The 117,474-nt window shown below is 45.6% G+C and overlaps 1 protein-coding gene across 1 annotated transcript; it reads right to left on the bottom strand.

Moving 5' to 3' along the window:
• Window positions 1–17,006: 17,006 nt before the first annotated feature.
• On the bottom strand, window positions 17,007–114,252 carry FOXJ3 (forkhead box J3). The gene is made up of 13 exons (XM_044278391.1): window positions 114,173–114,252; window positions 85,895–85,961; window positions 70,148–70,617; window positions 47,179–47,253; window positions 45,934–46,017; window positions 44,153–44,254; window positions 39,595–39,723; window positions 37,553–37,712; window positions 34,754–35,233; window positions 32,175–32,264; window positions 29,216–29,407; window positions 20,800–20,904; window positions 17,007–18,384 (listed from the first exon to the last, which is right to left on the bottom strand). Exons 3-13 carry the CDS (start codon window positions 70,469–70,471, stop codon window positions 18,269–18,271), a joined length of 1,857 nt encoding a protein of 618 aa, XP_044134326.1. The 5' UTR covers window positions 70,472–70,617; window positions 85,895–85,961; window positions 114,173–114,252; the 3' UTR covers window positions 17,007–18,268.
• Window positions 114,253–117,474: the final 3,222 nt, after the last annotated feature.

Here is a 117,474-nt window from a genome sequence, read left to right as displayed (position 1 = left end):
ACAGTCATGTGAATGTATCCTTATGCTGTGAATTTTACCCTTTGCAATGCAGAGGGTGAACTCAGTGGAATTTACTCTGTGGACAATTCACCTCATGTGGCCAAGCTGCAGGTTGTGCACCCCTGGTATATATAGATACTCAAAAAATTCAGACAGTGTGACTATTTGTTGCAATAATCAATCCTGAGAATGAAGAGGCAACAACTATAAAGCGGACTGCAGTCGGACACGTTCTCGTGGACAGAGCAGTGCTGCAGTTCCCTGCACAGTGGGTGCCCAGGGTAAGGCTACTTTCACACTAGCGGCAGAATGGATCCGACAGGCTGTTCACCCTGTCAGATCCGTCCTGCCGCTATTTTGCGTGCCGCCGGACTGCCACTCCGTCCCCATTGACTATAATGGGGATGGGGGGCGGAGCTCTAGCGCAGCACGGCGAGAGGCCGCTGGACTAAAAGTACTGCATGTCCGACTTTTTAGTCCGGCGGCCTCTCGCCGCGCACTGCCGTGCTGCGCCGGAGCTCCGCCCCCGACCCCATGGCGAAAAAGCGGCAGGACGGATCCGACAGGGTGAACAGCCTGTCGGATCCGTCCTGCCACTAGTGTGAAAATACCCTAAAACACTTAAGGGGAGACAGCACTAAACCTGTACTGCACTCCATTCTCTAAAATGGATGGGAGTCCCAGAGGTCAACCCCCAAAAAGTAATGGCAAATCTGTGAAGGTGGGAATACCCATTTAAAAGGGTATTCCCATCTGGACACTTGTGGCATAGCAATAGGAAGTGCGGTATATTTCCGATAGGTGCAGACCTGCCGTGAATGGAGAGCATGCCACACATAAGCCCCATCCTCTCCTTTCAGTGCAATAGCAATTCTAAAAATGAAATGAGCAAGTGCGCTCAGCTGTTTTTGGAAGTCCCATAGCATTGAATAGAGAAGACGCCTCCATTCTTAGCCGCCTCGCTATTCATTGATTTAGGACTTTTAAAATTATCCAAGTGAGAACACTTGGATATTTTTGGAAGTCCCATAGCAGTGAACAGAGAGCGCCATGCATGTGCAGTGTGCTCTCCATTCATGGCTGGTCCCAGAATTGAGATCTCCATCTACTGAATATTTATGGAACATCCCATTAATAGGCCTATAACTGTTCAAATGGGACAACCCCTTTAAGGAGACATCCATTATCATGACTGTTACAAACAGTTTTTTGCAGTTTTTTTTAGGCTACCAACATTTTCACAAACCCCTGACATTTTATGCAAATTAATCCTCTATCTGTAGTGTTAAGAAGAGGCACAAGGGGGTTGTCTTGCTTCAGCAAATAGCATTTATCATGTAGAGAAAATGATTATTACTTACCGGTAATTTGATTTTCCAGAGCCCATGACAGCACCACGAGAGAGAGGATCCGCCCCCCCAGACAGGAAACCTACAGAATAAAAGGGCGGACACTCTCCTCCCAATTCAGTGTGATATCCAAGCACCGGAGGAAGGCCACCAACATATTGTTAGATAAACATTTAAATATATATTTTATTTTATATATTTTTTTATTATTATGCTACACCGTGTGAATACAGAACGAACACACAGAAAAAGAAAACCCCAACAGGGAGGGAATATAAGGGTGCTGTCATGGGCTCTGGAAAATCAAATTACCGGTAAGTAATCATAATTTTTTCCTTCACCCATGACAGCACCATGAGAGCATTCCCAAAGGAAAAAATCAGGATGGGAGAGTAGAAAGGAGAACCTTTTCACCAAAGGAGGAACCAGAAGGAGAAGAATTCAGATCCAGACAGTAGTGTTAAAAAAAAAAAAAAGGTAGAGGGAGACGACCAGGTGGTGGCTCTGCAAATATCCTCTATAGGGACAGAGGATCTTTCGGCCGAGGAGGTGGCCACCGCCCTGGTAGAGAGTGTGCCTTCAGCCCCACAGCAGGGGAAACACCAGAGGAAAGATAAGACAAAGGCCTCTCACACGGGCATCATGTTTTTTGCCCGGATAAGATGCGGGTGCGTTGTGGGAAAATGCACGATTTTTCCACGCGAGTGCAAAACATTGTAATGCGTTTTGCACGCGTGTGAGAAAAATCGGCATGTTTGGTACCCAAACCCAAATTTCTTCACAGAAGTTCGGGTTGGGTGTTCTGTAGATTGTATTATTTTCCCTTATAACATGGTTATAAGGGAAAATAATAGCATTCTGAATACAGAATGCTTAGTAAAATAGCGCTGGAGGGGTTAAAAATAAATAAATAATTTAACTCCCCTTAATCCACTTGTTCGCGCAGCCGGCATCTCTTCTGTCGTCTTCCTTCAGGACCTGGGTAAAGGACCTGTGGTGACGTCACTGCGCTCATCACATGGCCCGTCACATGATATTTTACCATAGTGATGGATTATGTGACGGGCCATGTGATGAGCGCAGTGACGTCACCACAGGTCCTTTACCCTGGTCCTGAAGAAAGAAGAGAAGCCAGGCTGCGTGAACAAGTGGATTAAGGAGAGTTAAATTTTTTTTTTTTTTTTTTAACCCCTCCAACCCTATAGTACTATGCATTCTGTATTCAGAATGCTATTATTGTCCCTTATAACCATGTTATAAGGAAAAATAATAAAGATCGGGTCTCCATCCCGATAGTCTCCTAGCAACCGTGCGTGAAAATCGTGCACTTGCTTGCGGATGCTTGTGATTTTCACGCAGCCCCATTCACTTCTATGGGGCCTGCGTTGCGTGAAAAACGCACAAAATAGAGCATGCTGCGATTTTCACGCAATGCACAAGTGATGCGTGAAAATCACCGCTCATGTGAACAGCCCCATAGAAATGAATGGGTCCGGATTCAGTGCGGGTGCAATGCGTTCAACTCAGGCACTGCACCCGCGTGGAAAACTCACCCGTGTGAAAGGGGCCAAAGAGATAGAGACAATCCATCTAGCAATGGAGCTTTTAGAGGCCACGCCACCCTTATTCACACTGAAAGAGAACAAAGAGCGAAGAAGTTCTGCGCCAATCTTTTGTGCAAGATAGTTAATGTCCTCCTGACATCCAGGCAATGAAGGGATTTCTCTTCTTCTGACCTGGGATTCTTAAAAAGAGTCGGAATAATAATCTCCTGGGATCTATAAAATTTGGTAACTACTTTTGGTAGGAAAGCCGGATCAGGAGATTGATAGAGATGGCCTGGATCTCATTCACTCTGCGGGCAGAAGTTAAAGCTATTAGCAAACATAACTTCAAGGTGAGGTTTTTGACAGAATTGGATTCAATTGGTTCAAATGGGAGGCGAGTTAGGGCTTTTAAGACTAGGTCCAAATCCCAAGGGGGAGGTCTAGCTGGTGCTATTGGGGTAGAACGCTCTACTGCCCTAAAGAATCTTGAAACCTACGGGCATCCCGCAATGTTATGATTAAACAGAGCTGAAAGGGCTGAGACATGAACTTTTAAAAGGTATTACTTGCAAGCCCCAGGTTCAGACCCTTTTGAAGAAATTCCAATATTAAATGGGCACTGAAGATGGAATTTAATTTATCTGGATAAGCCCAAAACCTAAAAATTTCTGCCACACCCTAGCATATATGGCAACAGTTACTTACTTTCTACATTTAAGAAGGGTAGAGATCAAAGCATTGGAGAATCCCTTCCTTTTTAACAGGAACCTCTCAAGTTCCAGGCAGTTAGGTGGAGATTTCTTAGGTCTGGATGAACTACTGAACCCTGGCTCAGCAGGCCCCGGATCTCTGGAAGAACCCATGGCTCCAATATTGACATGATCCGCAGCCACGTGACCCAAGATCTCCTTGGCCAAAAGAGAGCAATGAGAATGACCCTTGCTCTGTCTTCCCTGATTTTTCGTAACACGCGAGGAATCAAGGGAAGGAGGAGGAAATGCATAGGCCAGGGGAAAGTTCCATTTCTGTACCAGAGCATCTATTCCCACAGGGGAATCCCGCTGGATCTAGGGAAAAAAACATTAGAACTCTCTTGTTCTGGTGAGTAGCAAATAAATCTCTCTCTGGCTGTCCCCAGAGGGCTGTTATCTCTGAAGATGGAAGGATCTAAAGCCCACTCCCCCCGAGAGACGGTGACGACTGAGAAAGTCTGCTTGTTTGTTGTCCACACCTCTTATATGTACCGCCGATATTGATGCACCTTCTCTTTCTGCCAGGAAGAGCATCTTCCTGGCTTCCTGCATTAGAGTCCTGCACCTCGTACCGTACCTCCCTGCTTGTTCAGGTATGATACAACTGTTCTGTTGTCTGTCATAACCCTTAAATTTTTGTCTCTTATCTTTGGGAGAGTAGAATCCATTGCCAGGCGAACAGCTGTTAATTCTTTCAGGTTGGAAGACCCACTGCTCCACTGACCCTGAAGTGAAATTTCCTGAATGTGCGCACCCCACCCCCAGGGACTCGCATCTGTAGTTAGGCATACTAAGTCTTCTAGCTTCCATGGTACTCCTTGAACTAGATTCTCCCTCTGCAGCCACCAAGCCAAGTTCTGGAGAGTACCATCTGAGATTTTCTTTTTTTTCTCTAGAGAATTGTTCTTCTCCCAGCGAGACAAAATCTCCCACTGCAGGGCCCTTGAGTAAAGCTGCGCCCAGCCGGAATACACGATTTGAGTGATCCCAGGATCGTAACATAGTACATAAGGCCGAAAAAAGACATTTGTCCATCCAGTTCGGCCTGTTATCCTGCAAGTTGATCCAGGAGGAAGGCAAAAAAAAAAAACTGAGGTAGAAGCCAATTTTCCTCACTTTAGAGGAATAAAAAATTCCTTCCCGACTCCAATCAGGCAATCAGAATAACTCCCTGGATCAACGACCCCTCTCTAGTAGCTATATCCTGTAATATTATTACACTCCAGAAATACACCCAGGCCCCTCTTGAATTCCTTTATTGTACTCACCATCACCACCTCCTAAGGCAGAGAGTTCCATAGTCTCACGGCTCTTACCGTAAAGAATCCTCTTCTATGTTTGTGTACAAACCTTCTTTCCTCCAGACGCAAAAGATGTCCCCTCGTCACAGTCACAGTCCTGTGGATAAATAGATGATGGGAGAGATCTCTGTACTGACCCGATATATTTATACATAGTAATTAGATCTCCCCTCAGTCTTTTTTCTAAAGTGAATAACCCTAATTTTGATAATCTTTCAGGGTACTGTAGTCCCCCATTCCAGTTATTACTTTAGTTGCCCTTCTCTGGACCCTCTCCAGCTCTGCTATGTCTGCCTTGTTCACTGGAGCCCAGAACTGTACACAGTACTCCATGTGTGGTCTGACTAGCGATTTGTAAAGTGGTAGGACTATGTTCTCATCACGGGCATCTAAGCCCCTTTTGATGCAACCCATTATCTTATTGGCCTTGGCAGCAGCTGCCTGATACTGTTATTTGCAGCTTAGTTTGCTGTTTATTAAAATTGCTAGATCCTTTTCCATGTCAGTGTTACCGAGTGTTTTACCATTTAGTATGTACGGGTGACTTGCATTATTCCTTCCCATGTGCATAACTTTACATTTGTCAGTGTTAAACCTCATCTGCCACTTATCTGCCCAAGCCTCCAATCTATCCAGACATTCCTTTCCTTAATGTGACCACTGGATTCCTGATCAGATGCCTGATCTTTTTCTGGATGAGAGTTACCTTCTCTTCCAGTAGAAAACATTTCTGGCATGAAGAGTCTAAAATCAACCCCAGAATTGACTGTTTCCTGGTGGGACATGGCCTTGACTTTTCTTGGCTTACAATCCAACCTAGCTTGTCTAGGATCTCTAACACAATCTGTACTGCCATCTTGCAAGCATATTCTGTTTCTCCTACAATTAAGAAATCGTCCAGGTACGGTATGAAAAGGACATCTTTCTCCCTTATATGAGCTGACATTTCTGCGATGATTTTTGTAAAAATCCTTGGGGCCATAGAAAGGCCAAACGGTAGAACTTGGAACGGAAAATGCCTCAACCGACCTCCTACTTTGACAGCAACTCTTAGGAACCTGATGTTCTGAATAAAATCGGGATGCATCTTTGAGATCTAGCACTGCCATGAAGCAGCGAGGGAAGAGTAGGTTTATGACAGATTTTATAGTCTCCATCTTGAATTTCTTTATCTGAAGAAAAAGGTAATTTTTTTTTTAAAGTTTATTATTGTCCTGAATGAGCCATCTTGTTTCTTTACCAGGAACAGGGGGAGTAATATCCTTCGCCTATCTTTTTCTGGGATTAAAACAGATTTTTCTATAAATTTTTGAACTTCGCTTTCCATAGCAGAAACACCTAATGTTGAGGGCTGATCTTTTGTAGGTAAGAATCTTACTAGAGGGGTATGACTGAATTCTAACTCTAATCCATTGAGAATGGTGTCCAGAATCCACAGACTTGAGGAAATTTGGGACCAGGCATGAAATAAATTTCTTAATCTGCCCCCCACCTGTCCTCTGGCGTCATTGTTGATCTTGTTTCTTTTTGTCCCCAAAAGGACTGATTGAAGAAAAAACTTCTACCCTTCCTTTGGTTACGAAATCTATCTTCTCTGGACTTCTTATCTGACCCCTGACCACCTCTGAAGGGACGAAAGGAACTATTGAACTTATTCCTAGAAGGGAAGAAACTCTGAAATCCTGGAAATCTGCTCTTTTTATCGGCCGCTTTGTCTAATAAATCATCCAGTGCAGGCCCAAAAATGTATTCCCCTTCACAAGGGACACCGCATAGCTTGTCCTTTGATGGAAGGTCGCCAACCCAATTCTTCAGCCAAAGAGCCCTGCGTGCTGAATTAGACAAAGCGGCAGACTTTGCTGCCAGTCTGACAGAATCGGCAGAGGCGTCTGCCAGGAAGTCGGCTGCCGCCTTTATTGTTGGCAGGGATGCTAGAATCTCCTCTCTAGGGAATCTATTCTTTAGTTGGTCCTCTAACTCTGACAACCATACTATAAGAGAACGGGCTATACAAGTATAAGCTATGCTCGGTCTAAAGGAGGAAGTTGAGGCCTCCCAAGCTCCTTTAAGAAAAGTGTCTGCTTTCTTATCTAATGGATCCTTTAACATTCCCATATCAAAGGGCAATGCTGTTTTCCTGGAGACTTTGGAGATTGCCATGTCTATCTTAGGAGCTTTATCCCAGACCGCACAGTCCTCCTCCTTAAATGGATATTTTAGTTTGAGATTCTTTGAGATAAAAACCCCTTTATTAGGCTTTCTCCACTCTGCCTTAATTAAGGCGGTAACATTTTTATGAACTGGGAAAGTACTGTGGTGTCGAGATTCCAGTCCCCCAAACATAATGTCCTGTATAGACCTGGGCTCTTATCTCCTCCATGCCCATAGTAGAACGCACAGCTTTCAGGAGTTTCTCTGTATCTTCCATGGAAAGCACAGCCTGCCGCTAATTTCCCCTTCTTCAGCGGATGACAGGGAAGAGTTGCTAGAATGCCCAAATAAGGAAGAATTAATCTCTTCATCTGAATCAGATGATAATTGCTCTTGTGTCGACTATCTGCATTTCATTCTAGGGTCTTTCTCCCCCACCTTCTTGGACGATAGGGTAGAATTGACCTCCAATCTAACCCAATTGCTGAAGACATTTATAAAAAGATGGTGACTCTTCTGCCACTGTTTTATCAATGCACGGCTGACACATTTTCTTCTCCCAGTCAGAAGACAGACCGCTTTACATAGAGCACACTCTTTATGCCTCTTTTTAGACACCACCTTCCTAGGTTTATTCTGCAAAACATCAGTACAAGTGTATCAGCACACAAAATCTAAGCTAAAAGCCCAGAACACTCACCCCTTTAGAGGTACCAATGGAGGAGGGACCACAGACTCCTCGGTGAGTTTGACCTCCTCCATGGTGTAGCAGCTGGCAGCCCCTGAACACTCTCCTGCAATAGCCTGTGCCGGACGCCAGTTAAAAAAAAACAAAAAACAGCGCACCTTTTAATACGCGCATCCTGATGACGTCACGGCTGACGCAGCACGCCGATCACGTTACCGGAAAGGACTTCCTCGGCACTCTGCCGGAAGCTCCTCCTCCTCCCCCTGGTATCGGCGTTTGTGCCTCAACAATCCTCAGGCACCGCAAGACCCAGCACACATCAGCCCCTCCGGGGATTCGCTGTGCCTCTGCCCGTCCCCGAAGCATCCTGCAGATGCCTCTCCTAGCTTCAGGACCGCAGGTATTAAGGGGATAGCAGCCATGGGAGCACCGCCAGAGGGAAGGCCTGTAAGGAAAGAAAACGGCAGGCTTCCCCGGAGACAGGAAACCACACTTAATTGGGAGGAGAGTGTCCGCCCTTTTATTCTGTAGGTTTCCTGTCTGTGGGGGGCGGATCCTCTCTCTCGTGGTGCCGTCATGGGTAAAGAGAAAAAAAGGAATACAAGGCACTTACTAATGTATTGTTATTGCCATTTTGCTGGCCCTGAATCATTTTTTTTTTTATCTTCTTATACACTTCTAGTTTCCATGGTTACGACCACCCTGCGATCCTGCAGTAGCGGCCATGCTTTCACACCATAGGACAAACTCCAGCCTATGCGCGCTCCCAGCCACCAGAGAGGCCAGAGCTTTTTCCTATAGTGTGCAAACACGGCCACCACTATTGGATTGCAGGGTGGACATAACCATGGAAACGAGCAGTATAAAATGTGATGGAAAAATGAATGCAACCAGCAAAGGAGGCAATATGGACAATCACTAAACATTAGTAAGTGCCTTGTATTAAAGGGGTTATCCCATGACTAATGTAACAAATGAACGTTAGACATCATATAGGACATGACAGTCTCTTTCTAACAAACCTAGAACCAGCCTTGTACCTCACATGGATCTAGAGATCTCCCCATTTATTGCTCTGCTGGATTTATATCAAGAGCTGAAGGAGAGTGTCCTTTCTGCTGCAGCTTTCTCATCCTTAACAACTCAGGAGGCAGTTGAAGGATGAAAGTGAGCAGGACAAAGAAATGAGAAAAAAAAAAACAGCAGGAGGTGATATGAGTGGGAGGAGTGACTGGAGTTACTCAAACATCTGGCTGCGCTCCGCTGTTTCTTTAAGGGCTCATGCACACAAACGTGTGCAAATTGCGGTCCCCAATGCATGAGCACCATCTCTGTGGCTGCCACAGATGGATACAGACACATTCAACTTAAATGAGTCCGTGATCTGTCCGCACCGCAAAAAAGTAGAACATGTTCTTTTTTTTTTGGGGGTGCGGAGACACTGATATAAAACCACCAAAGCACTCCATACAGCTTCCGTGCCTTTGTTCCACACCGTATCATCCGGACTGCAGACCCATTCAAGTGAATGGGTCCGCATCCCAGATGCAATGCACAAATGGCCGTGCCTGTATATTGCGTACCTGCTATTTGCGGGCCGCAATACGGGCCTGGCCGGCACACATTCGTGTACATGAGCCCTAACTCTCATAGCCAATTTTCCGGTGACTCGGGGGCGACACTGCTTGCATACTTCCAATTCACTGCCATGGGAGTTACGGAAACAGGGGAGCGCAGCGCGTTCAGCAGTATCCATAACATGGCCAACACTGGCTGGCGCTTAAAAATGGATATTAAAAATAGACGGCAGGAAAACGGATGCACAGTGTTTGTTTTATAGTGGCCATTTGTGTGAATGTAACCGAATACGACTAGCTAAAAGGTTTAGGACGACCAGACTCTGAAACAATCCACCCAGCCAATCAATACTTTTACCGTGCAGCAAAACCACTTACCTAATGTTTTTTTTTTCTCCTCCTAACGTCCTCTACTCGTACAATCCTCTTCTGTTCTCTGTTTGTGATCTTAATGCATTCAAGCCAATGGAAAGTTCTTGTAGAGGAAACCCGACACACAGGAGTAGTAGGGCGTCAGAGATTTAGAGTAATCAAACGAGGTTTGGAAAAAGATCTCCCCGTAGACACAAACCTGATGGACACAAACGGCTTGTAGAGACACATCTGACAACTACAGTATACTGTGAGCCATGCATCTATCCGTCACATTACCTGGATAGAAAGTAAACCATGACTATGCCGGTTGATGAACTGCAATCAGTGATCTTGAAAATGCATGATGCAGAAAGTATCCGGACCAAATTTTGTAGGACACATTTTCCATCCCATATCATGCCTATTGGCCTTAGTCTCTAACTAGACTTTTTTTTTATTTATGCAAAGAATATATTTGCTGGAACTGGAATAGCCCTTTAAGAGCACTGTCGAGCAAGATCTAACTTTATATAAATATAGAACAAAGAACTGACAGTGCTCAAGTCTTATGAGATGAAAGGGGTTATCCAGGAATTTGATATTGACGGCCTAGCCTCAATATCATTTGTACTGCAGCTCAGTGCCACTCACTTGAATCGGACTGAGCTGAACAAAGGCCCCGTGACTGATGAACGTGACCTCACTGGCCGAGGAAGAGGCTGCGGTGCTTACCTGAGCACAGCAGGCCACTTCCAGTAGCCAACCTTTTAGTGATCTAAGTTCGGTTCTCAGGAATCACAGAGAATTAGGGTATGGGGCCAATAATATTGCTGTGGTTAATTGGTCTTATTTTTGTGTTCTCGATACCTTTTGGCCATAGTCGGGTGTGGTGTTGCAACTAGAGATGAGCGTCATACAAAGTCGATTCGCGTAAAACTTTGTTGTATTACTGTATGGAGCGGGAGCTCTGTAAAGTATTAGAATGTATTTGCTCTGATGAGCCGAAGTTATTACTTCGGGAGACTTTGTGTAATAACTTTGTGAATTCATTATTACTGTAAAAAACCCTTGATACCGAACTCCGGTTCAGTTCCAAGGTACCACTTGGAACTGAAATCAAGGTTTTTTTACAGTAATAATGAATTCACAAAGTTATTACACAAAGTCTCCCGAAGTAATAACTTCGGCTCATCAGAGCAAATACATTCTAATACCTGTACGGAGCTCCCGCTCCGTACAGTATTACAACGAAGTTTTATGCGAATCAACTTCGGATGAAGCATCCACAGTCAATTCGCTCATCTTTAATTGCAACTCATCCCATTCACTTCAATAGAGCTGATCTTTAACATCAAACATGGCCAGGTGTGAAGCAGTTTTACAGAAAGGTCCTATGTTTTACTGAACCTGTACAGCCACCTTGTAGATACTGATGATCTATCCTCACCAGCGCCCCCCCCAGCGAACAGCTGTTTGCCGCAAATCTCCGAACATGTAACAGTGGATGGAGCAGGAAGCAGAAGACGTCATCTACTGTGTAATAGCCAAGTCGGAGTACTGCAGCTCATCTCCCATACAAGCGAATGGGAGGATAGGTCATCAAGAATCAATATCTAAAATGTGGATAGGTCATCAGTATCTGATCGGTGGGGGTCTGACAATGGGGACCCCCGCCGAACAGCTGTTTGAGAAGGCACGGGAGCTTGCAGTAGCACCGCAGTCTTCTGTCAGCTCACCAAGCACAGCGCCGTGCATTGTATAGTGGTTGTGCTTGGTATTGCAGCTCACTTCTATGGGGTTCTGAGCTGCGCCTACGCCATGTGACCGGTGTACATGAAATCACATGGCCTAGGCTAAGCTGTGGGAAAGCCGCAACGCTACTGCAAGCCCCGCTGCCTTCTCAAACAGCAGATCGGCGGGTGTCCTGGATGTCTGACCCCCACCGATCAGATACTGATGACCTATCCTGAGGATAGGTCATCAGTAGAAATGTCTCAGAAAACCCCTTTAAGAATTAGAATGTTTTCCATACAGCGTGCAGAACATACTGGTGCCATGTAGTACATGGAATAAATTCATACAATATAATACAACCACCATATCACAGGATATAAAAGAAATTTGTTAGCATGTTTTTTTTTTTTTTATTATTTTTTTTTTTAAGTGCCTTCCATGCATATCACATCCGTCAGCAACAATCCCATGACACTTTTCATAATGATACAGCACCGCAGTTTTACAAGAGTTTGCGCTGCATCTTTTTCAGCAAATGTATTAAACCGTGCAATAACAAAAAAAAAGTATAAACATTAAAACACTGACTGTAGAACAGCAGTACGGGGGGGAAGGTAGTGTTGCACAAAAACAAAAAAAAAAAAAAAAAAAGCCAAATCCATTGTCATTACATATATACAATATAGATATGTACACATAGATCATCCTCTTAAATGAACAATATCAAAATAGTCTATTCCTATTGAATCCCCTTCCTAGAACATGAGTTGCGCTCCTTGGACAGGACAATCAGAAGAGAATTATTTACATGAACAGAACGTACAATGACACAGACTCACTAGGGCCACAAATGCTGGGATCGTACGGTTTGGCTGGAACAGCTCTCGCTTCTTATACAATGATAGAGGAAGGGGGTGACAGGTGTAGCAGAGACAGAGATGGCACCTTAGAACGTGGAAAAACTAAAAGGCCTCATTTGCTGTTGGAGCATAACAGGGACTTAAAGGGGTGGTCCAGGTTTATAAAATGGCAGCAGTCTTTCAAAAACAGCACCATACCTGTCCGTGGGTATTACCGCTCTGCAATATCACACACAACCTGTGGACAGGTGTGGTGCTGTTTTTGGAAGAAAATAAAAGCAGCCATATTTCTCTGATCCTGGACAACACCTTTAATGGGGTACATACTGTCTACAGGGGTATATATAGTGTGAGGGGGTGGGGGATAAACCTTACTTTCCTACACTGCAGTAAAGCAGCTAGAGATGAGTGTAGCCCTGGTAGTAGTGACGTGCTGTTCATATGACAAAAAGCAACCACAGTGGAAGCTCAGCTGTAAGAGATGTAGCATTAGTCCCATCATTTTCATTTCTAGGTTAGAGCACTCAAACATTTTTCAATGGGAATCATTTTTATTAAATGCTCCCGTGTATAGATATTGCCATTGCATATTTATTATGGTGCCCCCTTGTGCTACTTTGATTCCCTTTCAAAACCTGTGCCTAATGCATCCTGTGCTGGTGAGATGAAGGCACTTCTACACAAAAGAAAGGATCACTCCTCTGTTTGGGTACAGGAGGATCTGAGCATGTGTGACCACTGACACTGGACACATTAGGTGAATGTTGGGCAAGAGAATCAGATGAACACCAGGAAGCGCCATGACTACTATCTAACAGCAATGTCTAGACATAGGAGACTTAATAATAAAAAATAAAAAAATCCAATTGAGAAATAATGTCTTATGTGATATAACCGGCTATTTAGCCTAACTTGTCACTATGACATCAGTGTGATGTCTTTCTAGAGTTACACTAGTGTAATCACATACACTAAACAGGGGCTGAAATATCAGTATTGGTTCCGAGGAGTCACATGGTGTATCACTTGATGTCACTCAGCAGCTACAAAAAATTAGCATGTGACACGCTCCATTCCTCCTAGGTCTGCAGGCTGTCACATGATTGTTTTTAGAGTGGATGAGGAGGGGTCACGTGATACACCACCCGCACAGCACACTCTCACGAATATGTATTTTGTATTTAACATTTGCGCTCCTGTAAAATAAAATGTATTAATCGAAATCAAGAAACTGAAAGGGCCTGTCCAGGATTAGAAAAAATAAAGTGTCACTTTTTATTTGCAGAACAGACGCCACACCAGTCCACAGGTTCTCTTTGGTATTGCAGGTCAGCCCTATTCAAGCGAGGGAGGTGCAGTACCAGACACAGCCTAAGGACTAGAGTAGAACTGTTACTAGATGTAACCATTTTGATATTATACATACCTGGAAAACTAAATACTATGGTGGAGTACTAGTCTTGCCTCTCTAGGCCTGTTCTGTTGGGGGATGTCTCGAGGCTTATCCAAAATGCATAAAACCACACAAATGCATGAACCTCTCGGTGTGGTATGGGGGAGGTGGGAATCACAACACTGATTTATCAATGGCCACAAATCACAAAGCCCACTCACTGACGGAAGAACCCCCCGGACTAATCCAGGATTATATAGTGCCTCCCCCTACAGTAGATGTACTGTATACTGTACCCAATCTTACCCTACAAGAGTATATGGCGTGGGTATCTAGTTTACATTTCTTGTTTGGCTAACCCTGTAAAGCCTTTTAAAGGGAGCCAGTGTTTAAGCAATGCCACCTTCCCTTTAAGGCATCCCTAATCTGATGCCTGCAGTAGACAGTAGTGCCCATCAGACGGCCCTGCTAAGGTGGAAAATCACCTTCTAGGAGTCCTCTCATCTGGCGAACAGAGCAGAGAGGTATAAGGACATTTACAACCATGAATCCTAAAAAACAAATTCAAAAATATTCCTTGAAAGAGAGTGGTGCTAGCCCATTAAGGAGGCGTACCCATCTTTTGGGTATGTGATATTACTAGATTGGTGGGGGTCTGAGCATGGTCCCCTTGGGTGGCATTACAGGTAATGGATGGAGATCATGGCAGTCAAACCTCCACCGATCAGGCAGTGTTGGCGCTAGGCCATCCCCTTTAATAGAGGGGAAAACCTATTTAATTGACACTTTAGGGTCATTTAGTGATTACCCTGGCACCGACTACCTCAGCTATGGTTGTTTATTGTGCAGATGCCCTAGTCCAGGCATGCTCAACCTATGGCCCTCCAGCTGTTGCAAAACTACAACTCCCAGCATGCCCGAACAGCCTACAGCAGGGCATTGTGGGAGTTGTCGTTTTACAACAGCTGGAGAGCCGCAGGTTGAGCATGCCAGCCCTAGTCTAATGGGGGTAACGAGCTCCCTTTAAAATAAAATGATTGACATAAAGCAATAAATCACACTAATCTAGAAAAACATGACTGCTTTCTTCCGGAAACAGCGCCACACCTGTCCATGGGTTGTGGCTGGTAGTGCAGTTCCACTTTAAGTGATTGGGGCCGATATGCAATACCATGCAAAACCAGTTGACAGGTGTGGTGCTGTTTCTGGAAGAAAGCAGCCATGCTTTTCTAATTCTGGAGAACCCCTTTAAGGCTCTGGCAAACTACAAGTTTTCAGTCCATGGTCTGGGGCTGCATACCTTGTACAGTTTTTATTTTTTAATCCTGCTGTGCAAACTGCATGATATCATCATTATTTCCTACTGTTACATAAAATTATGTATTTACACATATATCTCTGTCCTAAAATAACATGGGCAGGTGATGGCACCTATTGCACGATAGGCACGCATCTGCTGATCCAGACTGCCTGGCATTGGTGCCCTTTGCAACCAATCAGGAGCTCGGCTTTCATTTCGTACACTGCTCTGTGATTGGTTGCTGGGGGTTTACAAGGCCAGCATATGGATAAATTGTCCCGTGCCCCGGCTGTCCTTCTATATTTATAAGAGAATAATTTATACGATGGTCTAAAAGTCTTGATTCGACGACTAGGGAATATGCTCTAAAAATGTAAACATAATGATATTGCAATGGCGATATTGCACAGGTATGAACAAAGTAACGACAACACAGAAGCACTGAGTGATTGGAGACGGCGGAGCATATAGTACAGGCAGTATGGAGCCGTGACTACGCGTCACTCATCCAGCATACCCTACAAGCAATGGTAGCAGCTTTCTTTACTAAAAGTGGATGCTGGGATTTGTAGTACTACTGCATCTTGTCCCAGAGCAGCGTCACCCCTGTACATGGGTAGTGCCTGGTATTGCAGTTCAGCGTCATTGATGTAAATGAACACGGATAGGCATGGCGCTATATTTGGAATCCTGGATCGTGCCTTTAATAAAGAGTATTTTCCCCATAGCAATCAATCAGATCGCCACATTTTTATCGGACAGCTGGAATCTCATTGGTTGCTACAGTCTCTGCCACGACTTTGAACCGCTTTTTATGAATACGTCCCAGCGTACTTACATTTTATACACGTTAATTTCTCGGTGACAGCTACCCATCAAGGTAAAGGTGGCCACAGATGTCGAATTTCACTCCAACCCACTAATAAATGTACTGAATGGCAGATAATAAGAAGTGGTTGCCAGCTGCTGAAGTACTACAACTTCCAGCAGGTCCTGACAGCCACAGTTTGGAACCACTAGTAGGCCCTAAAATCCAAGGTTCCTTTGCAGAAAATCCCATTTACCATGAAGACAGGAGAGAAGATCGTGTTCTTAGAAGAAGACGGCACACAAGCTGGGACATGTAGTTCCACAGCAACTACCCCTGACCATAAGCAGTAAAAGGTGAGAACACTTCAGTAAGTGACACACAGTGCAGCGATTTTCACACAACGTGGACATACAAATGTGAAAACAAGTCCCCCAATCCACTCCAAGTCATTGATTCGGTAATCTAATTTAGGCCTCCTTCACACAAGCGATAAGGATTGTGTCAGGATCTATTCAGGAAAAAATGGATTGTTTTGCAAACAAGTTTACTTTTTGTCTGCAATTGCATTCAGTTCAGATTTTCATGTGTTTTTTTTTGCACGAGTGAAAAACCAAACAAAAAAAATGAATAATTACAAACTGCATCTTCTAGCAAACATCAGTGAAAACACATTGGGCCAGATTTATCATGACTCTGACAGCTCACTCCACTTTCACATATGGCTAAAGTCAGTTTTAGCCAAGTCAGATTCATGATCGGCCCTTTAAGACTGTAATAAATGTGGTTTGACGGTAGCAGTTTATCGGTCAGTAAGCAGCTTTACAAAAGTCGCACATCTTTATGAAAAAGTCGCACGTTTTATGAAAAAGTCGCATGTTCTATTAAAAAGTCTCATAAGATAAGCATGGTCCTCACTGGAGTGAAATTGCGACTTTTTTGCAACTTTTTTGCGGCTTTTTAAAAAAGTCCCAATAGTAAATCTGTCTAGAGATTCATTTACATAAGAAAACACGCCCACTTTCAGAAAACTGGCGAGCATAGTGCAGAGCAGAAAAAAGTCGCAAATTTGTGCGCAGTTTTAGCCTTTGGGACTTTTTTGAGACTTTTTCACTCCATTATTCTGACCTGAGCTAATGATAAATCTGGCCCATTGCATCCGGATGCCTATAGTTTTTCACTGAAGTCCCATTCACTTCTATGGAGCCAGGGCTGCATAAAAAACGCAGAATATAGAACATGCTGCAATTTTTACTGAACGTGTAAAAACTGATCATGTGCACAGACCCATTGAAATGAATGGGTCAGGATTCGGTCCGGATGCTATGCGTTTACTTCACGGATCGCCCCCGGATGGAAACTCGTTTGTGTGAAAGAGGACTAAAAGTGGATGGTAACGGTCCAGTCTGGGGTTAAGAGGAGAAGGAGAAACCAAACCGATGATAAAGGACAGAACGCAACAGAAATCTATGAAGCTTTGAATGGAACCACAAAAGAACAGTCTAGCAGGGGTTCATCCCACTGCAAGGAGATATTCTGTCAGCTGCTCCTTAAAGGGGTTCTCTGGGATTTGGATATTGATGGCCTGTCCTCAGGATAGGTCATCAATATCTGATCAGTGGCGGTGCGACTCCTGGCACCCTCACCGATTAGCTGTACGAAGAGGACACAGCGCTTGGCGAGTGAGGGGCAATCTTCTTTGACAACTTGTATTGTAACAAAAGGAATGGAGAAGCCCCTATGCAGTGTGTGTCACATACAGATGTATTTAACATCCCCTCACATATAAGACATCTCAATAATGACATTCTGCCAATCACTGTCACAGTGTCATCGGATGGTGGTTGCTTTGTTATATGGCAGTGTAACAATAAAAATTCCTTCGTGAATCACATAAAAAAAACTAAACAGAAGAGCAACACAATGGCGCTACACCTAGCTCATATAAATATAGACACAAAACGGACTGAGAGCGTCCCAAATAAAATGCCACCTGTCCGGGTAGGGATAATGAAATGCACGTAGATAAGTGACAGTGCTCAGAGAGATTCTGCAAGATTTCAGAAAGCAGAATACGCTGTCAAGAATCACGGGACAATCGGAGCGGCTCCAGCTTGTCAGGGAGACCAACATGATCCACAGGGGTGCTCTGCGTCCTGCCGGAAAACTACAACTGCAAGCATGCCCCAGCAGGAGATACTGGAGGCTGTATTCTGAGAACAGCCCGTGAGCGGCAGGCTGCAGAGCACTGAATTACAGGTCAACTCATAAGCATCAATATCATTTCTCCTGCTACGCAGAGGGTTGATTGTCATCAGTGGCAGACGTTCTTTGTGCTTTGCTCCGCACTTGGATATCTTTACCTTCCTCTTTTCTTTCACATCACATTCATGGTCACTTATACCAACAACACGTGGGGTAACAAGACAGTAGAGCTATGTGTCTGTAATGGCGCTATACAATAGAGTCCCAGTCAAAATCATCTTGGATGTCATCTGCAGGAAGGGGGCGACGTATGTGGAAATTTGAGGACGGCATCATGTGAGGCTGGTTCATTACTCCGTGGTGCCCTGTTAATAAAAAAAAATATACATAGATATAAATATTCTTTTATAGTCCATGGCATTACTGCTTCAAAATGATTGTGTATGCGTATAGCCAATACAGAGGATCCCCTACATTTACAAAAATCTAAAGGCACCGTTAGAAATTTGGTTGGTGGATATTCCTTGTGGTATCAGAACCCTTACCCAACCCATACCACTATGGATGTTGGTACTAACCTCTGCACCACTGCAGACCACTGTCTAAACTGCACCTTAATGTATCTGGACACTGTATAAGGGCTCATTCACACAAGTGTGTGCAGTCTGGAAATCATGCTCCGTGTGTGAGCGAGATCCTCCGTTCTGGACACTGCTCGTCTTGCAGGAGTGCACTGCATTATACAGATTTAGGCTACATGCACACGACCGTTGTGTTTTGCGGTCCGCAAACCGCGGATCTTCAAGACACGGATGGCATCCGCGTGCATTCCGCAATTTGCGGATCGGCACGGACAGCCTTTAATATAACTGCCTATTCTTGTCCGCAAAGTGTGGACAAGAATAGGACAGGTTATGTTTTTTTTGCGGGGCCACGGAACTGAGCAACGGATGCGGACAGCACACTGAGTGCTGTCCGCATCTTTTGCGGCACCATTGAAGTGAATGGGTCCGCATCAAAGCCGCAAAAACTGCGGCTCGGGTGCTGACCAAAACAACGGCCATGTGCATGAGGCCTTAATGCTGTGTGCCCCTGCTGGACCTTAAAGATACAGAAGCATAATGACAGTTTTATGTCCTAAACTAGTTTTTTATCCTGAATAACGGTATACAGTTGTAGCAAACACCAGACAAACATTCATAATTCTGTATCTCTTCAAGGTGAATTTGCATAGTCACTGCTTTTTAATGACTGGCTACCTAAGCGGGATGGGATCTGATCTATTCTAATCTTATCCAATCCCTCTATCCAGAGGCAGCCCGCTGCTACATCCATCTATCCGCATGCTGCATCCATCAATTCAGTAAGACGCTGAATACATCTACTAATCTGGATGCTGTATACATCTATCTGGACACTGTAACATCCTATTTATACGCACACTGTATACATCTACCTAACTATCTGGACGCTGCCTGCATCTATTTATACACACACTGCAAACATCCATTAAGTAAGACACTGAATACATCTACTTATCCAGACGCTGCAAACATCTATCTGGGCACTAAGTAACTTTTTTGGGCACTTAATGGCAAAATGTATCTGCATAGCCATCTTGCAATTTTTGTTGTTGGATCTGTGCCAAATTCAGTTAACAAAATACTTTGCATGGGTGGGCCCCTAGAGCGACTAGTGCTCAGATCTCTAACTGCATTCCCAGCACTACAAGGGTCTTAAGGCATTTGCTGCATTTGCTGCAAAGGCAGAAAATACAAAATTAGTGTAATTTATTATCACATCTTACCTGATAGTACAAGTGAAATAGAAGAATGAGTAAATTCTATTAAAAGAGCATTAAAACTATAAAGCTCAGATATTTCAGCAGCTCCACTGAGCTAAATGGAGCAGCAGGCACATACATGACAGCTGCTCCGTTCAAATTGGGGAGCACAGACCCCCGTTCTTCTGAACAGAGAGGAGGGGGGGGGGGGCATAGGTTGGATCAGACACTTATCACCTTATCCTTCGGACAAAGGATCAGTTGTCTTAATGGGACAACCCCTCAAAAGTCAGACTAAAATTGGAAAAACCCTCTGGAAACGTCTCCTCACATTTTTAATTGTAGATTTTGAATTTATATCTGACGCAAATATAGCTGGAGTACAACTGGGGACACATGTGTGATCTCGGCCTTAAGAGGTTAAAGGGATTTTCAGGCTTTAAGATATCTTGTCAGCATAAGATTGGTGCGTGAGCAGGCAGTAGTAGAACTTGAGAGGTCCCCTTTAAAAGGGTTGTTCCAGATAGTTAAAAACCTTGGAAATGCGTGTAAATAATTATTTATTATTTACCCATTTCTCCAAGGCATTCTCTGCACTGCCGGCCGGTCATACTGCAGCTGAAAGTTTGCAAACTGCATCAGTGACACGCACGATGATGTACAGGTCACAGCTACAGTTTTAAACAGAATAAATGGACGGCAGTGCACAGGCGCTGGAGAAAAAAGTAAATATTCAATTTTTTTATACTATTTGGACAACCCCTTTAATACCACTGTGCACTGCCAGATGCCCATTCACAATAATGTGATCCAGCCACTTCCTGGCATATATGCCGGCTTTAGGCCAGATAGAAAATAATGTGGCCGACCAACAGATTTTTGTGCGGGCCAAAAGCCAGAACATATGCCTGATAGAGTGAGTGCATCAGAGTGCTGGAGTTCACCTGGCCTACCTACCTTATAAAAAAGGTAAACTTTCAGTAGCTCCATAACATACCTGACAAGCCGGATGCTGTAGTGCTCATAGGGGGCAAATGAGTATAACCTGGGGGTCCCATCATTGAAGTAGGGATATTTTGCCTGGAGTCTAGATAAATATTTCCTGAGAAACAGAGAAAAAATAAAATAAAAAAATAATGTATTGAGCGGCTAATTCAGTATGATGTCTTGTGCTGTGGAGAATACAAAATGAACATCGGCATATACAAGAAACAGTGCTGGAGTCCAAATAACCTCAAAAAGACAATCGATGAGCTCCTTCCAAAAACCCTGTATTCCCAGACTGTGTACTATCACAGCTCAGTAGAATAGGGAGGATTCTAAAACTCTGTTGAATGTTCATTTGTTAAACTTGGGATGAGAGTTTTCCCTCTATACAAAATTGGAGTATGGGAATGTGTAAGCTTTCCCAAAATGCAATGGGAATATAGGGCTGATATTCATCCACGGGGCCTGGGATTTAAGAATGTGACACAAAACACAATATGACCTTTTCAAACCAGCACCTGGTTCTGAATACTTTTGTAATTGAATATAATTAAAAAAAATGTAGTGTGAGCTATTCAATAAAACATTATTTTCTATATTTCTTGTCCACTACACTAAGGTGGTCGCACGAGCTTGGTTTAAATCTTTAACTGTCAAAAGCCATATGTTCTGTTCTGTGACAGTTACAGGGAAAAAGCTACAGCAGAAAATACACCCCCTGAGAAAGGAGTCCCCCTCCCCCCTCTGCCCGCCTGGAAGAAATCTAGCAGAATAATTGGAGCGATGAATGGGGGAAATCTCTGGTTTCATGTGAGGTACAGGGCTGGGTTTAGTTTTGTTATAAAGACACTGCCATATACTATATGATGTCCGATCTTCATTTTTTAAATAAGTCACGGCATAACCCCTTTAAAGGGTACTGAGATGCACAAGTCTGTAAAGCATGATGTATTTGAAGGTACTAAAAAATTGTGATTTAGATATACACTGCCTGTCCCAAAAAATAAAAAAGTCACCACCTGGACTTAACTAAGCGAATAGTTATGAGCCTCCTATTGGATAATTACTGCATCGGTGATTATCTTTCAGCTGGCAACAAGTTATTTAACCCCAACTGGTGCAATGAGTTGCTTCTCATTTGTTAACAACCATGTCGTAAGACACATCTCGTGGTCGTGGAAAAGAGGTTAGTCTGTTTGAGAAGGGTCAAATCATTGGCATGCATCAAGCAGAGAAAACATCTAAGGAGATTGCAGAAACTACTAAAATTGGGTTAAGAACTGTCCAACGCATTATTAAAAACTGGAAGGATAGTGGGGACCCATCGTATTCGAAATGTGGCGGGGAAAAAATCCTGAATGATCGTGATCGGCTATCACTTAAACGTTTGATTAAATCAAATCGAAGAAAAACAACAGTAGGACTCAGGGCTATGTTAAATAGTGAAAGTAAGAGCATTTCCACACGCACAATGCGAAGGGAACTCAAGGGATTGGGACTGAACAGCTGTGTAGTCGTAAGAAAACCACTAATCAGTGAGGCAAACCAGAAAAAAAGGATTAAATTTGCTAGGGAGCATAAAGATTGGACTCTGGAGCAATGGAAGGAGGTCATGTGGTCTGATGAGTCCAGATTTACCCTGTTCCAGAGTGATGGGTGTATCGGGGTAAGAAGAGAGGCAGATGAAGTGATCCACCCATCATGCCCAGTGCCTACTGTACAGGCCTGTGGGGGCAGTGCTATGATCTGGGGTTGCTGCATTTGGTCAGGTCTAGGTTCAGCAACAGTATGTGCTCCAAGAATGAGGTCAGCTGACTACCTGAACATACTCAATGACCAGGTTATTCCATCAATGGATTTTTTCTTCCCTGATGGCACGGGCATATTCCAAGATGACAATGCCAGTATTCATCGGGCTCAAATTGTGAAAGAGTGGTTCAGGGAGCATAAGACATCATTTTCACACATTGATTGGCCACCAGAGTCCAGACCTTAACCCCATTAAGAATCTTTTTTTTTTTTTTTTTTTTTTTGTGGAGACTTTTTTTTGGGACAGGAGCATGACCGAGTGAGTGACGTTACGCTGCCGGCCTGACCACTGCTTTGAGTAAGCTAGTGAGTACTACTACAGACGATTACGGTAGTTTAACAAAGAGGGAGCCACTGCTTGAGCATTAAATAAACTTTACACATAAAGACTGCTGGGCTGGTGTAATGGGGTCACTATACACAGGGACATGAGGGGACACATTGATAATTACTGTGACACATAGGGCCATGAGGGGGACCGGCAATAGATGCCATGTGTGTGTCATCCACAGATCCCCCATAACCGTGCCATGCACAGATTCCCCCCCATAACCGTGCCATCCACAGATTCCCCCCCATAACAGTGTTATCCACAGATTCCCCCCCATAACAGTGTCATCCACAGATTCCCCCCCCATAACAGTGTCATCCACAGATTCCCCCCCATAACAGTGTCATCCACAGATTCCCCCCCATAACAGTGTCATCCACAGATTCCCCCCCATAACAGTGACATCCACAGATTCCCCCCCCCATAACAGTATCATCCACAGATTCCCCCCATAACAGTGCCATCCACAGATCCCCCTCCATAACAGTGCCATCCACAGATCCCCCTCCATAACAGTGCCATCCACAGATCCCCCCCATAACAGTGCCATCCACAGATCCCCACCATAACAGCGCCATCCACAGATCCCCACCATAACAGCGCGTCATCCACAGATCATCCCCCATAACAGCGCGTCATCCACAGATCATCCCCCATAACAGCGCGTCATCCACAGATCATTCCCCATAACAGCGCGTCATCCACAGATCATCCCCCATAACAGCGCGTCATCCACAGACCACCATTAGTTCAAAAGCCACCAAAAGCAAGCCTTTTGGTTCAAAATAAATATTTTTCTTATTTTCCTCCTCAAAAACCTAGGTGCATCTTATCATCAGGTGCGTGTTACAAAGCAAAAAATACAGTAGATGGATTTGTGTAGACTGACACTGTAGCGACCTTTATGTCCTCTTTGGGAATATCGACTGCTGCTATATTTAGGTCTATATATTTGTTTGTATTCAATAATGGTGAGCTTTGATTAATTTATGTGGAGGTATTTTTGTTTTGGAGGTTATTCACTGAGTGAGATAGGCCAACCCCTTTAAGCAGTTCTGGTGGTCAATATTATATATATATATATATATATATATATATATATATATATATATATATATATATACCCAAGGTATTCAAACATATTAACTATCTGCCGTTCACAGAACTTGGGTCTTGGGTCAAATGCAGCAAGGGCAAGATAACAGTTAGTGGGGATTTGGACCATCCATTGAATAGGGAGCCCTGAAAACTTCCTGAATGTATTAATTAGATGCAGAGCATGTGGAAGAGAATCAGGCTACATGCATACGACATTTTTAGCACCAATGAAAGTCTATCGGTCTATTTACATGGCTGTTTTTTTTTTAATGGCCAGTGAACAGTGGTCATCAAAAAATAGGACATGGGAGCGTGCAGTGATGTCATCACACTGAGCACAAGTTCTTTTCAATCCGGAGCGTGGCCTGATCGTTATGGCGTGAGGAAGCTCGGCGCTTCAGCTCCTCCGAAATCCTCCTGTTATCCTGGCCATCCGGCGTTTATAGTCTGTTAGCGGTGCTGAGCCTGATACCAAGTTGTGGCAGCCCCCCAACAGACCTGTCTAGGCTTCGCTCTCCCGCAGTCTTGGTCCCGCTGGGTCAGTGCGGCCTCCTGCCTACATCCTGCACTGTGAGTGCATGGCACTCTGCCTGTGACCTGCCGCTTAACCCCCGAGCTGCAGCGATACAGAGGAGAGTTGTGAGGAGGCTCCCCAGTGTTTGCTGCCTCTCAGACTTTCAGTATTTGGAGCTGCACTGGGCACACGGCCCCGCCATCTTGAACCCCCTATTGGAGGAGAAGGGTGATGCTGCCTTGCTGAGCCCTGTGGATGCCTGGAGCTTTCATTGGAAGGGAGGTGAAAGATATCCCTGGGGAACCCCGGCAAATTAGTATGAAGTAACCTGGGGTGCGACCCCCTATTAATCACTATCCAAGACCTGATATTCATGGGCCACAAAACCGGCACTTCCACTATTTCCCCTACCCCTAAGGCACTTGTGGATGTCATGAGCCAAACGGAGGAGATGGGAAAGGTAGTTCTCCTGACCACGTGGAGGTGGACCTGAGTAAAAGAATGTCTGCTATGCCGAGCTGCCAGTCGGCACTTACAGCTAAAATAGATCACTTCAAACAGATCTAACCTTCCTCCACCACGATATTGATAAGATACGAGACAGAACTGCAGAGGTGGAGAGGCGTTTGGGAGAGGTGGAAGATGTGGTTAGTGCATCACAGCAGTGTGTGACCAACTATTGGGTTTGTAACGAGGGATCTTCAGACCCTGTTGTAGAGTGGGAGGCATTTAAGGCAGTACTGCGGGGCATGCTTATACACGCTATAGCGACACATAGGAAAGGACTTGGGACTACCCGCGCTAGACTGGAGGCAGAACTAGCTGCTATGGAAAAGGTATACATTCAAGACCCGAGTGATGATACATGCGACGCCTAAACCTCCATTTAGTGGAATATACTCAGAAGAAGCTCCTATTTCAAAAGCAGGTGTTTTTTTTCCGGAGGGTGACAAGGAGGGGAGGGCACTAGCCCATTTAGCAAAAACCGAATAGCCGCAAACAGTGGTTCTGTATATTACTAGTGCAGAGGGAACTCAGATAAGTGAGCCTGGGGAAATATGTGACCAGTTTGCCCGTTACTACTCTGATCTATATGAATCCACGACATCCTATACGAACAGTGACTTGCAGATTTCGTGAGGGCCATTCCACTTACACGGTTATCCCAGTCAGACAGGAGTTACTTGGCCTCCCCAATTACCGCAGGGGAGATCAAGATGGCAAATTTGAGCATGGCAGTCGGGAAGTCTCCTGGTCTGGACAGCTTCCCCCTGGAGTAGTACAAGTTAGATGTGGATACGCAAAATGCACAACTCCTTAAACTGTTTGAATATGCTTTTGAGCACAATAGGCTGCCCCATCCTTCATGGAGGCCACTATTGTGGTAATCAATAAGCCTGGAAGCCCCCAGACCAGTGCAGTTTATATAGACAGATTTCCCTTCTGAACATCGATGCTAAAATTTTAGCAAAGGTTTTGGCTAAAGGGTAAGAGTACAGATATAAATCTCAGGTTATTCACAAATCTGCAGGTTAGACATGAGAACGCAGGATCCCGGGCGATCTCCTCTCTTGATAACGAGAAAGCCTTTGACTCTGTTGAGTGGCAGTTCATGTGGGAGACACTGAGTTGCTTAAAGTTCCCCTTGTCTTTCATACGGTGGGTGCAGTTGCTGTATAAGGCCCCAAAGGCAAGAGTGAGAGTAAATGGCTATCTATCACGCCCCTTTAGGTTGCATAGGGGTACCAGGCAGGGATGCCCGTTGTCACCTATGCTGTTTGCATGGAACCTCATACCCAGTTGATTAATACCAGTATGCTGATAGAGGGGTGGACAATAGCAGGGATACAGGAGAAGCCATCGTTAGTGAGTATATTTCGCAGATCCTGGTCCCTCCCTAGAGGCGCTGCTGGCCACGGTAGACAGTTTCGGAACCTACTCTGGGCTTTGAGTTAATTGGGCGAAGTCTAGCCTGTGCCTTGTTGATGAGGTGGACAGGGCGGAGGCATCTCTACTTTCACGATTGGAGGTGGTCGATTGCTTTGTCTACTTGGGGATTCGGGGTAAACAGAGACCCCAGTCAGTTTTATCAACTAAATGCGGTACCTACGATGGAATATATTACATGTAAAATTGTGGCCTGGGAAAACCTGCCTCTATCACTGGTGGGCTGCATAAATAATGTTAAGATGGTATTATTACCTAAACTGCTATATGTCTACAGAGCGACTTCAGCGGAAATTCACAAAACTCACTTCAAGTCCTGCGACTGTTGTGGCTGGCATAGACGACATTTGTAGAGGTGCTTTTAGTGGGTGCGGGTGGCGAGACCTGGTCCCCATATACAGAACAAGCAGCTTAAGAACTCCTCCATTTGCACGACTATGAGTTCTGGCCCCAGAAAGGGGCGAGATACCTTACCCAACTTTATCAAGATGGATTTTTTTGTACTTTTGGAAGTCTCCAACGTCTCCAATGAGACTACAACCTACTTCGTACGAGCTTCTATCGATACCCCCAGTTGAGACACGCCTGTGAGACACGGTTTAACACTCTACCCCTACAGTTGAAATGTGACCCCCTCGAGTCTATCGCTAGGTGGGCACAGCCATGTAAGCCAGTTTCTTCTTTCTATAGGGAGATATTGGGTATGCAGGATTCACCGGCAATCATTTGAGCGTTGGTGCGTGGATATTCCTGACCTAGAAGCCTCTCATCTGAGGGAGCCGAGCTCTGTATGGAGATCTACGGTAACTAGCTCTCGAGACCAGCTCATTCAGATTAAGTGGGTACACAGTGTGTATCTGACCCCAGTACAGCTGTTCCACATGCGTAGACTACTGGATCTTTCATGTTTAAGATGCGGGGAGTCGAGGGGATCGTTGTACCACATGATATGGGATTGTTCCGCTGTGCAGCGGTACTAGGGCCAGATCTGCACTTTTATTCAAACGAGGCTGGGGCTCCCGGGGATCTGCTCTCTTATGGTACGCTTGCTGGGCCTCGTGGTGGACTTAGTCCCCACTAGGTATGACAGACAACTGCTCCGTCTGCTAATGTTTAATGGGAGGAAGACTATTCTCCTAAACTGGAAACCACCTAAGGTCCCTACTCTTGAACAGTGTGTACAACTGATAAATGCTTACCTTCACATGTATAAGTTAACATATACTGCTAGAGGAACTCCGGACCGTTTCGAGAAGATCTGGGGTGTTTGGCTCCATGCATAAAACACTGTTTAGGTATTGACTTGGGTGGGGCTACGGGGTGCTCAGGTGTATGTGAGTGTGAATGGAGTCTGGTGATCGCTCATACTACTGGGTGGGATGCTGCCATGAAACTGACCTACTCATGTGATTTTTTTCGGACTTTACCGCGATACCAAGGGCTAGTACCTTTAATGGATGTCTAATGTTCTTTCTTTTGTTTTCTTACTAACCCAGGTGGGATGTTGTTTTGTAAACAACCAAAATGCGAGAAAAATAAATACTATTAAAAAAATAGGTTCTTTTCAATCAAGAGAGGAGCTGACTGCTGCTGCGCATGCAAGTGGGTGAGGTGAGTATTTTTGTTTGGCTAAAGGAAAACATTACAGCTGGTCACTATGGGGGGGGGGGGGGGGGGGAACACACATTACTAATTCTTGAGGCCACTATGGGAGCCATTATTACAAATAGGGGCCACTATGGGGGCCATTATGCTGGGGGCCATTATGAGGGACATTATGTGTACAAAAAAAAAAAACTTGTGCAAACTGGCCATTAAAGACGGACAGAAAACGGACGCACAAATGGTTGAAAAATTTCCATGAAAAACTGACAGTGTCTTTTTTTATAACGGTTATGTGCATGTAGCCTCAATAGGAAATCATTCAGAAACAGCATTACATTGTCCGCACAGAGCGCTACTCTAGTCTCAGTTTGTCATATTGTTATATCTTGATATTTAGGGTTGTTCCTTAAGCTACTATAACACTGGCGTTTTGGTTTCAGTCTGAGATCCGTTCATGGCTCTCACAAGCGGTCCAAAACTGATCAATTTTTCCCTTAATGCATTCTGAATGGATAAGGATCCGCGTTTTGGTGTCGGTCTGACGAAACTGAGCCAAACTGATCCGTCCTGACACACAATGTAAGTCAATGGGGACGGATCCGTTTTCACTGACAATATGGCACAATAGAAAACAGAACCATCCCTTATTGACTTTCAATGGTGTTCAGGATGGATCACTTTTGGCTATGTTAAAGATAATACAAACGGATCCGGTTGTATTATCTGAATGGATGCGTTTGCGCAGATCCATGACGGATCCGCACCAAACGTGAGTGTGAAAGTAGCCTAAGTTTTATAGCTAAAGGCTCAATGAACAGGGCAAAGAGAAAAGAGGAAATCCCTGGCAAGTGCCACTAAATAAGCTAAAATTAGGTGAGAGCGAACCGTTAACTGATATGGTTGCCTTAGGGGGTTTATATATTATAGATATCAAGGCAATAGATACTTTTTCTAATCCAGATTTGTGGCCATTCAATGAAATCAAAGGCCTTCGAAGCATCCAGACATGCCCAGGACAAATCTATCAGGAACCCTTAAAGAACAGAGGCTTAGTAATGTAACCCTAAGGATGTATTTTATCACTTGTTTTATTTCTGAGCTCCTCCTCTCTGAATTGCTTACCTGTCCCAAGGTGCTGTGTGGGTTTTGTATTATGCATGTTACCATGACATACAGGTGACGGGACATTGCTCTGTGGATGGATGAACCCGGTGTGATTGAAGAATTCGCTGAGCGAGGAACACAGGTCTGCAAGCTGAACCTGATCCAGCGACCAGTTCTTAAGATCCGCTTGTCTCATACTTTCCATTAAACCTGAGTAAGAGGGAGCACATGTGTTATAAAACCTCAGAAAATACCCTCCTCAAGAACGTGACAAAATTCTGGCTTAAGAGCAGCTTCTGATCTACTTCTGTTTTGAGCTCATACTCTGTGAGGGACATTTATGAAGACTTGGGTTCCCAAACGTCAGTCTTCAGATCCCTCTGTGCCAGAGTGAGATGCGCCTAATTTATTAAGAAGCAGATGCCTCTTAATGAAGGCATCGCATATCTGCCACCGGCAGAAACTGAAGTCTATGCCAGCTAGGAGCTCTTTTTAAAATAAATATCTGTCCCACTGGACAACCCCTTGAAATTGGATGTCCACATTTTACCATTATGTAATTTTTTAAGGAATTCTGCAAGAATGGGAAGGGGGGCACCTGTAAAGGAAAGATTACTTACCCGCTCCTTCTCCCCCTGGCTTGCGATACTCTGCTGGGCTCCTTCACTGTAAACATCCGGTTTGACATTGCCGCAGAGCGGTGACCAGATTCCACCTAGATGTTTACAGCAAGGGAGCCCAGCAGAGTATAGCAGGCCGGGAGAAGAAGGAGTAGGGAGCCTGCATCGGGTAGCAGGGGAGTAAGCCTTTACAGGTGCAGCCAAGTGGGGAGTTTGACAACCCCCGATCCATTTTTGCATAACCCCTTTAAGTCCTAAATTCTCCACTGATTAATTTCCTAAAATCTGTTTATAGTGTTAAGACCTCAGTTTTCCCAGACACAAGGCTCCAAATCTCTTTCAAAGACATGAATTAAATAGATTACATGCTATATACCAGCACCCACCACTAGATGGGGCTTTCTGCGTTCTATCTCGGGCTCTGTTCACATCTCGGTATAAAAGGAAAAAAGTATGCAGTGCTGGATCAATGATGCCAGACATGGTGATGCTGTAATTTATAACGCGGGCCACTGCTTTGACAGAAAGACAGTGCTGTGCAGATGTGAACAGAAACCTATGATTGAGTTTAATGGTAGCGTGCAGCAAACTCCCCCTAGTGGAGATTCTAGAACAGGATTTCTCAACGCCGGTCCTCGGGACCCACCTACCGGTCAGGATTTGAGAATATCCCACAGAATGAATACCTGTGGTAAGTCCTGATGCATGGACATTAGATCACCTGCTCAATACTAAGGAAAACATGACTGGTGGGTAGGTCCCGAGGACCGGAGTTGAGAAACCTGTTCTAGAAAGACATCACGGAAAGAACTGAGGTAACTTGTAAGTGTCCACTTCTATGTCGCTCTGGAGCTACAACCTAAATTATAACAATGTGCTGCATGTGCCAAGGGCTAGGGCCCCAGAGATGTTGGCCCCCTAATAAAACACACATTTCATGTAACCAAGCATGAGCACATCCTGCTCAGAGGAGCGGAGAGCCCCTTTAACGGTTACAGAACTTCTTTTGCATACGTGGTTTATATTTAAGCCGATTCAGGATCCTTTCCCACTCACACTGGGAGACCAGCAGTGCTGGAAAATGGTCTCGCTCACTTCTACATGATTTGCAGCACAGAACTTTGGAGAACTGTCTTAGATCACACTTACATACCTTTTCATATGGGAAGGATGAGCAAATGTCTGTGGAAACCTTAGCAGGATAAACGGGGAAGTTGTAAATTCGAGATCCCACCATAGGTTTACCTAGTACATAAATCAGCAGTGGACTCCAGGAGAGCGAACATCTTATATACAGATGTCGGAGCAGCTTTTGTATCTGTGCGGTTTTTTTATGGACGCTTCACAAGACCTGAACTTTTAGTCTGCCAAATCTCAAAGAAGCAGCAGCAGACACTGCGGTTAATTCCTGGGACTCTGCTCCTGGTCCAGAGACGCAGCGCCATAAATTGCACACTGGTTTGGATTACAAATGGACAACAGATGCATATGGAAGAGCGCTGAGGAAGCCTCAGACTTGTGAGCTGAACAAACACCTTTCAGGAATACACATTAAGGGGGAGTTTTTGAAGTCTTGGTTTGTGCTGCCGTAATTTGCACCAACTTTATCGAACATCTTTACACATGGCACTTTTGTCTAGAGTTCATGCACCTAGTTAACACAGCTGCCCACTATTCCAGTGCATCAAATCGTTAAAGTCACCATTATATTTGGTGCAACAATGGTGTACACCAAAATTAGCAAATTTTTTTTCTCCACCGGAATTCTGCCAGAAAATGAAACATTTCTCTTTATGTGAGTGCTCAGGAAAGCAAGGACTAGAAACTCAGATTTTGGATTAGAAGAAAAAGGGTCTTCTGCAGAAACAGCGCCTGCCACTCTTGACAAAGTGCTATGTCTGATATTGCAGTTCAGCCCTATTCACATGACTGAAGATGACGCTACTCACTAAATGATAATTACCGCTGAGATCAGAGGACATTCCCTCACAGGACGGTCATCTTGACCAAGGCAAATTATGGGAACCAAGCTGTCATCCACAACTTCATTCAGTTGATGCCCAGATAAGACTGGGGCTCCTCGGAGAGACAGGGTCGCCCATGTGGCACAGTGAAATTCCGGTATTACCATGGCTCACGCTCAGTCTCTAGAAAATTCGTTTGAAAAATTACAAGAATCCAAACATGGTCCGAATTCTTGCAATCGTCACAAGCCTCCTGCAAATTTTTCCATCACGGAAATAACTGAGGTAACTTGTAAGTGTCCACTTCTATGTCGCTCTTGAGCTCCAACCTAAATTATAACAATGTGCTACATGGGGTGTCCTGAACACCCCTTTCTATACATATACATGTACCTTGAAACTGGGAGAGATCCACCTCCGACCAGTTGGCACTGCTGGCAATGCGGCAGCTTTCTTTGAGCATGTCTAGAGTTGAGTACCAGTCTGAGGAAGAAAAGTGAAGAAGAACTCAGTTTCCTTAGTCATGTGCAGATACATCGCCACTACTACTTTCTGACTACACAGCGCTGACACCCAGGAGTCTGTGTATGCTCAGTAAGTGCCCTCCCTGGAGCTGAACTGCGGCCATTTCACCAGTAAATTAAATACAGAAGCTCTTGTCGATCAGCTTTCATAAATCATTTTTACGACAACTTCCACCATGTCCCACGCCAGTGGCTCGTATCGATGGTAGGCTCATCATTGCCCACGTCCATACAATAAACAGTGTCACGATCGTTTCGGCCAAGAACAGCAAAACCATTTAATTCTCTTGAACCATTTAATTCTCTTGAACAGAATCCCAGATTCTGTTTCACATCAGACAGAATGTGCTCCTTAATCTTGTAATCTCAATTAAATAAGGACTACGAACAGAAAATGAAAAACCAGGACAAAATCACAAATGATTCTTACCCATGCAGAACTAAACAGCTTCTTTACATGACACCATGGAAGTAATACCTTAGCAAGTTTATAGATCCATGCAACCTACTGATTCCAAAAGACTGCTCTACTTAGTATATAGACCGTCACACTAGGTCCCAGGATCTTGTATAGTGGTCCCTTTAATGAAATCAAGCTCAAAAGGATAGGTTCACCTATGCAATAATTTTAATTGCTCCTATGTATGTAAGAAAACTAAAAGAAATCAGTTTGGCAAATAGTCTAAGTGCATATAGTTCCACACAGACTACACGCAAACCATGTTTAGACTGATGCGTCAGTCATGTGTCAATTTTTTCTATCTGCCCACAGACAGCAGAAGAGTGAGACAAGACTGCAGGGTCAGACTACGTATATTGTTTGTCGTCTGTAACCATGGAGACACAAAGCTCTGCTTAGGATCTGTATACCCAAAAGATTATTTTTAAATCAAGAATATTTGCAAAGTTGTTCGTTTGTTTTTTAGTTTTCTTAATTATGATGTATTTGAGCAATAAAATGCAGCAAATTAGATATATATTTTTTTTTTTTACCAATTGCAGGGACAGTTATAATACTAAAAAAACAACACTGACATGGAAACGGATCTAGGAATTTTAGTGAACAGCAAACTAAGCTGTAAAAACCAGTGTCAGGCAGCTGCTGCCAAGGCCAATAAGATAATGGGTTGCATCAAAAGGGGCATAGATGCCTGTGATGAGAACATAGTCCTACCACTATACAAATCATTAGTCAGACCACACATGGAGTACTGTGTACAGTTCTGGGCTCCTGTAAACAAGGCAGACATAGCAGAGCTGGAGAGGGTTCAGAGGAGGGCAACTAAAGTAATAACTGGAATGGGGCAACTACAGTACCCTGGATGATTATCAGAATTAGGGTTATTCACTTTAGAAAAAAAGACGACTGAGGGGAGATCTAATTTCTATGTATAAATATATCAGGGGTCAGTACAGAGATCTATCCAGTCATCTGTTTATCCCCAGGACTGTGATGAGGGGACATCCTCTGCGTCTGGAGGAAAGAAGGTTTGTACACAAACATAGAAGAGGATTCTTTACGGTAAGAGCCGTGAGACTATGGAACTCTCTGCCTGAGGAGGTGGTGATGGTGAGTACAATAAAAGAGTTCAAGAGGGGCCTGGATGTATTTCTGGAGTGTAATAATATTACAGGCTATAGCTACTAGAGAGGGGTCGTTGATCCAGGGAGTTATTCTGATTGCCCGATTGGAGTCGGAAAGGAATTTTTTTCCCCTTAAGTGGGGAAAATTGGCTTCTACCTCATTTTTTTTTTTTGCCTTCCTCTGGATCAACTTGCAGGATAACAGGCTGAACTGGATGGATAGATGTCTTTTTTTGGCCTTATGTACTATGTTACTAAAAACAATAAAACAACTGTACTAACTGCACCGAACCCCCTCTGTTTCTTACTCCTCTCCGTCCCTGCAGCCTTGATGTCATGTTTTGGCTTCAGCAATGATGTGCCCGAACACTTTATGTGATGGCTGCCACCAATCACTGGCCTCAGCAGTACACGGCATGACACCACCAAATGCCTGCAGTGGAGGCATACGGGCAGATCATCGCTGCTGTTAGACCCACAAAGCCCAGTGAGTGTCGCATCTCACAGATACCATAAAAAAATCCCCTTTAATAAAACTTACGGTAAGTACAAACAGAAGTCCTGTCCGAAGACTTGTGACCAATAACACCTTGCACACTCCTGCATACAGTGTGTAATGGATATTCATAGGGAGCCCAAAAGATGGGCTAAAAACCCCAAGTTTTGGCCCTCTTTGAAGGGAAGAGCAACATGCAATCTCTGTCAGCAAAGTCTGAACCTGCAAATTAAGGTTCCTTCTGCCACAGACAGAGATGAGAAATAGGGGGCGTCAGCTCTTTCCTTGGCTCTTCCTATTCTCAGTGGCATCTTTTCAATAGCATACCTTCTATTAAGTATCAAGAATATGCAAGAAATGGTTCTTACCTGAATTACAAGGTAGCTGCTGCTGGGTTAGAGAGGTCTGATGTGCAAGAGGTTGGTGCTGATGATTCGGGTGGTGCTGTTGATTCGGGTGGTGCTGTATATGCTGGTGTTGGGCAGAGTGCTGAGCGGTGTGCTGCGCATGGTGCGGTGAATGCTGGGCAGGGTGAGTAGCGCGTTGCTGCGGTTGGTGTGGAGCTTGTTGGTGACAGTGAGATGTGTGCTGGTTGGGGTGCTGATGATGTACTACAGTGTGATGTATGTGTGGTGACTGCTGGGACTGCTGTGTGTGGATGGGAGCGTGGGACATGTGCACTTGTCCCATAGAGTCACCCACAGTTGTGCCAAGATTACTTGCATGGCTATTTGTCAGGTTATTTTGGCTACCGTGCTGCTGAGAACTCATTGTGCTACTAGGGGAGTGCTGATAAGAGCAGGGTGAATGTGTCTGCTGGGAGGATTCTGACTGGAGATTCATCAGTCCTGGAGAAATAGGGGGAAATAAAAAAAGTATGATTATGTCCGAACATTATCACAAGGCAGCAAGCCTTTACTTGTCGCTGAACAACGCTTTGCTATATTAGGATGTAAGGTAGATTAAAAGGGGGTCCATCATCACTCCTCACATGTCTGCGCTAGGAAATAACTGCATCTTTTCTTTAAAATCTGCATTGTGTTGTTTGGAGGCTCTGGGCATCAGCAGTTATGTCACATTTGATGACAAAATCTAACAGATAGTAGCACTGCGTTGTGGCTTCTGTTATTAATGGAACAAAGCCGAAAAATATCAGACCACCAGTCATTAAAGGATTTTCCAAATATATGAGCAGCAAAAGGCAGGTGTTGAGTAGAAATACTTCTCAAATTTCATTTGAGTTGATAACTGAGTACTGTAAAAAAGGTGCATATCTGTAATATAACCATGTGCCACTGTCAGCCTCCAGCTCTACATGATCTTCTGTGCATACAGAGATATAGGAGGGCCTTTAGCGCATATCTACAACTAAGAGTGTCGATATATGTATGGCCTTCACCCAGAGACATATTGTTTGAGGAAAGGAGAGGTGGGGGGGGGGGGGGGGGGATTTATCAAAAGTGTCTAAACACTGACTTTATTGTCCATAGCAACCAGTACACATCAGTTGAAAGGAGTATTTCCAATGTTGACATTTATGAAATATCTGGAGAATATGTTAAATTTCTGATAGATTTGGGTCTCTCCTCTGAAGGATAGAGGATCCCCGACCTGCTTGGCTACACATCCAGGTGGAGAATGAATGGAATGACGGCCGTGAACCCTCGCTGCTCTCTATATTCACTTTTATGAAAGTAATGGAAACATCCCACCACTAACTGTGCTGTTTCCATAACTCCTAAAGAAGTGAGTGGAGAAAGCCCCAAACATAGGCGGACATCTCTGAATTTCTTTTCTGCCCAGGGATAGCTGCGGAGGCCTCACTGGATTCCCAATGTTCACATAGGTGTGGGTCACACAGGTGCCCATCTATCAGACATTTATAGCATATCCTGTGGATAAAACTAGGGCTAGGGTTACAAGCCAATTTGTGGTTGAGCGAAGAACACAATGTCCTGCTGCTAAAATTGCAACTAATGAGAGAGAGTATCTGGTTGTACGGATATCCAGCAGGCTTGGATTTCTGCCATGTCGCAGCAACTTTCAGATCATGACATGACCACATTCACTATCATTAGTAGCGATGTTGTAGCAGGAAAAGCCACATGTCATACGAACCAAAAAAGCCACCTAAGGCTATTGCTCTGCTTCTATAAGACTCCTTTCACACGGGCGAGCTTTCCACGCGGGTGCAATGCGTGAGGTGAATGCATTGCACCCGCACTGAATCCGGACCCATTCTTTTATATGGGGCTGTGCACATGAGCGCATCACTTGTGCGTTGCGTGAAAATCGCAGCATGCTCTATATTGTGCGTTTTCCATGCAACGCAGGCCCCATAGAAGTGAATAGGGCTGCGTGAAAATCGCAAGCATCCGCAAGCAAGTGCGGATGCGGTGCGATTTTGACGCATGGTTGCTAAGATGACAGTCTATTCACTGTATTATTTTCCCTTATAACATGGTTATAAGGGAAAATAATAGCATTCTTTAATACAGAATGCTTAGTAGAAGGTCAATTGAGGGTTAAAAAATAAAAATAATTAACTCACCTCCTCCTCTTGATCACGTAGTTGCCAATCTCTTCTTACTTCTTTAATCATGAGCTGCCGGCTAAAGGACCTGTGGTGACGTCACATCACATGGTCCAATCACATGGTCCATCACAGTGGTGATTGACCATGTGATTGGACCATGTAATGAGCTCAGTGACGTCACCACAGGTCCTTTGACAGGTCCTAAAGAAAGAACAGGAGGCCGGCAGCTACACGATCAATTGGAGGAGATGAGTTAATTTGTTTTTTTAAAAAATTAACCCTCAATTGACCTTGTACTAAGAATTCTGTATTAAAGAATGCTATTATTTTCCCTTATAACCATGTTATAATGGAAAATAATTACATCTACCACAACACCGAACCCAAACCTGAACTTCAGTGAAGAAGTTTGGGTCTGGGTACCACATTCAGTTTTTTATCACGCTCGTGCAAAACGGATTGCACCCGCACGATAAAAACTGAACGGAACGCAATCAAAACTGACTGCAATTGCGTACCTACTCGCGCGGGTTTGCCACAATGCACCCCGGACCTAATCCGGACACGATCGTCTGCAAGGGGCCTAAGGAATCAGAAGGTGCCCAAGGCTCAATCCTCCTAACCTACGTACCTTGACTTATTGACTGAGCAAATACATTCTTGTATAGGCTTCGAAATGAATCACTGAGATCTTCAAAGTTATATTCAGAGAACAGTTTTTCTCGCTCCGGGGTGTTGTACTGTGACTGCTGCGTTAATGTTGGAGCGGGTTGCTCGGGATGGCTCGGTACCTAGGATTGAATGAGAGAACACATTTTAATGGGTCAAATAGGAATGGTGTGCTTTCTGATTTTTCAGGAAGTTCAATATAGTTATCTAGAAATTGTAGAGGGACAAGTGATGGAGCAGCAGGATGGGGTCTGTTTTTAATACAGGATGCCTTCTTACATAGCTGCATAGTTGGCGAGGTTGAACATAAAGAAAGACACAGACCCATCAAGTCTATATACCAGGGGAGGAACCAGAAGTAATCCTGAGCCCTATTAACACTTCCATTACCAAACATTAAAGTGCAAAGCTACCCAAGGCTGACTTTAGCTTTAGGAGGAATTAAGTCTACTTTCACATCTGTGTTTAACTTTTCTGGTAATGAGATCCGGCAGAGGATCTCAATACCGGAGAAAAACGCTTCCATTTTGTCCCCATTTATTGTCAATGCGGACAAAACTGAACAGAACAGAGAGCACCAGAATGCACTCCCTTTGTTTGGTTGCGTTCCCATACAGAACAGAAAACTGTTGCAAGCAGCGGTTTTCTGTCCGGCATGGGATATGGAGCAAAACGGATCCAGCATGACACACAATGCAAGTCAATGGTGCCGGATCAGTTTTCTCAGACACAATAAAAAAAACTGATCCCGCGCCCATTGACTTCCAATGGTTTTAATGCCGGATCTGTCATTGCCATTTCAAAAATTAATACAACCGGATCAGTTTATAATAGGTGCAGCTGGTTGTATTTTCTAGATGAAAATGTTTTTTGCTGATCCCTGCCGGATCAGGCAAAAACATTAATGTGAAAGTAGCCTTACATGTAGATCCTACACTCATTGATTGACTCGGAGTGAAGCCTATTTTTGCATAGTTTTCAGGGATGACGGACAACACTGTCACATCTCAACCCTAGGGATGAGGGAACTTCATGTTTTGAAGTTTGGGTTTAACGGAATCCAGAATGGAATTCAGGCTATTACAGAACATAATTGAATTCTATGATGGCATTCACCACGGAAGCATTTAAGAGGCACTGCGTTTTGCATTCCATCATAATAGAAGTCTATGGGCAGCATAACAGAAACCGTCCGGATGCGTTGTGCTGCCCTTAGACTTCTAATATGACAATGCAAAACTGAGTACTTCTTAAAGGCTTCTGTTGTGAATGCCATCATAGAATTCAGTTATGTTCTGTAATAACGGAATCCTGAATGGAATTCAGGCTAAACCCAAACGTCATCCCTACTCAACCCCACTTTCTAGATACTGTCTGTTAACAAATGGCAGCCCATGCATCAAAAACCAATAGAGACCTGTAGAAATGTCCATACCCAGCTGCCACATCTCAGTTGGCAGTAAGGCTCCTTTTACACATATAGATGATCTGGCAGATTATCGAGGACGATACAGATGCTCGTGATATCTGGCAGATCATTTACATAGTGTAAAATACTCCGCCATATGATGACGACAAGCGATTGATATAGTGATCATTTGTCCCCATAGGAAATCATTGTTCCTGAGCACCAGATTGACAGAATGATCTGCTGCACAGGAACAATGATTTTCGGTGCAGGCAGAATGACACGATCACCTGATTAACGCGTTTCGGCTCTACTGTGTCTACTGCTTATTTTGAATGTATCCAGATGATTCTTGGGGTTAGTTTGATACCCAAAGTTTTCAGTGTTTGTAATACAACTGAAAAATATAATAAAGCAGTTATTAAGGTCTACTAACAACCTTACATTTCTACGCATGGTAAAAAAAAGTAATTGTAATAAAGATGTTACCTGTCCACATGTATCATAGCATTGCATCTTTACATGCAGTCACAGCATCATCCCCTACCCATTATATTACACTTCGTTAGGAGGGGCTGACTATTAGATGTACTCACTGGGGTATAGCTGTGCACACTGCCAACACTGTTCAAGTTTAAGGATGACACACTCTGGTCAGAAAGGCTGTTGTTAAGGCTACTTCGAGGACTGTCATTGCCATCCTGACTTGTGTTGTATAAAGTTACCTAAAATGAAAAAAAAAAAAAACATTATATATATATATATATATATATATATATATATATATATATATATATATATATATATATATATTTATTACCATTAGACAATATCAGCCCAGTAGTCTGCAGCTCGTCAGTCCTCATCTATCAAGAGGTCAAGAAATCTATTCTATGGCCTTAGGGAAGGCTGGGTGACAACAAAGCACACAGCCATCGTAACTATCCCAAGTGCTGTCACAGAAACAGAACCTGAATTAAAACCACCCACAGACAGGGTTGGTTCAGATGAACAATCCCACGGATGAATGAACGATCCCACTGTAGCCAATAATTCTCGTGTGTATGGCTGGCTCTAGCGCATAATTAGGCAAATTGTCATTGAAGGGGTTGTCTCACTTCAATAAGTGGCATTTATCATGTAGAGGAAGTTATTACAAGCCACTGACTAATGTATGGTCATTATCCATATTGCTTCCTTTGCTGGCTGCATTCATTTTTCCATCACATTATACATTGCTTGTTTCCATGGTTACAGACCACCCTGCAATCCATCAGTGTGGTCGCGCTTGCACAATATAGGAAAAAGCACTAGCCTATGTGAAACTGAGCCAAACTGATGCGTCCTGGCACACAATGTAAGTCAATGGGGACACAATCTGGCACAATAGAAAACGGATCCGTCCTGGCTATGTTAAAGATAATACAAACAGATCCGTTTTGAACGAATGCAGATGGTTGCATTATCTGAACGGATCCGCACAAAATGCGAGTGTGAAAGTAGCCCAACTTTCTCTACATGATAAATGCCATTTGCTGAAGTGAGAGAACCCCTTTAAGGATTCTGGAAACGTTAAAGTGATGAGACATGGCTTCATCCAGTTTTCCAGAACTGTGCCCCTTACGTAAAAGGGAAAAGTTTGCTTTCAACACAAAGCAGTAGGAAAGGAATTTAAGAGATCATCAGGTTGCAGAAAAAAAAAAGTTCCTTTAAATCCTATGCCTGTTAATGGAAGCTTAGGCAGGGTACTGGCTCTCCTCAAAGGGGTTCTCCAGGAATTAAGAAAATTAAAATAATTAAATATTACTTTATTATAAACATATTTCCAAATACCTTTTATTAGTTATAATGTTTGTTTGTTTTTTGTCTAGGGAGCAATCATAAGGAGAAATAAAATGGCCGCCATCCTATTAGTGCACACAAAACCTGTCCTAATCACACAGCAGGACAAGTTACTTCACAACACTGAGCGAAAGAGATGCCTCACCCTTCTCTCCTACAGGTCAGTGATTATGATCCTGAATACTACTTATAAGATTTTCAGATGAATCTTTGTGGGGAATGGAGTTCATGAGGGGACATGAAGTACAGAGAGAGTAGTGGGGGTGTGGTAATGAGCTGTAGCACTTGTATGAAGTCTTCATTACCACAGTCGGTCCTGTCCGTGCTCTCTGTACTAAAGGTCTCCTCATGAATTCCATTCCCACAAAGATTCGACTGAAGTTCAGCCATATTTAGGATCATAATCCCTGACAAGTAAGAGAGGAGGAGGAGTCTCTTTAGCTCAGTGTTGGGAAGTAACTTGTCCTCCTGTGTGATTAAGACAGGTTTTGTGTGTACTAATAAGACGGCGGCCATTTAATTTCTCCTAATGATGGCTCCCTAGACAAAACAAGCCATTATAACTAATAAGTTATATGGGAATGTTTTTATAATAAAACAAAATTTAAGTATTTTCAATTTATTTTTTACTCCTGGAGAACCCCTTTAAAAGAAACCAGCTGTGTATGGAGACCTACTGGCAATGCTCCATGGGAAAATAATATAGACAGAGGTATTTCCCAGGGAAAGAGAACCATCTCGCTAGCGCCACCTTGTGAAAGTGGATCCCTACGAGTCAAAGTCCAATTTTTTTAAAAGCCTTGGGACGTGACAAGGGAAAATAGCCAAGCCAGTCTGAGGATGGATATTTGGCTTCCCCATCTTTCCTGGTCATCCCTCAAGGCTTCTTAAAAGTTGAACTTTCATGCATAGAGTGCTACTTCCAAAATGTGGCGCTAGCGAGATAGTTCTCTTTCCCTGGGAGATACATCTTTACACCAAACATACAGAAGAGCTGGACAGCAGCTGCTCTAATGGGTCAAGCTTAGGTGGTGGCTCCCTCAGTTTTTATCAATGGCCACAGAGGAGCAGCCTTATCTACTTCGATAGGCAACAATCCTGCTGTATTCAGCAGAGTGATTCAAGAGTCGCCCACAGAGTCTTAGAGTATTTTTATATTTTTTTTAAATGCTTCCTCACCCATAATTTTAAGCAACTCTCAGCATTTCTGTCCGGTTCAGTTTTTCAATACAAGGCCCAGATGATGTGACCTGTAAGCTGCCACCAGGGCAGACACTGGGCGGCTCAGGAACATCGCTGCTCTTCCACAAAAAGCTTATAACGCCCCATACATATTATATATATACAAATATTACAAAATGATGACTTGGAACAGCATAAAACCTCCTTTATAGCTAAATTCTCACCCAATCGGATCACATGTAAAGCGCTCATGTTTAGGAGATACAACATACCTAGGGTGCAGTATAAGGTCACCTTAGTCTCATAATAGACAGTGATATAACCAGTGTCTCCCCAGCTATTACAAAACTAGAACTACGATTTTTCCCTTGACACATCCACAGATTTAAATGGCTAAATTCTGGATGCCTGGGGCCACCACTAGGGGGATCTTTTTGAAGGCTGATTTCACAAACCCTATTGAAATATATAATACATTTTTCTTAACTGAGTTTCTAGGAACATGACCCCCAGACCCTCGAGTTTCTACCGCAGACCCGTACCCCGATTTAATAGACTTTCCACGCCGAAACCGCATTGAGATTTATTTATTTAATTACATAATGGGGATTTCATACGGTTGCCATATGAATTGCAGCTCAGATTTTAATTGAAAACAACAGGTGGTAGAATACACACAGTTTTCAAATGGATTCCAACACAGAACTAAGGTTGAGCGGGATACCGGTGTCAGTGATATACCGCGGTATTAAGAAACAGCGATATGGCGATATCGCTGTTTCCCGATAACTGCTGTATTTTGTGACGTCATAGAAGCTGTTACATGTGCGCTGACAGCTTCTAAATCTGTGTCCGCCCGCCCCTGCATCCTGCATAACAGTACTCCTAACCACATTACTGCCCGCAGCGGCTGCCCTGCTCCTCCTAGCTCCCCATATTCATGTCTCCGACCACCGATGTCTGAATCGGATAACAGCAGAGGCGAGCACAACAGCCAGGCGGGAAAAGTCACAACAGCCAGACGAGACCTTAAACATAGAATAGAACTGGCCCGGGTGTCATACATAAAAGGTTCTGGCTGTCTGTCTGTCTTCTGTGGCCTGGTCTTTCCTTCCTGCCTGCAAGCTGCAGTCTGCACACTGATCTATAATAGCAGGCATTAGGGAATAATGAGTCCTCGTGAGTCCCCCATACATGGGCAACATGACATTATTATACTGAGGGGGAGGGTCAAAACTTGTTCATACAGTGTAACGTCTCCTTGTGGCTGCCCCCATACAGTGTAACGTCTCTCCTTGTGGCTGCCCCCATACAGTATAATGTCTCCTAGTGGCTGCCCCCACACAGTATAATGTCTCCTTCTGGCTGCCCCCACACAGTATAATGTCTCCTTCTGGCTGCCCCCACACAGTATAATGTCTCCTTCTGGCTGCCCCCACACAGTATAATGTCTCCTTCTGGCTGCCCCCACACAGTATAATGTCTCCTTCTGGCTGCCCCCACACAGTATAATGTCTCCTTCTGGCTGCCCCCACACAGTATAATGTCTCCTTCTGGCTGCCCCCACACAGTATAATGTCTCCTTCTGGCTGCCCCCACACAGTATAATGTCTCCTTCTGGCTGCCCCCATACAGTATAATGTCTCCATCTGGCTGCCCCCATACAGTATAATGTCACCTTGTGTTTTTTCTTTTAAATAGGTATTTATTGCGACATATATCGTTATCGCGATAAATTTCTTAATATCGTTAGAATATTTTGAGGTTGCCCAACCCTACACAGAACACGTGCCAAAATCTGTGTGGAACATCAGCTGTGTAAACATGCCCTAGGAAAGGCTGCAGGAGGCCAGAAGTTTACCGATTATCTCGATCAGCTCTGTATCAGAAAGGGCTGAGCTCCAACCTCATACAAAGAAATATTCTAAAGAAATATTCAGATCACATCAGTCCAGCTGTGAGATGTAATCAACTGGAGAGTCACGAATCAATTAACGCCTGCCGTTAATACACAAGAGGCAGTAGGATTAGTTGCACTCACGTCCTTATTTCTGTAGATTAGTCTGCTCAGTGCAGTTCAGCGAGCAGCGCTTCAACTCACTGATATCTAGCGGTAAAGATGACACTTACCTTGTTAGTCACAGTGTTGATAGCCAGGCTTGGAGAGGCACTTCCAGAGATTATACAATCCATTCCCAAGGAGTCGGAATCTATACTGTATGGTGTAGAGGCCTGAAAAGAGGAAAGAAAACCAAAATATAGCTGCTATTCTTTATTTTACACCAGTAAAATACCTTTAAAGGGAGTCTGCCACCACCAGCGAACAGTTTGTAATTCTTTGAGTTGCAGTGTAGCTCTCCTATTGTGATTTTCAAATATATCTTTATGTCCTGCAACTTCTTCTTTTGACCCCTAAAAACAGGTTTTTATTTATATTTAAAAAAAGGGTTTTTATAATTATGCTAATGAGAAATTAAAGTGTCCAAGGGGCTGTACTTATACCTAAAAGGAGCCCAGCTGCGCCCATCAGAGTGACGCCGCGTTCCTCCCCTCTTCTCTTCACGTCCTAGTCACGTCAAATCTTGCGAAGGCATTGGCTTCTTCAGCTGAACTGCTCATGTGCCAGTAGTATGTGCAGTTCGGTTGATCCAGAACTGGCCATCTTACCGTCACATGCAGTTCAGGTGAAGAAGCCGATGCCCACAGAAATGCACAGACATGAAGTAGATGTGCGCCTGCGCGAGATTAGAGGTGGCACTGTGATGAAATCAAGGAGGTTAGGCGAGGAGGTGGAGAGCAGAAGAGGAGGGGCGGAACAGGGCTCCTTTATGTACAAGTACAGCCCTTTGGGCTCTTTTATTCCTAATAAGCATAATTATAAAAGCCTATTTTTGGGGATCCAAAAAAATATAAAATAAAAAAAGGGAAAAGGACATAATGATAATCACAATAGAACAGTTAAACTACAATGAGGCAAAGAGTGAAAAACTGTCGCAGGTGGTGACCTGTCACTTCGAACATCGTGTCTGATCAGCCGCCATAATGTTAAGCCCCTTGCAGACGAGCGTGTCCAGATTAGGTCCGGATGCGTTGCGTCTATGATCAGAGAAAATAGTGCGAGTAGGTACACAATCGGTCAGTTTTTATCGCGCAAGTTCGGGTTTGGGATCAGTGTTCTGTATATTTTATTATTTTCCATTTCATCTGCACAGCCCCATTGAAGTGAATGAGTCCGGATTCAGTGCGGGTGCAATGCATTCACCTCACGCATTGCACCCGCGTGGAATTCTCGCCCGTGTGAAAAGGGCCTTATAGAGCAGGAGGAGCTGAGCAGACTGATAACAGTCTTCTGGGAAAAGATCCAGTATACCTTGTAAATTAATCCTGTAATTCTCGCATACACCAAGCTCGGGATCCCAGAGAGCAATCAGTGCCTGACAGCTCTCTACCTGCATTCTTATACAGAGAAGGCTGTCAATCTCCGAGCAGGACCGCCTAGATTTTTAATGAGCAGGGATTTCAAAGAGTTACAAGTCAGCTGAGCGAGTGTTCAAGAGCTAACGGCAGACTTCTGTGTGCCGCATATGTGATCGGACAGATTGGAAAATGTTGTCCTTATTGGCTGAAAATTGCATGTGTATGGTGTGATCAGCCAAATTCAGCCGATTGCTTGCCACTGTGCTGATGGACCAGGGCAGGGAGTACATTTAAAAAAAAAATAAAAAGCAGACTCCCTGGTCAGCCAATTTAGTCTGACATGTTGCTGGAGGAATCGTCCATACAATATTACACCGATACTGACCACCACTGCTATGACTTATTTCCCCAGCATTCACTAATGCTCTGTGGAGAAGCAGCGCATACAGTGTAGCTACACCTCGCCTAATATACCCATACAGAACTATACATACCCGCTCTCCAGATCGCGGCCTCTTTTTTGGCCGTGCTGGCAGCGCATCCTCCTTTGGATTTGTGTCTATTGCCCAATAGGAACCCTACAAATAACAAAGAACACATGATATGTTAACTTCATTCACCGGTGGCAGTGCTAACAGTACATTTCTGATAGGGGGATTTGCCACAGCTACAGTCCAGTGAAGACTCCTACTGCTCGTCACGTTTATTCAGGCAATGGGAGGATAAGCAGGGAAAAAGTAATGCTGCATTTACTGTATATGCAGAGATCAGCACATTCCTTCCCTACACTTGCCTGCTTGTTAGTGGAGGTGAGGAGCTGTATTTTCACGCAGCGATCACCTCCACTGTACGAGGAGAGGCGATGGCTACGATCTGCTGCCCAGAAACTATAGACTGGCAGATTATTAGGAATGAGCATTCGTAGGAAAGTTCATCCTCTGACAATTGGGCCGTGCCTTAATGGCCAAATGAAACAGCGGGTTTTACAGTGGTATTTTGGTGTGGACAGCCGCAAGGAAATTCTGCCGAAAACCCACCTGTGGCTGTGTCCTTTCTGCATCCAATACATCTCAATGGGAGGCAGCACTGAGGACTGCGGAGGGGCGGCTTATAGCCACGGTCACACTCAGAAGGGACAAGTCCTTTCTCAGCACAGCAGAGTCTATAAGCCGCCACGCCGCGATGCTCAGGGCTGCCTCCCATTGGGATGTATTGGATGCAGCCAGTTGGCAGATTTTCAGGCAGAATTTCATGGCTGTCCACAGCAATGTTCCGCTTTAAAATCCACCGTGTGAACGGGCCCTAGTACTCCAGGCAAAAGCCGAAAACGAAGTGGAAGCTCCCACAACAGTTCCAAAGCTTTTACAGTGTGCCCCTATACAGGTTTCTGGAGGGAGATCATGACAACTTCAAATAGAGACCAAGCAACAGGAGTAGTCATGGATCATGGGCCATGAATTCTGGGACTGCGGTCATGCCTTTGCTCCAGGCAATAGCTGTATATCCAGAAACAAAATATAGAGGTCATGTACATCAGTTTTTTGGTTGGACTGTTCCTTAAAAAATAAACTGTAATACGTGGCCCTTTAAAATGTTCCTGTGGCTCCTTGCCACACTGATGTCTATAATGATACTGCATGCAACTGACGGTCAAACCCCATTTTCTGCCTCTGGAAAGCTATAGAAGAGGCTGTAACATCCCTGGCCCTCACTATACACGGCAGGTCTGTGAACGTTACCTTTCCAGGGTCATCCTTGGACCGAGGCACTTTCAGAAAGCACTTATTCAATGACAGGTTGTGTCGTATAGAGTTCTGCAGACAAAAAAGAAAAGAAATGTGAAGAGTCAGCAGTCTGCTGGGAATTACAAGATGATCCGTTGTGTTCTGCACTGGGAAAGAGCATTTTCTCACAATGAATTTCTACATAAAGGCCAAGTCCAGACATTTTTTTGTATTATTTCACATGAATATAAACTAAAAAAATAAAAGAAACTTTGTAATAAGTCTTAATTAAAAATGTCCTATTGCTTTGCTTCTACAGCTCCTTTGCGGATTATGAATCCCCATGGTAACAGACAACAACCATACTCCTTGTAGTCATATCCTGCAGACATCGCTCTCTATCTGTTCTGTACTTCTGGCTCCACCAAAAGTAGTTAATAAACTGAGAGGAAAGTATGAAGCCGAAAAACTGCAGGACTGCACTACAGAGAATGCATTTACTCGGCTATTTCCAGCAGTCCTATAGACCGTGAATGCTCGGCCAATGTTAAAATTGGGTACTCTGGACCTCTTGTGATCACCAGGGATCCCACTGGTCGGAATCCAAACAATTTTGCAGTTATCCCTTCTTGGGCTACTTTTACACCAGCGTTTTTGCTGGATCAGCAAAAATGCTTCTGTTAGGATAATACCGTTGTATTATCTTTAAAATAGCCAAGACGGATCAGTCATGAACTCCATTGGAAGTCAATGGGGGATGGATCAGTTTTCCATTGTGTCCAAGAAAATGGATCTGTCCCCATTGACTTAACATTGTGTGTCAGGATCAGTCTTGCTCCACACCACATCACGGACAGAAAAACGCTGCTTGCGTGACTGATCTCAATAGCGGAAAGAGAAAGTGCAAGTGTGAAAGTAGCCCAAGTCCATCTCTCCTGGAAAAATCTATATCTGGGAGAGCTTGGTGACAACATAGACGGCTGTTATTACAGCTCCGACACACACATGTAGCAATAAATGGTCTTTTTCATAATGTGTTAAAAGGATTTTGTCTTGTACTGTGCCAAGTGGAGGAACGTAATTCCATTCAGCCCTGACCCATAATGACCAAAAATGGTTCAGTTTTTTTAGGAATGGGGGCTAACTTCTTTTAAGCAACTTAAGGGGATTTTCCAACTTTTTGTTATACTGGATAAGTCATCAGCATTTGATCGGTGGGGGTTTGAGACCCGGGAACCTCACCAATCAACTGTTTGAGAAGACCACGCGCTCCTATAAGCAGCTTACCCTGGCCACTGAAGTCACATTCATCGGTCACGTGGCCTAGGCGCTGCTCAGCCCTATTCAAGTGAATGGGGTTGAGTTGCCATACAAAGCATAGGCGCTATCCAATGTACAGCGCTGTGCTTGGTAAGCTGTGAAGAGGCAGCAGCACCCAGTGGAGAGTCGCGATCTCCTCAAACAGCTGATCAGCGCGGACCCTGAGTGTCGGAGCACCACCAGCCAATCAGATACTAATGGACGATCCTGAGGATAGGTCATCAGTATAATTTTTTTATAAAAAGTCAGAAAACCCCTTTGGTAGACACTTGCAGAACCATTGAATATGACATCATGGCGCCCTAATGTCCATGGCACTTACCCCGGTGACATATGAATTTTAAAGAAGCAACAAATATAGAACATGCACAAAAAATAAAAATCCCTGCCCTTCCTTTATCTCCTCATTCCGTTCGATCATAATTTCACATATATCCCATATTAAGCCTTAGGCCTCATGCACACAACCGTTTTTCGGGTACGCATCCGAGCCGCAGTTTGGTGGCTCGGGTGTGGACCCATTCACTTTAATGGGGCCGCAAAAGATGCGGACAGCACTCAGTGTGCTGTCTGCATCCGTTGCACCGTTGCGTGGCCCTGCAAAAAAAAAAAAAAAAAAAAAAAAAACACAGCATGTCCTATTCTTGTCTGTTTTGCTAGCACCACAATCCTCTGGTTCTCAGCTTTAAAACAAGACCTGGCTCATATACCTAAGCAGATACAGAGCTGAAGATAAACAACATTTAAGCAGCTTCAATCTCTCCTTCAGCGGGCTGTGATCTCAGGCAGCGAGAAGAAAGAGGGGTGGTCAGTCGGGACGTGCAGACAGGCTGCAAGGAGAGGAGAAGAGGTATAGGTCCTCCTGTGAAAATGTTTATGACCCCATGGGGAGGGGTAAGTGACTTCTGCATAAGTTTTCAATCCCATCAGAGAGAATACTTGCTATCTGACTGTTACTGACAGGGATAAAAACCTGATCACTTGCTCATCTAACCACCCTCTGTGGCTAATTAGGATTTTATTAATTCCCCAACCCAGATGTTCACCAGACACTTGCACCACACACACAAAACTAAATAAAGGTTACATATTACACGGTCCCTATCCTGCATTACACCCATCTGAGAATGAACATGCTTAATATTTGGCATTTGACCAAGATATTTTTCTCACCCAGCATGGGTATATGTAAAATGACACCCCAAAACACATTGCCCAACTTCTCCTGAGTACGGCGATACCAGATGTGTGACACTTTTTTGCAGCCTAGATGCGCAAAGGTGCCCAAATTCCTTTTAGGAGGGCATTTTTAGACATTTGGATCCCAGACTTCTTCTCACACTTTCGGGCCCCTAAAAAGCCAGGGCAGTATAAATACCCCACATGTGACCCCACTTTGGAAAGAAGACACCCCGAGGTATTCAATGAGGGGCCTGGCGAGTTCATAGAAATTATTTTTTTTTTGCATAAGTTAGCGGATATTGATTTTTTTAGTTTTTTTCTCACAAAGTCTCACTTTCCGCTAACTTAGGACAAAAATTTCAATCTTTCATGGACTCAATATGCCCCTCACGGAATACCTTGGGGTGTCTTCTTTCCGAAATGGGGTCACATGTGGGGTATTTATACTGCCCTGGCTTTTTAGGGGCCCTAAAGCGTGAGAAGAAGTCTGGAATATAAATGTCTAAAAATGTTTACGCATTTGGATTCCGTGAGGGGTATGGTGAGTTCATGTGAGATTTTATTTTTTGACACAAGTTAGTGGAATATGAGACTTTGTAAGAAAAAACAAAAACAAAAAAAATTTCCGCTAACTTGGGCCAAAAAAAATTCAGAATGGAGCCTTACAGGGGGGGTGATCAATGACAGGGGGGTGATCAATGACAGGGGGGTGATCACCCATATAGACTCCCGGATCACCCCCCTGTCATTGATCACCCCCCTGGTAAGGCTCCATTCAGACTTCCGTATGATTTTTACGGATCCATGGATACATGGATCGGATCCGCAAAACACATGCGGACGTCTGAATGGAGCCTTACAGGGGAGTCATCAATGACAGGGGGTGATCAGGGTGATCACCCCCCTGTCACTGATCACCCCCCCTGTAAGGCTCCATTCAGACGTCCGTATGATTTTTACGGATCCATGGATACATGGATCGGATCCGCAAAACACATGCGGACGTCTGAATGGAGCCTTACAGGGGAGTTATCAATGACAGGGGGTGATCAGGGTGATCACCCCCCTGTCATTGATCACCCCCCTGTAAGGCTCCATTCAGACGTCCGCATGTGTTTTGCGGATCCGATCCATGTATCCATGGATCCGTAAAAATCATACGGACATCTGAATGGAGCCTTACAGGGGGGTGATCAATGACAGGGGGGTGATCAATGACAGGGGGTGATCAGGGAGTGTATATGGGTGATCACCCGCCTGTCATTGATCACCCCCCCTGCAAGGCTCCATTCAGACGTCCGAATGTGTTTTGCGGATCCGATCCATGGATCCGTAAAAATCATGCGGACGTCTGAATGGAGCCTTACAGGGGGGTGATCAATGACAGGGGGTGATCAGGGAGTGTATATGGGTGATCACCCGCCTGTCATTGATCACCCCCCTGTAAGGCTCCATTCAGACGTCCGCATGTGTTTTGCGGATCCGATCCATGTATCCATGGATCCGTAAAAATCATACGGACGTCTGAATGGAGCCTTACAGGGGGGTGATCAATGACAGGGGGGTGATCAATGACAGGGGGTGATCAGGGAGTGTATATGGGTGATCACCCGCCTGTCATTGATCACCCCCCTGTAAGGCTCCATTCAGACGTCCGCATGTGTTTTGCGGATCCGATCCATGTATCCGTGGATCCGTAAAAATCATACGGATGTCTGAACGGAGCCTGACAGGGGGGGTGATCAATGACAGGGGGGTGATCAATGACAGGGGGGTGATCAGGGAGTTTATATGGGGTGATCATGGGTGATCAGGGGTTTATAAGGGGTTAATAAGTGCCGGGGGGGGGGGGGGGGGGGTGTGTGTAGTGTAGTGTGGTGTTGAGTGCGACTTTACTGACCTACCTGTGTCCTCTGGTGGTCGATCCTAACAAAAGGGACCACCAGAGGACCAGGTAGCAGGTATATTAGACGCTGTTATCAAAACAGCGTCTAATATACCTGTTAGGGGTTAAAAAATTCGGATCTCCAGCCTGCCGGCGAGCGATCGCCGCTGGCAGGCTGGAGATCCACTCGCTTACCTTCCGTTCCTGTGAGCGCGCGCGCCTGTGTGTGCGCGTTCACAGGAAATCCCGGCCCTCGCGAGATGACTCGTATATGCGTCGTTGAGCGCAGGGCTGCCGCCTCCGGACCGCACATCTGCGTTAGGCGGTCCGGAGGCGGTTAAAGAGCTCAGACAGGTGCTACTAAGTTAGATTAAGGCGTGGAGTAGAGGTGGACTTTATAGGCACAGTAACAGGTCTTTTGAGAGCCAAAATTCTTGCTGTTTCTCAGGTGTTCAAATACTTACGGTATGTTCAGCAGTGCAAGGCAAATCAGTTCTTTAAAAATCATACAATGCGATTTCCAGATTTTTTTTAATTCTGTCTGAGTGGGAATGCACCTACAATGTGAATTTCAGACCCACAATGATTGTTAAGTGGGAGAACTTGCAAAATAGCAGGGTGTTCAAATACTTCTGTTCCTCACTGTATCTTTCTGCTTCAGTCTAATTTTTAATCATTAATACAGTCCTGATCAAAAGTTTAAGACCACTTGAAAAATGGCAAAAAATCATATTTTACATTGTTGGATCTTAACAAGGTTCCAAGTAGAGCTTCAACATGCAACAAGAAGAAATGAGAGTGTGACAAAACATTTTTTCAGCATTCAATTAATTGAAAATAACAAACTGAAACAGGCTGTTTTTCAGCTGATCAAAATTTTAGGACCACATGCCTTTAAAAGGCCAAATCTGTGCAAAGATGTGGATTTATTGTCATTTCCTGTCAGGTAGTCACACGTTGTGATGGCAAAGGCAAAAAACTCCCTTTTTGAACGTGGTCGGCTTGTTGAACTGCATAAGCAGGGTCTCTCACAGCGCGCCATCGCTGCTGAGGTGGGACGCAGTAAGACAGTCATTTGGAATTTCTTAAATGATCCTGAGGGTTATGGAACAAAAAAGTAAAGTGGAAGACCCCAAAAAATTTCATTAGCACTGAGCCACAGGATCCGATTGGCTGTCCGTCAAGACACTGGACGATCCTCGACCCAAATTAAGGCCCTTACTAGTGCTGACTGCAGCCCCATAATCATCAGAGGGCATCTGAGACTGAAGGGCTTCAAAAACAAAAAACGTCTTCAAAAGACCTCGTCTCCTTGAATGCCACAGAACTGCTCGTTTGGACTTTGCAAGAGAGCACCGAACATGGGACATTCAAAAGGTGGAAGAAAGTTTTATTCTCGGATGAGAATTTTTTTCAACCTTGATGGTCCTGATGGTTTCAAACGTTACTGGCATGACAAGCAGATCCCACCTGAGATGTTTTCTACGTGCCAGAGTGGAGGGGGCGCCATAATGGTCTGGGGTGCTTTTTCCTTCAGTGGAACAATGGAGCTTACGGGAGTGCAGAGGCATCAAACGGCCGCTGGCTATGTCCAGATGTGGCAGAGAGCATTCCTCATGACTGAGGGCCCTCGTCTGTGTGGTAACGACTGGGTTTTTCAACAGGACAATGCTACAGTACACAATGCCCGCAGGACTAGGGACTTCTTCCAGGAGAATAACATCACTCTTTTGGCCCATCCTACGTGTTCCCCTGATCTAAATCCAATTGAGAACCTTTGGGGATGGATAGCAAGGGAAGTTTACAAAAATGGACAACAGTTCCAGACAGTAGATGGCCTTCGTGCGGCCGTCTTGACCACTTGGAGAAATGTTCCCACTCACCTCATGGAAACGCTTGCATGAAGCATGCCGAAACAAATTTTTGAAGTGATAAACAATAACGGCGGAGGTATTCATTACGGAGTTCATGTTTGGAAGTTGGATTTCTGTTTTGGGGGGTGGGGGGGGGTTTAGGTTTTTTTGGGAGGTGTGGTCCTAAACTTTTGATCAGCTGAAAAACAGCCTGTTTCAGTTTATTCGTTGTTGTTTTCATTAAATTGAATGCTCAAAAAAATGTTTTGTCTCACTCCCATTTCTTCTTGTTGCATGTTGAAGCTCTACTTGGAACCTTGTTAAGATCCAAAGAAGGGAGTATATAGTACAGCGGCTGCAACCTCCTATACCACCTGGATGCGGTGCACAACCCTTGCGGCCTACCCTTGGTCGCAGTGGGGAAAAATTGATATGATAGATAGTCAGGGGGCACTCAACTATCTAGAACCAATGGATATTGTAAATGTATTCAAAGGATTTATTCACATTAAAATTGTTACATTCACATTTAATAAAACCCTAAGGGCTAACACAATAATAAAAAGCGCCAATGCATTGACATACTAAATAAAACTAGAATAAATCTCTAAATCGACCACTGGCTGAATGAATATCTCTGTAAGGAAGTATAACCCTTACATATGCACAGTCGTATATTCGAAGAGTTCTTGGAGGGGCAATGGTCTGCAAATTGAGGATTACTATGGCTATCCTCACATTTCAGTCATGACAGACCAGTGTGTTCCAGTCCTCAATATAGAATAAATGAATAAGTGCTACTCCGCAGAGGGTTAGATGGATAGTCTATGTAGCGGAGGTGAGCAATATTAGGTAGTTGTAATGTGCCAGTGACCCTTAGGCTATCGGTAAATAGCCGGACTTTGGTGTGGTATTTAGTATTTTGTAGTTCGGACTAGTATGTCCGATCAAGGTAAATGTGTAGATAGATTCAATGTATATTATCACGTGTATTTAGTACATTACCCTTCCACACATCATATACGATGGTTTTGATCCTCCTAGACCGAATTCCTATCTTCATGCGGTCAGGACGCCAACTTGGTATGTAGGACCTTCCTGTTGAGACACGTGTTGTCTGGTCAGGTGGCCTATTGTGTCCACGTCATCCAATGTGGGGCGGAGTTTGAAAAAAGTATCAAGCGCTATAGCAGTTGAGCCGCTTATAGCAACTTGTGATGAGGCGCGCGCCTGTTGGTTAATCACTCCGCTACTAAACATGTAGGAACATCACACAGATGGTGATATAGTAGTGTGCCGCTAACCGCATCCAAAAGGAACCGCCGTATCTATACAGACTGTTCATACTGCATTATTTTCCGAATTATTTTGGTTTTTCGATATTTTTATTCGGCGGTTCATTGTGCGAGTCCTTTCCGATTACATCTACAATTACAAGCGATCTATAAGCGATTTATATGTACCCATGTCACTGCACCTGTATAAAGACATCCCAGGAGGATGATGCAAACGCCAACATGGTCTAAGTTTTTATAGTAGTTTTCTCATTTTAGTAAAATAATATATCTTTTTCACAATATAAGGTATTTTTAGGAATATTTAGAATCGGATCCAACTGTGAATAAAAATCAAGAATGAAATAGAATATAGAAAGACTGGAAAAAGTTGTAAATTTCAATCAAGAAATAAAACCAACGAGTGAATTGAAATTGATAAAGGGGTGAAGTGATGTGCGGAAAGGACTCGCACAATGAACCGCCGAATAAAAATATTGAAAAACCGAAATAATTCGGAAAATAATGCAGTATGAACAGTCTGTATAGATACGGCGGTTCCTTTTGGATGCGGTTAGCGGCACACTACTATATCACCATCTGTGTGATGTTCCTACATGTTTAGTAGCGGAGTGATTAACCAACAGGCGCGCGCCTCATCACAAGTTGCTATAAGCGGCTCAACTGCTATAGCGCTTGATACTTTTTTCAAACTCCGCCCCACATTGGATGACGTGGACACAATAGGCCACCTGACCAGACAACACGTGTCTCAACAGGAAGGTCCTACATACCAAGTTGGCGTCCTGACCGCATGAAGATAGGAATTCGGTCTAGGAGGATCAAAACCATCGTATATGACGTGTGGAAGGGTAATGTACTAAATACACGTGATAATATACATTGAATCTATCTACACATTTACCTTGATCGGACATACTAGTCCGAACTACAAAATACTAAATACCACACCAAAGTCCGGCTATTTACCGATAGCCTAAGGGTCACTGGCACATTACAACTACCTAATATTGCTCACCTCCGCTACATAGACTATCCATCTAACCCTCGGCGGAGTAGCACTTATTCATTTATTCTATATTGAGGACTGGAACACACTGGTCTGTCATGACTGAAATGTGAGGATAGCCATAGTAATCCTCAATTTGCAGACCATTGCCCCTCCAAGAACTCTTCGAATATACGACTGTGCATATGTAAGGGTTATACTTCCTTACAGAGATATTCATTCAGCCAGTGGTCGATTTAGATATTTAATGCATTGGCGCTTTATTATTGTGTTAGCCCTTAGGGTTTTATTAAATGTGAATGTAACAATTTTAATGTGAATAAATCCTTTGAATACATTTACAATATCCATTTGTTCTAGATAGTTGAGTGTCCCCTTGTTAAGATCCAGCCATGCTAAATATGATTTTTTTGCCATTTTTCAAGTGGTCTTAAACAATCAGGACTGTATCAACTTTTATGCAATTAATATGAAAAATTACACTGAAATCAAAAAGGTGTCTGTGTGCATAAAGTGCCGAGTGGCATTTTGACAATGTGTCTGCCTTCAAAAACTATGTAGGAATTGGGGTAAATATGATTTTTTTTTGTTTTGTGGTGTAGGTTTTATTTGTACATTCCAAAATTGCAACAAAAAAAACACAAAAAACTGTCCTATCCACCACCCGGCCACCAAAGGGTTAACCCCTTTGTTCTTTTCAGGGTTTCTGCGTGACGTTCATAATCATGCAGAAAACCCTGCAGTCCAACCGAGTAGGAAAGATTATCTCCTACATACTGTAGCATTTATTTCTAGGTTTAATGCTTTATATGATCTGGATGCAGATCAAAACTGTAATATCCATAAACACACAGAGGAGCGAAGCCGTAGACGGTACAAATATACAGACGACATCCGAGAGTCACATAAAGATCTTCTCCAGCCTAAAAGTGTACAACCAAGCTGGAAAGAGGAATCCACAGCGACGACAGCTGCCTGTGTAATATGTCCCAGTGAATGACCAGGAGCGTCCCCGAGATCAATGTCCACACTTTCATCTATGCAGTACAGTCTCATGGTCACTTGGGGGCAGTATCAGAAGTACTGGTATTCGGACTGCAGCTGCTGGCTGGAATGGGGGTTTATTGCCCCGCTCCATACAGAGAGCTGTCTATATACAAGACTATATGGATGTGAGTGTCCCAAGTCCCAATCTGCAGCCACGTCCCCCTCTATCGGAGCTCAGGGAGCAGATAATGACATAATGAACAGGGTTTCTTAGTTTTGTAGAAACTTTTTACAGCAAGACAATGTATGAAATCTTACTTAAAAAATGCTTAAAAGAGTTTTCCGAGATTTTCTTACTGATGACCCATCCTCAGGGTAGGTCACCAGTATGTGAACGGTGGGGTCCGATCCCCACCGATCAGCTGTTTGGTAAGGCAGAGGTGCTCCTGTGAGCGTTGCGACCTTCTCTGTGCTTACCAAGCGCAGCGCTGTACGTTGTTGTGCATGGCATCGTGCTCAGCCCCTTTTACTTCTATGAAGCCGAGCTGCTCTTCGGCCATGTGACCGATGAATGTGCCATCACTGGCCTAGAAAAGGTAGAGAAAAGGCCACGGCGCTCACAAGAGCACCACCTCCTTCTGAAACAGCTGATCGGCGGGAGTCCCAGGTGTCAGACCCCCACTCATCAGATACTGATGACCTATCCAGAAGACAGGTCATCAGTATTAAAATCTCAGAAAACTCCTTTAATGTTTTTGCAGAACCTCCTGCTCAGACAGGCTGTTTAACCCCTTAAAGGGGTTGTCATTTTATTATTATTTTTTTTTCATTCTACTAATTAGAAAAAACTAAAAAATTAACTTCCTATCCGGAGCCCCCTCTAGCGCTGCCACTCTCTTCCTCAGGCCGCAGCCATTGACACATTCCTTTGGGTGCAGGGTCGACTTCCCAGATATCTGCAGCCAGCCATTGGTCTTGTACCATACACCGCTGAAGATATTCAATGGGTAGAAGGGATACACACCACTATGGAAGCCGCAACAACGTGGCACTGGCTGCATCCGAGGAAAGAAGGTCATTTTTTAACATTATTTTTAGGGATGAGCAAATAGACTGCGGATGAAACAGCCGAAGTCGATTCGCATAACACTTCTTTAGAATAATGTATGGAGCGAGCGCTCGGTACAGTATTAGAATGTATTAGCTCCTATGAGGTGAAGTTATTACTTCGCGAAGTCTCGCGAGACTTCAGATAATAACATCAGAAATTAATTTCTACTGTTAAAAACCTTTTACCGAGCGCTCCGTACAGTGTTCTAACGAAGTTTCATCCGAAGTCGACTCGCTCATCCCTAATTATTTTACCAGGCTTCCAGCACTTCGGTGAAATAAAATAAATAAATAAAATGAGACAACCTTTTCAAAGGACAAAGCTGAATTTGGCCTTAGAGGGAATCTCCGGGAATTAAGAAAATGAAAATACTTACTGTACAAATTACCTTATAATAAATATATCCCCAAATACCTTTCATTAGTTATAATGGCTCATGTTGTCTAGGGAGCAATCAGGGGAAACAAAATGGCCGCCGTACTGTTAGTACACACAAAATCTGTCCTAATCACACAGCAGGACAAGTTACTTGACATCACTGAGCTGAAGAGCTGCCCCATCTCTGCTCCACCTGTCACCCTGAATACAGATGACAAGCTTTTCAGCTGAGAGCAGAATAGAGAGGAGGATGGGCCCCTTTAGCTCAGTGTTGTGAAGTAACTTGTTCTGCTGTGTGATTAGAACAGGTTTTGTGTGCACTAATAGGACAGCGGCTATTTTATTTCTCCTATTGATTGCTCCCTAGACAAAACAAGCCATTATAACTAATGAAAGGTATTTGGGAATATATTTATAATAAATATTTTTTGATAATATTTAATGAAAGTATTTTCATTTTCTTAATTCCTGGAGAAACCCTTTAAGGACGTTTTATCAGTCCACATTTAATCCACCTTTTCTGCAGATCGGATGAGGAACACTTCTGTGCTCTGTACGCCTCCGTATGTCCGTTACGCTGCCCTAAAAAAATAAATATATAATATGTCCTATTCTTATCTGTTTTGCAGACAAGAATAGGCATTTTTAACAAAAGGCTGAACATGCTGATCTGCAAAATGCATAACGCTCTCAGCTAGTATCCGTGTTCTACAGATCTGCAATTTGCAGACTGCAAAACGCATACGGTCGAGTTAATGCCACCAAATTTTTATTTTATTTTTTAAGTACTTAACCCCTTCCTGACACATGAAGTAATAGTACGTCATAGAGGCAGGTGACTTGCGGCAATTTGATGTACTATTAAATCATTGTGATCGGGCCGACAGCCGGGCCCCTGCTGTATCCGCAGTCATCGCTGTAAAAGCCGGTGCCAGCGGATTAACCCCTTCTATACTGCGGTCTGCGCAAACAATGGAATAGAAGGTGTTTGCTGCCAGTGAGTAATCCCATCGGGTGATGAGGACGCAATGGATGAGAAGGCTGCCCAATTCCTTGCAAGGCATTGGGACCTGCCTTCTACAGAAGCCGAGGAGATCCAGCCCCAGGCATGCTCTCCTAGGCAACCTGTTAGTGTATTACTCAGATGTATTGTAATGCATTGCAGAGGGGATCAGACTCCCAAAATTTGAAGTCCCAGAGTAGGACAAAAATAAAGTTAAAAAACAAACAAACAAAAACACACACACATTAGGTATTGCCGCATCCATAAAGACCGCCAGATAAAAACACACACAAAAAAAAAAAAAAAGGGGGGGGGGGGGGGGGGCTTTTTTCTCACCTTACATCACAAAAAGTGAAACACCAAGCGATCAAAAAGGCGTATTCCCCCCCAAAAAGGTACCAGTCACCTCATCCCTCAAAAAATGAGCCCCTACATTGCCCCAAAACGAAAACGAACAGAAAAAAACGTAGCTCTTAGAACATGCCGGATTCCTCTGCCGCAAGTGTGAAAGAGTACTTATGTTTAGGGGTGCACCGAAATGAAAATTCTGGTCCGAAACTGAAACCGAAAATTCAGGATACCCCTTGACCGAAACCGAAACTGCCTTTTTGCCCAAATACTTTTAAAAGACCCCCCACCCCATAACAGTGCCATCCACAGACCCCCCCACCTCATAACAGTGCCATCCACAGACCCCCACCCACCCACCCCATAACAGTGCCATCCACAGACCCCCACCCACCCCATAACAGTGCCATCCACAGACCCCCCCCACCTCATAACAGTGCCATCCACAGACCCCCCCACCTCATAACAGTGCCATCCACAGACCCCCACCCACCCCATAACAGTGCCATCCACAGACCCCCACCCACCCCATAACAGTGCCATCCACAGACCCCCCCCACCTCATAACAGTGACATCCACAGACCCCCCCACCTCATAACAGTGCCATCCACAGACCCCCACCCACCCCATAACAGTGCCATCCACAGACCCCCACCCACCCCATAACAGTGCCATCCACAGACCCCCACCCCATAACAGTGCCATCCACAGCCCCCATTGTACAATTAATAGATTAATAGAAAATAGCGGGAAGGAACTGGGAGGAGGAGCTGGGGGCCGGTGCGTTCACTGTTCTCCGGCCCCCAGCTCCAGTAGTTATAAAATGTTGTACAATTAATAAGAAATCTATTCATTTGGCCCCCCTCTGCAGTATTACAGTCCCTGCACACTGACATTGGCAGCACCAACAGATAGTGTCTGACTGTGCGGGGACATACCCCCACCTGGTAACAACCAGATGGACCATTATTGCAGACTACTAGCATTCATTCGTATTCATGATTACAATATTAGAGGGAAAGGAAAAGGTTATTTGGGAAAAGTACAATTGAAAGGAGGCTCTAGGACCCCCTTGGCCGCCTCTAGCCTGGATACAAGATGAGATACTATAGGGCAGTGATGGCGAACCTTCTACAGACCGAGTGCCCAAACTGCAACAAAAACCCACTTATTTATCGCAAACTGCCAACACAGCAATTTACCTTGAATACTACAGTCCAGTATAGAATATCTTCCATGTACTTTATCATTTATCTACAATACCCTGCCTACATTCAGTGCGCTGCCTGTGCCATTCATAGTGCGCCCTGCGCTGCTGAATGGCAGGAAAAGTCTAAGGTATATTGGTACACCATAGACTTTTTCCAGGGTGTGGGTGCCCACAGAGAGGGCTCTGAGTGCCGCCTCTGGCACCCGTGCCATAGGTTCGCCATCACTGCTATAGGGTTTAGAGGCATACAGGTTCTGTATGGTATCCTGCAGCACGTTTGTCCACAGATGTTGTAGTTGGGCTTGTAGATCCTGCACACTGGTAGGTTACTGAAGCTGGTGTCCAAGATGGTCCCATAAATGATTGGCTGGAGATGATTCTAGTGACCGGCCAGCCAAGAAAGTGTTGTAATCTGGAGGCCACATTCCTGGGAAATCCGTGATGTGTGGGGCGAGCATTATCAGTCTGAAAAATGCCGGTTGGAAGTCCTGCCATATAAGAGGGACACATGTGGCCGCAGGATATTAGTGTCCCCTGTACCACTACTAGGGGTGACTGACTTTGCAATGGCTTCCCAGATCATCACACAGGCACATGGAGCTCTGTGTTGTTCAACACCAAAGGCAGGAATGAAGCACAGACCACCAGGCCTCCATACTCTAACCCGACCGTCATCAGATCCCAAGCAGAACCTGGATTTGTTGCTAATGACCATACAGTTCCAAGCCCATAACAGTCCAGTCTTCTCGTTGAGAACATCAGTGCAAACTACGGTGACAGTGGCTGGCTGTCAATGGCAGGTTAATTGGCGCCATGACACCAAATTTCCTTCTGCTAAGTGATGCTGGCAGAGACAGGGTGGTGTAATGAAGGTGCCACCTGCGTCTGGATGGTGAGCAACAAAACTATGGGAGCTGCTCGTTCGAGGATCAAACAATCCTCTTTACTGGTGGTCTTTATGGGCCTTCTGTAGCCCGTTTGCACTCACCTAACCACTGCTCCCAACACCCTGTAGGTGTCTAGGTCAGTATGGCCTAGATGGCTACCAATTTGTCAAAAAGACAATCCTGCTTCGCTCGGTCCAATGGTGTGTCCCCTCTAAAGTCTGTCAACTGGGCAAAATGTCTATGAGTGCATTGTAGAGGCATGTCTAGCAGTCAATCTCTCACCAAGAGGTAAACTACCCAAAAGTAGCCTCTGAAAGCATTTTTCTTAGGGCAGTGGAGGAAGCCTTTTACACCCTTGTGCTAAGACCCAGTGTCTTATGATACCACCCCTGTAACCATTTACATATCTGCCCGAGCCATAGACGCTTGCCAAGTTCTGCAGCAATGCGACATTTCTGTCTTGGGTGCGTTAATTTGTCAATGAGTGCATTTTAACTCCTTCAGTGACGACACATTTTTTCTGCAGGCTAGGAGCGGATGTCCTGATTTGAGAGGATTCTTGGCAAGCATATGGCTGCTGCGGAGTCACAGCACAGAGAATCAGCGGAGATCTGCCTCCTTTGCTCCTAGCCCCTGTGAAAAGGAGATATCTGCCATGATATCCTGGCAACAGAGGAAAAATAAAGAGCTGCGGCTGCCAAGGCACGCGCAAGCGATAATTGCATTCATCAGTGCCAGGGTCTAACTATACTGAGATTTATGACTGGCACAGGCAACAATTGAAACCAGAGGATGAATGGACATATGTCAACTCCGCAGACCAGAGCTGAAGGTCAGATGTTCCATCGCTGCCATGTTTACGTGATCACATCCACCAAGTGACACCTCGTGGACCACATTTAATTGCACCTCAGGTGCCGTGTTACACACCGCATCTATAAAACACTGCTATTTCCCAGACCAGTGGTCCCATTATAAAAACCCACTTGCAGGAGCACAGCTGTCACGACCCTATGGTTATTAAAAGTAGTGTCTCCAGTGCATGCAGACAGGTGCTCCCCGCCACGGCCATGTGTTTTATCTCGTATCCCCGGCCTCCGGCCGCATTGATCGTGAGGGCAATGGAGTCTTTGAAACTGAATGCTACCATATAAAACCACAAAGATGAGAGTACCACAACCTAACATGTCTCCATATTAATGGACAGGATGATGGTGGGGAGGACGGCATCTGGAAAGGTAGCAGAGCAAGTATCAATCTGTGAGAAATAAGAAGAAACTGAATCACATACCAGACCACATATAGCTTAGAAAAACTTTAATACCGCCACATGTGTAAAAACTACCCCGCAAGGTAAGCACAAAAGGAATAGACATGGAGGCTGTTAGAGAGTTTCTGCCCATATGCTAAATAACCAGGAGATATACTACCGTCTATACCCACCGCACACCACTATAGGATTCCTCATCCCTGCTTCTATCACCAAGTATGACTCCATAGAGGTCCTGATTAGACCAAAGTGCAGCTCGGTCTTGATATATCTGGATTTACATCAGAGACATTGCAGGCGAAAAGATAATTTTTGCCAATAAAACGATCACAGCAAAAAATATACCATAACCAGACCCAAGCATCACCCTCAATGTGCCCTGATCACCCACTGGACGAGAAAGACTGAATGCACAATTGTTTGGTTACCACAGAGATGCCCCGATAATGCCATCAGGTACCAGTGTGCCCTGCGGGGACAGGTACAGCTCCTCTAGTAAACTACTTTACATGCACATTGTGTTTGCAAACTAATGAAAAGCTGAAGACTTGCTGTAAAAGGTGGAATAATGTTACTGCAGATCTCGCAGCAGATCCACAAACAAGTCCACCAAACCTGCACGTGGCTTTATGGTTCTACAAATGACTTCCAATGCAGTATATACCGTATCCTGTGCGCACCCGTCTCATTTACAATAGCAAAGCTCCTACTGGATCCTTTCTTAGGGGTTCTTTTTCCGTTTACATTCAGTTTTTTTACATTCATTTCAATAGATCCACAAATAAAAAAAAAAAAAAAAAACTGAAGGTACTCTGCATTTCAATTCAAAGACAGAACAGGTCTTATTAGGCTACTTTCACACTTGCGCTAGGTGGGGATCCGTCTGGTATCTGCACAGACGGATCCGCACCTATACATGCAAAAGATGGTATCCGTTCAGTGCGGATCCGTCTGCATAACAGCTTTTTCAGATCTGAGTTTTCAGGATCGTGAAAACTCAGATCCGATAGTATATTCTAACACAGAGGCATTCCCATGGTGATGGGGAGGCTTCAAGTTAGAATATACTAAGAACTGTGTACATAACTGCCCCCTGCTGCCTGGCAGCCCCCGATCTCTTACAGGGGGCTGTGATCCGCACAATAAACCCCCTTAATTGTGCGGATCTCAGCCCCCTGATCGGGGGCTGCCTGGCAGCAGGGGCCAGACCCCCCTCCCTCCCCAGTATTAAAAGCATTGGTGGCCAGTGCGGCCCCCCCCCCCCCTCCCTCCCCAGTATTAAAAGCATTGGTGGCCAGTGCGGCACCCCCCTCCCTCCCCAGTATTAAAAGCATTGGTGGCCAGTGCGTCCCCTCCCCAGTATTAAAAGCATTGGAATTCTTTATGTTGGTTGTGAAGAAATGTTAAAAGCCCCGAGAAATCCAGACAGAGACAAGAGCCTCGAAAAATGCAGAAAAGCTTCTTAAAAAAGGAAACGTAAATGAACAATTCTCAGGCAGACATGAAAGATAACGGTACTAAATCCGAGCAGAATCACTAACAAAAATGCATTTTGGTCCTGGAAGTGGCTCTGTAGCCAAGTGATTTATACCTTTTCTACTTAAAAGGGGTTGACCCGTGAATTGACTATGGCAGATCACACGAAATAAAATAAAAAATGCAAATAATCTAAATTAAAAACATCTCGGTGTGTAGATATTGCTGTTATGGTGCCCTCTAGTGTTTTTCCCCTCTTGGAGATCCCACCTATGCCAGTGGTCATACATGCTCAGTAGTTTAGTCCCATCTTCACATGTCGGTGGACATTCTGAGAGGGAATCAAAAGAACACTAGGGGGCGCCATAACAACAAGTATGTAGCAGCAAGAGGCAGAGCTACACAAAGAAGCATATTTTTTTTCAGTCTACAAACTGAAACATGTTTTGTCCGAGAAATGTAATATTTTAAATACACATAAGGGGCTTGTTCAGGGTTTAAAATAAAAATGGCTGCTTACTTTCAAAAACAGCACCAACTCAAATGGGTCTGATCTGCAATACTGCACACAACCTGTGGAGGGGTGCGGTGCTGTTCTGGAAGAAAGCAGCCATATTTTGTAATCCCTTTAAAAAAATAAATTCAAAATTAGTTTTAAAATACTAGGAATTTCCATTCAATTTATGTGAAGAAACCCTTCTAATCGATAAGGGAAGGGGGGGGGTTACCCTTTACTGTGTTGTCATGCAGCGCCCCGATGCTGCGTCATAGAGGCCTCAGGGACGGGGGTTATATTTCAGCTCTCTACCGCTCTCACATTCCTGGCCGTGGCCCTCACAGATGCAGGATTGGGAGCTGCACATCTGGAAACTTTCACTCTCAGGAGGAAATCTTCCCCCGTCGGGACGTCTGCTGGGAGCACTGGATGAAAACTATATAGTCATCTAATGGCTACAACCAGCTGCTGTATTTTTATAGCATGGCCCATGAAGTTTACGGTGGGGGAGGGGTCCTTTTATACAAGATTTTTTTGAGCTCATGGACGAGGCAATTCACAGACCCCGTACGTCAGCACCTGGGGTTCCTTCTGACCTATGCAGCATGCCACCAGCAATGGGACATTCTTCCCAGAAATGGCCACGGCCTCCTGGAAGATCCTAGCTTTCTCCCTTTCTTAAAACTGATTTAGGGAAAAAAAGGAAATTTTAAAAGGTGATTTTAAACACACAGGACAAAACCAGACAGTCCTGTACCTGTCCACAGGTCGTCTGATGTATTGCTGGTTACACCAACTTACATCAATTGAGTTATCCAACCCCTATAATGCCCCACAAAATGCCCAGACCCCTCATACTGGCCACACTTGCCCCGCTCTCCGTGTCGCTTCTGATGCCCTCACGGCCACCGCTGCATCTCCCTGTCGCACGGATCAAAAATAAAAAAAAAAAGGGGGGGTGGGGGGGGACCGCGACAGGAACAAGTTGCGATACTAGGGACACTCTTTCACGTCGAGGCCTGCTATTGGCTGCACATAACCCACCTGCCCACTCCCCGGCAGCAGGATGTTTTGATCCACGCGTCGGGAAGATGTAGCGGGTGCCATGCGGGCATTAGAAGTAATACGGGTGCCGGGTAGTATGACCAGTATTAAGGGCCTGGGCATTTGTGGGCAGGTGTGGCACTGAACAACGCTGGCACAGGTTTACAATCGGAAAATACGCACAAATTTCGGCACGGATTTGTATGCATTAACTATCATAGCCGCACCAAAATTCACATGTGTTACTTGCAGTTTTTGTAGCAGATCTCACGCTTGCAATGAAAGGGGTGAAATCTACATAAGACACATACAAAGAACTGACACGCTGCGGACTTCACTTTCCACGCAGGTCAATTTACACTCAAAGTGTACATTTGATTTGCCTAATATGATAAAGTTTGCTGGTACTTTACTATGTTAAAAAAAAAACTAAATACCACCAACAAGAGCATAACCCTATCACTTGTGTGTGGACACACGAAAGCCTCTCTACCAAATCACATAGACCACACATGTAATGTAATATTTTGATACCCGTATGGGCCAGCTAAGGTGGGTGCAACCTTTTACTCAGTAGTCGGAGTGGTTTTCTCTACGTAATCCCTGGCTCTTGCCGTCTTGGTCACTTTATCATTATATAATTATTGGATGCACCTTACTGGTCTCTATCACAGCACTCATCCACAAGATTTTATATGTGTTTATTGTTACATTGTGTTTCAATAAAGAGATACTTTGTTATATTACATGTGTGGTCTATGTGATTTGGTACTTTACTATGTTGCGGTTTTCCCACACGAGAACGCGCACAGAAGAACCGCTCATAGTCCACAAGTATGCAGGAAGCCTAAGACCACCATGTCCGACTGCACAGGTTTCCTGCACATCATGTAGCCTATGGCGGCTGGACCATGCGGGCTTACCCGGATTATTCTCATCTGTGAGGGCGCCTGGACTAGGTCTTTTCCCATCCAGCTGCAGATCTGCATTTAATCTGTAATATTATATTCCGTCTAATGAAATGCGCTCAGATCTCTGTGCCGAGCAAAGTCTACACGTTATTATTACTGGGTATGAGGGAAAAATACATTGACAAATCAGTATACGGCTACACGTCATATACTACTACTCCCATCATCAAAACAGAATGATGTCTCACACGACTCCTTCTAGGACAACCTCGGTACAGCAGAGAGACGTTAAATGGGATGTCCAGCTTTTAGACCGTGATGATCAACAGCGATGCAACATGGATGATGCAGAGACAGAGAAGACTCCCTAATGCTAAAGATTTCATTAGCATAAAGAAATCCAGCCACCTGCTCCGGCATAAACGCTCCAGCGGTATCTGTCCAGCCGAAAGCATCTGGATGCCATTGTTTTGAACAGGGATCCGGTGGTTCCCGGCATTATCCGGCTATGCTGCATACGGTGAGGCTGTTCCTCTGCCGGATTTCATAACGCTACTGTGAGATGAACCTGTCTCCGTTATCTTATGGAATATCTCAAGGACAAATAAAAAAAAAATATAAAAATGTATCCAGCAAACAATATGAAGTAAATGTGCGGGTGTCGGCTTCAGTGCAAGAGCGCACAACCCCAATGACAAAGACACGCGAGGACTGGGACTTCATGCAGTGTGTGAACCCATTGGGGGTGACCCCCTCCGATGGGACAAAATTATCTCTTTGGTCTAGGCCACCAAATCAGATCCAGCTACATTGTGCTGGAATGAAAAACCTGCAGTAAAAATCCAAAGAGTTTAAAATCCACACCGCGCGTCATTTTACTCACAGACGGTCTCTGCAGTGCGGGAGAGATAACAGAAGCTTATACGCCAATATTAGAGGAGGAGTACACTGAAGCTCGCCATCTACCATGTGCAGAATATAATACTGGTGTCTTCATGTGCCCCCCAGACAATAAGGCCGGGTGCACCGCTACCGCTGCACCCCCTATTCATCATGTCAGCAGAAAGCCCCTTTAATGCACATAAAATAAAGGCTGGCAGTACTGACATGAATACTTGTGCCCGGTCAACGTGAATATGTGACATTGAAATACCCAGGTGCAATGATCCCCCTGGGTGCGCTCCAGCGTACTATCCAGGATTCGTGACCCTCTTTAAAGGACAAGGGAGTGTTAATCTGCGCCCCTGTAACAGTATGACCCAAGTCCAGGTACACGCAGGGCACTCCATTTTTCTGGTTTGTGGCGTGTGCAGTTTGGGGATTGCTCTATTTGTAGAAGCGGAGCCCAGAGCTATTTATATGCTGGGTGCACGCCGGGTCTCGTCAGTAAAGGTATGCACCTTCCCCACAGGCCATAGTATACGCTGCTTTGTGTTATTCTGATAGATGGGAGACAAAACAATCATCTTTCTGCATAACAGCAGAATTTTAGGCGTTTTAAACATTACTTTAAAAAAAAAAAAAAAAAAAAAGCCACCATGAGAACACAAGCAGTCCTTCTGAAAACTGTGTGTGTGCGCGCGCTATATCAATCAGTGGATACAGCATGATGTGGAGGGATGGTAGTGTCCAGTAGTTAATGTATTCATATATTTCCAGGAGGAATAACAGAGGAAAATCAAAAGAAAAGATTCTCCAGAATTCTTACTTCAAGGGAAATGCAAGTATTTACTATGTTAAAACAGACATGTCGGGAGAACGGATGGGCCTTTTTTTTTTTTTAAACTGGCTTTCCCATCTGGGACATTGATAGCATATCGTTAGGATGTGTCCTCAACATCAGAAAGGGGTGGGGTGGGCCTCACAACAGATCCGCTCTGCAAAATACGGATGCCGTCTGATTGCAATCCACAACTTTTACAGGACTCATTGTAACAAAACAGACAAGAACAGGACTGGATCTATAATGTGCTGTCCAGCTGCACAGATGCGAATAGAGCACAGATGACATCTGCCTGCTGTCTTTTTTTTTTTTTTTTGCAGAACCACAGAAATGAATGGGTCTGTGTGCGATCCGCAAAAAAACACAGATCGGACACGGACCAAAAATACAGTCGTGTTTATCGGGCTCTGTCAGAATGATCAACCCTATTAGACTGCCTGCTATGGCTCATTATCCTGATTAAAATTATAGCTTTCTTTTGTCTGTACGCTGCACAGATGCAGAGATATCAGTGTTTTTTTGCAAATGATCAAGTTGGAGCACAAATGGCGGTTCTCCCTGGAGAACTGCTCTGTAACACCCCCAGTGCTCTGCACACTCCCCGTCCCCTTGATTGACAGGGATAGACATCAGCATGATGAGTGCAGAGCTGTGTCCTAGCATCTACATATCATATACACTACTTACTGTAGCCTTACCGCATTGAGATCTGCTTAGAAAAATAATCTACATATTACTGCTTTATTCACAGGCACACTATATGATTACAGACACCAGTAATAAGTTATCTTTTTAAGCTGTGAAGAAATGCTATAGCTTAGTGCAGGAGGTGCATGGGGTTGCCCCCTGCTTATCAAATATTGATGATCCTGAGGATAGGCCTTCAATAGTAAGAGTGGAAAACCTCTTTAATAATGATTTGGCCATAACATGTGACCATAGATTGCACGGAACACTTAAAAGTAACGTCAAACTTTGTGTTAATTTCTTAATACATATTCAACCCTAAGTCAATTTCCCTGGCCCTGTCTGCCCCCGAAGCAGGGAACAATTAAGAAGGAGCATATACAGGGTTGGATTCAGATGAGCAAAGCCTATCTAAACATGGACTTAGTTTATATGACTGCTGATGATGACAGACTCCCTTTAAGCCCTCGGCTGCTTTGCACCCCATCATCAGCACCCCACAATGTTGTTGCAGAAGTGCTGATAGATGCGCACCAAAACTACTGCTGATGGGGCAAAACAGCTCCTCGGCCTACGCAATCTCAGCACTGTACCACTATGGAACTGCGCAGGAAGTGGTAGGCTTGTATTTAATATACAGAGCTCCACATAGTCAGACAGTGTTCAAAGACATACCTGAAGTCCCCACTAGAGGGCTCCTCTTACAACATAATGTTTGTATGTTGAGCTCAGTAACAGTGTAGCAAGCCCCCTCTAGTGGTGACTGCAGGCAGCCTGAATGTATTGTCTTGAATCATTGAGGAGGGGGATAACCTGTATGATTAGGCAACTACACCTATTCTGAAGGTAGCAGAACTACAATATGGAGACTATAGGCTGAAAATCAGTCGTACGTGCAGAGCACTTACCTTCCAGCCACTTCCAGCCTCCTTATAGTAGGGGAAATTATCACAGATCCACTGGTAAATCTCACTAAGAGTCATTTTCTTTTTTGGTGAACTGTTGATAGCAAAAGTAATGAGACTGGCGTAACTATAGGGGGGCTTGCCGTCTTTGTGCTGCTGTACTTCCTCCTGGTCCAGTGTTGTGTTGGGGTCGATGAGGGCGCTCTTCTTGGAGATCCCAGATCCGTGGGTGTTCTGGTTGGAGTCAGCATTTTGAATGGCAGCTCTTACTGTCAGCTGGGGAAGCCAGTCCATAGAGGTGAGGCTGCTCTCAAGTTCTGAAGTCATTTTGGGGGTTCAGTTTATATGTATATAGTTATATATTCTTTTTTTTTATATACTGTGCTTCCAGGTGGAAAAGAAACAGGAAAACGTTCAGGTGTCCAGGTAGTGTAACTTAAGACTTCCAAATGAAGGGATGACCGATGCTTAATCTGAAAGGAAAAAAAACACAGAACAAATAAGATTACAACATCTAAAACAACATTTTTAATTCAAGACTCCCAAAGTCAAGGTGGAGCATAATATTAGTGAGCGGATCGATTTTAAAGTCGCCCTCTTCTCTGTGTAAGGTCTCCTGCACTCGGCCGTTCTGTGCATTGAGGACCGCAATTTGTCTTCCCCAATGTACGGGCAATAACCGTGCGGCTGCCACAGACGGATCCAGACCCATTCAACTTGAATGTGTCCATGATCTGTCCCCACTACAAAAAAAAAAAAAAAGTTCCATTTTTTTACGGTGTGGAGGCACACTCCGTGGGTCCTTCCGTGCCTCCACACCGGACCTTATGGATTGCGAACCCATTCAAGTGAATCGGTTGACATCCGTGATGCGGTGTGCACACGGCCGGTGCCCGCATATTGTGGATCCTCCATTTGCAGGCTGCAATATGGGCCCGGCCGAGGAATGGCCATGTGCATGAGGCCTAATAGAAAGGTCCTTCTATGTCTAAGTGATCACCACTGAAAGCCGAGCAGCGCCACCACAGGAAAAAAGAAGAATTGCACAGCCAGGGACACTCTATATAGCCAATCTCTCATCTGGACAGAAGATTTCCTTTAAACCTGACATTTTACAAGGACCAATGTTTTAGGCAATTATTGGGAACACTTCAAATGTTCACAAATCTGTTCACAGATTGCACTGCATTTTCATGAGGACAAGTTCCCTTTAAAGATTGAAGTGAGCAAGAGCAGAGTGAGACAGGACTCAAAGAGAGACATCAAAGAGACTGCTGCAGCAAAATAGGAAGTTTATATCTCTGCACAAGTGCTTTATTCAGAGTTATACAGGTCAGTACTTCTCTGTAATGTCCTCCATGATCCTGGGGCGGATACTGAGCGACAAAGAAAAGGTTAGGAAACAGATTCTCCTCTACTTTCTGCATGCAACGCATGGAACCATGTCTGAGAGAACTTCAAACTAGATATTCACTACATACAGGGCAAAACTAGTAAAAATGGCAGACACAAGTGACATAATGGCCAGAAAGTGTATTCCTCACGTACACACAGTGTACTACTGATTAATGCACAGTTTGTTGAAAAGTTAGGTACGTTCAAATGTGATTACCAAATACACAATAAAATACCAGTGGTCCGGCATTCGCCATACTGTCAAATTATCTAGAATCAGGCACATTTATCAAAACTGTCTAAAACTAAAGTGGCCTTGGTTGGCTCTAGCAACTGATCAGACCTCAGCTTTAGCTACAGGCAACAGACAGTTTTGATAAATATGCCCTCTTTAAAAAAATAAAATAAATGCATAACATATAAATTGCAATTACCAGTTCACATGTCACTATTTAGCATTTTATGATAATGTGGGGGGAAAATAAAAAAAGCCTTTTTCCCCAGAGGGGCTATAACTGGGGCGAATCACAAAGAAGGAAAAAATGAAATAAAATAAATTAAAAAAAAAACTTGACTAACAGATTAGATAATGTGTAAGGTTCTTGGGGACACCTTGAACCAAAGATATTAGGGAATATTTGTATTTTAGGAAGGCGACACTGTAAGGGTCCTATTTGACCTAATTTTTAGGACAATTATCGGTAACAAACTGGCCTGTATAATCAAGCAGCCACTGTAGTTTGTTTCATTTTCAAGTACCCATTGACCCTATGTGATCATCTCCATCTACTAGTGCAGTGGAAAGACCCTCACTGATCAGACACTGACAGTGTGATGTTAAAGAACAGGATTTTTTATATTTGCCTCTGTTTTCTGCAGCACATGAGGTAAAAAGTAATGCAAGTAAGTCTACCACCAGATGCTTTATTGCCGAATTATCAGCCCCATCCACCAATACATCACATGACCACCACCTTGACCAGAGTAATCCTACAGCGTCTGCTGGGTGGACCGGAAGTCACTCTTCTATGCGTGCCTAATCGATAGCGCTACTTTAAAGGGGCAGGATGAACTAGTGACAGATACCCTAAGCAAAATGATGGGTCCCTTTTTTTTTGTTAAAAGTAACCCAGTCGTTTTTCTAAAATCTGTACCGAGTAGCTCCAGCAGGATCGAGCACTGGAGTCCGCCTAATAAAGGGCACACACTATAGAATTCTAATACCGTACTTGTGCTCTTGGCTCTAGCCTGCCCCCTGCTGCTGACTGCTGTACTGTAGGAAGAGAGCCTTCAATCAGTAGGGGGGTGAATCGAAGACCCTCACGAACCAGAGGACTTCTTAGTGCATGCACTTTGTACCGTGTGGACTCCAGCACTCCGTTCACACTGGAACTCCTCTATATAGATTTTAACAAAACGAGTGGGGCAACACAAGAAAGTGTCTGACCCTTGTTTCCCCTGAAATTGGCCATGGAGGAGGGGGGGAAAGAGTCAGGACACAATCACACACATTAGATAGTTGACAGATTCCGCCAATGTTCAGCCTCTAACACGTGTGATTGGCCACATGGTTGAAGACTTAATATTTCCCAAAGGGCTCTTTCACACGAGCGGATGCCGTGCGTGGAATCCACTAAATGAAAGCGAGCCAAGCCCCGTTCCGGACAGCAGAGACACGGAGCAGTAACATGATTGATAATGCTCCGTGCCTCTCTGACTTTTTTACTACAAAATCACGGTGACAACTTTATCTCGCTGTGATTTCGTAGTAAAAAGGTCACAGAGGCACAGAGCATTATCAATCATGTTAATGCTCCATGTCTCTGCTGTCCGGAACGGGGCTTGGCTCTCTTTCACACAGCAGATTACACGCAGGGTATCCGCTAGTGTGAAAGAGCATGATGTGGTGCTTTTAACTGGCTTGTTGGAAGGCCCCCTGCTGGCCATCCATGGACCATGTGAACAGTGCAGATCCTCAGTTGCCATATGAATGGCAAACAAAATGAACGCCATGGACGGGGCAGCCACTCTCTAGGCAGTCCCTGGGTGCATCCTCTTCTGGACAGAAACTGGACAGGTTCCGCTTCTTCCAGGGACAGCCAAACAAGAGGTCACAGACGGGGTGGCTGTGGCTCTGCAGTGTGTGTCCAAGGACAGGCAGCTTGGGGCCTCCTAACTAGGACTGCACAGTGCATCCAAATATTAATACCATTTTGATGCATCGACCAATCAAAAGGAGTTTTCCCAAGACTTATTAATTGATAACCTATCCTCAGGAAAGGTCATTGGTATCTGATCGGTGGGGTCCGACACCCGGGACTTCTGCCAGTCAGCGGTTTGAGAAGGTACTGATGCTCGCAGTAGCACGGCAGCCTTCTTCAGCTATTCCTAGACAAAGTGACGTCACATTCTCTGGTCACATGGCTTAGGCGCAGCTCAGTCCCATTAAAGTGAGTGTCGCTGAGTGTGATACCAACCACAACCGCTATACAATGGACAACACTGCTTGGTGAGCACGGAGAAGGCAGTAGCGCACACAGGAGCTCCGGTTTCCTTCTCAAGCGTCAGACCCAGTGTCAGACCGCCACCGATCAGATACTGATAACCTATCCTGAGCATAGGTCAGCAGTAAGAAAGTCTTGGAAAACCCTTTTAATGCTGACATTGTCAGTATTTTAACACTAAGACACGCAGCTTAGAAGCAGCTCTACAGAGAGCCAAAATGTTGTCATTATTTGAGATAAATGATGGGATCGTTGATTACTGATGTGAGGCTCATGGTGTTATAAATTTAGCACCTCCATGTGCCTCACATGAATAGTAAGTACATCACATAATACTACCACTTAAGAGGGGGCACATGGAGCAGCAGTGGGGCAGCCAAGAACTGCTCCAGGTTATGTTCATCGTATTCTGGTAGCGCTCCAACCTTACTTCTAACCAGCCGCTGAGGTGAGAAATGCAGATGATAGTGCCAAATGTTAAGAAGCGGCCAATCCCCTTTAAAGGGCATCTGTCAGAAGATTTGTACCTATGAAACTGGGTTGTCCAGATTTAGAAAACATGGCTGCTTTCTTCCAAAAACATTGTCACCTCTGTCCACAGTTCACAACTTCACATTCATTCAGATCTGTCATGGTGGCTTGGTGTTTAGCACTCGAGCCTTGCAGCGCTGGGGTCCTAGGTTCGAATCCGACCAAGGACAATATCTGCATGGCGTTTGTATGTCCTCCCCGTGTTTGTGTGGGTTTGCCTTCAAGTTCTCCGGTTTCCTTCCACACTCCAAAGACATACAAGATAGGGACCTTAGATTGTGGGCCTCATTGGGGATCGTGTGATGCTAATGTCTGTAAAACGCAACAGAATAGGTCAGCGCTATATACCGTATTTTTCGCTCCCTAAGAGCCCCTGTGTCTTATGGGGCGAATACTAATGAGCGCTTTCATTATGGAAGCGCTCATTAGTACCGGAGGACCAGGTAGCGGTGAAGGCTCTGTACTCATTGCTTCCTGGTCCTCGGCTGTGGGCTGGCAGAGGCTGCGCACAGCGTTAGGGCGCTCTGTGACCTCACGCTGTGCGCGCCAGTTCACAGAACAGCCGACGGCAGGAGGAAGAGGATCGCGCTGGAGGAGAGGAGCGGCGGCGTCTATTACATATACGGCTGGGGGCTGCCTATTACATATACGGCTGGGGGCTGCCTATTACATATACGGCTGGGGGCTGCCTATTACATATACGGCTGGGGGCTGCCTATTACATATACGGCTGGGGGCTGCCTATTACATATACGGCTGGGGGCTGCCTATTACATATACGGCTGGGGCTGCCTATTACATATACCGCTGGGGGCTGCCTATTACATATACGGCTGGGGGCTGCCTATTACATATACGGCTGGGGGCTGCCTATTACATATACGGCTGGGGGCTGCCTATTACATATACGGCTGGGGGCTGCCTATTACATATACCGCTGGGGGCTGCCTATTACATATACCGCTGGGGGCTGCCTATTACATATACGGCTGGGGGCTGCCTATTACATATACGGCTGGGGGCTGCCTATTACATATACGGCTGGGGGCTGCCTATTACATATACGGCTGGGGGCTGCCTATTACATATACGGCTGGGGGCTGCCTATTACATATACGGCTGGGGGCTGCCTATTACATATACGGCTGGGGGCTGATTAGAGGCATGGAGGACCGATATGAGGCATGGGGGTCTGATCTGAGGTCTTATTAACATTGGGGGTCTGACCTGAGGTGTAATGAAATTATTTTTTTTTCTTAATTGTCCTCTTCTAAAACCTAGGTGCGTCTTATGGGCCGGTGCGTCTTCTAGGGCGAAAAATACGGTAAGTGCAAATTATAATAATAATAAAAATAATAATCTGAGCTGCAATACCAGACACAACTCATTAGCAGGTGTGGAGCTGTTATTGGGAGGTCAACCCCTATAATGGGAAATATAGGGTCGCTGGTTTAAAGGGGTTTTCTGTGATTTTTTTAATGTCGGCCTATACTCAGGATAGGTCAATAATTTGATATGGGTGGGTGTTTGACTCCTAGGACATAGAAACATAGAATGTGTCAGCAGGAAAGAACCATTTGGCCCATCTAGTCTGCCCAATAAACTGAATACTATGAATAGCCCTTGGCCCTATCTTATATGAAGGATGGCCTTATGCCTATCCCATGCATGCTTAAACTCCTTCACTGTATTTGCAGCTACCACTTGTGCAGGAAGGCTATTCCATGCATCCACTACTCTCTCAGTAAAGTAATACTTCCTGATATTACTTTTAAACCTTTGCCCCTCTAATTTAAAACTACCGTATTTTTCGCCCTATAAGATACACCTAGGTTTTTGAGGAGGAAAATAAGAAAAAAATATTTTGAACCAAAAGGTGCGCTTTTGGTGGATTTTGAACTAATGGTGGTCTGTGGATGGCACTGCTATGGGGGCATCTGTAGATTGTACCGTTATGGGGGCATCTGTGGATGATACATATATAGCATCTCATCTAATGTGTCATCCACAGATGCCTCATAACAATGTCCCTGTGTAGTGAATGGGGGCTGGCATCTGGTTCTGCAATGGCAGCGGGGCCCGATGCAGTCACTGTATTCTACTACACCGGGTCCTGCTCACTGCAGTATAATCATATCTAACTGGTGGGTATTGTTAAAGTATTCAAATCATCTTAAATCCAGCACTGTACTACTTACTACTAACTTCTTGGCAGTCAGGAGGCCGGGCGGGCAGTTGCAGTGCGAGTCACTACGTCATGCACCTGCGCCACCTGCTTCATTCATAAAGTGGGCGGAGCAGGTGCGTGACGTAGTGAGCTAGTAAGTAGTACAGCGCTGGATTTAAGATTATTTGAATACTTTAACAATACCCACAAGTTAGATATGATTATATTACAGTGAGCGGGGCCCGGTGTAGTAGAATACAGTCATGCTGGCCCCCAGTCCCATTAGCCCCATAAGACGGGGGGGTGCATCCTATAGGGCGAAAAATACGGGTACGTCCTCTTGTAGCAGTTTTTCTTTTAAATAAATATTCTCTCCTCTTACCTTGTTGATTCCCTTTATGTATTTAAAAGTTTCTATCATATCCCCTCTGTCTCGTCTTTCTTCCAAGCTATACATGTTAAGGTCCTTTAATCTTTCCTGGTAAGTTTTATCCTGCAATCCATGTACTAGTTTAGTAGCTCTTCTCTGAACTCTCTCCAAAGTATCAATATCCTTCTGGAGATATGGTCTCCAGTACTGAGCACAATACTCCAAATGAGGTCTCACTAGTGCTCTGTAGAGCGGCATGAGCACCTCCCTCTTTCTACTGGTAATGCCTCTCCCTATACACCCAAGCATTCTGCTAGCATTTCCTGCTGCTCTATGACCCCTAAATCCCTTTCCTCAGATACTGAGGTTAGGACTGTATCACCGATTTTATATTCTGCCTTTGGGTTTTTACGCCCCAGGTGCATTATCTTGCACTTATCAACATTAAATTTTAGTTGCCAGATTTGGTGTATTCCTCCAGGAACATCAACCCTGTTACAAATCTTTGTGTCATCATCAAAAAGACACACCTTACCATCGAGGCCTTCTGCAATTTCTCTAACAAAGATATTAAACAATATGGGTCCCAGAACAGATCCATCCTCCCATTTCTTCATCCTTGTAAGCGGGAACCCTCCTAAAAATTTGTCCAGTAAAAGAGTATATACCTGCGATATCAGTCCTCTCTTCCCCCGTCGGAAGAACAAGCTTATGAACCACCTCCATTTGGGCTATAATACAACCTTTCCTCATCGTGACCTCAAAGGCATGCCTCAATTGAAGATATTTATAAAACCAGACCATGGGAATATTAAATTCCTGCTGCAAAATCTGAAACGATTTGAATACAGTGCCCTCAGTCAGTTGACCTATCCTCATCACCCCATGATATTCCCAATTCCGAAGCCCTGACAAAGATAAGAATTCTGGCAACAAGTTAATTGGAGAAAGCTCACAGACGCCACCCACACCTCGAAGCTGCTTCACCTTCGCCCAGACTTTCTTCATAAGGTCAATAAGCAAGACCTTCCCTCTCCCCACATGCATTCCCGACCCCTCCAGAATACACATAAGGTCCCGACTGCCCAACCAGTGTTGTAGTATCTGTCCCGTCACATCCGGCGACTGGAAGTCAATCCATCCCTTAAAGTGCTGACACTGGGAGGCTAAGAAATAGATCCATGCATTAGGAACAGCCAAACCTCCTTCAGACTTAGGGTATTGCAACGTCTCCGGCTTAATCCTAGCCTGACCGTACTTCCAAATAAGATCTCTAAACAGAGTGTATTCTCCTAAATCTATCCAGAGGAATCCACACGGGAGCATTGTTCAATACATAAAGCAGCTGGGGCATCATTACCATCTTTAAAAGGTTTACTCTACCCACTACCGATAAGAGTCTACACCATGTCCTCACCTTTAGTCTAAAAGTGGCTAGCAGCGGAGTCAAATTGAGGTCTTCAAAATCTGACAGTCTAGGCGTTATATACAACCCTAAATATTGAACTTATCTAACCAAGGGACCTAAACTATCTACGCGCCCACCAGAGAGGGCCTGCCCATCAACCGGCATCAAAGCAGACTTCTGCCAATTTATCCGAAGCCCAGAAAAGCACCCAAATCTGTCTATTAACGCCATGGCCGCATCCAGGGATGTCCCAGTGTGGCCCAAGAATAACAGAGTATCATCAGCGTACATAGCCACTTTGTTATGCACCCCACCATACCGAAACCCAGCAATATTCGGTGACAGGCGAATAAAGGCCGCGAGCGGCTCTATTGCTAGAGCAAACAACAAGGGCGACAGTGGGCACCCCTGTCTGGTGCCTCTGGCCAAGGCAAAGCTATCTGACAGCCCCCCATTAGCTCTAATTCTTGCCCTGGGACTCGAGTACAGCACCCTCACCCACTGAATGAACCGCGTACCAAAACCCATGACTCTCAAGACGTCCCACAGGTAGTTCCACTCCACACTATCGAACGCCTTGGCGGCTTCCAGAGCAAGCAAGGCCCTGTCTCCATCATTATCTGCCGGAATGTTCAGGCTAGCATATAATCTGCGGATATTTATAGCAGTCGATTTCCCAGGCATAAAGCCCGTCTGATCCGGATGCACAATGGTCAAAATCACTCTGGCCAGCCTGTTCGCCAACACCTTTGCTAGGAGCTTTACATCCACTGTTAAAAGCAAAATTGGTCTATAAGAATCTGGTAGCTTGGGATCCTTCCCAGGCTTAGGAATAACTACAATGATGGCTTCCTGCATAGAATGTGGTAGCGAACCCGCCTCCAGTGAATGTTCAAGCACCTTGAGCAACTCGGGGAGGAGCACCCCCTGCAACTTCTTATATACCTCCACTGGTAAGCCATCTGCCCCCGGAGCCTTACCATTTGCCATACCCCCAAGTGCGGCCTCCAGTTCCTCGAGTGAAATCGGCTCCTCTAACCTTTCTCTATCCTCGTCTGACAGCTGCACCTCCGTCAGGAAGGCGGTCAAAGCCTCCTCCGAGCTAGAGACAGTAGAAGCATATAGGGACACATAAAAACTATTTAAAATATCCAATATTCCTTTCGTATCCTGTCTACTATTCCCCATTCCATCTCTCAGTTCCTGAATGCAAGAGGAACCTCTCTGGGCCTGGGAAACAACCGACAGCAGATGACCTACCTTCTCACCCTCCTCAAAAGATCTTTGCCGATAAAAACTACGCTTCCTCTCTGCGGCCTATACTAAATGGCACCTCAACTGTTCCTGAGCTACCGCCAGAGTCTCTCTATTAATCAGAGTAGGGGAACGACCAAACTCCCTTTCAGCCTCGGCCACCAGGACATGTGCTTTAACATCAGCCTCTCTAGACTTAGATTTATGCTTACTAATTTCCTTTATCAAGACTCCCCTCAAGAACGCTTTCATGGCATCCCAGACTCAGTGTATTGAAGCCGTCCCCCAATTAATAGCAAAAAATTCCCTGACCTCCAGAGAAACCCCGGATAGGTCCTCCAGCACATTCAACCAGTGCGAGTTACATTTCCACAACCTCAGTCCCCGTCTGAGCACGCCCAGGCACAAGTCAATCTGCACCAGAGAGTGGTCAGACAATGACCGAGGATGATAGATAACGTCCCTAACCAGTGGGAGCATAACATAATTAACGGGAGCCAAATCAATGCGCGATAGTGAATGATGCGTAGCAGATCTGCACAAGTACCCGCGCCTATCAGGGTTACGCAATCTCCATAAGTCATACACACCAGTTTCACTCATAATATTCTTTAGAGCAACACCTCCGGTTGATCCACCTGAACCTTCCACCTGACATCTATCTAAGGAGTCATTCGGTGTGCAATTGAAGTCCCCTACTAGTAGCCATGGTAACCCAGGCAAGTCCGCCACAAAAGCCATAATATCCCGTATCAAGGGAGAAGCAAACGGTGGAGGCACATACACCGACACCAGCACCACCTGGATCCCATCAATCTTACACACGACACAGACATACCTGCCCTCAGCATCCACACATTGCTGCATATGCTCAAATCTAATACTTCTATGCACAATCACACCGAGGGTACATGCACACGTTCAGGATTCATGTGCGGAGAATCCGCACTGAAATCCGCAGGTGTTCACAGGCAAATCCGTGCGGTCAATCCGCATTAATTGGTGCGGATTTGCTTGCGGATTTGCGTGCGGATTTGGTGCGGATTTTCCGCATGCGGATTTCACTAAGTGAATGAAGAAAATCCGGTCAGGAAAAAAAAATAATAATTGACATGTCGCGGATTTTAAAATCCGCACCGCAGGTCAAAATCTGCACGGAAAAAATCCGCATCGTGTGCATTGAGAATTTCAAATTCTCATAGAATACAATGTACATGACCTACGGTGCGGATTTTCCGCACGCAAATCCGCACGCAATCCTGATCGTGTGCAGGGGGCCTTACACCCCGGGAGTGAGAGGAATGAATTGCATGTACCACATGTCCCACCCAGTTCTTGTTCAGCCACTGTACATTATCAATAGTCAAATGCGTTTCCTGGAGGCAACATATGGACGGCTGAAACCGCCCCAAGTATTGAAAAATACACAGTCGTTTCCATGCATCTGCCATACCCCTCACATTCCAGCTTAAAACTTTAATCACCGGTGTCATGGTAAAACATCTTGTCATCTGGATCTCACAGCCCACTCAAAACATCATCCGCTCAGAGTTCACGCCCCTATCCCATCCCCCAGCTGTCTCCCTACCCCCCCTCCAATAATCAGGTTACTGTAAATGAGGACATCAGTCCCCCCCTCTCCAACCTCAAACACTAAAACAGGGCAATCCATGAGCAACTTGCCCCCCAACATACAATAATCGTAACCAATTTCAACACACTCCCTCAGGTAGAGAATCCTCTCCACAACTGAGAAACACATTACAATCTCCCAACCGCCTACTCCCACCTCAGGATCTACCATGCGGTAGCATTGCATAATACACTTCTTAACTGGTGTAACATTAAAGTGACATTAAGGTTCAAACACATATATAGATTAAACCCAAAGAAACATATCTGCCTCCTTCAAGTGTCCAGGGCCCCACTTCTCAGTTGCCGCTCGTGGACGTCCAGCCACTGTGCCGCTTCATCTGGATCCTCAAAAATTCTGGTGGATCCCAACGCCACCACTCGCAGTTTAGCATGGAACAGCATAGCATACGGAACTTGTAAACCTCTCAGCCTTTTCTTGATATCAATAAATCTGCTTCTCCTCCGCTGCAAGTCATTGGAATAGTCCGGAAATATGGACACTTTGACCCCATTCAGGACCATCTCATCATTGTCCCTGGACTGACGCAGAATAGTGTCCTGGTCTTTAAAATGCAGAATCTTCGCCAGTATAGGGCGAGGAGGCCTGCCTGGTGGGAGCGGCCGCATGGGCACTCTGTGCGCCCACCGCATACAGGGAAGATAAGCCCTTCTCATGAAATAAGCAGTGTAACCATTTCTCCACAAATTCCGTGGCATTGGCCCCCTCAGTCTTCTCTGGCATTCCCACAATTGGCAGGTTGTTCCTTCTTGACCTGTTTTCCAGGTCATCCGTTTTGGCATACAGAGCAGCAATGTCCTTCGTAGTTGTTTTAGCCGCCATTTGCAAAAGGCTGAACTACATCTTCCAATGTGGACACCCTCTTTTCCAATTCAGAGGTGCGCTCAGAAATCTTGTGTAAATCATGTCTAATTATAGACACATCAGACCGCAAACTGCCAACTTGTACTGTGAGTACTTTAAGGGTACTACTGCAACTTGCCACAGCAGCCAGTTAGGTCTTTCAGAGTGGGCTCTGTTGCAGATTCAGCCCGAGGGCCCACTGTAACATTTGCAGGGCCTGCAGGATTATGCAGAGGCTGACCAGCCGCGTCCGGGCCGTCGCCATCCATGGAACCGTCCTGATCAGAGGTGGTAAGTATATCAGTCCCTTTATTGGTAGCCATCGCCCACTCCGCTATCAAGCCGGGCAAACTTGCTAAGTTTAGCTGCCGCGCTTTGGCTCACCAACTCCTGCAGCGCCGTCACCTCTCCACCTTCGGCGCCATCTTGGCCCACCTCTAGCCGGTCCTGTTTAACAATTTTGCTTGATTTTCTCGGCATTTCCAGAGTCCCGATCTTGCCACCACAGCCACCAGACACTTTCCTCTCACCAGGTAAGAATTTTCAAGCAATCGAAGTGCGCTACCAGTATAATATAGCAGGATGCTAGCAGGAGCAGTGAACGGTGCGTCTTACTCCATGCGCTCACAGGCCACGCCCCCTGAATATACTCCATTGACTACAACCCTCTGTTGTCTGTCCCTCAGCCACTGCCTAATCCATTCAACAATATGGGAGTCCAAGCCCAATGACTGCACTTTATTGATAAGCCTTCTATGTGGGACAGTATCGAAAGCCTTACTAAAGTGTAGACCCCAGCCGATCAGCTGTTTGATGAGGCCTCCTCACAGCTTACCAAGTGCAACGTCCTCCTATTTGAGCTGTGTGAAGCGCTCGCTGTGCGGCCTCTTCATTCAGCTGATCAGCAGGTGTTCCGGACCATGCCTATCAGCCCCCCCCCGATCTAGTACTTCTATATTCCCAAAAAACAAAACACGTCTCACGACCCTGATCACAAGTAACCGCGCTCATTCCTGTGTCTATATTTAGAGGATGTAAATGTGAATTCTAATGATCTCCAGCTCATGTTTTTAAGCCAATTCCTAGGGGGATATAACAAGGGCGGGAATCCAAAAGGAGAAGCAAATTGATATTTATTAGCTCACAGTAATTAAATTCTACAAAAAAGAAAAATATTCCAAACCTGCCCATGGGGACCCGGGGATGAGCGAGGAGTAATCTCCTGCACTTGCCTACAGGTATATTCAAATGGCTTCCCACAGAACGAGCCTCCCAGATTAACATAATACCCATCTACATTATTAACAAGAATTCCTCATTAAAATTGCATTTTGTTATGTAAAAATGCCAAAGAAGCTGCTCGCTCTTCAAACATTCTTACTAATGCTCTGATGGAAGAAGATAATGGTGTCACCACAAGACTGGTCCTATGACCTCCTGCACCTTCCTCCAGCAAACTACATCCTAGCAAAAGGGGTCAGCAACCTCCGGCGCTCCAGATGTCCTGAAACTACAACTCCCAGCATGCTCCATTCACTTCTATGGGAGTTGCGAGAACAGTCAAGCATGTTTGCATGCTGAGAGTTGTAGTTTCACAGCAGCTGGAGTGCCGAAGGTTGCCGATACCTGTCCTAGCATTTGGAGTAGAGCAGCCAGCTAGCTACGAACAGTGCGTCTCACTCTTTTTTCCAGTCTGCTCCTTCTCTGGAGGAAGAGCCATGGATTTTTTTTCCACTCTTTGTAATGCAGAGGGTGAAATCTGCGGCTTAAAATCGGCCACAAGTTCAGTGCGCAACGCATGTGGATTTTGTGCCAGAATCAACAAAGATTTGAGGTGAGAGTTGTGGCATAATATTCTGGCTGATCTTGCCCCAACCCGTATACCTTACTGGCTGTGGTTTGCGGAAGCTCCGGGTCCTATGGATGCAGTACGGTGAAATCTCAGACTGCACTGCAGCATAGGCCATTCTGAACCGAGACTCAGATCACAACTGTACAAGCTGTCATTTTTTTTTTTTTACATGGACCCAAGTGAATGACCTCATTGATTACAATGGAGTCTGTGTGCTGTCCGAGTCTAGTCAGGCATTCATCACTGTGGGAGCTCCAAAAACAACTGAGCGAGTACACACTGCTTTTTTCGGAAGTCCCATAGCGGTGAATGGAAAGTGCACCGTGCAAGCTCTGCGGCCACTCTACTCACTGCTATAGGACTGCTGGAAGTAACAGACCTGTTATTTTTGGAAGTCCCACAGCATTGAATGGGAAGCACACAGCGCATGCGCGGCCCCATCTCCGGTTACTGGTATGGCAGTGCCAGAAATTGCCGAACTAGCACGTGGTTATTTTCAGAAGTCCCATAGCAGTGAATGGAGGGCACACAGCGAATGCACGACCACATCACTTCGTTGGTTCCCGTTCTGGAGATAGGAGCGGCCACCAGTTGTGTGACCCACATGTATCTGACATTTATGGCACATCCTAGGGAATGCCTCTTTAAAGGGGTTTTGTCACTCCAGCAAATAGCAGGTTTTATGTAGAGAAAGTTAATACAAGACGCTAACTAATGTATTGTGATTGTCCATATTGTCTCCTTTGCTGGCTGGATTCATTTTTCCATCAATTATACACTGCGAGTTTCCATGGTTATGACCACCCTGCAGTAGTGGCCGTGCTTGGACACTATAGGAAAAAATGTCGGCCTCTCTAGTGACCGGGACCACGGGAGCTCACATAGGCTGGTGCTAGCACAGGATTGCAGGGTGGTCATAACCACGGAAACGAGCAGTGTATAATGTGATGGAAAAAGGAATCAAGCCAGCAAAGGAGGCAATATGGACAATCACATTAGTAAGTGGCTTGTGTTTACTTACATGATAAATGCCATTTGCTGAAGTGACAACCCCTTTAAAGCAAGCCACACATTTAAGGCTACTTTCACACTAGCGTTCGTCGGTCCGCTCGTGAGCTCCGTTTGAAGGGGCTCACGAGCGGACCCGAACGCAGCCGTCCAGCCCTGATGCAGTCTGAATGGAGCGGATCCGCTCAGACTGCATCAGTCTGGCGGCGTTCAGCCTCCGCTCCGCTCGCCTCCGCACGGACAGGCGGACAGCTGAACGCTGCTTGCAGCGTTCGGGTGTCCGTCGGGCCGTGCGGAGGCGTGCGGATCCGTCCAGACTTACAATGTAAGTCAATGGGGACGGATCCGTTTGAAGATGCCACAATATGGCTCAATATTCAGGCGGATCCGTCCCCCATTGACTTTACATTGAAAGTCTGGACGGATCCGTACGAGGCTATTTTCACACTTAGCTGTTATATGCTAAAAATAATGCAGACGGATCCGTACTGAACGGAGCCTCCGTCTGCATTATTATTAGAACGGATCCGATCGAACGCTAGTGTGAAAGTAGCCTAATACTTTTGGGACATTTTTCAATTTCAGGGGTTCAGCAAACAAACAATCAAATGTGCATGGGGACATCTCCTGTGCCGGACTGTAACCACCTTCCACCAAGCATGATGGGAGGTGTAGTTTTACAACATCTGGAGAGTCAAAGGTCGCAGAAGAGATGCCATGTGGTTTGTCAAAAAAAAAAGTGCATAAGAAATTAGAGCGCTCACCTCGTGTGTGGTGTCACAAATGTGTAGCTCCGTTCATGTAAACCCATCTGGACAGGAAGTAAGCCAGCTGAAAGTACAACAGAGAAGACGTCAGTGCGATGGAGGTTACCTCACAACCTCGAAAAGGGACACTTCAAGCACAGCTTTACCTCATACATGGAATTTTACCTCAGACAACATGGAGAACCCCCTCCCCCGTTACAACCACCACAGAAATAGAGGAGATGGAAACTTCATTCAGGTTGGTTTTTGCTGACCAGTCCTTCCCACCTCATCATATTAAAAGCACCCCCAGCATTCCAGAATTGTCTGACGATCCAAACTCTAGTAAGTTGGAGTGGAAGGTTCCATCTTCAGTAATTAGGTGGGGCCAGATTTTTTACCTATATTTTATGTAGGTTTTCTACCTCTATATACACAAAGTTTAATGACTGTATAATAAAACGTCCTGCCAATTTCTACCATCCTGACCTTTGCTACTCTGGCATACAATGTCGCAAATTTTGGCGCAAATTGTTTCCGCAGTAAAAAATTGTGTTGCCGTCTGTGCACAGAAACAAACATTCTTATTCCGCAGCCGGGAGCTGGAACTTGATTTGGACTGACACAGGAGAACCCATCATAACTAGAGAGCTCCGATACACTAAAAACTAACCTAACACCCGTGTCAGCAGGGTGATTATTTGGTTTCTGGCTGCAAAACGAGGCACATTCTATTCACTGACAGCAGGCAGAGAAATTAAAAAAGTGTGAGGAAGCTTCAGAACTGTTCATTATACAATAAATGGGCTGCCCCGCTTTATACGGAGGGCATGTGCTTCTCCTTCTGACACATCCCATCCGTTTCATCCACCCCCAGTGAAGCTGATGGAAGCCTGAGGAGCTCTTTCTAAGGTTAGCCCATGGACTTTGTTCGCAAGTCTTATAAAGCTGCTGTAATCTCGAAGAGGCGCATAGAAATAAGAAACTCCCTGGACCTGCTTAGTGATGAAGGAGAAAAAAAGGACAAGAAGAATCCAACCTGACAGATGTATTATTCTGTGGATCGCATTTCAACATGCCCGATCCTTTTCTCTGCTATAGATAAGGACAAGCCCACTCCTCTGAGATGAGCGTGCGTATATACCGGGTAGTCAGCAGGAGTAGCTGCTGCCCACACGTATCATAAGTGTGTGGAGACCTTGATATATCTAATATATAAAGCTGAGTGTGTGTATGTGTGTGTGCGTAAATTCATGTCCGCTAAAGGAATCCGCATCGTCGCATTTACAATCACGAAATTTGGCACACAGGTACATCAGGTGTCCGGGAAGGTTTTAGACCAGGTCTCAGCTCTCTAGCACGTACCGTTCCTGAGATATTCCCCAAAAATGCATTAGCCAATAGAAGCTTGGTCACATGATCTTTATCAGCCAATAGAAGCTCGCAGGCCATTAGTCTCCACAACCCAGTCATTTTTCTTCACTGCTGTAGGTCAGCTTTAAAGGAAATCTGTCAACAATAGATGTTTTTATCCTCTGAAAATCCAGTTCATTTGGTATGCAAATGAGACAGTAAGGTGCCCAGAAGGGCGTCACTCTTGCAGGAAGGCGCCCAGACACCTCCTGCCACAATGTGTCCTCCCTCAAAAGAGGAACTTAAAACCCCACCCCCAGATCCCACTAAGCCACGCCCCTGACTCAGGCCACGCACCCCCCCACACTCCTCAGCTGACGGGGATTAAAAAAATGAAGGTAAAAATCCAACTTCTGTTCCGCTGCAGGGGTGGGAGAGTGACTTTCTCCCTGCAGCTCACACTCAGACAGCACAGTGCTGCTGTCTGAAAGTGAGCTGTTCAAAAGGATATCCTTGTGTCCATCCAGGCCCTGCGCCAGACGGAGGACAGGGAGTCTGAAAGCCGGACTGTCTGGCCTAAAACTGGACCTCTGGCCACACTAGGGGCAGGCTGCTGTGGAGGTCACAGTTAAGGGGATGGTCCGCTATGGAGGTCAATGTTAAAGGGGCAGATTACTGTAAAAGGTCACTGTTAAAAGGGGCGGGCCCCTGTGGAGGTCACTGTCAAGGGGGTGGTGTGCTGTGAAACTCACTGTTAAAGGGGAATGCTGTAAAGGTCAAAGTTAAGAGGGTGGGCTTCTGTGGGGGTCCAATTTTAAGGGACGGGGCACTGGGGGGGGGGGGGGTCAGTGTTAAGGGGTAGGGGGCTTTGGAGGTCACTGTTAAGGGGGCGGGGTGCTGTAGAGGTCACTTATAGTGGATAGTGTTTATATCTTTTAAACGACACACACAAACATTAAATTAAATAGATTAATTCCCTGCCGTTGCTTCGGTCCCTGCGTCCACCTTCCGTGTTTTTAGTCTTAAAACGCCGGAAAGCTTTGATAAATGACTGAGATGGGTCACCGCTGCAGCGGGCAGACTTCGGGCGTGTCAAGCCGGAGTAGAGGGAGCAGGGCCCAAAGCAACAGCGGGGCTTTGGTAAAGTGAGTACTCTTATTTTTGGCCTCTCTGACCCCATATTTATTTGAAATGAAAAAAATTGCATCAGCGGCAAGAAGATCCGGGACAAATGCAGGCCGCACCAAAAACAGCTGCACGCAATGGTTTCTGTCCGGCCGAAACCCGGGATTTATGCTGGTAAGTGGCCAGATCCGATTATAGTCAATAGAGATCCTGTGGTGATGTGTAAAATCTGGCAGCGACAGATCCGGTGAACTTCACTGGAGATGTGAACATGGCCTTAGGCCATGCCCAGGAGTGATGGAACAGCTGCAGATGTCGTGGATTTTCATGCAGCAGATCTGCAGCGCTGTACGGGACTAGCGGAGCTGAAATCTGCAGTACATCAATTAATGCTGCGGATCTCCCCTTTTGCAGGGTGAAGTCTGCATGTATTTATATGCATTATTGCCGCTGCAAACTTTTCCAATGTATTTTCAGGCATGTGCGGACTTACCCTAAAGGGGTCGTCTCATCATCTCCCCACATCTCCCCCAGTAAAAAGCTGGATTTGCCGGCGGAAACCATAGCCAGCCAGGCAGTGCCCCTTGTACAGAGCAGTTCTCCGTGCAGTGTCATGGCCTCCATTATAATCTAATGTAACCTAAGCCAATAGTTTTTTTTCCCTCACATTGGTGTCTTGAGTCCATTTTTGCAGGATCCATGATGGATTCATTTTGACCCGTTTCGATAATGGATGCCATTGACATCGTATGCACCCAGCTCATTATTACTAGAAGAAATACTATTTTGAAGATCCATGTACAATGCTGGCTCAACGGAGAAAATCTGATTAAACCTCTGATTGCACAATGGACGTGCAAAACGTCTCATACAGGGGTTTTTCCAGATTAATCTGTAACGCTACGTACACCCACTGCTGACACCCAAGGGTGATGAATCACTCCGGGGCTTTTCTTCTTATACCTGGGTGTTTTTAGCGTTTTCATCCTTGGAAACAAAACCGACCCACACAGCGCTTAAAAGCACACATATGTGCCGCATCTGGAAAAGGGGTGCGGCTTTTGCCATAAAGCGGCTTTCGAAATAATTTGAGGGTGCTCCTGGGCTTAGATGGTCCGGTGACTTGGGATTTAAAAGGTGAACGAGTCATCAGAAAATGATATTCTGTTTATCTGACGTCGACGGGCGCCAGGGTCTCGGCGCCCATGCACCCGACGTCGACAGGCGCCAGGGTCTCGGCGCCCATGCACCCGACGTCGACAGGCGCCAGGGTCTCGGCGCCCATGCACCCGACGTCGACAGGCGCCAGGGTCTCGGCGGCCATGCACCCGACGTCGACAGGCGCCAGGGTCTCGGCGCCCATGCACCTGACGTCGACAGGCGCCAGGGTCTCGGCGCCCATGCACCTGACGTCGACAGGCGCCAGGGTCTCGGCGCCCATGCACCTGACGTCGACAGGCGCCAGGGTCTCGGCGCCCATGCACCTGACGTCGACAGGCGCCAGGGTCTCGGCGCCCATGCACCTGACGTCGACAGGCGCCAGGGTCTCGGCGCCCATGCACCCGACGTCGACAGGCGCCAGGGTCTCGGCGCCCATGCACCCGACGTCGACAGGCGCCAGGGTCTCGGCGCCCATGCACCCGACGTCGACAGGCGCCAGGGTCTCGGCGCCCATGCACCCGACGTCTCGGCGCGACCCTTGGTCACAACTTTATTGCACTGGACAGTGGTTGCGACTTCTATGTATCACTGCAGCAATGCTCTGATCACATTGCACATGACTGAGATGATAAAACTCAATGAAAGTCTGCTGACTGTCTGTGAGGTACCCTTTAAAGGTACTTTCACACTAGCGTTATTAGAATCCGGCAGGCAAATCCGGCAACGGAACTGCCTGCCGGATCCGGCAAACCGCATACAAACGGATAGCGATGCTGCAACCGGATCCGGCGATGCTGCAATTTCCAAAACACTTGGTACTGGATCCGGCATTAATACATCTCTATGGAAATTGTGGTATTGTTCTGGTATCTGTATTGTATGGTATCTGACCGGACAAAATACTGCAGCTTGCTGTCGGAAAGGAAGACATCCTGATGCATTATGAATGGAAAGCAGTCCGTTCAGTATGCATTAGGACAAAACTGATGCGTTGTTTTGCAGGTATTGAGACCCTTTACTGGATTTCAATACTGGAAAAGACTAACAATAGTGTGAAAGTACTCTGAGGATCACCAGATCTAGTCTTATTAGTCCGCAGTGCAGAAAGACATCCATCAAGGAGGTCAGTGCAGTTTGAGGTTCGCATTATTTCCAGCATGGTCCTACCCGAGACCCTTAACGGGAATCTGTCACCACGAAAATGCTAAGTAATCTGCAGGCAGCATATTGGAGAGCAGGAAGAGCTGAGCAGAATGATCTATAACTTTATGGGAGAAGGTTCAGTAAAACTTGTATTTCATTCATTTAAATTCCTGCTCATTCTGGGCTTAGCTGTCACTGATCGGACTGCAATCTCTGCACACCGTCATAGAGGGCAGACTGTCAGTCACTGTCAATGGCCGACACCAGGATTCCTGAATATCTTGACTTTCACCGTGACTCATCACCTTGATGTCCACGGTGAGTCACCGCATGTATTCACAGCAGCACGGAGGAGGCAATGAGCTGACCTAGAGACTTATTAGCATCCTGGAGAATCCCAGACAGGTGAGCGGCCGGACGGACCAAAGAAACCAGTTTTACAGGCTGCTGTCCACATAGTGTATCACCAGATAAAAAAGCTGCTCATCACACGTGATCTACCGTATACACAGTCAGACGGGTCAATTCACGTGGTGACACCCGGTTCAGGACCTGAGCTTATCACAAGGAAAATACATGGTCATCGTGACTGATGTCATTAAAGGGCATGAGTAGGCTTGTGGTCAAAGAAACTTTGCAAATTGTTTTGACTAAACATACTTTGCTTTGTGAATGCAGCTTTCCTGCAGGATAATGTGCCTCTATGTCTACAGACTACAAACTCCTCCAGTGTGTAGTCGGATCCTGAAGCCACGTGTTACTCGTTAGACGTCTGCCCCGTCGCTCCTCTGCTTGGTCCAGGCCTTGTGTATAACTGCTCTTCATCCACAGCCTTAGGCCCCATTCACACAACCGTATCAGTTCTGGGTCCACAAAATGCGAATACCGGCTGTGTGCCTTCTGCATTTCGCGAATCAGCGCGTCCCACCCTCCGTTACAAATGTATATTCTTGTTTGTAAATATTCATTTTCAAGAACTTGAATGAAAAGAGGGTCACGGAGATTTGAGGTGTGCTCTTCAAAGGAGTGTCCCAGGACGACAATTCTGATGGCCTGTTCTAGGGACAGGCTTTCATATTGGATCAGTGGGGGTCCAGACATAACCACCTTCGCTGTTTACCAGGCACAGCACCATATTTTTGACAGTGGTTATGCCTGGTACTGCAACTCAGTCCCATTTAGGTGAATGGGACTGTGCTGTAATACCAGGGACAACCACTATCAAAATGATGGCGCTGAGCATGGAAAACTAAGACGACGCAGCCCTCCTTCAATCAGCTGTTGAGTCTACCCTCCACCAGTTTGATACGACAAACTGTTTAATCCTCCTAGAAAGCCCCTTTTACCAGCCTTGTATTATGCTGATCTGACAGTCCAACAATAACAATGCATTGCTTGTCATACAAAACATATCATAGGAGGAACTGACGGGCTGCCTGCTTGGCACTAACATGGGTTCACATTTGGACAAAAGATGTGACATGGGGCTCCCCCTGCTATTTATTTGGCAGCGCCATGCGTAATAAGGGCATTCTGTCTGTTTGGAGGAGGGGAGGGCTGCCGAAACCCCCCCCCCCCCCCAAAAAAAAAAAAAAACAACAAAAAAAAACCCCATAAAAGCTGCAACCCGGACGGAGGGGTGGCCGAATGCACAATATGACAAGATGCTGACCCCAAACAAACCATCTTCTTACAACTCGGCTCTACTGCTCAAGACTTCCTCCTCCGCCTTGATTGACAGGGCCAGACATATCTCCTGGCCCTGCCAATCTCGCACCTGCACAGTTGAACCGAGTAGCCGCGCAAGCACTGAGCCTATACTGCTGCTACCTGAAAAAAAAATTCAATGGCATAGTGACATCAGGACCACAGGCCGCTGGGAGCAATGGAGCAGTGGTCCTGCAGTAGTGGAGAATTTTCCTGGCGAGTAATACTTATCACATTCTGCTGATTCTTAAATCTCCCGGCCTGATGGACATGACTGTCCTTATTTTGGCCCACAAAAATACAGATACATTCTGTGTGCATCCCGCATTCTTCTCACTCCCATGGACTAGTAAAAAATAAAATAAAAAATAAAATAAAATAAAAATATATTTTATTATATTATAATATATATTATATAAAAAAATATAATAAATGGCAGCACCAACCTTGGAATATATTGGAGATTGGGTGCAAGCTCCAGTGGGAATAGCGTCCCAGGATAATATCAATGAAAAACAGAGCAGCACTCCAGCCTTCATGGTGGAGCCGAAACGTGGCGTCACCACTGGGTGAATAAACAGCTTTCTTTTTTTCACCTTACTGGAGTGCTGCTCTGTTTTTCATCGAGATAGATAGAAAGATATTAAAAACATGTGGATCGAATGCAGACCAAAAGCTACGGTCGTGTGCATAATGAGGCCTAAAGCTCCCCGTCCCACAATGCGAAAAGCTAGTGGCGGAGGAGGGGGGGAAAAGCTAGTGGCGGAGGAGGGGGGGGGAAAGCTAGTGGCGGAGGGGGGGGGGGGAAAGATAGTGGCGGAGGGGGGGGGGGGAAAGATAGTGGCGGAGGGGGGGGGGGGGGGGGGAAGATAGTGGCGGAGGAGGGGGGGGGGGGAAGCTAGTGGCGGAGGAGGGGGGGGGGAAGCTAGTGGCGGAGGAGGGGGGGAAAAGCTAGTGGCGGAGGAGGGGGGGGGGAAAGCTAGTGGCGGAGGGGGGGGGGGAAAGCTAGTGGCGGAGGGGGGGGGGGGAAGATAGTGGCGGAGGAGGGGGGGGGAAGCTAGTGGCGGAGGAGGGGGGGGGGGAAGCTAGTGGCGGAGGAGGGGGGGGGAAGCTAGTGGCGGAGGAAGCTAGTGGCGGAGGAGGGGGGGGGAAGCTAGTGGCGGAGGAGGGGGGGGAAGCTAGTGGCGGAGGAGGGGGGGGAAAGCTAGTGGCGGAGGAGGGGGGGGAAAGCTAGTGGCGGAGGAGGGGGGGGGGAAAGCTAGTGGCGGAGGAGGGGGGGGGGAAAGCTAGTGGCGGAGGAGGGGGGGGGAAAGCTAGTGGCGGAGGAGGAGGGGGGAAAGCTAGTGGCGGAGGAGGGGGGGGAAAGCTAGTGGCGGAGGAGGGGGGAAAGCTAGTGGCGGAGGAGGGGGGAAAGCTAGTGGCGGAGGAGGGGGGGGGAAAGCTAGTGGCGGAGGAGGGGGGGGGAAAGCTAGTGGCGGAGGAGGGGGGGGAAAGCTAGTGGCGGAGGAGGGGGGGGAAAGCTAGTGGCGGAGGAGGGGGGGGAAAGCTAGTGGCGGAGGAGGGGGGGAAAGCTAGTGGCGGAGGAGGGGGGGAAAAGCTAGTGGCGGAGGAGGGGGGGGAAAGCTAGTGGCGGAGGAGGGGGGGGAAGCTAGTGGCGGAGGAGGGGGGGGAAAAGCTAGTGGCGGAGGAGGGGGGGGAAAGCTAGTAGCGGAGGAGGGGGGGAAAAGCTAGTGGCGGAGGAGGGGGGGGAAAGCTAGTGGCGGAGGAGGGGGGGGAAAAGCTAGTGGCGGAGGAGGGGGGGGAAAAGCTAGTGGCGGAGGAGGGGGGGAAAAGCTAGTGGCGGAGGAGGGGGGGGAAAAGCTAGTGGCGGAGGAGGGGGGGGAAAAGCTAGTGGCGGAGGAGGGGGGGGAAAAGCTAGTGGCGGAGGAGGGGGGGAAAAGCTAGTGGCGGAGGAGGGGGGAAAACCTAGTGCCGGAGGAGGGGGGGAAAGCTAGTGGCGGAGGAGGGGGGGAAAGCTAGTGGCGGAGGAGGGGGGAAAAGCTAGTGGCGGAGGACAGAGATTTGGGGCTGTTCATTTTCTGAACTGGAGGTCGGACCCCCACCTTACTTTTATAATCTACCAGTACTTAAGAGGTTACCATCAGAATATGGCTAGGTTGACCAGTAGCCCAAGGCCTGACAGGTATATATAGCAGGTTTATCAAGTATCCAGCCAAGGACAATGCAGCATATTCTACATCTCAGCTAAAGTTCACCCCGGGTCAGCGACGCGTGTGAGGAAAGAGGATACGGTGGGAGGATTTTTGCTTTTTATTTGCTCCCTTTATTACAAATATCATTGCTCTCAGCACATGACAGAGCAAACCTTTAAAGCACTCCTATTCCCTGCAGTTTCTACCTGAACAGTTTTCTAAAGCCAAGCTGAGAGATGGCTGAAAGGAGCAGGAGATGAACGGATGCCAAAAAACATAAAATCTCACAAAGGTGCTGAACCATGAAAAACAATGCTGCACAATCCAATAAACTGCGTACAGATCTGTGCATCCGCTCAGAAGGTGCACAGGAGGGTTGCATAAAAAGCTATTCCCTTGATTATCACTCGTTATCAAAAGGCAATGCAACGTCTCTGATGTTAAGGTTGCAGGAGGACGGAGAACCATGTCCTAGCACAGGTAAAGGAGGCTCCCCTTCTAACAGACCACTGCCGTGCACTGTGATAATCTGCACAGATCTCGCCACTGTTTGGCCAAGAAGGACCAGGTAGCCTCGTTCTCTCTTACCAAAGCGGCATATAGCAAGCACCCTCTTGCACCAACCGACAACTTCACCCCATTACTCCAGGGTTTTATTGAGAGTTCAAGGTGAAGATGCCCTCTTTTCACAATGCCCATTTAGAGTCCCTAAAAATAAACTGATCACAGGATGTGCCACAGCTGGGACAACCATACATTGGAGCTGTGTGTTCCCACAGTGGATGACCAAGAGCGCTGCTGTGGAGGGTAAAAAGCGAAGGCACAGTCTGCTAAACCAGCGCTAAAAATTCTCTGAATCTCAGGATCATCAAAATCCAGTCAGTTGGACCCCCTCCGGTCCTAGTGATATGCCAGGAGGCAGGATGAGGATTATTGGTCACCATGTGGATCTGTTGGGTTTCCCCATAAGCGACTTCAGGAGTGCAACCATGACACCCAAGTTCAGCTTTTTTGGGGATTCTATTTAAAAAAAGAATGTCTAAGGGTACTTCACATGGCGGATTTTGACACTGTCAAAACCCGCCACGTACTCCGCTGTGGTTGTTCACTTCAAATGTCGTAGCCGCTTAACTCTACCGAATGGAGATAAACCATTAGCGGACTTCCACCCTCCCTGGACACCGCGACATGACCCTTCTAGCCTCAGTCAAAAATTTAAGCCGCTGGCCCCCAAACTGCAGCATCGTCTCCCATTGAAAGCAGTGGTAGGCAGAAACTACACGGCCGTCACCAGAATAATGACACCTAAATTCTGCAGTGTGAACAAGCCCTATACCTGACAAATGGTGCAAAATAGTGATACTTTACAGTGTAATCATGAGCTAGAGCTATGAATATACGTAGTCATAAGAGGCATCTGTCACCGTCACTAATGTACACAGACAGCAGCAGGGACATCAGTCACCTGAAGGACGCAGCAGTCAAACACAACCAGGCGACAGATATATTTCATATCCACGCGCTGTGCATGTATGATAGATCGGGAGACAGAGAATGATATTTTATACACACATTGTGCATATAACTTGCACACCGCAAATCTGCAGTAATGTACAGCACGAAACATGCGGATGCGGATTTTAAAACCCCAAAAAATAAATAAAAATAAGAACATCTGAAGCAAAACCAGTGCCAGCATTATTCAACCACATCTAAACTTACCTTAAGGCCTCATGCACACGACCGTTTCGTTTTTTGCGGTCCGCAAACCGCGGATCCGCAAAAAACTGAAGCCGCTTGTGTTGCCTTCCGCAGTTTGCGGAACGGAAGTTGGCAATATAAATGCCTATTCTTGTCCACAAAGCGCGGACAAGAATAGGACATGTACATTTTTTTTGCGGAGCCACGGATGCTGACAGCACCCGGAGTGCTTTCCGCATCTTTTGCGGCCCCATTAAAGTGAATGGGTCCGCACCCGAGCTGCCAAAACGGCGGCTCGGATGCGGACCCAATCAACGGCCGTGTGCATGAGGCCTAAAGGGGATGGCTTTTTTCAGACCCTCCCCAGCATAAGCATACTTATCTGATCCCCAACGCTGGGTTCCTGTTCCATCGATCCACCTTGGGTGCCACAGGGCCCGGGTCTAGCCGCCTCAACATCCTGTTTGACGTGGGTTATGTGACTGCCGCATCGGTGACTTGTTACCCATGTGTCGTATGACCCTGTGACGTGTTAGAGTTGCAGAGCTACAGGCGACCTAACCAACATGCATTGCAGCTTCTTGTCTATTTGCAATCCTCGGTGCTACAATGTGTAACGTCACGTCATTGCACCGACACATTCAGCGGCAAAGTAGGCAAATAAGGCTACTTTTACACTTGCGGCAGTGTGATCCGGCGGGCAGTTCCATTGTCGGAACTGTCCGCCGATTTGGATGTGACTGAAAGCATTTGTGAGACAGATCTCTGCAAGAATGGATCCGTCTCTCTGCTTGTCATGCGGACAGACAGATCCGTCTTGTATTCCCCCCCCCCCCCCATTTTTACCGGTCTTTTGAATGCCGGATCCGTCATTAATACATTCCTATGGGGAAAAATGCATTCAGGCAAGTCTTCAGTTTTTTTCGCCGGAGATAAAGCCGTAGCATGCTGTAGTTTTATCTTTTGCCTGATCAGTCAAAATGACTGAACTGAAGACATCCTGATGCATCCTGAACGGATTACTCTCCATTCAGAATGCATGGGGATATGCCTGCTCAGTTATTTTCTGGTATAGAGCCCCTGTGACGGAACTCTATGCTGGAAAAGAAAAACGCTAATGTGAAAGTACCCTAAGCTCAATCACTTTAATGAGGAAAAACGTCTGCTGCAGTATCACATGGACCTTCCCAGGTTCCTCACCTTGACAGTGACATTGAGTCTCCAGGTGTACGTGTGCAAAAACTGCACCAAAGATAAGATAAGAGTAGGTTGCGCTTGACAGGGTCAATACAAGAAGATCAGTTCTTCTCCAAGAAGAACCTCCATAAACATCAAGAAGAAACCACCCAAAAACTTAGGAGCCCGTTTCTAGATTCTAGATCCCGGGGTTCTAACTTCACTTTTTCTACATGGCCATTCATTTCAATTTAGAGTGACTGCACTTGTGGGATGGAGTCCAAGGGTCTTTCATTCTTGGCACTGGTGTGGGTCTACATAAATATCTAGTTTAAAAAAACAAAAACACAAAACCTTATGGGTGCCATAGTAGTAAGCACTGCCCCACACCCCAAAGATTTGGCTCCTGGTATCTTTGCAGGACCACATCTAGGAGGAACATCAGTCTTATCTCTCCGGATTCACCTTTGGACAACCTAATTTTGCACTGTCGACATATTTGGCTTTACGACGCAGGCAGCAGACCTTTCCTATGTGAAGATGAGACTGTCTGTGGGAATCTCCTTATCTAGGATTTCTATTTCCTCTCTCTACATGACATCTTATACTTACCCCGCTCCCCGCTGCGGCTTCTCCTTGCACACGGATGAAAACATCCGGTGTCGGGAAGGGGGGGGGGGGGAGCAGCCAATGGCAGGCGGGGACAGGGACGAGCCTCCCTAGTGTCACCCACGAGGGAGCCGAGAGGGGGATAAGTATATTACCTGTGAGGGGCCCAGAACATGGGGGGGCTCTTTGAGAAATTGGATAACCCCTTTAAAAAGGACACCAACCCCTCTGACAATAAATGGGGTTGTTCCCAATGCTCCCCCTTTATGAGATAAATCGAGAGCTGCTGCCCCCTCTTTTGCAGACATGGGCATCATTTAATCCAGTGGTCCCCCAAGTACAATATTAATTGCATAGATGGAGACCATTTTAAGTTAAAGGGGTTTTCCGAGGTTGGATACTGAGGACATCTCTACCCATTGAATATCTTCAGCGGTGTACGGTACAAGACCAATGGCTGGCTGCAGATATCTGGGAAGTCGACCCTGCACCCAAAACAATGTGTCAATGGCTGCGGCCTGAGGAAGAGGGTGGCAGCGCCAGAGGGGGCTCTGGATAGGAAGGTTTGTTTTTTTCTTAATTAGTAAAATAAAACAAACCCCGACAACTCCTTTTAAGGGTTAAACAGCCTGTCTGAGCAGGAGGTTCTGCAAAAACATAAAAGGGGTTTTCTGAGCTTTTAATACTAATAACCTATCCTCGGGATTGGTCATCAGTGTCTGATCGGTGGGGGTCCGACACCACCAACCCCCACCAATCATCTGTTTGAGAAGGCACCAGCGCTCCTGTGAGAGCTCACCAAGCACAGCGCCATATACTGTATAGCATAGCAGCTGAGCGCGATACCAAGCACAGCCTATCCTGAGGATAGGTCATCAGTATCAACAGCTCAGAAAACCCCTTTAAAAAAAAATTGTAACCTATAACTTACACAATGGTAAACTGGTAATTTGTTCTGAAACCTCCAAAAATATTAAGTCCAAATAAAATAATGAAGAGCAAAGACAAATCAATATCAAACTAATACAGTCCAGTCCTTACACATGAACGGGCAGACATTTCTATATGGTGAGGACGGGAAAGAGTGGAGTCCATAATAATAACATGTAGTACCGCGCTGTACTGTAGAGAGGCGCTACTAGACAGCATCAGTGCATGCATAGAATTAACATAGGTGCCGACTGGCTGGATCGCCTGGCCAGCCACATGTGTTGCGGATCGGCACTATCACAGACATTGCACGTTCAAGGTGATTTCAAGTTGCAATGACCAAGAAAAGACTGGAATATTGCATTCTGAGGCCACTGTGACATCACGGACCACCCATACTCCAGCTCTCCTGCCGTAGCTGCTGTACGCTCATAGTCTGGCCAGACATTTAAACTTTAGTTTAAAAAGAAGTTGACTTCCCCCTTAAAGGTTATGTTCACACGACCATATCAGTTTTTCACTCTGCAAACCGCCGATCAGCAAAATATGGATTCTGGCCAGACAAGTATTGAACATGTTCTGCAATTTGCGTAGCAGATGCGGGCAGTCCGCATTTTTTTTAATTTTATTTTTACAGCCCCATAGAAATGAACGGGTCCACATGCGACCCTCTAAAAAGAAGCATCAGACGTTGACACAATATAGGGTGGTGTAAATGCAGCCCAACACAAACATGGGGCCAGTTTCTTCTCACCACCATAAAGACTCTTAACCCTCTTTCAGATGGGCCTTGCGGGAAAAGGTGCGGGTGCGTTGCGGGAACATGCGCGATTTTTCCACGAGTGCGCAAAACATTGTAATGCGTTTTGCACTCGCGTGAGAAAAATCGCCATGTTTGGTACCCAAACCGAAACTTCTTCACAGGAGTTCGGGCTTGGGATCGGTGTTCTGTAGATTGTATTATTTTCCCTTATAACATGGTTATAAGGGAAAATAATAGCATTCTGAATACAGAATGCTTAGTACAATAGCGCTGGAGGGGTTAAAAAAAATAAAAATTTAAATTTAACTCACCTTAATCCACTTGATCGCGCAGCCGGCATCTCTTCTGTCTTCTTTCTTTGCTGTGTGCAGGAACAGGACCTGTGATGATGTCACTCCAGTCATCACATGGTCCATCACCAGGTCCATCACCATGGTAAAAGATCATGTGATGGATCATGTGATGACCGGAGTGACGTCCCCACAGGTCCTGTTCCTGCACACAGCAAAGAAAGAAGACAGAAGAGATGTCGGGCTGCGCGATCAAGTGGATTAAGGTGAGTTAAATTATTTTTATTTATTTTTTAACCCCTTTGTAACCCCTCTGTATTCAGAATGCTATTATTTTCCCTCATAGCCATGTTATAAGGGAAAATAATAATGATCAGGTCTCCATCCCGATAGTCTCCTAGCAACTGTGCGTGAAAATCGCACCGCATCTGAACTTGCTTGCGGATGATTGCGATTTTCACGCAACCCCATTCACTTCTATGGGGCCTGCATTACATAAAAAAAGCACAATATAGAGCATGCTGTGATTTTCACACAACGCACAAGTGATGCGTTGAAATCACCGCTCATGTGAACAGCCCCATAGAAATTAATGGGTCGGGATTCAGTGCGGGTGCAATGCGTTCAACTCACGCATCGCATCCGCGCGCAATATTCGCCCGTGTGAAAGGGGCCTTAGAAAGGACGGCCTGGAAATAAAAGCCTGTGCAGCCCTGAGAGGCGCTCTACTGTAGTGCAGATAGAACTTCCGGTGACTACTTCTGTTTACGCGCTACTTTCGCATTCTGAAATGGTGGTCACCCAGACAGGAAGTCAAGTGGTTGCCAGGCTGCGTGACATAAACTATGCAATAATGTCTGAAGAGATCCCACACTAAACAAACTATGTGGCTGAGGATACTTGCTGGGGGTGGGGGGGCCTTACTTTACCAGATTAATTAAGGACTTGAAGCCTAAATTGCCCAGCAGGGGATTTTAACACCCTAGCGACAGCTGGATACGAAATATGCCCCGACTCACACGTGTGTGCAATAACAAACTGACAACACAGTGCAACAGTCTTCATAATGAACAAACATGGCCTCCAAGGTCAAGCCGGCCCGGAGCGTCAGCACAATGCTATAAACAGCTTCCACCTTCTGAGACGAGTCCAAACCAGCTGATTCACCTTCTCACAGAGGTTTCCGGAGAGCAACCAACGTGACAGCGGACAGACACAGGGCATCCCGTTACCTGGCAGGAACGCCTAGCCTCTTTGTAATATATCTTACCCTCTCTGCAATGTGGAAACAAAACAGTCCCTACTGTCACCAGGAAACCATCAACAAGTTGCTGTTGACAGATCTGCAAGTCTAAATTCTACTTTGACTGCCATATTGGGGGTCAGAAGGATTTCCCCTTTCATTATGGGGTAACGTGCGACTATCTCACAGGGTTTTGTGCCTTTCTCTGGATCACAGTGGGATTATAGGATGGACCTGGGTCTTTCTTCAACCTCATAACTATATAATGACACTGGATGCAATAACTCCATTTCTGAGCTGTGGATGCAATAACTCCATTTCTGAGCTGTGCCACCTTAAAATAGGCATCTAAAAGATGCCCTTAAAGGGGTTAAACCACAATGAATAAAAAATAAATAAAACACTGGATTTCATAATACATGAAAATCTCTCTAATAAATCTAGAATCAGCCCTGTACCTCACATGGACCCAGAGATCTCCACATTCATTGCTCTGCTGAATTTTTATCAGGCTAGAAGCTCAGGGGTGTGTCCTTTCCCAGGGGGCGTGTCCTGCCTCCTTCATCACTCTCCCTGTAAAGCTGGGGCTACACGACGACACGTGTCCAGCGACACATAGGGTACAACTACACTGCAACATGTGTCACACTGATGTTGCGTGACAATTTTTATAATGCCAGTCTATAGTGTGGCACAAAAAAACATCTTGGGTGGATTTTTTTACAACTGTCGTGTTGCAGTATGTCGCATGTCACAGTGCGACACCATAGACTAGCATTATAAAAATGGTCGTGCGAAACATGTTGTCGTGTAGCCTAAGCCTAATTGAAGCTTCTAACAGAACATATGGCTGGGGGCAGTTGAAGATTTAAACAGCACATGTGCGTCCACCTCAGTGAGGTGGACCTAGCAATAAGGAAGAGAGCAAACAGCAGGTGGCACTATACAAACAAATTTTATTAAATAGCTCACTAGCTATACTAAATTATTAATTCCATGCAATTACAAAAAATTTCAGATCCGGGGGCTGGTTGGAAAAATGTATAAACTTTTTTGTAAAACAACCCATTTAATAAAATAAGGCTACTTTCACACTTGCGGCAGTGTGATCCGGCGGGCAGTTCCGTCGTCGGAACTGGCCGCCGGATCCGCCGATCTGCTGCTGACTGAAAGCATTTGTGAGACGGATCCGGATGCGGATCCGTCTCACAAATGCATTGCAAGGACGGATCCGTCTCTCCGCTTGTCATGCGGACCGACGGATCCGTCTTGTACATTTTTCTCATTTTTACCGATCTGTGCATGCGCATGCCGGAACGACGGATCCGGTATTCTGAATGCTGGATCCGGCGCTAATACATTCCTATGGGAAAAAAAGCCGGATCCGGCGTTCAGGCATGTCTTCAGTTTTTTTCGCCGGAGAGAAAACCGTAGCATGCTACGGTTTTCTCTTTTGCCTGATCAGTCAAAACGACTGAACTGAAGACATCCTGATGCAAACTGAACGGATTACACTCCATTCAGAATGCATGGGGATATGCCTGATCAGTTCTTTTCCGGTATAGAGCCCCTGTGACGGAACTCTATGCCGGAAAAGAAAAACGCTAGTGTGAAAGTACCCTAAGCTAGTTGGCTCGCTTTCTAAATGAGGGATCAAATTTTTTGGGGAGGTGGGGTATGCTTAGTATTCATATAGTCGAGAGGTAAGACACATGGCCACTTCTGCAGCATCATTCTTGAATCTGACTAGGAGATTCCTTGCAAGTAGGGGACGCCTTCCCCGGTAACTGGCAGCACTCTGGCTCCTCTACAGACCCTCACTTTGGGCTCACCATACACGCCCTCCAGCCACAATACAAGTGAATTCTCAAAGCTCATGGTCTCTACAAGAATTTTGTATTAATCACCTAGAAACCAAAAGCCGTATCAGGAGGGATTTTTTTCAGTCTGTTAAAACAGAAGTGACACTTACTGTAGGTGACTCCGCGTTTCACACCTCTGACAACGCATCATCCGGACAGAATAAACCTGTGACAACCAAATCTAGTAAAAACACAATTTCCATGGCTTAGTCAGCTCGATTCTTATAGCAAATGCTGCACGACCACAAGGACGTCTCCTCTGTACAAGCGGACTGATAGCATCAGATCTGAGAGCACCGCCAAACCGCAGCGTACTGTATCGTCATATCACGGGTGACACAAGAAAAGGGACTTGTACTTTCACCAATTTAACCTCTAAATGTTACCATAAAACTAGATAACAAAGAGCATCTCATACAAAAAAGGAAAAAATTACAGAGATCCAGTCATAGATCCAAGGCAGGAATCAGCATCCTCAGGCACTCTAGCTGTGGTGAAACTACAACTACCAGCATGCTCCTTTCAGCAAGCCCCGTCACTCCAGCTGTTGTGAAACTACAACTCCCAGCATGCTGCTTTCACTTCTTTGGGAGTTCTGAAAACAGGCAAGCAAGTGTGCATGCTGGGAGTCGTAGTTTCACCACAGCTGCAGTGCCGAAGGTTGCTGACCCCTGCTTTAAGGCTACATTCACACAGGTAAAGTTCGGACTTATCCACAGGTCTCCATTTACCTGATTGTGTGCCTATAGCCTGCGTTGGCCACTTTACCTTTAGTTTCCTATGGAATAGCGCTATACGCTACAATACGCCATACAAAAGGCGTGTAGTAAAAAAAATATAAAAAAATAAATCAAAAAGAATTTAAAAAAAATACATTTTCTTAACCTATAGGTGACGTATGCCAGTGTTCGAGTATATTACGTGTCAGGAGGCACCCGTCGGGAAATGCTCCCAACATATACCTCAGACATACAATGCTTCAGGTACCCCCGCCGATCAGCTGTCTGAAGAAGTACTGGCGCTGTGGCATCTACCTAGGCCAGTGAAGCCACATCATGTACGTGCAGTGATAGAGCCTGAGCTGCAATACCAACCACAGCCACTATACAATGCATGGCGCTGTGCTTTGCAGGGAGGCCACAGCAATCCTGAAATCACCACTGCCTCCTCAACCAGCTGATCGCCAGGGCTGAAGAGAGTCAGACCCCCGCCATATACAGATCTATCCTAAGGATAGGCCATCCACATCAAAATCCCTGTAACCCTAGTTTACACATCCCGAAAAACTGAATGAGGAGGTTACACTCATCATAAATGTCTGACAGGCGCTCCCTCTCCCCCCCAATTCTACCAGAAGGGGGCAGTGGCTACATGCATTAACATCTATCTATATTTCCATCTACTGGAGCTAATGACAGAGCCAGGAAGACACGTTCCTACTCATAGGTAGTGATGAGCGCGAATATTCGAATCGCAAATATCGCCACTTTGAGAATTTGCGAATATTTAGAATATAGTGCTATATCTTCGTATTCGCGAATAGTGTTGAATATTCCAATCACAAATTTATAGCAAATATATTACAATGCTGATTTTTGCAATCAAGTAAACAATGACTGGAGATCACGAATTCTTGAATTTGCGAATTTATGGCGAATATTCTGCCAAAAATTTGCGAAATATCGCGAATTCGAATATTGCCTTTGATGCTTATCACTACTCATAGGGCAGGACTGTAGACGCAGTAGACCTCCACCTGTCACAAATGTATAAATGTTAGGGGAATTGCTACTGAAGCGATTGTATAAATTGAAGTGGCTGCAACATCTGTACAGCGGACACCATCCACCCCTTACAGGCCGCTCTAACAGCGCTGCAGAGGCATTCCATCCAGACACTCAGGGGTTAACCTGCATGGTAGCGAGGGCTCCACGAGGCAGGAATCCCATCAGACTTATGGCAATCGCCTCCCTAAAAGTGCTCTCCTACAGATCAAAGACCATTTCCATGGCAGCTGGCTCAGAGCAGAGATAGTGCCAACATCGCCTCCGGCTGCCTCCTGGATGCCAGCTTCTGCTGCTTTTATCATGGCACTGATCTACATGATAGCTGGCCCTTTGTAGCAAATAGGCACGCAGACGCCAGAAGGGGCGCAGGAGTCCTAAGAGCACACTGCAGATTGTACAGGACGTGTCGGAAACGACAGAACCGACCTTATAATGGGGGAAGGGTATGTCTAATAAGCCCCATAATCTACCAGGTGAGCAATACGACATGGACACACCGAGGAGACTACGGGAGCGGGCAGTCTGCAGACGGTCATGATGGCGTCTCCTCCGACTAACAACACTACTCCCTTTATAGTCATTATGTGCGGGCACGTATAAGTGACCAAATTAGGCCTCATTTACACGAACGTTGTTAGTTTCCGTTCCGTTTTTTTTGCGGATAGGACACGGACCCATTCATTTCAATGGGTCGGCAAAAAAATGCGGACAGCACACCGCGTGCTGTGCGCATCAGTATGTCCGTTCTGTAGACCTGCAAAAGAAAAAAAAAATAGAACATGTCCTATTCTTGTCCGTTTTAGGCATTGTTACAATGGATCCGCCCAAAAAAAAAACAAAAAAACATATGGCATACGGATGTCATCCGTTATTTCTTTGCGGATCCGCAATTTGTGGACCGCAAATCACATACGGTTGTGTGGATGTAGCCTTAAGTTGTATCAAGAGGGTCACAATATGCTACAAAACGTGCAATAACAGGCCGCAGACAGACGGTAATACCATCCGCTGTAATAGGTGGGGGAACAGGGCAGTAAGTGTTCAGAATCCCTGCAGCGCCCCCACAGGAGAGATGAAGCATCACGCGGTTTCCACAGCCACAATCCCTAGAATGAAGGAGTCCTTGACACTTTTGGGAGACGAACATCATGACACAATCTCAGCAGAGCATTATACTGCTGCTTCGTATAAGGGATTTCCATATACCCTTGTAGGGAATTCGGAGGTAATGGAGGGGGGTAACCTGTTCAGGATCCTTATGACTAAGCAAGAGCCAAAAGTGGTTAAAGAGCATCTCGCTCTGGAGAGGCTATCTTTCCCTCCGTCACACACACTGAGCCACCCATGTAATGCTTCATTTCTCCTGTGATGGCACTGCAGGGAAACTGAACACTTCCTGACAGCTTTCCCCATAGATCTCAGCTGATCACGGGGTCTCTCTAGGCCAGGGATGCCCAACCTGCGGCCCTCCTGCTGTTGCAAAACTACAACTTCCAGCATTCCTAGACAGCCTACTGCTATCAGCCTGCAGCAGGGCATTTTGGGAGTTGTAGTTTTACAACAGCTGGAGGGCTACAGGTTGAGCACCCCAGCTCTAGGCGAACTTTACACCAGAATCATGCACCAACATGTATTTTAAGCTATGCCCCTTTCCTGCTAAGCCCCCCCCCCCTCCCCCCTCCCTTGTGCGTTTCCTAATTTTCTACGGACTTACAGCTAACATCTGCCTGGGGTGACGTTTTGCTGCAAAAAAAAAAAAAGCTGTGTATGAAACCAGCCTAAAGATACGTTAACACGTAGCAGATACGCTGCGGATTTCCATGCGCCAAATCCACTACACAATGTAAGGAAGTACCGAGTGCACTTCTAAGCTGAGCTCACCCACCCGCCATTTGCCAACGGCTTTGTCTAAGGGTGTGAGCCCCCATTCAGTTCAATGGCTGCATTTTAGGTGACGGGTGCAGTCAAGGTCACCGTGGAGCCCCAGCCTAAGGGCTCGTGCATACAAACGTATTTTTTGTCCGTGTCCTTTCCGTTTTTTTCTTTGCGGCCTGTATGCGGAACCATTAATTTCAATGTGGACGCAAAAAAAAACGGAAATGACTGCATTCCATATCAGCAAGTCCATTCAGCAAAAAAAAATAAAAATTATAGAACATGTCCTATTCTTGTCTGTGTTGTGGACAAGGACAGGCATTGTGATAATGTATCCGCAAAAAAATAAACGTATGTAACCCCCTTTATTTTTGTGCGCATCGTGTTTTGCGGATCAAAAAATACGTACGGTCGTGTGCACGGGCCCTAAGGGAGCCTTCACACACTGCAGATTTTGATTCGGAAAGTTCACCCAACTGAAATTCAGTTCTATTAGTCTGAAGGGGAGGAAAGCACATGGAGATGGATGGAGCATGATTTTCAGTTGCGGAAATTTCTACAACAAAACCTGCGGCGTGTGAACGCGGCCTAAGAGATTTCCCAGGATTTTAGAATGATAATCTATCCTTGGTACTAAATATCTGAACTTGTTATATCCTGTAAACGTCTCTAAAAAGTACCTCCCGTGCCCCCCACAATGGCCTGAAGAGGGTAGTGCCCTGTTATTTCAGACGTGCCATACACTGAGGATGAAAAGTCCTGTGCGCAGCACTGCAGCCTCGCCCTTCTGGCTACTGGAGGGGTGTACGACCACCAGTGAGAACAGGTCCCAGCGTCTAGAGCTGGAAGGACTTCTACCTTTCAGAAAACTCATGGCTTCTTCTGACAAGTCCCAGGAGCCCATAAACCTTAAAAAATTGCTTCAAGTGCCTGACTTTTTGGGGTCATCATCGACTGTGAGGTTTTTCTACAGGACTCTACCCCCGCATGCATAAACTGGAGCTGCACGTTATGGGCTCCTTTATATGGCTTTGTGGTGGAGTTTTCTCTGCATTCTTCATATATATTTATGGACTGGTTTCCAGCAGTGGTAAATCACCTTACTGGGCAAGATCAAACAACGCGACCGAACATCATAATACAGACTGGAGGGGACTCTACAATGTATTTAATACCGAAAAGTCTCCCGCCACACAAAAAAACACACGTGTAAAACTGTGATCACGCTTTTCATATGAGGCTCTGCAACGTGGTCTTCTCGAGAAGCAGCTCTAGGAACCGAGCGGTAGACTTACTAGTCCTAACATTCAGTGCAAGCTTACCCTGCACCAGCATAATGGGGAGATCTGTACCCCACTCCTGGTTTCAGCTTTCGAATACTGACCTAAGGCTGCATTACACAGCTCGATGTGGCACGACTTCCCTCCGGGCGAATCGCCTGCTCGATGGCAGAGGAAACCGCTGCTATTACATACAGAGATCTCCTCCGCAGTATGGGAAGGAGCGATCACTATGCCATCCCTCAGCCCCCATGCTGTATAGCGGTTTGCCAGCAGCAGATCATTATGTCCAAGGATGATAGAGGGCAGTATTACACAGCAAGATAATCGCCAACGAGCATTCAAGTGAACGCTTGTTAGCGATTATCTGCCGAAAAAAAATCAGGCAGTGCAATACAGGTTTTAGCCTTTTGTTCTCAAAACCTGCCGACAATGTAGTGCTTAAGAGGTGCCTGGCAGAGTCTTTTTTATCTCTCCCCATTCTTCAGCCAAGTATTATGTGGGGACGTCGGGAGGGCTAGCTGTCAGCCAACAGGTGTACCACCAATTTGAGGCCAGACACAGACGAGCGAGTTCAATGTTTGGCAGCGGGTTCCCGTTCTGTCCTCTGGCAGGATCGCACAGCGATGTCCACATCTCCGCCGCCCTGGCGTGCTCTTCACCCTGGGTCCCATCCAGAAGCGGCCACAGCCAGTCAGGAGCTGGGTGAAAGAGCCAGCAGCCGCACCAGTGCAGCGGAGATGGGGGCATCAGGGGGCAAGGGACCGTAAGTGCTATGCAAAAGATTTTCCCTCCATAAGTTAGCACCATATAGCAATTAGAAAAAATGTCCAGAGAACCCCTTTAAAAGGGTTGTCCCATCTTGGACATTGGGGTCATATGTCTAGGAGGTTGGACCAGCGACTATCCTTAGAACGGAGCCCCTAAAGTGACGGAGGCCACAATCCATTCATTTCTTTGGGAGTGTCAAAATATTTTTGGAAGTCCCATTGAAATGAATGGGAGGTGCAGTGGACAAGCGCGGCCGCCCTCCTATTCACTTCTATGGGGCTTACAGAAAAAGCCAGCACTCCTCTATTTTCGGCGCTCCCATAGGAATGGATAGAGGACGTCTGCGCAAGTGCGGTGCGACCTCCGTCACTTTGCGGGCTTCGTTCTAAGGATAGGTGAGGGACTTGCACCGTTCAGACATTGGGGGCATATCGCTAGGATGTGCCCCCAATGTCCAAGATGGGACAACCCGACAAAAAGTGTCTAAAACAAACAATAAATGTGGTACGAGGCCACCAATCCACCAGTTGTTTTTTTGTGTGCTAAATTGAGCAAGAATTTTGGTGCCCCATCTTAGTAAATCTCCCCCAATGTGCTTATGGAACCGTCAGCAAGACCGCGCCAAACCCGGGGTTATTTATAAGGGTTTTATGTACCGTGTATAAATCTTTAAGGTGTAGTCTCACTAAGGCCACCTGCACGCGTTGTGGATTATGTGCGTTTTTTCTTCACAGATTCCCGCGTGGAGAAACGCTGCGTAGTACAGAACCAGCAAACGGCATGAGATCACACAGATCTCCCGTACACTTTGTGGATTTTTTTTTTTTTCCGTTTGCCGTGCAGATTTCCAAACATGGTTGGATTTTTGGTCGCACAAGCCTTCGTTACCATAGACCACAATGCCAGTCACATGTGACTGCGACTTACCGGCAACCTTTCTGCGATTTTCATGTGCTTTTCTAAGTCACAGCTCTAAAACGGTCGCACGACAAAGTCGGAGACAAATTGCACGATGTCATCAATGTAGAAAATGGTGAAGAACTCTGCATTCTCAGGATCGCTGGGGGTCCCAGAGGTCGGACACCCAACAATCCGATATTTATTCACTTATCCTATGGACAGGTGATTACTACGACTTTAGAATTTACACTGTACGGCCTCATGCCCCCGAACTATGTATTTTGCAGTCCGTAAACAGCGGACTCACAAAGTACGGATATCGGCCATGTGTGTGCGTGCTGCATTTTTTGCAGGTGCAATGGTAGAAATGTCCTGTCGGCAAAATGCACAAGAATAGGACATGTGCTGTAATTCGCGGGAAGGACACACGGATGCAGACATTTTGTGGCCCCATAGAAATAAATGGGTCTGCATGAAATCCGCAAAAAATGCTCATCAAATACGGAAGTTGTGTGCATAAGGCCTTAGGTATTTTCCATTCTTGTCCGATCCACATATTTTGCGGATTGCACGCAGGACTATTTATTTCTATGGGTCTGCAAAAAAAATAAAAATTTAGACAGCACACGTGTCTGACCCACTGGTTACAGAACATACCCTGCTTTTGTCCAGATTTTGCGGATTGTAATATGGACACAGTGGAAGCCTTACATAGAACGGCCTGACCTTTCCGCTGATCTATGGGAGGACCGAGCAAGACTGATATCACAAGCTGGCCGTAATATTACGCCAAATACGCCTCTGTATAGACGGACTGTGCACGCTTCATCCCCTTGAGAAGGGGGACTAAGCTGTCTCCAGACCCTACAGATGAATGCTGTTGGGGGGGGCACTCGTGTGGATACACGTTAGTCAGACGATCCCCATGAAACTGGCAGGTTTGGCCAATTTATCTCACGTGTACAGTCAATGGCTGAAAGATCTTTTGTCCGAAAAAAAACATACGATGTATGCCGGGCACTGCATAAAAGCCATGTACCCGAGTGCGACAATCAAAAACAAACAATTAAGGCTACTTTCACGCTTGCGGCAGAGTGATCCGGCAATCTGCATGCAAACTGAAAGCATCTGTAGACTGATCCGGATCAGTCTTACAAGTGCATTGCAAGAACGGCTACGTCTCTCCAGATGTCATCCCGAGAAACGGATCAGTTACTTATTTGTATTTTTTTTTTTCAGGACGGATCTGGCATTGCAGTATTTTTTATGCCAAATCCGGCACTAATTCATTTCAACGTAAATTACTGCCGGATACGGCATTCTGGCAACTGATCTGGAATTTTGGATACTGCGGTATTTGTTCCGTCCAAAATGCTGTTTAGTGACTGAACTGAAGACATCCTGATGCACCCTGAACAGATTTCTCTCCATTCAGAATGCAGATCAGTTTAGAGCCCCTAGGACGGAACTCAGTGCCGGAAAAGAAAGTGTGAAAGTACCCTAAATGGTTAATAAGGGATATTAGAAAAAATATAAAACTATGGCGTTCATTAAAAAGTGTTTATTTAGAAAAGTGTCTAAAAAAAATAAAAATAACACACACCATTCACATATATGGTCACCACTACAGATATGCTAATTTCTTAAAATTCAATTTGGGTCCAATTCAGGTGGAATTTATTTAGAAAGTGCTCCGATAGCCCGGAAAAGTCTCTCTCCCGAATGACATAACTTTTTTAAAAATTACAGTTAAATTTCTAAAATTTAGAATCATGTCGACTATTTACCATTCATATACCTAATTTTTTTTAAAAATATAAAAATGAAAAAAATAATTTGAAATAATATATAAATAAATGTTAATGAATAAATCCCATCTGTCCAAAATGGAAGAAGTGAAAACTACACCTCATGCCGCAAAAACAAGCTACACAGAGAAGAATGAAGCTGCGGCTCCTGGAACGCAGAGATATAAAAGAACCATTATTGTGGCACGAGATGTGCTATTATTGTGCAAAGTAGTAAAAAAAAAAAAAAAAAAACACATAAAACTATACATATTTGGTGCAGTAGTCGGACTGACCTACAGAATAAGAGTAACATGCTAGTTATATCACATTGTGAACAGAGCAAAAAACAAACTGAGTAATTGGGTATTTTTCTAATACCACCCCCCAAAAAAAGTTCTTAAAAGTTCATCAATAAGTTATATGTAGCCCAAAATGCTGACACTAAAATGAAAAAAGACCTCACATGCCTACACGCACAGAATTGTGAGTGTAGCTCCGGAGTAAAGCACAGCCTGTAATTTAGGATCAGTACAATATAAGTAACGTGTTACAGTGACTCCACCAGCTGAATAGTGAGTGCAGCTCTGGAGTATAATATAAACTGTAATTTAAGACCAGTACATGAGTGCAGCTCTGGAGTAAAAGGCTACTTTTACACATGTGGCACAGGAATCCAGCACAGAACGGCCTGCCAATGTTCTCTGGATCTGGCATAGCTGGATGGTGCGACTTGCCCGCCAGGTCCCATTGACTATAATGGGAACTGGCAGCCACCTGGTTCATATTATAGTCAATGGGGACAAGCAGGCACGCAGCACTCTCCGGCTCTGCCGGATCGCCTTGCTGCAGGTGTGAAACCAGCCTTTCACAGCCAGTAATTCAGTACAAGATAAGTAATGCATATACACTGACTCCACCAGCGGAACATTGAGTGCAGCTCTGAAGTAGAATACAAATTTCAATTCAGGATCAGTACAAGATAAGTAATGTATATACACAGTGACCCCATTGGTTGAAGCGAGTACAGCTCTGGAGTACAATACAGGTTGAAAACACACCAGCAGAATAGCGAGTACAGCTCTGAAGTAGTGTTGAGTGAAGCGAGCTTCGGGTGTAACATCCAAAGTCGTTTTGTTCAAAACCTCGGACGGATTCTCCATACAGTATTCATCCGAATTTTTGAACGAAGCGACTTTGGATGTAACATTCAAAGCTCACTTCGCTCAACACTAGTGTGGGGAACGGCACAGCCTGTAATTCAGGGTCAGTACAATATAAGTAACGTATATACATAGTGACTCCAACAGCTGAATAGTGAGTGCAGCTCTGGAGAGTACAATACAGGCTGTAACCCCACCAGCAGAATAGTGAGCACAGCTCTGGAGTATGGGACAGCTTGTAATTCAGGGTCCTTACAATATAAGTAAGGTATATACTTAGTGACTCCCCCAAGCAGAATAGTGAGCACAGCATTGGAGTATGGCGCAGCCTGTAATTCAGGGTCAGTACAATATAAGGTATGTAAACAGCAACTCTAGATAAAATGTAAATAGAGAACCTAAAATGAGTGAATTCAGCTTTTTCTGAAGAAGGTAACCCAACCTTCAGACAGACCCCATCAGCGTAATGAGTGGTCCTGATGCAGGGACAGTTTTGGACACTGGTCGGTGACAACTTCTGCCCATTGACTTCCATTTTGCATAGTAGAATCAAAAGCAAATAAAAACTGGTCACCTTGATGCGGTGGGGTGTCAGACACATATAGGGCGCCTTCACATACGGCAGATTGTGTCACAGAAATTTCTGCAACCGAGCATCAGTTCCATTCAACTGAATGGGGCCATTTTGGCGGGAAGCACTTGGACTTCCACCTCATTCAGATGACTGGAAACAATCTGCCGTGTGTGAATGCTCCCTTAGCCGCAGAGCAGGGGACACTCCAGTCTCAGCCGGACCACACTGGAACCAGTCCTAACGTAGCCTCAGCCTGACAACCACCTCTACCGATTACCTATCCAGTAGGACAATGACGGTGACCCCATCTTTCCTGACAACCTATGACAAAAAGTTATGGCTGACCACAGAAGTTGACAGAAGGATGACAGCATCTCCTGGGGCACTGGCGGTCGGTCATAAGCTGCCAAACGGTACACAGGGGGCATAAAGTCGCAGCTGGCGGTCAGCCTCCATCGAAGTCAATCGAAATAGCACACGACCGATGTATCGTGTCACTTAAGTCAGGGAATGAGAGGGTTAATCAGTGACCGGTGCAGGAGAGCAGTTCTGAGCAGTCTGCCCCTGGGGAGGTAACTTGTGTCCCCAGCTGTGAACTGAAGGCACTGGGCCGTGTCCAGGGGCCTGCCTGTCATACACAGTGCGACACAGGGCACACGGGGCGACCAGGCCTCCGACAGCAGCTGGCAGGGCTCTCCACACACAGGCCCCCGCTGTAGAAGCGAGTCCTCGGCCCCGGCGAGGCGCTATTTCCCCTCAGACCAGTGATCACTGCCGCCCCCTGAGCCGCTGTCTGCCAGGCTTCTTGCTGACACCCGGCACCGGAATCAAGGGCCCCAGGGCTCCAGCAGCTCAGCCTCCGGCACCCGGCCCCGGTTCTATAGTCACAGAAGCGGCTTCTGACCTGATCGGCTGCTCCGTGCGGTCCCGACGTGTCGGCCAGGAGAGGAACAAATGCAGGGGAGCGGAGAAACTACAACACCCGGCATGCCTTGCGTGGAGGTGGCGGACTGGAGCGTTCAAAAATAAGACATCTTTATTGAGAGGCACAGAACAACATAAGTAGTAGTGGAGCAGGAAGATGACAGAAGTGCTACACCCCTATGGGAACTTTTACAGTGAAGTAGTATGACAGAAAAGGGAAATAAAACAATACAAATTTAAGACACCAGTATTATTATTATTAATAATAATAATAAAAACAGTAAAAAGTCTATATTTGTCAAAATCCACTGTATATTCCAAAACTGAAATCAGCACAGTTTTTTAATTCAGTGCCATGGACCTGCTCTCAGTTTAACCTCATTAAAGCTCCATTCACACGTCCACAACATGTTTTGCGGATCCACAGGTCCGCAAAACACAGAAAGTGGCAATATGCATTCCGCATTTTGCGGACCGCATATTGCCGGTACTAATTGAATATGCCTGTTCTTATTTTTGCAGAACGGAAGTGCTGCCCCATAGAAATGAATGAGTCCGCAATTCCATGCCGTAAAATGCAGAACGAAATTATATATGCGGACGTGTGAATGGAGATAAACCACAAGCAGGTTTCCCATCAGCGGTGTGGCTAGGGTCTGAAAAGAATGAATGTGGCCCAGTTATCTAAGTCGCCCCCTCCCACATTTTTCTGTACTTACTATACAGCAGCACATACCTGTCACATCCAGGGCCTCCCAGGTGACGTCTCCTCCAATGTAGATCTTCTCTGTCATCTTCTCCATTTGGTCCGTACAACTTCTTTCAGCCGCGCCTCGTCTCTGCAGAGTGTGACACACGGACATCTTAGCTTCCTCACATTTCTATCATCATCTCCCAACCTGGAGTCCCCACAGTGTTATCCTGCTGCTTGCTGTGCCCCCCAATAACCCCAAATACTATACTGAAGAAATAATAGAGCCCCCATAGTAATAGTGCTTGTCATAGTCCGGACAATAGTTATTCCCTTCTAGATTGCCCCCTACAGTGATAATGCTCCCCAAGAGTGCCCCCATAGGTAGAAGAGCCCTCCAGTATTATTAATGCCCCAGTAGAAATAAGCCCCCTCCTATTGTTCCCCCAGTGGTAATAAAGCTCTCTACAGACCCCTCACTAGTAATAAGGCCCCCCATATTGCTCTTAGTAACAATAAGACAGATATTTAAGTCCCTCCTATAGAGCCCCCAGTAGTAATAAGAATGCCTATAATGTCCCCTGGATTTATAATACCCCTACAGTGCCCCCAGTATTTATGCTGCCCCCTACGGTTATAGTGCTCATTTTATAGTGCCCCAGTATTTATAATGCCCCCTGCAATATACCTCCCGCCATTATACAGTCCCATGTAAATAACATCACAATATCTCTCCTGTCCCCTCCAAAATACAGTCTCATGAAAATAACATCACTATCCTCCCTTCAGCCCCTCCAATATACAGTCCCATGTAAATCACACCATCTCTCCAGACCCCTCCAATATACAGTCCCATGTAAATAACATCCCTCTCTATCTACAGCACCCTCCAAAATACAGTCCCATGTAAATAACATCACCTCCTCCCCAGCCGCCTTCAACCTACAGTCCCATGTAAATAATATCACCCACTCCCCAGCCGCCTCCAACATGAAATCCCATGTAAACATCACCACCTTAACATTTAGTGCCATGTAAATAACATCACTCCCTCCTACAGCCGCCATCAACATACAGTCCCATGTAAATAACATCACTCCCTCCCACAGCCGCCACCAACATACAGTCCCATGTAAATAACATCACCCTGCCCCAGCCCCCTATAGCATTCAGACCCATGTAAATAACATCACTCCCTCACACAGCCGCCATCAACATACAGTCCCAAGTAAATAACATCACTCCCTCCCACAGCCGCCTCCAACATACAGTCCCCTATAAATAATATCACCCTGCCCCAGCCCCCTCCAACATACAGTCCCTTGTAAATAAGTCTAACATAGAGTCCCAGTTAAATAACCACAACTCCCAGCATTCCTCTGCCTCTCCCTTCACTTACCACTCCTCATGCGGCAGGCATCCCCACAGCTTCTTACCTCAGGACTTCTCTTCACTGCCGTCCTCTCCTGCACTGGTCACATGATGGTGACATCATCGCAGGTCCTTCTCAACCACTGCCTGTTTTACTGGTCACATGAACCTATGGTGTCATCACAGGTCCTTCAGCTTTTCCAGTGCATTAAAGTTGTATCTAGCTGGCAGGCAGTACATTCAGGGCCTGGGACAAAACATCAGGAGCCCAGGCCCCAAATGTTTTAACCTATCAACACCCTTGTTTCCCATCATGTATGTGCAGAATCTGTGTCAGTAATGTACATGTGCATTCCGGGCATGGTCTGGAAAACTACGCGTATTAGGCAGCCATATGAACAACAGTGTGAATTCCCATTGAAATCAACCAGAACCCCACGATTGTGTTGCAGGAAAGGGAGAGCTAAATAGGGGGCCCCCTCTGGATGTTGTGGTTGCTATTGATAGTGCAGTTTTTGATTTTATATTTAATATGTTCATGCTATGTATTATGCTTTGTATGTATTCCCAAAAGCTATATGTAGGTGGTGCTGTTTAGGTAATTATGCTTTGACTCAGCAGAGGGAATTAGCTTTCCACTCTCAAGGGAGGATCTTTCTAGTCAGGATTGCCATTTCAAAGTTTAGCTTTACCTATGAAAGGAGCAGATGCTAGTTCAGTTCAGCTCCAGGAGAAACATCATTCCTATTGAGAGAATAATCCCTGATAGCTGGAGAAGACATTCATACACTGTCCAGAATCACAAGGCTCTACTAGCAAACGTGGGTGCACCTAGCCCAGTGATGGCTAACCGTGGCACTCCAGCTGTGGTGAAACTACGACTCCCAGCATGCTCCATTTATTTATATAGAGTTCTGAGAGCAACCAAGCAAGGGTGGCATCTTGGGAGCTGTAGTTTTACCACAGCTGGAGTGCCAAGGTTAGCCATCACTGACCTAGCCTTTCTAATGCCTGAGGCGAAAACTGAAACAGTGCCCCCCTTCCCAATGCAAATTTCTTAACCTAACCCCTTCCCTTCAGCCCATGGCTGCTTCCCTCTTGCCGTACCTGGTGCTGCCTGAGGCAATCGCCTCACCTGGCCTCATTTGTGGTGCACCCCTGGCTAATCACTGTTTATGGCCGATTATCTAGTCAACCAATCACATGGCAGTTGCTTCAAT

Source organism: Bufo gargarizans, chromosome 2 (genome assembly GCF_014858855.1).
Source record: "Bufo gargarizans isolate SCDJY-AF-19 chromosome 2, ASM1485885v1, whole genome shotgun sequence".
NCBI classification, from domain to species: Eukaryota; Metazoa; Chordata; class Amphibia; order Anura; family Bufonidae; genus Bufo; species Bufo gargarizans.
Note: the sequence above shows the minus strand (reverse complement) of the source record. Positions and strands in the feature narration are given on the sequence as shown.

Excerpts from the sequence above, each read along its gene's own strand:
- FOXJ3 (XM_044278391.1), bottom strand. The coding sequence starts at position 70,471 with ATGACTTCAGAACTTGAGAGCAGCCTCACCTCTATGGACTGGCTTCCC. Across the intron at positions 44,255-45,933 it reads GGCCGCGATCTGGAGAGCGG|GCCTCTACACCATACAGTAT; the intron begins GTATGTATAGTT and ends TCCTCTTTTCAG. Across the intron at positions 37,713-39,594 it reads GTGTGCACAGCTATACCCCA|GTACCGAGCCATCCCGAGCA; the intron begins GTGAGTACATCT and ends ATTCAATCCTAG.